The 141,315-nt window shown below is 51.3% G+C and overlaps 4 protein-coding genes and 1 non-coding gene across 16 annotated transcripts in view; 2 read left to right on the top strand and 3 right to left on the bottom strand.

Moving 5' to 3' along the window:
* Positions 1-714: 714 nt before the first annotated feature.
* LOC129651430 (oligosaccharyltransferase complex subunit OSTC-like) lies at positions 715-1,079 on the top strand. Its single transcript, XM_055580155.1, has one exon. It carries the CDS (start codon positions 849-851, stop codon positions 1,077-1,079), a length of 231 nt encoding a protein of 76 aa, XP_055436130.1. The 5' UTR covers positions 715-848.
* Positions 1,080-11,087: 10,008 nt separating this feature from the next.
* On the bottom strand, positions 11,088-16,199 carry MRPS23 (mitochondrial ribosomal protein S23). Its single transcript, XM_055577546.1, has 5 exons — positions 16,032-16,199; positions 15,058-15,228; positions 12,159-12,236; positions 11,832-11,958; positions 11,088-11,480 (listed from the first exon to the last, which is right to left on the bottom strand). The coding sequence occupies exons 1-5, from the start codon at positions 16,073-16,075 to the stop codon at positions 11,376-11,378; spliced, it is 525 nt and encodes a 174-aa protein (XP_055433521.1). The 5' UTR covers positions 16,076-16,199; the 3' UTR covers positions 11,088-11,375.
* Positions 16,200-26,077: 9,878 nt separating this feature from the next.
* Positions 26,078-114,551, bottom strand: CUEDC1 (CUE domain containing 1). 3 transcript variants are annotated; one of them, XM_055577543.1, is made up of 12 exons: positions 114,437-114,502; positions 77,513-77,565; positions 47,018-47,544; positions 42,931-43,058; positions 37,594-37,720; positions 36,713-36,905; positions 35,551-35,634; positions 33,673-33,744; positions 32,827-32,920; positions 31,686-31,744; positions 29,861-29,931; positions 26,078-27,530 (listed from the first exon to the last, which is right to left on the bottom strand). In XM_055577543.1, the coding sequence occupies exons 3-11, from the start codon at positions 47,336-47,338 to the stop codon at positions 29,864-29,866; spliced, it is 1,146 nt and encodes a 381-aa protein (XP_055433518.1). In that variant the 5' UTR covers positions 47,339-47,544; positions 77,513-77,565; positions 114,437-114,502; the 3' UTR covers positions 26,078-27,530; positions 29,861-29,863. The 3 variants fall into 3 exon arrangements, with proteins under 3 accessions (XP_055433518.1, XP_055433520.1, XP_055433519.1); XM_055577545.1 differs by having other exon boundaries at positions 77,504-77,565; positions 114,437-114,468; XM_055577544.1 differs by lacking the exon at positions 77,513-77,565 and having other exon boundaries at positions 114,437-114,551.
* On the top strand, positions 63,949-64,021 carry TRNAE-UUC (transfer RNA glutamic acid (anticodon UUC)). Its single transcript has one exon. It is a non-coding gene; the product is annotated as a tRNA-Glu (tRNA).
* Positions 114,552-131,240: 16,689 nt separating the features above from the next.
* The window catches only part of VEZF1 (vascular endothelial zinc finger 1), a 15,223-nt gene continuing 5,148 nt past the window's right edge, over positions 131,241-141,315 (bottom strand). For 6 of the 10 annotated variants that reach the window (XM_055577530.1, XM_055577537.1, XM_055577539.1 and 3 more), the window contains 5 exons: positions 140,161-140,855; positions 139,332-139,395; positions 138,117-138,318; positions 136,809-136,958; positions 131,241-133,569 (listed from right to left, as the gene is read on the bottom strand). In XM_055577530.1, the coding sequence (XP_055433505.1) occupies positions 133,142-133,569; positions 136,809-136,958; positions 138,117-138,318; positions 139,332-139,395; positions 140,161-140,855 (1,539 nt within the window). In that variant the 3' untranslated portion in view covers positions 131,241-133,141. The remainder of the gene's footprint in view (positions 133,570-136,808; positions 136,959-138,116; positions 138,319-139,331; positions 139,396-140,160; positions 140,856-141,315) is intronic. The other 4 variants (XM_055577533.1, XM_055577536.1, XM_055577532.1 and 1 more) reach the window with 3 other exon arrangements.

Genomic DNA, 141,315 nt, shown 5'->3' with positions numbered 1-141,315 from the left:
ATGATCTTAGTTTGCTGAATGTTGAGCTTTAAGCCAACTCTTTCACTCTCCTCTTTCACTTTCATCAAGAGGCTCTTTAGTTCTTCACTTTCTGCCATAAGAGTGGTGTCATCTGCATATCTGAGGTTATTGATATTTCTTATGGCAATCTTGATTCCAGCTTGTGCTTTATCCAGTCCAGCATTTCTCATCATGTACTCTGCATATAAGTTAAACAGGAAGGGTGACAATATACAACCTTGATGTACTCCTTTCCCGATTTGGAACCAGTCTGTTGTTCCATGTCTGGTTCTAACTATTGCTTCTTGACCTGCATGCAGATTTCTCAGGAGGCAGGTCAGGTGGTCTGGTGTTCCCATCTCTTGAAGAATTTTCCACTGTTTGTTGTGATCCACACAGTCAAAGGCTTTGGCATAGTCAATAAAGCAGAAGTAAATGTTTTTCTGGAAGTCTCTTGCTCTGCCCTTGGACGTGGGGAATCTCCTCACAGTCACTCCAGCACCGTGCAGAAGCAGACTGTAGCCTTGGGTAAAAGTGGAAGTTGTTCAGCCCTGTCTGACTCTTTGTGACCCCATAGACTATAACCCGCCAGGCTCCTCTGTCCATGGGATTCTCCAGGCAAGAATACTGGAGTGGGCTGCCATTTCCTTCTCCAAGGGATCTTCCTGACCCAGAGAGTGAATCCAGGTCTCCTGCTTTACAGGCAGACTCTTAACCAGCTGAGCCACGAGGAAAGACTCTAGCCTTGGGTGACAGAGGCCATGTCTGGACTTACTTTAAAAATATGTCAGCTGTTTCTGGGTGGCACGTGAAGTTGGAGGCTGAGAGCTTCCCCCACCACCACCAACATGGAGAGTTTGGACCGAGTCCTGTTCTTAGCGCTCGAATGCCTGAACCTGAAGCTGAAGAAGCTGCCCTGGGTGCACACACCGTCAGCCACGATGGTGTGCGCTCTGGTGGTGGTGTCTTACTTCCTCATTACTGGAGGGATGCTTTGTGATGTTATTGTTGAACCTCCAAGTGTTGGTTCAGTGACTGATGAACACGGGCATCAGAGACCAGTCGCTTTCTTGGCCTAAATGAACAGTATGTTATGGAAGGACTTGCATCCAGCTTCCTGTTTGAGTTTTTTCATGGCTAGAGTCTTCATGAGAATGAAGCTGCTGGGGTATCTAATGGTTTAGAGTGTCTTTTGAGAAGAAATCAGCAGGTACTGAATTTTCTCCTGTTAATGAAATTTTAAAGGCTGTACCAGTCCTCGGATATGAAATACGGAAAAGGATAAAAAGTAGCAGAAAAGAAACATCTAGTGAAAAAATAGGAACCATATTAAAGCTTGGACTAGAATGCCTTTTTGGTGTCAGAAACAAGCTTATCAGTATTTTTTTCCTGCTGGCCTTTACTGACGTACCAATGATGTTAAGTGGCATTTTCTTTGTGGGTTTTTTTTTTTTTCTTAAAGAAAATGTACTTCATTTCTACAGCTATAATACTGAATAAAGTGATTGTTTTTTACAAAGCCCTTGACATTTTTTGGAGATGACTTTTCTGACCTTCAGAAATTAATGTAAAACCCGGAAGTGAGATCCCATAAGCTGAGGACTCTGGACAGGTGATCAGCTTTATCAATCATGCTTTGCCTTTAAACAGAGTGTGTGACAGTACATCGTTTCAGATATGTACGGAAGACTGTTTCTGGAACAATAAGATACATGAAAAGAGCAGAAATAAATAATTTTTCTATTTAAAAAAATTTTCAAAAAAAATACAGACGAGCAGATATGGCAAAATATTAATGAGTAAAGTCTACATGATGAATATGTGGAGGATCATTGCGCTGTTTTCTCTACCTTTGTGAGTGTTTCCATAATCAACATTTAAAAACTGAAAAGATCTTGAGTATGTATTTAGTAAGTCTTGGAGCATGCTTTCTCGCCTCAGCTTTACGGTTCTTCTCAGACCCACAGACCCAAAGACTCTGTCTTTTGAGGTCTTGCAGCTCAACCCTTTATTTTACAAATGGCTGAAAAGGTTAACGACGTCCCAAAGTCACAGCCAATTAGGGGATGAGCTGAGTCTGGGCTAATGCTAAGTCATTTCAGTCGTGTCCGACTCTGTGCGACCCCATAGACGGCAGCCCACCAGGCTCCCCCGTCCCTGGGATTCTCCAGGCAAGAACACTGGAGTGGGTTGCCGTCTCCTTCTCCAATGCATGAAAGTGAAAAGTGAACGCTGGGGTCTCCCAGTTAGGGGATGAGCTGAGTCTGGGCGGGGGTCTCCCAGTTAGGGGATGAGCTGAGTCTGGGCGGGGGTCTCCAGGAGCCGGAGCCTGTGCTGCACCTACCGTCTCCCGTCATCTCCCGCCTCGGTCTGGGGCTTAAAGGAGCTATTTCTAAATGTCGGTAAGCAATGGCGGAACACTCAGTTCTTTTGTGTCGTGATGTGTTGTTAAGGCAGACGTTGCCTGTGGGTCACTGAGTTCTCATACATACGAAATTTTGATTACACCCTGAAAGTTCTATTCTCTTCAACGTGACAGTAAAGTACATTCAAGTCCTTTAGATCTTAAAGTAACCCCCGTGGGCTTTGGCAGCGCGTCTGTCAGTTGAGCAATAAGCATCTGTCATCTGTCTTTCATTAATATTAATTATAAGTGGCCTACAGCTCAGGGGAACAAAGTCCTGTAGATGAGACTTTCCTAAATTCAACCTTCTTGACTTCATAGGTATTCAAAGTGGTGCTTTTCAGAGGTTGGTCTGAATTTGATTTTGATTACTTCAGTAATCAAAAGGGAAGGAATAAACAGGTCCAGTCCTGAGGACATGCTGGATTGGCACTTAAGTTGCCCAGGCCAGGAGACACCGCTGGAAAGCCGTAGGACTGTGGGAAATTCTGGTGCATTTTATCTGCCTGGAACTCAGGTTACCAGATGTTCCTACTCAGCTGGGCTGTCTCCCACAGCCCCTTCCTGCTCTCTCACATCCAAAAGTGGGAAAGTGAGAGAGGGGCCGAGGTTGCCTTCTTAGGATTTAATTTGCTGTTTTTCTGAGGTTAAGCCTCTTATTCTAACTTCAGGGACCCCCACGAGTGGCAGGAGCCGGGTGCGGTGAGATCAGCCAGGCACTGGGCCTGGACCCTCCCTCTGCCCGGTCTGAACTGGAGACCCTGCCTTGCCATGAGAGGTGACAGTCAGCCCAAGGCTGAGGCAGCAGTGACAACACCAGCCCATGGTCCGTTGAATTTTACCCTGGGCGGGGCGGGGGTGGGGGGGGGGGGTTGGCTGGAAGCCTCCAGGGGCTGTGCCAGGGCAGGGGGATGGAGCCTGGCAGGAAGCCGGCCCCAGAAGGGGATGAGCTGCAGGAGAGTGCAGAGGCAGGGAGCTGGAGCAGGGTCGTCTCGCCCGCCAGTACTTGGCAGAAGCCAGGGAAACTGGTGAGAGAGCTCAGGACCCCCTCTCCCCACGTTTAATGTGCAAGTAGGTGATCCTGAGCGTGTCTGCAGGGGATTGTGCAAGAGCGGGCCTCCTCAGCAGGACTCCTCAGCAGGAGAGACCACCGGCCTCCTTGCTGCTCTGGACCCTCCAAAGTCCCCGCTTCTGCTCTCCTGGGGGAAGCCTGGCTCTGTGGCCAGGGCCATTTCCATCTCCCCACACCGCTATTTCCTGTCACTGTAGGAGGCTCGAGCGTTTACACCATTCTGTCACATCTGCATCTTGTATGGGTTCTGCCCCCAAAGCATACATGGTGCTGGTACGAGTCTCCCCACGGTATGGATGGGGAAACGTTTATTTGTCCATTCGTTCACTCAACAAACACACTTTCAAGGACCTAGTAGGCTCTCCGGTTTGATTCCTGGGTCAGGAAGATCCCCTGGAGAAGGGAGAGGCTACCCACTCCAGAATTCTTGGGCTCCCCTTGTGGCTCAGCTGGTAAAGAATCCACCTGTAATGCAGGAGACCTGGGTTCGATCCCTGGGTTGGGAAGATCCCCTGGAGAAGGGAAAGGCTACCCACTCTTCTGGCCTGGAGAATTCCATGGACAGTTCAGTCCATGGGGTCACAAAGAGCTGGACATGACTGAGCGCTTTCACTTCTTCACTTCACTAGAACTGAATATTTAGAAGGATTAAGTGACCTGCCCAAAGCCACAGTCACACAGGGAAGCAAGCGCCAGGACTCAAGCACAATTCTTTTGACTGAGACCTCCGGAGGAAAGAGGCCAGAGCTCTTCCTCCAGGCCTCTAGGTCATGACCCCCTGGCTTCCCCCTACAGTCTGGGGTGCAGAGGAGAGAAAGAAAGGAGAAAAGATTACCACAAGGAAGGCAGGGGAGCAACAATGACAAAGGGAAAAAGGGACAGAAGGAATGCCAGTAAGACACCAGTTTCTACACACACACACACACACACAATCTGCTTAAGAAATAACTAAAGAAAAGCAAGTTTTTCAGTGAAACCTACCAGCATTGGGTAAGTTCCAATAATGGACAAGTTCCCAGGATGGTCTTTGGTTTCCTCCTTTGTGTGTTTTGGTTGATTGATTGGCTACTAGGAGGCTGGAAGAAGATAAAGGAGATGGTAACTACTGGGGGAGAGGGTTGAGAAAAGACAAATGATTAAACAAGCATCTGGTGAAAAGGTATGTGACACCAACGTTTTGTTTCTTCTGCATTTTGGTCTAAAGCACGTTCATTTCCATCCAGTGGGAATCAACAGTTGCTGAAGATTTCCAAGCAGGGAGAGTGAAGACAGATCCGGTTTGTTGACGCTTGTTTGCTGCATATCACAACTCCAAGAGGTAGCTGTGGGTTTTCCTGTCCTGCAGATAAGGAAACCGAGGCACAAGCTATTTACTCGCTCACTCCCCATGTCACAAGACAAAGCAACTGATCAGGGTTTCAATCTCAGGTCTTTCTGGCCACAGGCCTGGGTGTTTTCTGTGGCTCCGCACTGCCCCCTCTGCCTGCACTGTTCTCCCCCTCCATCCTCTGAAGCAAATTCGCAGACTGAGTGGAGAAGGTCAGAGAACCCTGCTGCGGGCAGAGACTCCAGGGGCTCAGCACTGGTTAGGTCCTTCCCCTTCTGCTCCTGTTAGGGTGCAGACTGCGCTGGGTCCACCCACCCCCACTCTGCAGGTCTTAGCATGTGTCCTGTGGCCCTTCCACTCCCATCTCTACTGTACCCCCAGGCACCCCCAGGACCTCAGCTTCCTAAATCTCAGCCAGAACATCATTTTCCAAGGACACTCGCCAACCTTGAAAGGCAAGGTATCCCGAGGCAAGGAAATGAACCGATCGTGGCCCGTCAGCGTGAGAGGGCAGCGCCATCTAGAGGTGCTGGGGCCAACGTCCCAGGCGGTGACATTTTCAAACAATCAATATCTCATTATTAACCATAATCACAACCTGATGTTTGCTTTTGGAGAAATGTTCAGCAGCAAGGGATGCACATGCACTTTTCCGCATGTTTCAAGAGGTCTGAGATCCTAAATGCCACAGTGACTATTAAACAGTGTCCTGCCTGTGAGCAAATAGGAGGGAGTGGAGATTGATTGTGTATCTTTTTCATCTAAGCTGCTCACCCAAAACAAAGCATCCGTTGAAGCCACTGACCTTTCACTAACTGCTGGAAGGAAAATGCTTGATAAATAATAAATGGACCACCACTAGATTTTGCTTAGAACCATCTTTTAATTAAAAGAACTGAGTGACTAGAAGGTCAGGTGACTGACATTTCAGTTCCAGTTCAGGAAAAGCATCAGTCGAGGGTAAAACTATACCCCAAATGTAATTTCATTGTCAGCTAGCATTCAAGGAAAATCCCTTCTCTGTAATCTGCACCGATGGGCTGGGGGTGGACCACGGCAGCGGCATTTGTAGGGGACTCGGCACTTAACTTCCTGCCTCCCTTGCCTTCCCCTAGCAACCTTTTAATTTTCGTGTTGCAGCAATAAACACTTGTCTGGTTCAACCTCTCCACAGAAACTGCTCCAGTGCTGGGCTCATCCAATCAGAGACCCGCTTGCCACACTGAGCGCTACCCTGGGAGTGACAGGAAAGCCATTTCCTGTCTTTGCCACAGGAGGGCAAGTGCCCTTCCTCCATCAGCCAAGGTGACCTCAACCAAGTTGTTCACTGAACCTGCTCAGGCATCTGTCTCGTCGAGCCCCATCAAAAGCTCAGAATGCATGATTAACCCAGCCAGTCAGTCTCCCACCTTTTGGCAGCTCTGGGATGGAGCTCAGGAACAACGCCCAACCTCACAGACACAGAACACACGCACACACACTCGACTCGTATTTCCTCGTTCCCAGCTCCACAGTGCCAGCTTGCTTTCACTCTCAGAGCCACCCTGTCACATAGCGCAGCTCCCAGGTAGTCAGGGAAACGGACGGCCCGGTTCTGAGCCGGGCTTGGTCGGAGCCTAGAAGGACGAACGAGGCTGCACAACGCGAGTGAGCCTCGTCTGGGTGCCCGAGAACAGAGGCGGGCATCAGGGCTGGCCTCAGAGAAAGCCTTATCATCCCACTTGAATCAGATGATAAGATTCTCATCCCACTTTGTTTGAAAAGAAAGAAGCCGGTGAGTGTCTTCTAGTGGCAAGTCGTCATTTATTTTTGTCTATTTGACTGTGTCGGTCTTAGTGGCACGTGGGATCTTCAGTCTTCGCTGCCGTGATCTTCGTTGCAGCATTGGAGGTCTTTACTTGCTGGCATGCAAGATCTTTAGTTGCAGGATGTGAGATCCAGTTCCCTGACCAGGGATCGAACCCAGACCCCCTGCACTGGGAGCATGGAGTCTTAGCCACCGGACCACCAGGGAAGTCCCCAGCCATTATTCATTTGGGGAAAGGGTATCATTCTAAGAAAACCAAGAATTCTTCGGAGGCACAGTTTTTCCTGTAATACCAGTTTCACTATCAGAGAACAGAATGTTGAGTGTTAAACAAATGGTCCCCAATCTTACAATGGTTTGCTTACAATTTTTTAACTTTACAATGGTGTGAAAAATCTGCATGCCGTGGAAACTGTACTTTGATTTTGGAATCTTGATCTTCTCCTAACCTAGTGACAGGTACGTGATACCGTCTCGTGATGCCGTCAGCCGTGCCAGCACAAAGGTACACAACCGATACTCTCACAACCATCCTCTTTTTCACTTTCAGTACAGTATTCAACAAACTGCACGAGATATTCAGCACTTCATTATAAAATAAGCTTTGTCTTAGAGGATTTTGCCCAACTGTAGGTTAATGGAAGTGTTCTGAGCGTGTTTAAGGTAGGCTGGCCTAAATTCTGATGTAGAGGGGTGGTAGGTGTATTAAATGCATTTTAAACTTACAATATTTTCAACTTATGATGTGTTTGTGGGGACTTAACCCCATCATAAGTCAAGGAAGACTACATAAAATTACAAAAAGAGTTGCGCTCGCCTTTTAAGGATACACAGTCAAGATCAGTTCTACCCATAGGACTTCTCTCGTGGTCCAGTTGTTTAGACTTCCCCTTCCAGTGCGGGGGGTGTGGGTTTAATCCCTGGTCAGGGAGCTAAGGTACTAAGATCCCACATGCCTCAAAAATAAATAAAATAAAATAAAATAAAAACAATATTGTTACAAGTTCAATGAAGGCTTTAAAAATGGTCCACCTTAAAAAAATCTTTAAAAGAAAAGTATCAGGTCTACCCAACAAAAGCAAACGAAGAACTGTATAAAACCTGGTGAATGCAGGACCACTGCAACAAGCCTCACTATTTAGACGCAGGAATATGCTGGACCTGTTTCCTTTGCTAACATTCTTACTCCCCAGTCCTAAGCACTCACCTGGTTCAGCTCCCACATCCTGCATCTCCTTCCTCTTCCCTTGAGAGCTCATTCGTTCTCCTGGCTCTAGCCCTTCCCTGTGCTCAGGTTTCCTCCCCATCTCCCAGACCTCCAACCCATATCTCTGTCTGCCACTTGAATGCTGTCCTCTAACTCAGTATGTTGAGAAATGCAGCTCTCTTCCCCACCTTGACCTCTGTTAGTGACGTCACTGTTCTTCCGGTACTCAGGTTGGCAAGCTTAGAGTCTCTGCCTCCAAGTGGGATGACTGCAGAGACGGAAGTCTTTCTGACATGTCTCTTCCTCCCTCCCTCACTGCCCACCCCCCATCCCTTTCTGTATGTCATGTCTGGCCGAATCTTCCTTTGACCTGACGCTGTCTTCACTATGTTACTTCTCTGCTCCAACCTTCTTACACCCACTCAACTCCTCTGTGTAGTTACGGAGGCCACCGTGATCCGATCCCATCCTATCTGTTCAAACCTGTTTTCCACTGCTCCTCAAGAGCGTAATAAAGGTACCCATCACACATATTATAAGTGAGTTTTGTGTTCATTGTCTCAAGTAATTCTCATAGTATTAACACTAACTGGAAGCCAAAGAGGCAAATACCATCCCTATTTCGTAGTCAGAGAGACCATAATGGGCACAAGGTCACACCAGTAAAAACTGCAACAACCGGAACTAGAACCCAGACCTACAGACTCATCTTGTGCAGATTTCACTGTAACCTGGACATACGCCTTCCTTGGCTTCAGCTCAGCAAACCCCCATGGAGGGCCCACTCCTGATTTAATGCTTAAGTGCATACACATAAGGATTTCTGCCCTTGTTCCCGCTCTGAATGGGAAGAGGAGAGCTACCCTGGCATGGAAGACCGGGGTCAACCAAACAGTGGACCTGGGACTGCAGCGAGCACAGCCTGGAAGGGGCTCAACAGGGACTTGAGACCTGATGTGAATTTTAGTAAAGCTTTTGAGCACAGATACCATGTGAAAAGGCCAATGAATGGTTTTTAAAGACCATGGTGGCAGGCAGGTGTTCCTGGCCTAAGAAACAGCAGGCACACTTTCACATCCCTCCCACCCCCTCTTCAAGGCTCCCCAGGCAGTGGTCCTAGACTAGTCCAGGGCTGACCCTCTTCCTGTCTCTCTACACTACACTGTTCATCTTGCTTTGAAAGTCACCTTATCTTCCCAAAAGGATAAGTTTCTTTAAGAAAGAGGTCATAGGCCTTCCCTCCTAGGCCACTGGTTGAGAATCCACCTTGCAATGCAGGGGACATGGTCAGGGAACTAAGATATCACATGCTGCAGACCAACTGAGCCTGCAGGCTGCAGCTAGGGTCAGGGCACCACAATGAAAGATGCTGCGTGACGCAACAAAGATTCCCCACCCCCCCACCCCCAGCCGCGACTTAGACCTGACGCAGCCAAATAAACTCGTCAATTTTTAAAAAGAATGAGATCACACTTCCACTCTCCAAACACTGTAGGGACCTGGTGATGACTTTTGTTCACAATGACCGTGGGAAGAGTTCTGAACGCCCCAAGGAAGCCTCACACCTTTGACCTTGTTTTTTTCATTTATTGGCATGCCACGTGGCTTGTGGGATTCCCCAACCAGAGATTGAATCCAGGCCCTTGGCAGTGACAGCCGAGTCCTAATTACTGAATCACCAGGGAATTTTCTTGCTTTTTCTTTTAAAAGATTTTCCACCCTGGCTTCCTCGGACGCCTAAATTTTGGTCACCCACCCCCTCATCCAGGGACTGCCAGTGGGAAGGGAGCAGATGTTCAAGGATCCTTTTGGGGGTTCCGTTCAGGGCAGTGGAACTCCTAGGTTCTCTCTCCAGCTCCAGGTGGGTGGGTGGGGGTGCTGAGCACACTTCCAACTTAGCCCAGCAGCTCATGGACCTCCCCTCAAATCGTGGGACCCAACCTGGCTCTGCGTGAACTGGGGCTTGGCACCACCACCCAGCTGCTCACAATGGCATCCCCTTTGACTGTCTTGATCACTGAGATCCAACCTAAAGGCTTGCTATGCATCCAAAGGATCTGAGACTTTAGTGGAAAACAAGGTACAGAACACTATGCAGAATGTCCCCTTGTACACCTTCAAAATTATTTCTGGAAACAGTTGATGGTGGTGGCCTTACGGAAGGAAAAAGGGGAGGGCCGGGGGATACACTGGGGAGGATACTGGCTTTTCACCACGGGCATTTTGGACCATGGGCATAGTTTTTAACTATGCAACCAATACATTTTAAAAACATTTTCACCATTAGGACAAAGAAACCGCCTTTTAAATCCTAGAAAGGTTTAGAAAGGTAACAAGTCAGCCCCGACTGTTCCTCTGAGAACACAACAGTCTCTTCCCCCTGTTGAAATCCTTCTCGCAAGGCCTGGTATTTGGCACTGTGTTGAGAGGCCATAATTTACTTCCCCAGCTAAATGCAAAGCATTCCCTAAACAAGAGGAATTGTAGAACGAAGACAAAGGTTGGGGGGTGGGTAGGGGAAGTAATATGGCTGAGAGTGGCTCTTGCCTCGTATATGCCTTGACCTTCCATGACCTGACTACAGCGTGCAAGGCGTCTGGGTGGTGGGATGTGGGCCCTGCCCCTAACCTACCAGGAGACAGAAGACACTGCACAAAGAATGGGGGGAAAAGCTACATGGGTTTGAAAGGAAGAAGTTTCTGAAGAAGCTCATTAATTATAGCTGAGGAGTATTTATTCAGTAAAAGATAAGAAAATGAATAAAGCAGGAGAGCTGGCAAAAACTCGTAAGCACAGCTTGACACCAGGGAGGCAGGTGGATGGGGGTGGGGGGTGTCATCCCTCTTGGCAGCTCAGTTACCTACAGAGACATGGTCTGAATTCATTTTTCAGCTACATGTGATCAGTCATTCATTCAGGAAATCTTCCTGAGCAGCCTACTATGTGCAGGTCTATGCTGTCTCCAGCACTCAATTCATGAGATTGCAGTTTTGACCTTACTTCATCATCAGTGACAGGTCCTTGCTCTTACTGCAAAGCACATGTCAGCCTGGCCTCTCAAGCAAAGAGTACAAAGATTATTCACAGACAGAAACAGCTGGCCAGGGAACCACATGTGATATGCAAGTCAAAGTCGGATGGATCCGAGAAAAGAAACGTACCAGAGAATCAAATGTGAACACAAGACTCCAAGCAAACCAACTCAGAGTGAATCCCATTCAAACAATACTTATAAAGGTTTTCTCATGCTATTTACAATTTTAAAGTAAATTTACTTTATAAGCACCGAGGAATTCTTTATTTAATACCACCATAACATAAAAGTTCACACAACTGCTTCTTCAAACCATAATACAGAGCTTTATGACAACCTACAAGTGGGAACCCAAAGAAGGCAAACACCATGCCTCAGAGATCAGGAAACATTTACAAAGTTCAACTGTTAAAAACAGTTCAACATTCCAGTAGTGAATCCAGCTTGGATGGCAGTGTACACAGCATACACGTTCTTCAGGGAGGTGAGAGGCCTTTGGACTCTTCCCCAGGTGACTCCAGACGCTAGGCCTGCGGAACTTCTTTCAGAGGCGGGTTCTCCTCCAACGCAGTTTGGGATTCGATACCCATGGATTCAGATTTCCGGGACACTTGACTACCTTCCTGTTGCTTAAAACACCAGATACAAGTACATCACTCAAACGTTATCACTTTCATTCAACTGGCTGAAAGTATTAATATATGACTAGGCACATTCTATCACTGAGTCAAAAATTCAGCATTACTATCTCAGGTCAAATTCAATTACACACAATAAACACAAAAACTCTCTACAGAACCACAATTTTAAAAGCCCTCATGACAATTCACTTGTTGCATGCAGCAATCCTTACCACAAAATTCTAGTTTACTCAGTCTACCAGGATTTGATCTGGAACCATGGGTGGAGAAAGAAAACCAAGCCTTCTTTTAACCTCCAACAATCAATCCTAGTAAGAGCTGTGATAATAAAATACTCACAGTCCTTGCTTTTTCTACTCGTCTTAAAATGACACCTTCTGCCAACAAAGCTTTCCCTGCTTCCACAAATAACTTCTCTTCATCTGTTTCTCCAAGATTCTGTAGCTCAGTGTACTTCTCCACGAACCTAGAATTCCAAGCAGTCACATCTTTGCTCTGTATACTGAGAGTTGTCAAATCCTGCTGTTACACAGTACCAAGTATTCCCTTAAGAGATCTTCCCATAGGAACATCTTTTTCCTCAAGTGGAATTCAACAAGACTCCTCAACCTGACAACTAAGCTCTAAAACAAGGAAAGGTAACCCAAGACTTGTGGACTGACTTACCGTTGACAGGTAGACTTGAAGTTTGGGTTGAACAGATCAAAAGCTTTTGGACCAGATCCATAGGCTGCATAAAATTTCCTTGAAAATACAAAACAACACAATATAAATCTCCAGTTATAGATCATGGCCAAGAATGGAGTAAAGAATAATTGCTAGACCCTGAGAAATTGAGTATAACATGACTTACAGACCCTGAGCCAAACAGTTTTTGTCTTCAATAAGCAATGTGTGCATATGAATACATGAAATGTTACAGAAAGGTATCCAGAGAAAAGTAGCACTCCCCCTCACCCCTGTACCCCAATCTCCCAGTTCCCCTCCCTGTAAGCAACACTAACCAGTTCCCTGTGTATCCACCCAGGAATGTTCTATCACTATGAGCATATACGTATCTATCATTCCCTGTGCTCAGCCGCATTGTTTAACCCCCAGGACAGTAAACACATCTTGCCTTTTTACTTAATATTTCTCAGAGATCATTTCAATTCACTGCATGTAGATTGCTTTTAGTCCTTTGCTATTTTAGTGTTGCAATGATTACCTTTATCCACATTTCTTGGTGTACTATGGAATAATTTCATAAAAATGGATTATTGGGGCTTTCCTGGTGGCTCAGTGGTAAAGAACCCGCCTGCCAATGCAAGAGACACGGGTTTGGTCCCCGGTCAGGGAAAATCCCACGTGCCATGGAGCAACTAAGTCCATGCACAACTACTGAGCCTGTGCTCTAGAACTTAGGAGCCGCAACTACTGAGCCCATTCGCCACATCTACTGAAGCCTGCACATCTTAGAGCCCATGCTTCCCAACAAGAGAAGCCACTGCATTGAGAAGCCCGTGCACCACAGAGTGTAGCCCCCATTCTCCGCAACCAGAGAAAAGCCTTTGGAGCAATAAAGACCCAGCACAGCCAAAAATAAATAAATTAAAAAATTATTTTTTAAAAATAGTACTGTTGGGTCAAGATACCTTAATTTGTAATCTGACCTTCCAAACTGCCAAAATGCTTTCCAAAGGGGGGGCTGTATCCATTTATACCCAGACAAGGGTATCAATAGGCAGATAGGAGACTGCCTACTCCCCAAACCCTGACCATATTATATTTCCCAACTTTCTGATCTTTATCAGTCTGACCGGTCACATATTGTACTTCACTGTAGTTTTGCTTTTCTTATTAAACAGACTCAGTATCTTTTCATGTTTAAAAGCAAAAGAATTCCCTTTTCTGTGACCTATCCATGTTCTTTGCCCATTTTTTCCTTTTAGTCTTTTTATAGCAACGTAAACAGGAAACTAGCCCTTTGTCATACATGTTGCCAAAGTTCTTCCCAGTATGTCAGCTGATTTTTTATTTTGTTTATGGTAGTTTTTATGTGCAGAAAACTTTAATGCTTTCATTTATGGCTTCTAGATTTGGTGTGTGTTTTTTTTCAACTTAAATAAGTTTATTTAAATATTTACTTATTTGGCTATGCCAGCAATCAGTTATGGCACAAGGGATCTTTATTTACAGCATGTGAACTCTAAGTTGCGACATGTCCCCTGCATCGAGAGCAAGGAGTCTTAGCCACTGGACCATCAGGAAAGCCCTGGCTTCTGGGTTTTTATGTCATGCTTAGGTAGGCTTTTATTAATATCATTGAGATTATTTTTCAATTATCCCATGTTTTCTTCTATTACTTTCATGATTTCGCTTTTTCCATTAAGATTTTGGCTTCCTAGATGTCTCAGTGGTAAAGAATCCACCTGCCAATGCAGGAGACACAGGAGACTCAGGTTCTATCCCTGGGTCAGGAAAATCCCCTGGAGGAAGACATGGCAACCCACTTCAGTATTCCTGCCTGGAGAATCCCATGGACAGAGGAGCCTGGTGGGCTACTGTCTGTGGGGTCGCAAAGAGTCAGATGCAACTGAGCAAGCACACATTGACTACATTTATTTTGTTGTTGTAAGTCCTTAAAATATCAAAAACACCAAAACAAACAAAAAAGCCAAAAAAAAAGATAAAGGTTCAAAAAACTACTTAAGTTCACAGTGTTATAATTTGGACATTACAAGTAACAAGAGGATGCAGTAAAATATTCCATCCTCCAATGACCACCACCCAGTTCCGCTGCTGTGTACACAGAAGAAGCACAAATGATTTTAACATATAAACAACCCTGAAAGCATCCTGACCAAGTGAACGGAATGGACCTGAGCAGAAAAGTACTGGAAAAATATTTAATGCCCTAAAGATCTCTGAAAATTTCCAGACAGAGCCAGAACACACTTGTTCTCCTACCTCAAAGGTGTGTTGGGCAAGGGGGGCAGCATGGTGTTCCTCAAGTGAAAGGTGGGCACCTGAACCTCAATAAAGAATATGATGACTTTCTAAGTTTTTTTCTTATTCAGGAATAGGGGCAAGAATAAGGGATATGTATTCATTTCAATTAGACACAGTCTCTGATCCTAACATTCCAGATGTTAAAAACTGACATCAGTATTTAAGGGAAAGAGATTTGTCCTGTGAATTCCCAGTCAAGTCGACCTCCTTGAGCCTCATAGTTCTCATGACTAAAACGGAGAGGAGGATACCTATCTTGCAGGGTTAGAGTAAAACCTAAATGAAGTAATGTTTGTTAGGGGCTTAACACAGTGCCAGACACCAAACAGATGCCCAGAAACAGGCAGCTATAACTGCAATGGCTGGTCAGCTGCTGGGCACCAGGTTCTAATCCGAACTTCTGCTTCTCTGTCCTAGGGGAGGGGCACTGATTCCCTAATCTGGCGAGATGGACAAGACCACCTACACAGGGCAAGCCCTTACTCAATTCCTATGTAAGTGGCTAGAATGCTGGCTAAACCTTTCGTTCTGAAGTTGTGCTGCCTCTGGTCCACCGTATGGGCGCCACACTCACGCTCTAATCTGATCCTCGTGGTAAAAGATGTCCTGGGTGGGAGATTTAGCTTTGCCATATCGCAAGCGAGGCCTTCGGAAGACCGGCTCCCGCAGCGGAGGGAAGGCGTTATATATGTCAAACCAAAGGGGTTTCTCCTTCAACACTCCAGCCCGAATCAGGTCTCGCGTCCTGAAGGAAGAGTAAAGAACAAAGGTCAGTAAGTGACAACAGCCTGTCTGAGCCCCTGATGCAGCCTGAGACACTGGCAGGGTCGTGGAGTCCAGAAGACAACCGGAAGGCGGGCAGAGCAGGGGGTCCCCTACCTGCTAGATGGTAAAATCTTTCCAAACTCCAAACCAACCAAACAGTGCTCAGGGTTAATCCACCTTCTCATGTGCGTTCCACTCCCGTCGCCTCATCCACGTCCAATCAAGGAAAATGCAAAGACTGTTCTGACCAGGCCCAACAGCCCCATCCTCCCTTATTTTTCCCAGAGACCTCCACTTGGAGCTCGGCTGGTAAAGAATCCGCCTGCAATGCAGGAGACCCCGGTTCGAATCCTGGGTCGGGAACATCCCCTGGAGAAGGGATAGGCTACTCATTCCAGTATTCTTGGGCTTCCCTGGTGGTTCCGATGGTAAAGAATCCGCCTGCAATGCGGGAGACCCAGGTTTGATCCCTGGGTTAGGAAGATTCCCTGCAGAAGGGAAAGGCTACGCAACGCACTCCAGTATTCTGGCCTGGAGAATTCCATGGACTGTGTAGCCCAAGGGGTCGCAGACTTTCACTGCACTTTCCACTTGGAGAGCGGAAAGGTGCGATCTTGAACGTGCGAGCTAAGAAATTCGAGGGGTGACGCAGCCAAGCACAATTTTTCCGAAGCAGGACAAAGCACGAGAAAGGCCTGGCCAGGATCAGACCCACCCAAGAAAGGGCGTAAAAGGGGGAGACGCGCTCGCGCCCTCGGCACACCCCCGGCTCCGAGCACGCACCGCGTGAAAATGCTCCCCACGGTTTCCAGCCGGCTCCCCGCCATGCTCGGGGCCTTAGATCCCGCGCTGTGCCTGTACCGGAACCGGAAGCGCCCGCGGCAGGCAAAGTGGGCGAAAGTCGCGGGTCGAGCCACCGATCGCAGTGCCCGGGTTGCGGCTCGAACGGGAGGGCGGGGCCAGGCGGAAGCAAAGGATGGCCGAATCGCCGCACCCTCGGCTACTCGCCAGGCTCAGACGGGAGCACTCGATAGCCGAGCCGCCAGGGCGGGAGAGAGCCAAAGCCGGGCAAAAGCAATACATGACCGATCCAGGAGAGGGCTTATTTGTCGCTTTACCCTTTCTTGCCACCTCTGCTCTTGAAGGAGCCAGGGAAGATGATGGGGAGGGAGTAGGGAAACGCAGCCTAGGTCCTGGGGGAGCCAACAAGGCCAGGAATTCATAAGGCAGAGATCAGAGATCACCAGCTCTAGGCTCAGTCTGCGTCTCATTTTGGTTGGAGTCACATGTGGTGATCCAAGGACGGAAGAGCAGATAACTAAGGAGGGTCTTGGAACGCAGGAACGGAAAAACCAGACCCTTATCGTCCTTCCCTCCCCCATGGTGTAACTATTAATGGAACAGTATAACCTGTCTCCCCTCCTACCCCGTAGGGAGGAGGCATTTGCCCTACTCTTTCCCCCACCCAGTATAGGAGCCTCATCCAATCAGCAAATGACCCCCAAGACCCCAGGCGCACTCCTTGTACCCTGGCTATAAAAGTGGACTAAGGACCCCCCCATTCAAGGTCGGTTCTCCCTTGAATTGGCCCGCTGTTCTAACAGCATCTCCCACTCTAATACGCTTTATTCTTTTTTCATTCTGTCTCATGTCTGGAAATTCTTTTCCAACCCGCGCCGGGACCACGATATCACAGTCTACGCAGAGGGAAACCGAGCCCCGAGGAGGGACGTCACCTGACCAGGGTCACTCTGGAGCCCAATCCTCCTTCCTGCGTCTCCTGCCCTTAAGCGCTCCCCACTAAACCCTTTGGCCCTGAAGCGCCACCTGCATCTGCTGGCTGCAGACAGCTGGTGTTTTCTCCCCGGGAGGCGTCGCTAGCTAGCTGCTCCTTGGAGCTTGAAAAGTGAAAGTGTACGGAACAAACAAATTCCGAGTAGGAAGCTCAAAAATCTGGGGGAAATACACTCTCAGGATAACCTTTTAGCCCAATTATCATACTTTGCGTAAAGGATCCTGTAGAAATTAAAGCACAATTTCACAAGGATAGTTGTGCAAGGGCTGTCGCTGCAGCCGGAGAAGGCAATGGCACCCCACTCCAGTACTCTTGCCTGGAAAATCCCATGGACGGAGGAGCCTGGTAGGCTGCAGTCCATGGGGTCGCGAAGAGTCGGACATGACTGAGCGACTTCACTTTCAGTTTTCACTTCCATGCTTTGGAGAAGGAAATGGCAACCCACTCCAGTGTTCTTGCTTGGAGAATCCCAGGGACGGAGGAGCCTGGTGGGCTGCCGTCTACGGGGTCGCACAGAGTCGGACACGACTGAAGCGACTTAGCAGCAGCAGCAGTCGCTGCAGCATTGTTTGTAATGCACCCTCCCATCCATCGAATGGGAAATGACTGGAAAACTATGCTTCATATAATCTATGGAGTCTTATGCAGCTATTAAAACCAATGAGCTAGATCCACATGTATTGCCCTAGATGATGCCCATGACCTACTGTAAAATGAAAAAGGAACTTGCAGAGAAGCATCTTTAACCTGTTAAAAGGAGAACGTTTTCCAGTGTTTGTGTTTGTATGCAGATAGAAACTATGTGGAAAGGCACCCATGGGCTGTGAAAGTTGATGATCTCCAGTGAGATTGCAGGAGGAGAAGGGAGATTTTTTTTCTTTATGTATCCTTCAGAGTTTGACCTGTAAGAGTCTATATTCATGGGTTTTTGTTTTTTTTTTTTTTTTTTTTTAAGACAGAGGTCTTCTGGGGAGGTGGGGGGCGGCTGTGCTGGGTCTTCACTGGTGTGTGGGCTTTTCTCTGGGTGCAGCTGAGTAGGGGCTACTCAGTGGGCTTCTCATTCTGCGGCATCTCTTGTTGTGGAACACAGGCTCTAGGGCGTTCAGGCTTCAGTCGTTGCAGCTCCTGGGCTCCAGAGCACAGGCTCAGCAGTTGTGGCACACAGGCTTAGTTGCTCCCACGCATGTGGCATCTTCCCAGGCCAGGGATCAAACCCGTTGCTCCTGCATTGGCAGTGGATTCTTTACCACTGAGCCACCAGGGAAGCCCCTGTATTCATTTCTGAACTTTTGAATCTAAGGGAAAATCTCTTGGGGAAGACTCTGATGTGGGGAAAGATTGAAGGCAAAAGGAGAAGAGGGCGGCAGAGGATGAGATGGTTGGATAGCATCACCTATTCAGTAAACATGAACTTAGGCGAACTCCGGGAGATAGTGAGGGACAGGGAGGACTGGCGTGCTGCAGTCCATGGGGTTGCAAAGAGTCAGACATGACTTAGTCAACTGAACAACAACAAATCCAAGGAAATGTTTTGAATCACGTACATACAAGCTGTCTCTCAGGAGTCCATTATCTTTGTCAGCAAGAAAGAGAGTCAAGCTGTCCCAGAATCCTCTTCTGGGAGGCTGGTGAGGTGGAGGAGGGGATTGTCTCATAAGCTGTTACTGTGTCTTTGGTTTATCTCACTGAATCCACACACCTATCCACAAGCGGCTGTTGTTATCCTCATTATAGATGAGAATGTGAGGCCACAGGGGGTTAAGTAACTTGTCTGATAAGTAACAGTCAGAGCTAGGCATCCAGCCCCGCCTGGGCACTTTTTGGGACTCCACAGTGCCCCTTACTAGTGCCTCTGGCTGGAGACTGGTGGGCTGAGAAAGACAGGCAAAACAGGCCCCAGGGGCTGGGGACAGGCTGATCTGAGGCCAGGGGCTGACAGCGGGGTTTCCCGGCTGCCTCGGGATCCTCTGGAACAGGGAAGAGAGAGCGTAGGTCTGGCCGCTGGGTCGAGCGTGAAGTCCTAGGCAGGTCTGTAAGACCTTGCTCCAGGAAGCGCAAACACGCTCCCAGCTAAATATAGTCTTTCCAGGCTTCAAAACAAGCTTCTAATTCTGGCCAAGTCAGAGCCAGCTGCCAACCCCAACCACAGACACACTTCCCTTCTCCCACTCAGGCCTGCCCCGCGGGCCACCGCCATTACCCAGTTACTGCTGCTCAAGAATGAGAAGGGCTCATTCCAAGTTCAGGGAGGGGAGCCAAAGACCCAAACCGTCTGTGGGGGAGGGATTGCAAGGGGGCAGTTTTCTCTTGAGATCTTCTTAGGGAAGTGCCTTCCTCTTCTGAGCCTTCAAAGTTTCCCCTCCAGCATCCTATTTCATGTTTCTGTGACTGAGAACAGAATATTAATGGGTAGAGTAAGGGTGGGCTTCCCAGGTGGTGCTACTAGGAAAGCCGCTCGCCAAAGCAGGAGACATAAGAGATTCAGGTTCAAGCTGATCTCTGGGTCAGGAAGATCCCCTGGAGGAGAAAATGGCAACTCACTCCAGTGTTCTTGCCTGGAGAATCCCATGGACAGAGGAGCCTGGCGGGTCACGGTCCATGGCGTCACAAAGTCAGACACGACTGAAGTGACTTAGCACGCACGCACACAGAGTAGGGAACCATGGAGACATGGCAGCAAGATGGATTGGGAAGCCTCTGAGGCTGCAAGGGGAAGTGTGTACTCCAGTGAGCATTCGCTCTTCACGCAGGAAGAAAGAAGCTAGGGGCGAGCAGAATGGATAGTCAGGGTTTTCTGTCTCCTTACCCAGGCCTCTCAAGGCTGCAAAAAGCTGATGGACCCGTGCCAGACACCACTCCAGAGACCTGGACTATCTCCTCCCATTGTTCAACTCCCTGAGGCCATAGGTCATGTCCTGACAGTCGCACAGATAAGAGAATAGAGCTTGTAAACTCTCCAAAAGGCCATGCTTGCAAGTGTGCTCAGTCACTTCAGTTGTGTCCGACTCTTTGCGCCCCCATGGACCGTAACCCGCCCGGCTCCTCTGCCCACGGGATTCTCCAGTCAAGAGTAGTGGAGTGGGTCGCCATGCCCTCCTCCAGCCAAAAGACCATATTCCTTCCATGATACCACTCAGCCCCATTTTGTCCCACTGTATCACACCATAGATGTGCACACTAATCCTGGCATCTTGGGGACTTAGGTAACTTTTCAAGACTCTGTTTCCCCAGCTGACATCTGTCAGCTATCTAAGTGGCCTGTTGCCAGATTAAAAGCGATCATTCATGTGAAGCATGAATCACAGTGCCTGGCACACAGCGGGGGCTGGCGAGTCACAAACAAGTCTAGTGGCTGTTATGGCATCACTCTTGCTGTCGTGTCCTGTAATCCACTGATTGCCACCTGAGACTTCGGCCTTTTGATGCTATTTCATAGATCACCTTAATGTTTTTTTCTCTTCTTAAATAATCCATTTGTCCCAGAAACATTTCAGCACCTACCTGACCCAGTGCTGAGTCGTAGAGAAACTGGCTACCCGGAGAGGAAGACAGAAAGGCAAATCCATAATTGATGTCATACGCTGAATAATTTATTGACACTTTGACTGGCTCGGACAAACGGTTTGAACAACAGAAATCTATTGTCTCACAGTTCTGGAGGCTGGAAGTCAGAGATCAAGGTGTTGGCAGGGTGAGTTTCTGCGGAGGTCTCTCTCCCGGGTTTGGAGACAGCCGTCATCTCCCGTGCTTCACACGCTCTTCCCTTTGTGTGAGTCTGTGTCCTCTGCTATGACCCCATCACACTGGATTCCGGCCCAAACTAATGACTTCATTTTAACTTAAATGCCTCTTTAAAGAGGCTATCTCCAAACACAGTCACATCCTGAGGTACTGGGACCTCCGCATATGAATTTTGGAGGAACCCCATTCAGCCCACACCCCTGAGCGGTAAGTACTTGTACTGATTATTTCCATTTTCCCACCCAGGGCCACACCCTCTCTGTATCCTTCTCACCCTGCTCTGTAGGCCCAGAGGCTGGCTTCTAGGACTGCCTCCTCCAGCCCCTTGCCCTCTGTTCCCAGTTGGGTTCCAGTTGGTATCACCAATGGGTGGCATTCGCGTGGGACAGAGAAGAAGAAGGAGATAGAAGTTGCCCCCCACCCCAGCCGTCGCCCCCTCCCTGTACGGTCCAGGACCATAAAGTCCATAGGGCAGCCTCTTCATGCCCAGCTCTCCCCAGCTTCATCTTTGTCTCCTCCCTTCCCTTTAGACCTCGACACGGCCAACTGTGCCCATCTGTACCAGCTGTAGGGGCCAGGCCACCCTGGTGACTTCCTTACACTCTGCCCACATCTTTGTAATTAGTGCCCAGGAGTTTGTCTGTCTGAAAGTAAGAGCATCTCCAATGGCAGAACAGCTTTGGCAAGTCGATGAAATCCTGAATACTGCTGCTCACCTTTTGTGGGGGTCCAGGGTCAGGGAGCAGTTAGCTGTTGCTTTGAGAGAGGAGGCAAGCAAGAACATACATTCAATCCACAGGACAAGGCCCAGGAAGGTGAAGCACATGGAGGCGGGGGTCCTCAAGGAAGCGACAGGAGGGCCCCCTCTCACCTCCTGGCCCAGACCTTCCCTGATTCGAGGCCCACGCTTCCACTTCCTTTCACAGTCGGCCAGGAAGGTATGTCAGCCCAGCATACACTCCACCGGACTGGACAGATGTGTCCCCGGGGCCTTTGCACTCCCTCAGCTTATCGCTCCCATATGGCCGGCTTGGTGTTGTAACAGTGTCTGCTTCTCTGAGTCTGGGCCTCATTGAAGCAGCAACCAGGACTCTTATCTCTGCCTCCTGACACCCAGCCTGGTGCTGAGCCTAGAGCTGACTCTTCAAAAGAATTTTCTTGTTGAACAGCACCGAGAAATAAAACCAAGATAGGGCAAATGAGGATGCGGTGATCTCAGCACTCCTCGCTGGAGGCCTTCCCTGGGCACACCCATGGGGAGAAAGCTGTAAGCAGTCCTCCACCCCATCACGCCCCGGCTCACTTCCAGTCCTGGCTGTCCTCTGTGCCTCACTGACAGATCCCTTTTACAAACCTCTGGGCCTCAGCTTTGTCATCTGTGAAATGGGCAATATCATAACACCCACCACATAGCCTTGTTGTAAGGAGTCAGAGGGTTAATTCCTGCAAAGTGCTTAAAACCGTGCCTGGTATATAGTAATTGCTCAACAAATAGGAGTAATGATGATAATGACTTCTGACCATTCCATGCCTAAGAGCAATAAATCACAACTTATTCAATCGTGTGTGTGTTAGTTGCTAAGTTGCATCTGACTCTGCAACTGCATGGACTGTAGTCCACCAGGTTCCTCTGTCCATGGGATTCTCCAGGCAAGAATACTAGAGTGGGTTGCCATGCCCTCCTCCAGGGGATCTCCCCAACCCTGGGTCTCCCGCAATGCTGGCAGATTCTTTACCATCTGAGCCACCACGGAGCACACTTAACAATTTCCAAGGCATTTTCACATGGCTGCCCATTCAATGCTTCAGCAAACAGCAGCCTTATCCCCAAGAAGAATCCAGTTAAGGCAAAGGAAAGAGAAGCACTTTATGCCTACCTGCCCTGGGAGGTCTCATGATATCTCCTGTGGTAGCCAAGGAAATAGGAGCCAGTTAGTCCTGACCTCTGGTTATCAAAATTAAAGGGCAGTTGGAATCACGCTATGGGGTTTTCTCAGCAGAAGATGAGACCCTTGAAAGCACACATTTCGGGGCTGGCGTGGGCCCTTCTTATCTTGGGGAAAGCAGAGCCCTCTATCTTTAATGTGCCCCTGAAGCTCCTAGAATTCTTGGAAAATGCAGATTCTGACTCAGTAGGTCTGTAATGACGCCTGAAACTTTGCATTTCTAACAGACTTCCAAGCTGACCCCAAGGCTGGTGGTCTGCAGATAGAATCATAAACTTGTCCAGGTTTGCCCCAGACTTTCCTGGTTTAGCACTGAAAGTTTTATATCGGAGGAAACCACTCAGTCCTGGAAAACTGGAACGGTTGGTCACGGTATCCACAGACCACACTTTGAATGGCAAGGTCAGAGCAAGGCAGGCTCGTGCTGAGCTTGTATTGAGCTCCACCAGTCCTTCCTGCAGAGTCCCTGGAATAATCCTCCTGGACTGATTTTTTTTAAAAATTGTGACTCTATAGAAATGACAGGCAGGGTAGATGCTGGTTTTGTGGGGTCTGAAGCTTATATAACCTTAGTGGCCCTTTTAAGAAAAAAAAAAGTACAAAAATATCTTTGTAAATTTTACCAAACGTAAGACCATGTGAACAGAGTAAACGTCCTCTGTCTGTTTGGCTTGAGGAAAAAACAGGTGCTGAGGTCTCCCTTCTGGGAACGCGGTGGTCTGGCCTTGCAGCGGCCAGCAACCGCCACTTCCAAGAGACAGCCACCAGGTGGCAGTAGAACCCCACAGCCCCCTCAATACCCCAACTCCCCACCACCAGCTCCAGAAACTTCCACACCTTCCTCCAGCTGGCCCAGCGAGCCAGGTCAACAAATATCAGTGTAAGGCTGTGATACTGGGCAAAAGGGGTGCAATGCTTCTCCCTCAGCAGCACATCTGCCGTTTGATGGAAATGCTAAGAGACTGTTGCTGTTACTAAAACCAGACAAAGAATGCTAATAGCTGACTTTCGGGCATGCTGTTGGAAAGGCTTTGAAGCAGGTGGACCTTTCTGCGCTCTCCAAACTGCATTTATGCAAGGGTTCTAAGTCTTACCACCTGTTCCCCCACCCGAGTGTTATCGCTTAGTGTTCAGGCACCAGCTCGGAATTCCGCTGAAAGTGAAAGTGAAATTCACTCAGTTGTGTCTGACTCCTTGCGACCCCATAGAATACAGTCCATGGAATTCTCCAGGCCAGAATACTGGAATGGGTAGCTGTTCCCTTCGCCAGGGGATCTTCCCAAACCACGGATCGAACCCAGGTTGCGGGCAGATTCTTTACCAGCTGGGCCACCAGGGAAGCTGCCTGGGTTCAAATTCAGGTAGTACCACTTACTGAATAAGGACCTGATTATCTCTGTGCTCCCGTTTTCCTGATCTGTGAAATGGAAGTATTAATACTGACTTCATAGCATAGTTGTGTGATAAAATAATGTGAACAAAGCACCCCAGAAAAGTGACCGACATACAGTAAGCACTGATAAGCAGCTCTCAGTATCATCATTTCACATCGTGCCTGTCTTCTTCAAGCCAAGTTCTCCTGTGTTTCCTGCAACCTCAACCCTCCAGCAGGTGCCTCAGTACACTAGAGAGGGGCTTCCCTGGCAGCTCCGTGGTAAAGAATCCGCCTGCCAATGCAGGAGACATGCATTCAATCCCTGGTCTGAGAAGATCCCATGTGCCTTGGAGCAACTAAGTTCGGGTGCCACTCTACTGAGCCTGCGCTCTAGAGCCTGGGAGCCACAACTCCTGAGCCCAGCATGCCACAACTGCTGAGGCCCGTGCACCCTAGAGCTCATGTTCTGCAATGTGAAGCCCATGCACCGCGACTAGAGAGTAGCTCCCGCTCACGGAAACTAGAGAAAACCCTGCATAACAGTGAAGACCCAGCACAGCCAGAAGTAAACACGTGAGCCTAGAGGGAGGCTGACCCCGCTATGGTCATCAACAGCCTAGTTCTTCTGGGCACAGCACTCCCTAGTCCCGTGAGCTCCTCTCAAGCTGGGACTGAGCCCCGAGGACAGCAAAGCATAAAAAGTGGGAGGGACTCTGGTTGGACCAAAGTCCAGATACTCGGGCTCATTTTTGCAGAAGATAAATCTGCAGGTACCACCTTGCGGACACCAAGAGCCCAGAACCCACAGATGAGCAGAATGGAAAGACAGATGGCTAGGGCAGTCACCTGGCCCAGCCTGACTCTTTTCCTGGGCGCTCTATATACTGTTCAGCCAGGAGGAACTCCTCATGGAGCAGGGCCTGGTAAGCTTTCTTTGCCTTTGTCAGCAAAGTGATGTCTCTGCTTTTTAATATCCTGTCTAGATTTGTCACAACTTTCCTTCCACAGAGCAAGTGTCTTTTAGTTTCCTCTTGGTTTGCTGAGGTCCAGGTTCAACTTCCCAAGTGGCACAGAGGTCAAGAACCCCTCTGCCAATGCAGGAGATGCAAGAGACGAGGGTTTGACCCCTGGGTCAAGAAGATCCCCTGGAGTAGGAAATGGCAACCCGCTCCAGTACTCTTGCCTGGAAAATTCCATGGACAGAGGAGCCTGGCCGGCTACAGTCCACAGAATTACAGAGTAGGACACAGCTGAGCACAGAAACTCCAGGTCTGTCTGGGGCATCAGTGGGTATGTCCATCTAGGAGACCACCTTCATCTACCTGGGCTGTGGGTAGGGCAGGGGTCTGAGCAGACTCTTTTCTTAGGGGAGGCAGGAGGGAGCTGCATTGTTTATCCAGAAGAAAGGCCACTGAACTCCAACACAGCATACGGGGAGACTTGGCCTGGGTGACTCGGAGCCCAGAATCGAGATATGTGTGGTTGAAGCCACAAGGAGGCCCACCGCTCAATACCAGGAAGAACTTTTTAACCTTGAGAACCGCTCTGTCTGAAAAGGGCACCAGCTCCCTCCTTGGGCAATTAGCGCCTTGGCCCGGAAGGCAGTAGGGAGAAAGCCAGAGAGATTTGAATTAGAAGATCTCTTCGGGCGCTTTGAAGTCTGAGATTGCACATTCCCGCAGCCCCAGGCGGCCTATACTCTGGCAGCTTTCTGTTTGTTTAGGGAGGTGATCCGCCGGTCGGAGCTTCTGCAACAGACTGTCGGCAAGCGGCTTACCTTCCCAGGCAGACAGGAAAGCAGGCAGCCCAGCAGGCAGGCGAGGCTGTGGTGCGACATGGGTGTCACCGGGCCCCTGGGAGGCCGCGCCCCGGGCCTGCGTGAGCTGCGGGTGCACCAGGCCAGCGGCCCCAGTGCACGGGGTGCCCGAGGGTGCTGGGGGTGCGGGGGAGAAGAGGGTCAGCCCAGGCGCCGTCAAGTCAGAGCACCAAGAGAACACCAAGTCTTTATTACACCAATTCCTACGAAACAGCTCCAGGAAAAAACCCACACGGAAGAGGAGAGACAGAACTAACAAACTCACACACATGGAGTGGGGTTCCCCCTCTATTGTGTGGGGGCTGTGGGGGATTGGTGGGGAGCCGAAGGGCAACCGCACTTCCGCGGGACGGGGAGGCGGCCAGGGTCTCCCCAGGGCACTGCGTGGGGCGCACCAGGCCCTCTTTATCTCAGGGTGACTTGTGGTCACCCAGCCCCAGCGGGCCTGGCGTCTCCTCTCAACACCCCAATGCTGTGCAGCTGGGCGGGCTCCCTGTTCCAGCTGGAGCTTCTTACCCGCCCAGGCTTCCCCCAAGTCAGCACACCCCCATCTCCCGGCGGGGGGAGGGGGGGCCTCAGAGGCGGGGCTGGCTGCGCCCCCAGCCCTCCCGCTGGCAGTGGCTGGTGCTGGATCAGGTCCGTAGGTCCCTTGTTCACCTGGCCATTCACCTTGTCACTCTTGGCAAGGGGCACCCAGCACGCCCTTGTGGCCCGGGGCTGCAGGCCGGCTGGCAGCCTCTTCTTCATGCCCCCCAGTCCCACACCTTCCCAAGATTACCAAGGAACTGATCGCTGCCCACTCGGAGGCAGCAGAACTTCTAGTCTGGATGGGGGCTCAGCGCCGCTGGACAGGGGCTGCAGGATCCCATCCAGAAAAGGCTTTTTGTCTTCTGCCAGACTGAAGACCCCCCCGCCCCACCGCTAGAACCCTCCAGCTCCAGGGTGGCCTGTCTCCGGATCCCTCTGAGGACCCTTGCCAGCCCCCAACGGAGGCAGCAAGGAGCGCATGCAGAGCAGGCGGCACACACGGCTCTGCAGGGCCCGTCACCCCTCAGCCAGGGCTCCAGAGACGGCCCAGGGCTCTGTGCAGCGGAGGGGCACGGGCCAGGGCCCCTGGGGGAAGGCTGAAAGGCAGGAGGCCATGGGGATGAAGGGCCCCAGGTGCCCAGAGGGAGCTGGGATGAGGGCGGGGGGTCAGGCCGTGCCTGTGGTCTCTCCTGCAGGACAGGACGGAGGCAGGGGCTCCACCCTCAGGCCAAGAAGGATCATCCTCCCCTTTTGGGTATTCCCACCTTGCCTGCTTTCTGTTTTGTTGCGTTTTCTTTTTCTTTTTTTAACAGAAGGGGGTTAGCTCCTGCATTTCCATCCATTCCCCTTAGAACAGGCCGGTTACAGAGGCGCTGTGGTTGGCTGCTGCCTCCACCCTCCTCCCTTCCTGCAATCACAGCGGGCAACTCGGAAGTTCTGAGTCCCTTGGAAAGTGGCAGTGGCTGGGCTGGACTGTGGCCAGAGAATCACCGGGCCTCAGAACTCAAGCACCATCTGTCCGACGGCAGCTGGGATGCCTCCGCCGGTCGGATCGTCCCCGGCAAGGAGGAACCGCCGGTATCTGGAGGAGAGAGGGATGGGAGAGGTCTTTTTCAACGGAGCCCCGTGGTCTTCTGTCATCTCTAGTTCCTGGAGAGAGTGTCTGGGGCAGAAGGTTCTAAAGACAGGGGCCCTCTCCTTCCCCCAGGGACTCTGTGTCAGCCTCGGAACTTGGGCTGGGGTCACATGCGCCAATCCAAGGTCCTAGAAACATCCCAACGTGCAAACTAGGGGGGCCTCCGGCCGCTTGAGGTGGAGTGGGGGTCTGGAACGCCTGGTGGATGTGAAGCTTCTGTCTGTAGAGGGCTGAGAACCATGCTAGCTGCCTGACCTCTTCTGTGACCAGACGCAGCAGGAACTCAGCAGAAATACATGGAACTACACCCAGGGCACTTGTAGGGGCAGAAAAGCAAAACGGGGCCGGAACTGGTGGGACCCCACACCAAGCCAAGGAGCCTTTATGCAGAAGACCCATTCAGAGAGCGAGGGAGAGACGGGACTCAAGAGGCATCCTGGTGATGGCTGAGAGGGCAGGGGCAGGGAAAAGCCCACAGCAGTGAGCCAGGTGATAAGAGTCTGCAGGGTGGTGATGAGAGGGATAAAGAAGAGAAGTGGAGGGGGGACGTCAGGAGGAGGGGATCGTCTGGCTTCAGTGAGTGGACAGCCGGGGCCAGGAAGACCGTGGTGGGCACAGCGGGGGCTGTGGGACAGATCAGGAGAACCAACACAGAGAGTCAGGCTTTGGAGCCAACCGCACACGAGTGTTGCCATCAGAGGCTGGTGGCACGGCTGGGAGAGTAGGGCATAGGGAGACTTTGAGGGGGGTCAAGGGCAGAGCTGCCAGGAGCACTGGGGGCCCAAAGGCACACAGAGAAGCAACAGCAGAGAGAAAGGGGGCCCAGGATTGCTGGGGCCACAGGAGGCTGCAGGGAGACAATGGGCACAGCGGGCAGAAGACAGCACCAGCAGCGGATTGGTCAAAGGCCCCCAAGCAGGCAGGTGACTGTGAGTCAATCTGGGGGATAGGGGGCAGCCAACCCAGCGGGGCGAAGGAGGGCGCGGCTTCTCTGCAGGTCGGGTGGCTGGAAGCATATTGAGGACTCCTGGCTTTTAAGATGGGAAGCAGGGGGATGTAGGCTTGAGGACGGAGCTAGAAAGGGAAAAGGTGGACCGTTCAGGAGAGAAATAAGTGATGAGCAAGCTCCTGACAGGGAGTGGCTCTGGGCCAGCGGGAAGGATGTGGCAGTAACATTGTGTGGGAGGGGGTCCTTCCCCCTGGTTGGGTTTGTTTGGTTTTTTTTCCCAGCATTCCAGATGACAGAGACGCGTGGCTGCAGTCACACGGGTGAGGAAAGCCTCAGAGCACAGTCGGGGGTGAAGGTGCCTGATGGAGGGTGTAGTGGCAAGTCAACTGGACGTGAAGGCCAGAGGCCCAGGATGAGGACAGAGGGCCCCGTACTGTCCCTGGCTGCGTCCCCCACACTCTGGGACCAGCACAGCATCCGGGGCAGGGTGGGCAGGCAGCCTCGTGACGGGGGAGGGGTTGGAGGAGGGACCGGGTCCTGAGCTCTGGGGGAGGCGTCGGCAACCTGTCCCTCCCCAGGGATGGTCCTGGGGGCGGCCGGGGCATCCCCTGTTCTCCCCCAGGGGTGGTCCTGGGGGAGGTGTCAGCATCCCCTGTCCCTCCCTGGGGATGGTCCTGGGGGAGGTGTTGGCATCCCCTGGTCCTCCCCTGGGGATCGTCCTGGGGGAGGTGTTGGCATCCCCTGGTCCTCCCCTGGGGATGGTCCTGGGGGAGGTGCTGGCATCCCCTGTCCCTCCCCGGGGACAGTCCTGGGGGCGGCGGCATCCCCTGTCCTCCCCGGGGGTGGTCCTGGGGGTGGTGTCGGCATCCCCTGGTGCTGGGACGCACAGGAAAAGAAGAGGAAAACCAGTCTGCAGGCCCAGGGCTCCCACCAGAGACAGAGCTGCCTTGAGAGGGGCCATCTCCTCATCGCCTCCACCACTGAAGCCCAAGCCGGCATGCGGAGAGGCGGTGTGGCTCCGGCCGGGGTGAAGCCAGAATCTCGGCTTTTCTCATGCTGTTCTTAGAATGCTCTGTGTGTCCTGGACTTTATTCTCAACCGTGCTGTCAACTACTCAAGGTCAAAGCTGGCACAGGCAGGTGTGATTATCTTTTGTCAAATGAATAAATAATGGAGAAAATGCAAACCACGAGCTCCCCTGTCACAACACCCAGGGGAAGAAGCCGGGCCCTGCAGCATCTAGGTGCCTGAGCCTGCCGCCCCCACCCTGCGGAGACAGCCAGGGTGTGTAGCTGGCAGTCCTGGGGAGAGTGGCCCCGGGCCTTACCTCCTACTGCCCTTCCTTGAGCGCCTCCTCCACCTTGGGCACCTCCTGTCGCCTCCCCCGGAAGTCTTCATCTGAAAAGCAGAGGAAAGGACCTCAGCCTCCCCTCTGCACAGCCTTGCTCAGGCACGTCCCCCAGGCTGGAGAGGACGGCTGCTGACCCTGCTCTCTGCACTGCGGTGGCTGAAGCACACGCTGACCCTTGGGGACCTGGGAAGAGGCTACAGACGAGGGGTCAGGACCCCTGCCCGCTGCTCTGTCTCCATCTCTGAGCTCGGAGAACTCAAGTTCTTCCCTCAGTTTCCTCATCTATAAAATGAGATGGGGGACGCAGGACTGTCCTGATGACCTCCAAGGCCCTTCTAGCCCTTGTTTAGGATGTCTCCTGACCACCAAAGGGCCCTCCTTCTCTGGGGCACCAGAACCAGGGCTCAGCTGTGGGCCCAAGGAGGTCTGAGGCAGTGTCTTCTGGCCCACATGCCACTGGGAGGGCCTGAATGGAGGCAGAAAGGCCTCTGGGCCCCAACACCAAGACTGCCCAAAGCATGGTTCTCAAGGCGAGATCCTTCCCCGCAGTTGAGCTTGTCTGTCCCCTCACACCCAAGAGAATATTCCCCAGAAGCATCACCCGGCTCTTTGTGCTCCAGGTAAAGATCTAGGTGGAGATGTGGCTGGGCCCCCTTTCAGAAGTGAAAGGAAAGGAGAGGCAACGTGGACCACGTTCAGTTCAGTCGCTCAGTCGTGTCCGACTCTGCAACCCCATGGACTGCAGCACGCCAGGCCTCCCTGTCCATCACCAACTCCCGGAGTTCCCCCAAACTCATGTCCATCGAGTAGGTGATGCCATCCAACCATCTCATCCTCTGTCATTCTCTTCCTCGCCTGCCTTCAATCTTTCCCAGCATCAGGGTCTTTTCCAATGAGTCTTCTCCAAGACCACAGTTCAAAAGTATCAATTCTTCTGTGCTCAACTTTCTTTATAGTCCAATTCTCACATCCACAGCTTTGACTAGATGGACCTTTGTTGGCAAAGTAATGTCTCTGCTTTTTAATATACTGTCAAGGTTGGTCATAGTTTTTCTTCCAAGGAGCAAGTGTCTTTTAATTTCATGGCTGCAGTCACCATCTGCAGTGATTTTGGAGCCCAAAAAAATAGTCTGTCACTGTTTCCACTGTTTCCCCGTCGATTTGCCATGAAGTAACGGGACCGGATGCCACGATCTTCGTTTTCTGAATGTTGAGTTTTAAGCCAGATTTTTCACTCTTCTCTTTCACTTTCATCAGGAGGCTTTTTAGTTCTTCTTCGCTTTCTGCCATAAGGGTGGCGTCATCTGCATATCTGAGGTTATTGATATTTCTCCCGGCAATCTTGATCCCAGTTTGTGCTTCCTCCAGCCCAGCGTTTCTCATGATGTACTCTGCATAGAAGTTAAATAAGCAGGGTGACAATATACAGCCTTGACGTACTCCTTTCCCAATTTGGAACCAGTCTGTTTTTCCATGTCCAGTTCTAACTGTTGCTTCTTGACCTGCAAAGAGGTTTCTCAGGAGGCAGGTCAGGTGGTCTGGTACTCCCATCTCTTGAAGAATTTTCCAGTTTGTTGTGATCCACACAGTCAAAGGCTTTGGTATAGTCGATAAAGTGGGACCAAGTTGGGGGGACCGATTTCTTTGGGTCAGCTACCCACCAACCCTGATACGTGTCCCGTAGTTAGGAGTCCCTGCCCTAACAGGTTGGGTTCACCTGTGAAACACCCAGGCCCTACTCTTGGAGGACTACCCATCATGGCAACTCAAAGCTCCAGCCTCCCTGCCCTCCCCACCTTACCGCAAGCATGGCCCTCCACGTCATCCAGGAGATTGGCTGTTGACGCCGCAGCCCCCAGCCTGCCGGGCCGTTCAGGAAAACTGTCCCAGGGGTCGGTGGGCACTGCTTCGGGGCTCCCAGGCCTTCCCACTCCCTGGCCCTGGCCTTGGCCTTCTACCTCCCAGCCAGAGCTCAGGAGGCCTCCCTCACACCAGCCGTATCCCCTGACAATGCCCCAGTACCTCCCACAGGCTCCTTTTCTGGGGGTCAACTGAGTAGACAGGCCCTGACTCTCTCACCCGGCTCTCATCTCTGGGACAACTTTCTTTCTGTTCTGCTTTGCTGCTGCGGTGGCTCAGAGGGTAAGGAGTCTGCCTGCAAATGTGGGAGACGCAGGTTCGACCCCTGGGTTGGGAAGATACCCTGGAAAAGGAAATGGCAACCCGCTCCAGTATTCTTGGGCTTCCCTGTTGGCTCAGCTGGTAAAGCATCCGCCTGCAATGCAGGAGACCTGGGTTCGATCCCTGGGTTGGAAAGATCCCCGGAGAAGGGAAAGGCTACCCACCCCAGTATTCTTGCCTGGGAAACCCCATGGACGGAGGAGCCTGGCGGGCTACAGTCCATGGGGTCGCAGAGAGTCACTCACGAATGAGCGACTTCACTTCTTCACTTCACTTGGCTGCTCAGCATCTAATATCCTGGGCCCTGTCTAATGAACATGGGTGGGAATCTGGGTAAAATTGTGGAAGGCTGTATTTTTACTGGAGGAACTAAGAATGAGAAGGCAGGACCAACATCTGTGAAATGAGAAGGTGGGAAGGTCTGTGGAGCAATTCAACTTAAGAAATCAGGGAAAGGTTTGCTGATTTAGATGGAAGAACCAAGTTTTCTCCCAAGATGACCCCAGAGAAGAAGTTAAAAAGTCGTAGGACAACTTCTGAGCCCACAGCGGGTTGACACTGGCCTGCTCCCCATGCCAGGGGTGGGGGTTGGGGTGTCAGGAAATGGCACCCAGAGATAAGGCTCCCCATGGAAACAGCAGGGGCGCGGGAGGGCCCGTCCCAGTCTTGGAGAGGGCGTGGCCCGAGGGAGCACAGTGCGGGGTTCAGTGCCCTTGGCATCCACCGGCGCCACCGCCCAGTGCCAGGCTGGACAAGGATACGACTGATGCTTCAGCAAGTGTTTCCTCTTTGACTTCCTCATCTTGGTCTTCTCTGAGAAGGCCCTGGCCAGCTCAAACAGCTTCCTCCGGGTAGCTGGGGACAAAGAGACCTGTGAGCTGGCAGTCCCCAGGACCAGGGCAGGCTGGTGGGGGAGTTACTGCAGGGGCAGCTCAGGCCACCGAGAGCGTGAGCAGGGCCCGCCACCTGCAGCAGAGATCCGGGTGCTCCTCCTGGCCCCGCTGGGACAGACAGCCATGCATCTGGGCTTTCTCTCTGGCCACCTCCCCGTCCCCCTCCGTCCACCTCCAGAGCTGGCTCTGGGATGTCCATGACGAATACGAGACTTTCTCTGAAATGGGGCCTGAGAGCATGGCAGCCTCATTCACACGTGGCTATGTGTCTGTGGGGATGGAAGGGGATGTGAAGGCGTGCCCAGGCTGGCGGGACTCCACGGGAAGAGGCCACTGACCCGGCGGGCCTCCCACCCACAGAAAGTGGACCGAGCTTGGCTTCCCTACTCGGTTGGCCCCGGCCAAGCAGTAGCCTCAAAGCACAGAGAATGTGAACTCTAAAGTGGGGTGGGGTGGGGTGGGGAGGTGGTCCCAGTACAATATTATTTTTCTGCAGACAGCTGGGTCAAGAGGATTTAAAACTTAATTTGTATCCAGACTCAGCTGCACAGGGAAGTGAGGCAGGGAAGCGGAGGGAGCCAGTCAGTGATTAAAATGTCACTTTGGTTCACCAAGAATCAGCGGGCATTAACAATGCCAGGTGGCTCCCTCCCCTCCCAGGAAGCCACAGGCCTGTTTGGGAACAGCTGGGGAGGGGGCGTGGGCCGGACTCACACTTTCCCATGTGTTTCAACTTGTCCCTGAATAAGGCATCTTCAGACACAGCGGGGTTGGCATCGCTGTTTCCTGGAAGGGGGAAGACATCGCTGAGGGCCAGCTGGAGAGGGACAGTGCCCTGGTTGAGGCCCGAGGCGGTGGGTCAGGACTGTCTCCCCAGCACAGGGCCTCGGCCCCACCCTTCCAGGTGAGGAAGGGAGCACAGGCTTCCTCCCTAACCCGGAGGGAGCTTCAGGCAGGGAGTCACTCTAGGCTTCAATGAGCATTTGCTTCCTTCCTCATCCAAGTCTCACTTTCCCCTTTTCTGTAAAAACTATGGGTGGAGGGCCGGCTCCCAATTGTCTGCTCCTCTGACCACTTCGTGTCCCGTGAAGGCTCTTTGGGAGCTTGAAATCAGCTGTGACTGGAGTGTTCACACCATGGAAGCTACCAGATGCTAGGCACCGGGGCCTCCCCCGCACCCCTACAGGCTGTTGAAAGTTCACCCGCACGTGGCTGGCTGGCCTGCATCCTGACGCAGTGTGAGAATTAACACGGAAGTGGAAGGAGGCTCAGGGCCCACAGCAGGCCCCCGCCGTGGGGATGCCCTTCTCCCCCGGCCAGGGTCCACCTCTCCATGACTCCCCCAGACACGGAGCTTCTGACTCGTTAGACCATCAGCAGGAATGAGAATGGGGCGAGTCCCTAAGTCAGAACCCAGCCGGCCGGCCGGAGTCTCCCGGATCACTCAGCACCCACCTGGGTCCCTCACGTCCCTCCTAAGGTCCCCACGCTAATCCCGAGTCACCTTGTCCACTAAGTCCCTGTGAGTCATTCTGATCCATCTCAGCCGTCCCGGTGTCTATGGTTAATTCGGGATCAAGGACATGTGGCTGCCGTTAAACCCCCCACTGCACATCTGGTGGGGCCTAAGCTCCCAGCCTGTTGCTTATGAATCAGTTCCACAGGATTTTCTCTCTCCAGGCTGGGATCAACTGAGTCCCCCCTCCTTCTGCCCCCCTCCCCGACTCCACCACTCAATGCAAGATCTGTTTGGGGCAAAAGCTGCACATTCTTCCTCTGAGGCGGGAGGCCCGTGTGCGCATGGCGGGTACCAGCTGACCAGGGCCACTGTACGTACACACACAGAATCCAGATATCAAGAGTGGAACCGGGGCTCTCGAGGGGTCCCCAGCTCCAGCTCCACCCCTATACATGCAGCCCAGTAGCCTGCCGTCCACCCTGGGCCCTCCTTCAGCCGCTTGGGCAATTCCTGCTTCTTACCGTCTTATATATGAAACTTACAAAATTCTCTTCCTCCAATACTAAGGCAGGGCCTGGCCTGGGGGGAGATATTCCCCAGCTACCGAATGAATGAATGAACCTTCCCCAGATGGACCCTCCCTGTCCCCCAGCCTGTGCTTGCTATAATTAACAAGCATGTCCTCCGCTTTGCTGGTTTGGGCTCCCTGTTTCTTGGAGGCATCTCCTGCACTCCCCACAAGACCATAAGCTCCCCCGGGGCAGTGCCTGGGTCTCTGAGTCCCTTGCCACCCCCGGCACCCGATGGGACATTATGTGGTGTGCTATGTCCTCTTCTTGCCCAGGCTCCAAGCGCCTCTAAGGAGTAGAGCCAGTCTGCAGGCAGGCCCCAGGTGAGGGCCCCAGCAGCCGCCGGGTTGGCAGGAACCAGGGCCCGTCTCACCCCTCAGGGCGTATGCTGATAGGGCAGAACCATCCTCTGCAGCCTGTTCCCCACCCTCTCTCCAAACTCCAAATATGCAGACACCCCTGGGCTATGAGCCCCCTACACCCTCCAGGCCTGCCTCCCTCTCTCTCTCTCTCTCTCTCTCTTTCTCTCTCTCTCTCTCTCTCGGGAAGGCAAGGGAAGGTTACCTGGGACAGGAGAGGGAAAGTCAAAGTCATTTCCTACGGCCACACTGCTGGATGTAGATTTCTGGGACTCGTATTTCAGTCGATCTGGAAAAGGCCCACAGTCTGGTCAGGGGAGCTAGCTCCCACCCGGGGCCACCTGAGCTGAGAGGTGGTTGGAGGCCAAACCCTGAGAATCACCCCCCCACCCCCACCCCCACACACATGTGCACACGCAACACCTATGGGTTCTCAAAGAACCAGAACTCTCAAAGACACAGAAAGCACTGCCCTGACAACTGCCTGGAATGTCAGAGTGTCAAAATCAAGAGGCCCCTGAGAAACTGGATCATCCAGCCCTTCATCTAAAAGGAAAGGCCTGGAGACTCCCACCAGCATCTTGACTGCAGAGCTGGGACCAGCCTTCGGCTCCTGTCTCAGGCCAGACTTTCCCCTGCACACCATGCTTCTGACCAAAACACACTGCTAGTCACACACACCTGTACGCACAACACCCCTCTCCCACAGGCCCGTCGCTATACACTCCCACAGGCCCGTCGCTGTACACCACCCCCTTCCCACTCTAAAGGGGGAAGGCAGCCAGGCTCGGGGGAGTAGGATCCTTGGCCCAGAGACAACCCCAACACCAGCAAACCCTCCAGAGGCCCTGCTCTAATGTCCTCTGCTCAGAGAGGAATGCACCCTGGCACCCACCTACACAGTCCCTCTACTGCTGGAGCTCCAGTCACACAGGGCAGACACCAGCACCTGGCACAGAGCAGAAATGCGGCGGGGCAAGGAGGGGCAGAGCCCAGAGGGCGCCCCGCTCTCCTGCTAAGTCCTGGTGACTCAGGTCCCTGTGAGCAGAACTCTGCTTCCTATGCGGCACTAATGGTGAAGAACCTGCCTGCCAGTGCAGGAGACATGCGAGACGCGGGTTCCATCCCTGGGTCGGGAAGATCTCCTGGAGGAGGGCATGGCAACTCACTCCAGTATAAATCCCATGGACAGAGGAGCCTGGTGGGCTACAGTCCATGTGGTTGCAAAGAGCATGACCTGACTGAGAGACTAACACTTTCACACTTTCACCTGGACAACTCAGACCTCCAGCTCAGAGCCCCAGGCTAAAGCTGACATGGCCCCGCCTTAGCCCCGAGCTCGTCTGCAGCAACCCCCAGGGCACCACCTCTCTCCAGGGCGAGCAGGAAGTCCCGGTTGCGCTGCAGCTCCTTCATGAACTCCTCGTTCTGCAAGAAGAGCGCAATCCTCTCGTCCTCCAGGTACTGCTTCCAGCGGCTCTCCTGGTCCCGGGGCTCAGGCCCTGCTGCGGGGGGCAGGCTTCCCTCCGTGCTCGCGAGCTTGGAGCCCCTGGAGGTGGCCTGAGGAGGGGAGCAAGCATGTGGACCGCCTACTCACAAGGGCGCGCACTGTGCCAATACCGATGCGCACCGAGGGTACACGTGTCCTTCCCAGGATGCTGCAGCCACGCCCTGTGGCCAGGACCTCCTCTACCCAGATCGAGTTGTTAGCCAAGACTCAACAGACCAGAACCCTCTGTGCTGAGGAAGCATCAGGGGCTTAAGAACTACCCCCCACCTCCCCAGCTTGGCACCTTGGACCTTCCCACCAGCGTTCCCTTTGTCAAAACCTGAATAGTCCTGAAGAGTGATCTTCAAATAGCTCAGGGTCCCCATACTCATACTTTGCTTGTCCTGGCCATCTCAGAGGAGACTGCTTGCAAGGGCCAGTGTCTGGGGAGAAGCACCCTGGCCCTTTCCCCGGGGAAGGAAGGAAGGAAGGTGCTCTGCCTTTCTGCCACTGAATGATCCCCCACCCCTGCCCCTGCCCACCTCCTGCCAGCCTAGGCGGTCGCCAAAGAGCATCCTCAGGGCGGTCCCCTTCCTGAGTGGAAGGGGAAAACTTACAGGCCTCGATGGGGAAGGAGGCTTTTGGTTCAGCCTTCTTTCCCTACCACCCCAGGGCTTAAACGTCAGGGAGGGTCAGTGACTGGCGTGAACACAGAGACGCAGCACAGGCTAGGAGCGGGGGGACCCCCTCCCTCGTTACCTGTATGCTGTCCAGCTGCTGGGGCAGGATGCGGAGAAAGTCTTCGGGGAGGTTTCCCAACAGTGGGGGGTTCCAGTTCCGGTAACGCCTCTGGCTGGAAGGGGGCACGGAGCCCAGCACGTCGATGCTGGAGGGCGACAAGTGAGGATGAGGAGGGAACAGTCAGGCCCACACATAGGTGTCCCGGCCCATCACCCTGGGATCCTGCTCAGAATGGCACCTGTGCGCCCAAGCTTCCAGCTGCCTCCAGCACAGAGGCCCAGACCTCTAGCTCCCCTCTCAGCCAGGCCTTGGCTGACCCCTCGCCTCTGGGCCTGGACGCCTACTGCCCCAGACACTCACTGCTTCCAGCCACCCAGTGTCTGCAAGGTCTCTGGGCCTAGGGGCTTCCCCGGCAGTCCAGGGGCTACGACTTCACCTTCCAATGCAAGGGTGCAGGTTCGATCCCTAGTCAGGGAGGTAAGATGCCACATGTATCTTGGCCAAACAAACAAACAAAAGGTCTTTGGGCCTAGAGAGGTCTGCGTTTGCGGAGCTCATGTTGGGTGTTGTGGATCTGGGCACGGATGCAGGGGTCACAGCCCTTCAGCCTTCTGTCTCTAGCATCCAGGATAACACGAGCTCCTGGGTGCTGAGTGACAGGTGTGTTCCCAGGGAACAGACACCCAGGGCGGCTGACAGCCCAGCCCTCCCCAATGTCAGTTTGCTGGGATCGGGAGACACGGGGACACCACGGTCCCTAGAGGGCAAGTAGACCCAGGCTCCAGACCTGGTGGGTGGTCCCGGGGGAGACCGTATCCCCTGTGGGGCTTTCCCCTCATCTGCAAACCGCTGCCGCCCTGCCCAGGTGCATGGGAGCCCCTCACGAGGCTGCCTTGAACAGCAAGCTGGAAAGGCACGTGGAGGGTGGGACTGGCAGGGGCTGCTCTCCTGGCCGCAGGCAGAGGCCACAGCGGGAGGGGGGATAGGAAGGGGGCCGTGGGCACGTGCCCGCCCTGACCCCCCGGCCTCCCGCCCCGCCGTCCCGCCCGAGGGCGGCCTGGGGCTGGGCCAGGAGCTCCCCACAGCTCCCCGGCGGCCTGCAGCGTGGCAACCGCAGAACACGTGTTCTGCTGAATCAGGGAAATGACACACAGCGACGGCAGGCCAGGGCCGGGGGCGGTGGGGGCCGCTCTCGCGGGGCCGGCTTTGATTTGGTCTCCAGCTCCAGGAATCCCGCCCGCCCACTCACTGGAGGGGAGCTTTTCCGGGCTGCCACTGAGGATGGAAATAACTTCCTTTCCTTTTCTATTTTGGGCGGGTGGCCTGGCGGCCCAGGGGGAAGGGCGGGGGTGGCAGCAGACAGGATAACAAGCTGCTAAGTGCGTGGTGGGAGCGCAGCTCCAGACGGCAGCCAGGGAACCCCGGGCCCCTCTCACAGTTCCAGGGGGCGGGGGGGGGCCTGCATCACAGCCCGGGACTCCGAATCCCGGGCACATTTTCTGCTCCATCACTCCTCTGCCTCCCGACAGAGTTGGCAACTTCATTTTGCTCCAAGGGCCAGACCATCCCCCACCCCCGACTCCAGCACCCTGGAGCAATCGCCTCCAGCCTCACCACCCTTCCTGTGGCTTCAGGGTCCTCACTGGGCCATGGGTGCCCACCCCAACTCAACCACACCCAGAGTTACCCAGGAAAGCCCTGGAGAGCGCCCCAGAGTTGCAGCTGGCCCCCTGTAAACGTTTGTTACTGAGTACCCAAGTGGGGAGGGGGACAAGGAGCTGGAGGCTGAGGGTCCCTGGATGCTGGGCCCACGGTCCTGGAGGAGGGGGTGGGCCGAGTCCCCTGCCCTGGCTCGGGCTGAAATGAGGTCAGCCCACAGCTGTAAGAACCAGGGGGGGCCCTGAGCACAGGCGGCCCAGGCAACTCCATTGTGGTCAGAAAGGAATGTCAGAAATGAGCTGAGAGGCAAATGAACTTTCAAGGCTGTAATTTCAACAGAAGAACAGCAGGTGGCCTGTAAGGAGGGTGCTGGGGCTTCAGAGCTAGTCTCATTCAGGAGAAAGAGGCAAGGACAGGCTGTGGGAAGGAAAGGAGAGGGAAGGCTGGGAAGGCTCTTCTGGCCCAGAGTTTCTGCCTCTGCACCCAGAACTAGAACTCCAAGTGCCAACAGACTCAGACCCCCAGGCTTACCCAAAGAATATGAGAGCCCAGAAGGATTTCAGCGACAAGCCTTCCAAGCAAGATTTCTGGTAAAGGCAAGGAGGCCCAGATGGGGTCAGGCCTGTCACCAGGCACACAGATCATCCTGGCGAAAACTGGGCCTTCCAGCATTCCAGGCAGGCTCCCTGCCTCTCTGCACCCCCAGCAGCTCCCAAACTCTGCTCCACCTTTGGTCTCAAAGGCAGTCCAGTGCCTGGAGGTGGCAGAAAGGATCCAGGCCATTGCTGACCCCCCACCCTCCCCCAACTCAACTCTGATTGCCCCCAGCAGCCAGAAAGAGATGCTTAAAACACTAACACGATCCCGCCACCCTCGTGCTTGAACCCCTGGGTGTAGGATAAGGTCAGAGCTCCTTGGAGGACCCACGAGGGCTTCCTCTGTCTGCCGGCCTCGAAGACTCACCAGGCCTTTTCACACTTCCTGGAGTTCTCTCGGATGGGCCCCCATCTCCTGCCTCCAGGCCTTGCTTTGCGTGTGCTCTTGCCTTTGCCTGGAATGCCCTCCTGTCCTCCGCTTCGGCAGATTACAGCTTGGACCTCAGCTCCTCTAGGCTGCCTTCCCTGCACCCTGCCGTGTCTATACCTGCCCCCAGACTCTGATCTCCTTGGGAGGTCAGGGTAGCAGGGTCCTTGTCTCTGTATCACACATGGTTCAGCACCTGTCTGCTTCAGGTGGCTCCTAAATGCTAGAAATGCACGTCCCGGATGGAGAGACTGCATGAGGCCCTGGGGGTGGGGGGTGGGAATCTGGGCCATCTGGGCCTAGCAGGGCCAGCCCAGAGCAAAGCGGCAGGTGTTCAGAGGTGGGGCCTGCCTCTTCTGAACACCAGCCTCTGGGAGCAGCCTTAACCCTGGTCTCAGTGTTCACCGTTAGAGCTGACTTCAGAGGCCTGCTGTGCAGCTGGGGTGGGACGTCTGCTGACAAGTCTGGTTCATACCTGGGCCTGTGCTAAGTGCCCCCAACACAGCATCTCATTCAACCCTCACCAGAGTGCTGAGATGGGGATGAGTGTTCCCATTTCACAGATGAGGCAAATGGAGCCCAGAGAGGGTAAGCAGTGAGCCAAAGGCACCTCAAGAATCAGAAGTTAGATGGCTGAGGGAGGGGGAGGTGGGGGAACACGGCCTCTGTCTGACTCCACAACTCACAGGCTCTCTTTCCTGGATCCACCCCCAGCCCAGCAAAAGCCTTCCTTTCCAGATCAGGCCCCTGAACCTCAGGCAAGGGCAGTAGCTTGTCCACAGTCACGGGGTGTGAGTGAGGCTTCCGGAGCCTTGGTCTAGTATGGAAGTCTCTTCGTCCCCACCGGGGCTCCTATCATGAGGCTGCATGGCCTCTGCCCTCCTCCATCCACAATACCGGGGGAGGGCGAGAAGGATGCAGCTGGGATATCCATGCCCAGTTTACAGTGGGATACTGTCCCTGATGGGCTAAGTTTTCCCTTCTGAAAAATAGGTAGAACTATTCTGCCTAATAGAAACTGAACTTTTTTTTTTTTTGCAAAACCATCTTGGAATATTAAGAAAATGTCAAAGGAAAATCATTTAGCCCTGGGCATTGTGACCCAACCTGGGCTGCAAGTCCTACGAAGATTTCACCCAGACTATCCACTTATGCCTCCCTCATTACAGCCTCAGCTCTGCTTCTGTCCCTGACTTCAAACAATACTCCCCACCCCAACAACTTCACAGGCCACTATCCGCTCCCTGAGCTACAATCACAGAGGTTTTTCTCATTAGGGGATGACAGGACACAGCCGGGGATGGCGTTTATTGGCTCTGGAGTCAGAAAGACCTGGGTTCAGGTTCGAGCTCTGTGGTCTTAGGGAAGTTACGAAACCTCTCTGGGGCTCAGTTTCCTCATCTATAAAATGGGGACGACACCAGTGCCTACCTCACAGTTGTTAGATGGTTGGAATGCCATCGTATAGGTAAAGAACCTTGCCATTTCCTGGCATTTGAAGGGTGCTTAATAATGGTAGTTGTTATTGTTAGCTATGCCTGGATGATCACAAAGTTTCCCACCACTACTGCCTAGGACTCCCAAGATCCCCAGAAGGCAAGATCAGTCCCCCCACCCCTCCCCACCCCAGGCCTCAGTCATTCTCAGGACGAGCAGCTCCAGGACAAAGAGAAGCCTGGGCTCCAACAGCCACCTCAAACGCTTGTTGTTGCTATTTAGTCGCTAAGTCATATCCAACTCTGCAACCCCATGGGCTGTAGCCCGCCAGGCTCCTCTGTCCATGGGGTTTTCCAGGCAAGAATACTGCAGTGCGTTGCCATTTCCTTCTCCAGGGGATCTTCCCGACCCAGGGATCGAACCCGAGTCTTCTGCATTGGCAGGCGGATTCTTTACCACCTGAGCCACCAGGGAAAGTGTGTTAGTCGGTCAGTTGTGTCTGACTCTTTGTGACCCCGTGGACTGTAGGCTGCCAGGCTCCTCTGTCCATGGGATTTCCCAGGCAAGGATACCGGAAGCCCCACCTCAAATGCAGAGCCCAGAAAAACAAGCACTTCAGAGACCAGCTTCATGTTAAACTTCTAAATTACAGAGTCCTTGACATGGAAAAAGTCTCCAGGCACCTAGCAGTCTACTGTTCTGCTTCTGATGATCAAATTACCCTAGAAAAAGAGACTTACTTGCTCATCCCCACAATCTCCCTAGAACCCCAAATCATTGATTATTGATGACTGTCTGGGAGTGAGCGCTGTGTTGCAGAGGATTCTGAGGTTCCGGCTTACCTGAGCTGGCAAGAGCATGGTGATCAGTTAGTGATGTCTGCCATGGGCACAGGAAGCGTCAGTACACCTCCAGCTGTCTGTCATCCCCACTCTGCACCTCCCTCGACTACAGACTCCCAGAAAGTGAAGGCTGAGCCTTGTTTAACTCCGTGTCCTGCCGGATGTTCAGCACAGCCCCAGCCCAGAGTAGGAATGCAGTGGCTGTCTGTTCTTAGAATCCTTAGAGCTTGAAAATTCTCCTTGGGTTCTAGCTAAAGTGTGTTTTGCTGCAGTAGAAGCCTGTTCTGGGTGGAATACGGAGGGAACCAGCCAAGGTGCCCTCTGGGCTTGTTGTACTCAATCCCAACCCTGATCTTCCTCCCCCTTGCCCTGCACTCTGGGGGGAGATTCTTACCGGGGAGGTGGAGTGGGGGGAGCCAGGGGGTAAGGCCTGTCCAACACATGCATGTGGTAGGCAGGTGGGGAGTACACAGGCGGGGGCTCCTCGTCAGAGCTATCGGGTTCCAAGGTCCTCTCCAAAATCTGCATCAGAGACAACAAAGAAAGAATATTAACAACCCTTCCTTGAACTGAAATAACATGTAGACAAAAAATCAAGCGTGGGCGAGGATGTGTAGTCAGGGAACTTCACTACTGCTGGTGGGAGGGGAAAGTGATACAACCACTGCTCTGCAAAACTGCCTGGCTTCCTGCACCGGCGCTCAGCACACGCGCTACCTCGGAGTCCACGATTCCAACACGCACAGCAGACGCGAATGCACACGTCCCTGGAGGAACGCTCGGAGCCATCCAAGTAAGGCTCAAAACCAGGCAAAACAACCTCACAGGGATCGCAGGTGCAGCAGTGTGACCTCTGGGGATGGGGAAGCTGAGAGGGGGCATAAGGGGGATTCCAGGCTCTGCTGATGCTTCTCGACTCGGGTGCTGATGAACCTTCACTGAGCTGCCCACTTGTGCCTTGTGAAAATGCTTCTGTTCATGTGTTACTCCTAGTAAATAGCTTTAACATCATTCCTATCTTCTCTCAAAGAATTTCCACATCGATTAACTCACCTTAAGCTCAAACAACTTGGCAAAGTAGGTTATGGATCACCCCCATTTTACAGATGAGGAAACTGAGGCACAGGCTGACTGATGAACATGGCAAAAGCTACACACTGTTTCTAGAACTGAATCTCTAACTTGGATGTGGTGTCTATAGCAGGAGTCTCTCCTTCAGACACAATGCCGGCATGCCCAGGTTGGATTCTCAGGGCAGAGAACAGCAAAGTGAGGGCCTAGGCCCTTCCTCATGGACTCCTCTCCTCATCCAGGAGCCAGAGAAAGGGGGCAAGCGAGGCCAAAGGCTGGGCAAAAGCCAGGCTTCCTGCTGCATGGGCTGATCTGAATCCTTCCCCAGCGCAGTCTGGAGCAGCAGGAAGCCACCAACCTAGAAAGCCCAGGTCACACAGTCCCCACCCGAGCCCTTCTCCAGCTCTGTGCCCATCTCACCTCCGAGACCAAAGGACACACGAAGGGCTCGGAGGCTGTCAACTGGCCCGAAATCTGAATCCCAAGTGAGTCTGCAGAAGTCACCACTAAGATGCCTCTGCACGTCCCTGCCCATGCCCAGCCACTCTCGGGCACCCAGTCTCAACAGGGACACCACGGCCGGTGGGAGGGTGGGTGAGCAAGCATGCATGCACACATACACACACTGCCTCATGTTTCAGAAGGCATCTGTGCTCACCACTGTACCACCATCGCACACACACTGTCACACTTTGTACACACCCAGCCAGCCTGACCCAAGGAGGCCTCCTGCTCTGGAATGCACTAACGTTCTTTCCTTTGAGGCGGAAAGTATTTAAACAGATGCTTTTGCAGGAGAAAAAAAAAGACGGTAGCTGCCTTTCGGGCCACTGCTCTCCTTACCCCGAATTTCCGCAAGAAAAGGAGAGCAAGCAAGAGCGAGCACCCTAAGATCCAGTCATGGTCCCTGGCACACCCCGACTCTAAGGGACGGAGCTCCAACCTGGGCCCGCAGGCCAAGCCCACGGCCGCCCCTCGGCGGCCAGCCTGGCCCCACTGAAGCTGCTCTGAGTCAGACAGGTGAGGAGGGGCGCATTCCGAAGGAGCTGTTCCCAGAGGGAGGCTGCTGGGGGTCCCTCTGACTGAGGCCCGCAGCAGTTGCCCCTCAGGCCTCTGCAGCCCGCCGCACAGGAGGGGGCGGTGAGGTCTTTCTCCTCAGCCGCTCCTGCCCCTTAGTGCGGCCTTCAGGGGCTCCAAGAACCAGACGCCCATCAGAGGCTCCTGGAGCAGGATGAAGCGAGAAGGCAGACAGCAGGCCAGGCACACTCCGGAAAGGCTGGGCCCCAGTCTTCGGGGAAAAGTAACCCCAGTCGTGCTTCTGGCCTCCCCCTTCCCCCACAGCCCCACGAGAGCCACAGTGAGGCTGTCCTTCTGGCTCTAAAGGTGCTGAAGTTTCTGGTTCTACGGCCTCCCAGCTTAGCCCCGTGTGGGTGATGGATGCCTGCCAGGTGCTCTGGGGGCCAAGGTCCAGGCCATTTATCTGACGGGAGACATTTCTCTGTGGCGAGGATACCCCCAGGCCAGCCCACCATTCATCAGCCCCCAGAGAGGGGGCTTTTTCCAGTCAGCAGTTATTGTCAGCCCAGCTGCCGCTCATAAATTTTCCGCAGCACTTTCCGCTGGCTCAGGAACTGCCTGCCGACGGGCCCACGCAGAGCTCCAAAGATGAGGGCTGGGGAAACAGCCAAGGGGGCTGCTGAGAAGGGGCTCCATCTGGAAAGCCAGATACTTAGAAAAACAGAAGCACCCACAGTGCAGGCCATCGAGGGCATCAGGGGAGTTTTACAGAGGGTCATGGGGCTGTGGGTGCTGTGAACAAGGGGGGAAACACGATCCTACCTGCCAGACCGTCAGGACAAATGAGACTGTGGAAGGGGTCAGTGTTTGCAGAGAACTTTCCTTCCAGCTCATAACGCAGTATCTGCAGATGCACACACACACACCTCCTCTTGGCTAAGAGCATCCACTGGCTGATCCAAGCAGAGCCAAGGTGTGCTCTCCCAGGAAAAGAGACTACAGAAAGCTGTGCCAAGACAGCAGCGACATCGAGTCATTCAACAAACACTTCTCAAGCGCCTGGTCTGTACGATGACTGTCCTGGGTGCTGTGGGTGACAGAGGGATGAGCCAGATGTCACTGCCCAGAGCTTCTCCTCCGCCCAGGCAGCACCACGATAGGAGGAAGAGCGAGGCGGCGTTGCCCGGCAGGATGACTTTGATTAATGGAGAATGGCCACATGTAGGGCTGTGTTCAGAAGGCCCCTGGGCCACACCAGGGTCTAGGTTTCCCAGTGTAAGCGGGGCAATAACCATGCAACCTCATGAGTATGTGCAGACTTAAAGCAATGATACATCTAAAGCATACAGGATGCTGCCTGGCCCAGGCTGGGACTCAGCGAAGAGCAGAGCTGAATCCAATCAGCTGGGTTGTTCCATCTTGGAACGGACCGTTCTTGGAACCATGGCTATACGTGCCATGTGCCTTTGCAGGCAGTGACCCTCTGCTGAAAGGCTCTGGGTGCCCCTTCTGGGCCCAGGACTGCAGGTCCTACCAAGGGTGGGAGGCCAGATGTGAACTCTTGGAGGGGTCACGGAGGCCTGGCCACACCCAGCAGGTGGGCCAAGGCGGTGGGTGGGTCCCTTCTCCCCCAGCCACCTCCCTGGAGAAAGGAAACAACTGCCTAAGCATCCCTCATGCCTCCGTCAAAGGAACTGAACTCGCAAGTCTGACGGGTCACCTGTCTCCCGTGGTTCCCGCTGCTCTAGAACATTCTCCCTTCTTTCTCAGCCGCAAGGCCTCCTGCTCTCTGCTCACTCAAGGAACCCGACACAAGGCCTGCTGCCAGCTGCTAAGGACTCCTGCTCTATCCCGCCTCTGCACAAGCTGTTCCTTCTGCACACCTTTCCCTCTTCTTTACCCTTCCTCTGGTCAGCCATTTCTTCCTCTCTGCTGCTTCCGTTCTCCCCATCTGAGCTCTCACTCCTGTGGCCTGCCACTGCCGGACACCAGCCTCTAGTTCCCCCGGGACTGTGAACTCTGATGAGGGCAGAAACTCTGCACCGGCCTAAGTGGATGCCCCAAGACTCCAAACATACAGACCAGACAGCGCCAGCCTGGAGAGGGATTTGGTCTTTTGGGGTGGGACCCACGTGTCTACATTTTGAACAAGCTCCTTGACTCTGATGACCCCTGACCCAGGGGCTAGCAAGTGCCTGGCACAGCCCTAAGAAGGTGCTCAGTGTTTGCTGAACGACTACCTGGTTTTTGCTCAGAAACCAAGGCCACTGGGCTGACTTGGGTACCAGTTTCCCCAGGTGGAACCCAGACAGGAGTATAACTCAAGTCCTCTAAGAGGTTCAGACTAGTTGCTGCAGCTCCTGCTGAAGGATCGATGGGGGCCGCGCCCCTACCTCTGGGGGTATGCTGTCCTCCGAGTCGGAGCTGTCCTCGTAGACGCCGCCCCTGCCCGCCTCCAGGTTCATCTGCAGCAGCTGGTCGATGGTGGCATCCACGGCGCCGCTGTTGGCGCGCAGCACGCACTCGATGATGTCGTAGTCCATGTTGGGGAACATGGTCGTGAAGTCGTCCATGGCCTGGTTGAACTCGAGGCGGCGCACCTGGCGGGCCGGCCGGCTGTTGTTGAGCTCCTGCGAGGCCGCCGCGCCAGCCCCGGCCCCGCGAGCGCCGGCAGCGCCCCCGCCGCCACTGCTCCGGCGGAACAGGCTGGTCATCTTGCCGAGTCGCTGGGGGAGAATGTTTCCCGCCGGTGCTGAGCCCCTTCCCCCAGGTCCCTGCGCCGTGGCTGCTCGTAAGCTCAGACCCGCGCCGGGCGGGGTCCCCGGGTCAGAAGACTGGGGCGCGGCATCCGTAGGGGGCTGGCGGCTCGGTCATCCACAACCGGGGAGCATCCTGGGACCGGCTCCACGGACCATCCCACCTGAAACGGAGGGACACAGAGTCAGCTGGAACGCAACCCACTCCAGCTCGGGGTGGTAAACAAGGCGGTTAGGGCCATTCCCCACCCCAGGGCCACGCCCTCGGGAGAACTGCTTCTTTCTGCTTTCTCTCCACCTATGGTAGCTACACAGCTATAGCTCTTTCCTAATTAACAAGGGCTTACATCCTACAGATTTCCCTGCTGGTTAACTCATGACACCACTATGAGGTGGGTGCTTGCTGCTGCTGCTGCTGCTGCTGCTGCTAAGTCACTTCAGTCGTGTCCGATTCTGTGCTACCCCGTAGACGGCAGCCCACAAAGCTCCCTCATCCCTGGGATTCTCCAGGCAGGAACACTGGAGTGGGTTGCCATTTCCTTCTCCAATGCATGAAAGGGAAAAGTGAAAGTGAAGTCGCTCAGTTGTGTCGGACTCTCAGCCAACCCCATGGACTGCAGCCTACCAGGCTCCTCCGTCCATGGGATTTTCCAGGCAAGAGTACTGGAGTGGGGTGCCATTGCCTTCTGTGGAGGTGGGTGCTTGGATCCCCCTTATGCAGATGGGAAAACTGAGGCACAGACCTGAGACAGTGGAGGAGGTGGGGATTTGAAGCCAGGACTGTAGCCCTGAGGGGCTTCCCTGGTGGCTCAGAGGGTAAGAATCTGCCTGCAATGCCAGAGATGGGGGTTCAATCCCCGGATTGGGAAGATCCCCTAGAGAAGGGAATGGCAACCCACTCCAGTATCCTTGCCTGGAGAATCCCATGGACAGAGGACCCTGGTGGATTACAGTCCACGGGGTCGCAAAGAGTCAGACAAGACTGAGCGACTCACACGTTCACTTTTACTTCTTTCTGGGGCCCCTCTGCCGCTGGTCTCAACCATTACACACACTGCCCAGCACTCGCGGGGACGTGACTGGGGCCCGTGGCTTCTGCACACCCGCTGTGGTCTCCAGCCCTGCTTGCCCTCCAGTCTCTGCTTGCCTCACCTCCCACCCTCAGCGCCCCACCATCCTGCCTCCCATTTTGCGCAGACCTCCACGAAACCTGCGGCAGAACACTCTGCAGCCCATTCAGAACCAGGGTATCAATCACTACCGAGGTCACATTTCTGTTAGTGCCGTCAACTGAGTGTTCAACGTGTCTAAAACCATCAAGTTCTGACTTTTCTCAGGCTTATCCCAGGATGTACAGTAATTTTGCTAATTGTAGGAAAGTGCCAGCTTTATTTTAAGGGACTGTTGCATCAAAGGATATTCCTAAGACTTCTCTAATGTTAGGTCACGATCCTAACAGCTGATGGATAAACGCCAGTGTGAGCAAAACAGTGCAAGGTTCTTCCTTGCCATGATCTCCACAGTTAACTTATGATGGAAAGAAAACTAGACCAGAGGGTGTGGAAGGGGCAGTGGAAGTACCCTCCCTCACCCCAAGGTCAGAAGACCCATCCCTGCCACTGGCTCCTTCCGTCCCTTTAGGTCAGTCCTCTCAGAGGTAAAATGGAACTTCATACTGCCCCCCTAGGCCTTCCAGTGCCACTGTGCTGAGATTTTTATGTCCTTCAGAGCTCGACCTCCTCCAAGGGACGTGGAAATTGTCTGGGTCTCCTGTTCTGGGACTTGCTGGGTGGGTGTCTGCCTAGTCCCAGGGAGGCGGGCTGTATTCAAATCTAGAAGCACATGGGCCCCAGGCAGCCTCCGGACACTGTGTTACAGAACTATCATCGCCTACCCACAGAGAAAACCAGTTAACACTCTATATCTGGGCTTCCCCGGTGGCTCAGTGGTAAAGAATGTGGGTTCGATCCCTGGGTTGGGAAGATCCCCTGGAGGAGGGCATGGCAACCCACTCCAGTGTTTTTGCCTGGAAAATTCCATGGACAGAGGAGCCAGGTGGGTTACAGCCCATGGACTGCAAAGAGTTGGACACAACTGAAGCCACTGAGAACAGCACATACCTACATCTAGATACTTTTCTTCTATGCATATACTACCATATGCATGAATTCATTTTACTCAAATGTGATCAAACCATAAATTCTACTATGCAACTTGTTTTTTTCCACTTAATAATTGATTGTAGCCATCTTCTTATGTCAGAACACAGAGATCTACTTCATGATTTTTAATGCCTGAGTAGGAGTCTGATGACTGGGCTAAGTATGATTTATTATCCAGCCTCCTCCACCCCATCTCTTGCCTAGATGAGCGAGTCACAGCTCAGAGAGGCCAAAGCCATGTCACAAGGAAGTGCAGAGGAGTGACCTCAAATGGCCAGTCCAAGAAATCTGTTATGAGAATGAACACAGGAAGGAAGGCCTCCCACGGCCAGCTCCAGACACCCCAGTGCCTGCAGCCACGCCTCCCATCACCCCTGACACACCAGAAGGTCAGGGGACGCTGCCAAAATATCCTCCAAAGTGGGGCTCCACCCTGGTGGCTGTCTTTGTCCTGGGTTCTGGAAACTGCCCTGAGGCCTCCAACTAGGACGTGAGGGCCAGGAAGCCCCAGAAGCCAGTGCCCTGGGGGCCCGGGTGGCAGACCAGGACTGCCAGTCTGCTGTCATCCCACATGGGGTCAGTGCCTGGTGCTAAGGCCTCTGGAGGAAAGCCACCTTCAGCCTCTCCCTCAAGTAATCTGCAAGAGAGATTGAGGGACCAGTTCTCACATTGCCAAATGGCAGTACCTTGGAGAAAGAGGCCAGGACCTGGAGAAAGAGGCTGGCACCTAGCCCTCTTGACAGATCCCTTGGCCTCTGGGCCTCAGTGTCGGGAAGCCCCCACGAGGCATTCTCGCCCTCCTACCATTTACGCAAGTGCCTCGATTCAGCCCCAGGCTGCACGCCTCCTCTCTGCCACTCCAGCCGCAGGACCTCGTCCACGCGCCCTCTCCTCTCTGTGTCCAGGACCTCGCCTATACGAGTGGGGCTTCCATGAGAATGAAGAGGATAATCCTGAGCACGCTGCCTGGGACGTGGCTAGCTGCGTCACTGTCGTTGCTTCTGCCCCAGAAGGCTGGCGCAGAGCCAGGGGCGGTTGGCATCCTAGCCAAGTGATCCCAGAGCTGATGGGGTAGGGGCTTCTAGGGGAGCCTTCTCCTGCATCTGGGTATCAACCCCCAGAATCCTGTCAGCCCTCAGGAAGGCAATCCCGATCCTCACAGCCCTGGGGGAGGCTTGCTTCCCTGGGCAGCTGGAGACCCCACAGCCCCAGTGCCCACTTCCATTTACCCCCGGTGCAAAGCCTTGAAAAAGAGCATTTCTGCGTGTCTGCCCTGACATGTAAACAAGCTAACAACTCTAAGCCAGCCCCATAGGCTGCTCCACATTACAGATGAAGAGATGAGACCTAAGACCAGAGGAGGTGCCCAAGGCACAGTGAGAGGGGTGGCAAAGCCTCAACTTTTCCATCAAAGGGTGTTTCCGTGGATGAGGAGAGGGTGGCTCCAAATCAGTAATGGAAAACACAGGGAAACAGGATGCGATGTGCAGAAATGCCATTTTCACAGGACTCTGCAAGGACCCACGGACTCCCCAGACCAGGATGCCTTTAATTAACAGGCGAGGATGTGAGAGCTCCCGCTTCTCAGGGCACCACCACCGGCCCCTCACCCCTCACTGGGCTCAAATGCAGAAGATGAGGTCAGGACTGAGGCTTGGCCAGCGTGGCTGGCAGCAAGGAGAAGGACTGTCCTCGGGTCAGGGTCATCCATGCCAGGCTGCCGTCTGCAACCAGCACAGCTGAAATGAAAAGCCACTTAAAACACATGGGAAAAATTACGGCAGGAGACAGGGTCACGCGCTCATGCGAGTGCTTTCACATGTAATCTTTCTTTTACAACTTCAGAGACAGATGTTATCATCCCCATCTCATAGCTATGGAAACCAATTCAGAGAAGTCAGGTAACTTGCACAAAGTCACACAGCCAGCATGTAAACAGGCCAAAATTAGGCACCCACTTCCGAAGAGCCCAAAACGCCAAGTCAGGCTTGCAAGTCTAGGAGCCCCAGAGCCTCAGAAAGGCTCAGGAGACTGGGCCCAGCCAGGCTGCCGTTCCACAGAGGAAAGGGGATCCAGACAGCTCTGGAGTGGGTGGTAGGTGGGCAGGGAGGGGGTCTGTTGGCTCCACCCCAGAACCAGCTCTGTGACCTTGAGGAAATCACTCCTCCACCTCTCTGAATCCTGGCTACGGGGCACTGGCAGGGAAACAGAGGGAAATAACCTCTGCTGAAAAAGGAAGTGAGTCAAACCTGCCGAGCCCGTTAGACACCTTGGAGGCCGGCTCAAAAGCTCGCCTGAACTCACAGCTTGTGAGCAACCTGGGGACTAGGAGGCAGAACCCCACACCTGTCCTCCCCCAGGCCCTGGGGAGCCAGGCCGTCCAGCCTCCCCAGAGAGGAACCCAGGCCTGGCAGGGACGGCAGGCAGCCAAGCTTCCCTCCAAGCGTGTGCAGACAGCCAAGGCCTGAGTCACTCCAGGCCTGGCCCAGGGAGGTGGGCCAGCTGCCCGAGAGTCATTCTCCTGACTTCGCCCAAGGTCATCCCAGCGAGTCTCCTGCAGGGCCAGGTAGGGCCCACGTCAGGGAGGGGAGAGTCCAGGAGCCAGAATCCTGGTCCCAGTTCTGCCTGGTCCTGGAAAGGCTGTGTGACTTCGAGAAATCACTTCACTTCTCTAAACCTCAGCTTCCTTGTGTGTCAAAGTTGAGATCACACACATCTACGTGGAAGGGGTGTTGTGATAGAACTTACATGGGTAACTGAACACAGGGAGCACCTGATGAGACAGGATGCTGTGACCTCCAGCCCTGGTCGTGGCCCTTTTCCAGAGCTGCACTTACACCTTGAGTGATCTTATCTAGTCCCACATCATTAAATACTATCTACATGCCAAACTGGAAAAGTCCCTGATGCTGGGAAAGACTGAGGGCAGAAGGAGAAGAGGGCATCAGAGGATGAGAGGGCCGGATGGCATCACCAATGCAATGGACATGAACTTGGGCAAACTCGGAGAGATGATGGGAGACAGGGAGGCCTGGCCTGCTGCAGTGCCCGGGGTCGCAGAGAGTTGGACATGACTGAGCAACTGAATAACAACATGCTGAATATTGCCTCCCAAATTTCTCTTGCCGTGGAGTCTCCCAGGAACACACCCTTCAACTCCACACCTGCATGGCCGACCTGCTGCCTCCACATGGATGTCCAACAGCATCTCCAATATAACTTATCAGGTGGACAGTAAAGACGGGAAGGAAAGAAGTTGGGAGCGCAGCAACTGTGGGTTCTCATCCCATCTTCCTCCCCCAGCTTATCACAATGGTGGGGATGGGGTGCTTTCTTCATTTCCAAAGCCCGTTCTCTTCCACGTGTGCAGTATTGCCCCACCTCACGGACGAAGCGACCGAGGCCAGGGCAGCCCCGAGACGTAGTTCAGGTACCTGCGCCCCTACCACTTGGCCTGAGGGCCTCCTCCCTGGCACACCAGGCAGATGGCAGGCTGGTCTTCTTTCCAAGCCAACGATGGCTCCGGAGGGCAGGAGATCGACTCCCCTCCAAGACCTGAATTGAAATTCTACTGCCTCCTGGGAGGGCCAGGACTCAACCCCAAAAGGCAGTGGTTGGCACAGGAGGTGCGGGGCTGGGACGCCAGAGGCCCCTGTGGCGAGCACTGTTCTGCATCACCCCCCACCCCCCACCCCCCACCGAAGGGTCATTCTGTCATTCTGGAGCGACTACCCGAGGCCGGCCGTGCCCCTGCACGCCCCCAGCTCTCTTCTCTGAAAACCCCCAGGGCCGAGGGACAGGCCAGATCTTGTGATCTGTCTGAGCTGCTGTGATTGCAGCCGTCAGAGGGACGCACTGTCCCTTCTTGCCTAATAAGATCTGGGCCCAGCCCAACGGCCCCGCAGTGCCAGGCCACTAGGTGGTGTCCGAGGGCTCAGGCCACAGCTGCTCCCAGGAAAGGAGACACAGAGCGGCTTCTCCCCAGGGACCAGAGGATCGGCTCCACCCCTACTCCCTCATGATTAAAGGGGGCGGGGGGAGCGCCCCACTGCCCCAGAGGTCTCAGAATACAAGGAGGGTTTCAGGCCAATTTATTATCGAGGTGGGAAACATAAGGCACACATGCCATTCACTTCTACCTGGCATCCGAGGCAGACATCACTAATCCATCGAGGCACTGCCCTCTGCAACCCGCTCGGCCTCAGAAGCATGTTCATCCCGGCGCTCTGGACAAGCCCCCACCGAGTGATGAGAACTGGCACGCAAGGTACACACTGCTTGCCAGCCGTTCCATTTCCCGTATGAGAAGACCAGGCCCAGGCCTAGTTTGTCTCATTAGGAATCCAGGCTGCAAAGGCCAGCAGGGCCGGAATGAGGTCATATGATCCCTGGGATGCTTGTGTAACCATGGCTAAGTCCTGGGGAAACCTCAAGTGGGTGACGGCTGCGTTCATGAGAGACCGCTGGGCCCAGGGCATCTGTGTCCCCGTGCAATTTTCACCTCGGACGTGGCGGGGGCAGGGTGCAGGGAAGTCTGCCCGAGCTTCTTGGCTTCTGAGCTGGAGAGGCCCCAAAGCGGGAGAAAGGAAAGGGGGGACAAGAGACAGAGAGAGGCTGTCAGGGGCTGTGTGTGTGTGTCTGAATGTGTATGTGTGTATGAGTGCCGGGCACGGGGGGTGGGGGGGGGAGGCGGTGCAGGGAGGGGTGGCAGCCCCAACAGAGGCTCCTTGTCCCCCGGCCCCGTACAGGCTTGTTTTCTTCCCAAGCTATTAATGTCATCGCAGCTTCAAAAGCCGGGTGACCTTTAAATGCCGAGCCTCCTGCTCCCGCCCAAGGCGCGGAAACAGCTTAATGGAAACTCAAACGGCCCCAGCTGCTGGGCCCGCAACAAAGCCAGCCTCTTTCCCGAGGCGCGGAGCTGCCGGGGAGCCACACCTGTGCCCACTCCCGGGGGAGGGGGCGTCAGGAAAGGGCAAGGGGGACCCTCGGGCACAGTCATCGGGAAACGGAGGCCCGGCTGGACCTGAGCGGACGAGGTGGGGGAAGGAGGGGAGAGACAGACTCAGTTCTGCCATGCCTGGCTGTGTGACCTCGGGTTAGCCACTTACCTCTCTGGGCCATCCCCCACCATTCAGTCTAATCTAAGCCTGGGGTAGAAAAAAAAAATCTGCCCCCCCAAAAATATCTTTTAAAAATCTATAGGAGGGGCTTCCCTGGTGGTCCAGTGGTTAAGAGTCTGCCTTGAAATGCAGGGGACACTGGTTCCATCTCTGGTCTGGGAAGATCCTACATCGCACCTAAAGCCTGTGCTCCGAAACCAAGGAAGTCATAAGAAGCCCGAGTACCACCGTGAGGAGCGGCCAGACGGCTGCAACTAGAGAAAGCCCGTGCGCAGCAGCGAAGACCCAGAACAGCCAAAAATAACTAACCAAATAAATAAAACTTTAAAGAAATCTCTGCAAGAAAAAAAAATGAGGGTGAGACATTTCAAAGGACTTTAATAAAATCCCTCCCATATGAAAGGATTGGCCCCAGAGCCTCAGTTCTAAGGACACCGTTGTTCATGTTTGTTTCAGAGGCCCAAAGACTGGGCTTGGCCACTGTCAAAGGGCCAAGAAGTCAACTCTGCCTTCCAGTTGAAAAGATTCAAGACGAAGCCCCCTGGGCACGAGTGACATGTCATTTGCTTGGGTCATCTTGGTAGAATGATGGTAGTAATAGCAATGATAACATAGCACTTACCACTTGCTTCTTTATTCACCAACCACTATTCCAAGGGCCTTATGCAAGCTAATGACTTTTCAACCCCTCTACAGCCCTGAAAGGTACATGTTACCAATGCTATTTCTACTTTATAGAGAGAAAAGTGAGGCACAGAGGAGTCGAGGAACTTGCTTAAGGTCACACAGCCGAGTGGCCAAAATGATGTGTGAACCCAGGAGATCTGACTCCAGATCTGACAGTCTCACACCATCAGGCCTGACCGCCCTCTGCATTCCCAAAGCTGTGCACAGGGCCAGGCCACCCCCCCACCCCCCCACCCCCTCTGCCGGCAAAAACTCAGCAAGTGTGAACTGAGTGGAGTCCTCAAGGGGCAGAGTTGCCCCTGGCGCTCCTGTCCAGGGGAGAAGGGAGGAGGAAGGAGTCTGCAGGCAAAGCTTACCAGAGGAGAGAGAACCACGGCAATTTCCTTACATAAACCTTTTTCCCACTCCGCCAAGGTTGTCCGTTGCCTGGGCAACCAAATGCTTTCCATCTCCACCTGAACTGGCCAGGACTATTTCCATAACAGTCCCTCTCTCCATCAACAAACGCCATCAGCTCAGCCAAGACACTAGAGGAGATCCGCCCTCAGTGGACAGAGGGGAGGCTGCTCCCCAGGGCTCCGCCCTGGGGTTGCAGTCTCGGGGAGCCCCTCTGGGCTGGCAGGAATGTGTCTGTGCCTGGGACCAACTGCAGCGGCCCAAGCTGGGAGAAAGGGGCACTGGCAGCCAGCTCAGGTGCAAGGCGGTGAGGCTGGGCTGGCTCCAGGCATGAGCTCACGCTGGCCCGGGGCCAGCTCCTCGGGAAAGAGCTCCCCTTCAGGCAGGAGGAGGCCCCTCCATAGGCTGGGCCTGAGCCCCGAGGCCTGGGCGGGAATGAGAGATGCCTCTGGGCCCCTGGGATCACTGGCCCCTGGGTCAGTGATGCCACACAATTGAGGATCTACACATGCCAAGGAGCCAAGATCGGGGAGGGGCGCTCAGAGCAGCAGAGGGCCCTCTTCCCCACACTAACACACACTTCGCATCCCTCCCCCACTGATCCATGAATTCCATTTCTATGGGATTCGCATAACATATTTAATGGAACACCATAAGGCTTCCCTCATAGCTCAGTCGGTAAAGAATCTGCCTGCAGTGCAGGAGACCCGGGTTTGATTCCTGGGTCAGGAAGATCCCCTGGAGAAGGAAATGGCAACCCACTCCAGAATTCTTGCCTGGAGAATTCCCCTGGACAGAGGAGCCCAGCAGGCTACAGCCCATGGAACTGTGAGAGTCGGATACAGCTTATCGATTAAACCACCACCACCACCATACAATGGTAAACAAAAATGAGGTATCTCTGTGCCCAAGACCTACTGCTTAGGGGAACGAGGCGAGGCACAGATCAGAAAGTGTATTTCTCTGTCCTCTACTGCCTTATGGTGTGTGTGTGTCTGTACATGGGCCTCCCAGGGGCACTAGTGGTAAAGAAAGCGTTACCTGCTTAGTCGTGTCTGACTCTTTGTGACCCCAAGGACTGTAGCCCACCAGGCTCCTTTGTCCATGGGCTTCTCCAGGCAAGCATACTGCAGTGGGGTCCCATTTCCTTCTCCAGGGGATCTTCCTAACTTAGGAATAGAACTCAGGTCTCCTGCATTGCAGGCAGACTCTTTACCATCTGAGCCAGCCCGCCTGCAATGCAGGAGACCCAGGTTTGATCCCGAGTATTCTTGCCTGGAGAATCCCATGGACAGAGGAGCCTAGCGGGCTTCAGTGTCGCAAAGAGTCTGACACGACTGAAGTGACTTAGCACGCACGCATGTCTGTCATATGGAGAGGGTGAGGGAGTGGGCTCCAAAAGAAATCGATAATGTGGGTTTTCACTGGGGAGAATTAGGTCACGAGAGACAGGTCAAGGAAACTTTTCTCTATAAATCCTTTTGCATCTTTCAAATTTTTATTCATGCTCATTGATTTAAAAATAAAATAGGCAGAGGGCTTCCCTGGTGCCTCTGTGTTGAAGAGTCCGCCTGCCGATGCGGGGGCCACAAGTTTGATCCCTGGTCTGTCCAGGAGGATCCCACATCCATGGGACAACTAGGCGCATGCTTCGTAACTACTAAGCCAGTGCTCTCAAGCCCCAGGCTGCAACTACCGAGCCCATGCCCCGCAATCACTAAAGCCTGTTTGCCTAGACCCCGCGCTCCGCAACGAGAGAAACCACTGCAAGGAGAAGCCAACGCGTTGCAACCAGAGAGTCGCCCCCACTCGCCGCAACTAGAGAAAGCCTGCACGCAGAAATGAAGACCCAGCACAGCCATAAATAATAGATAAGTAAAATAAGAAATAACATCAAAGTGATGGCACTGTGGTGATATTGTCTGTTCCTTTTTCATATACGTATTGTCTACAATGGACATGACTTTTTAATAATAGCTATAGTAAATATCTGTGAATACTTACTACTGCCACTTTCTAAGCACGTGGCATGCATGATCTTATCAAAGCCTCACAGTAAAGCAATTATTATACTCATTGTACAGATAAGCTGAGACTGTGTGTGCTGTGCTAAGTCGTTTCAGTCATGTCTGACTCTGCAACCCCATGAACTGCAGCCCACGAGGCTCCTCTGTCCATGGGATTCTCCAGGCAAGAGTAATGGAGGGGGTGGCCATGCCCTCCTCCAGGGGATCTTCCCGACCCAGGGATCAAATTGCCATCTTTTACATCTCCTGTACTGGCAGGCAGGGTCTTTACCACTAATGCTACCTGGGAAGCCCAAATGAAGACCAGGAGAGTTTAAATAACTTATGTGGCGTCAGAGTCAGTGACAGAGCCAAAATGTGAATCCAAACAATCTGTCCCCAGAGTCCATGCTCTTCGGAACCCCCGCCTTACACTGTTCTCTGATTCTAAAAAACTAAACCAAACAAACACTGAATGATGATAGGGAAAACATCTTAAGAAAAAAGCAAACCACAGAGCCTCCAGGGTTTTAAAACTTTTGTAATCCTCCACATCCCAACCCAGTCCTTCCTGCCTGGACTCTCTGGGCAAGCCCCGCCAAGTCCTGCCTTGGTGGGAACCAGGCTGCTCCCACTCGCTCCCCTGAGCCCCGCTTCCAGGTACAGGCACTGCCCACCTCCTGGTGGAGCTGTGGGAAGCAAAGCGTTTCCCTCCCGGGCCAAGGTGATGGCTGATACTGCAGTCACTTCAGAGGTCAGACTGCAGTGTGGGCCCCTTCCCAGGGGCAGCGCAGGGTCGGGTCTAGCCAGGAAGCTCCTCGTGGAGGGAAAACCACACGCTGGGTTTTACTGACGCTGAGTCTGGGTAAGAGCACAGCGGTTCAGGGTAAGCTTCACTCGGGGCCAAGCCCGGCTTCCACCCTGGTCCCCGCTGCCTGGGTGAGCGGCACTGCTCTGAGCCTGTGTCTTCGCGTGTGGACTGGGGACACCTGTACCCCCTGATCCTGTAGGACATCACGCGCCCTCAGTCTCGGGGTACATAAGAGGGTCTGTTTCCAGAGCCTGGCCTAGGAGTCAGACCCGGGGTTGCGATCCTGAATCCAGTCCTGATTGTGGGGACGAGGGGAGCATGCAGCAGAAGGCGGTACTCAGGGTTGGGGTGCTCCGGGAGCCCTGTGTGGAGCCTCTAGCTGCTGCTGGGGGCAGGGTGGGTCTGACGGGGCCTGCCCCCCGCAGAGGGCCTGGGCCGGGCATTGGGGGCCCTTCTCAGAAGTGCGCCTCCGGCAGCCAAGGAATGCAGACCCAGGGCAGGGGAGCAGAGGCCTGGGGAGGGCCCGGCTTCAAAAGAGCAGGCGGCAGCTGCAGGGGGAGGGCCATGGCCCCCTCTGTGGGCGGTGGACACCATCAGAAATTCCAGCGGCTGGGCGGCAGATGGGATTGTTTAGAGCCATTACCAGGCCAGCTCCTCTCCCAGCCGCGGGCGGCCCCCTCCCCTCGCTCCCACCCCCCTCAGCGGGGCGCCCAGAGGCCAGCTGCCGGCTGTCCCTGACCCACGCTGCTCCATGCCACGTACCCGCGGGCCCGCACATGCCCTGCAGAGATGCCAGGATTAGGAAGGCAGGAAGAAAGGCCGTGTTCTCCCTGCCAGACAGGGGGGTGTGTGTGTGTATGTGTGTGTGTGTGTGTGTGTATTGCCCAAGGTCCGAGCTCAGGGGCCACAGAGCTGGGATCTGTGTGTGTGTTGACGGGGGGGCGGTGTATGAGTGTGTTGATGGTGTGTGTGTGTGTGTCTCTGTCTGTCTGTGTGTGTCCATGTTCTCCCTGCCAGACGGGGTGTGTGTGTGTGTGTGTCTGTGTCTGTGTGTGTTGCCCAGGTCCGAGCTCAGCGGCCACAGAGCTGGGATCTGTGTGTGTGTGTCGACAGTGTGTGTGTGTGTGTGTGTGTGTTGCCCAAGGTCTGAGCTCAGTGGCCACAGAGCTGTGATCTGAACCCAGATCGTGGCCTCCTGGGTCAGCACTCTCTCCCTGTGTGTGTGTGTGCACCCAGCACACCAACACACAGCTCACATGCCTGAGTGTGCCGCACACACCAGCTCCAGCAAAGCATTCACTGCTGAGAGGGTGCCACAACCGTGGGGCCACACTCCTTTAGATTTCCCCGAACTCCCCCTGCAGCCCAGGCACGCCATCCACTCCCCTCTTCGCCCAACTCGGAAGCTGTGTTTTTCCAGCCACGCTGTCCTACACACACGCTAACAGGCCCTGAGCACACGCACCCTCAGCCTTCCCACGGCCCCACGCTGCAGACCCCTCCCTTCCCCAGGCGGACAGCGGGGCCGGATGAGGCCCTCATCTCTTCCCCAAGCATGCCCAGCACGGTTTGCACAGCATCAGGTGCACCGATGGTTAGGGGAGAGGTCGGGCTGACCTGCTCTGCAGCCAATCTGGCCAGAATAGGACAGGGAAGTGGCACGCCCTGACGGAGGCAGCGGCTTCCTGGTTCCCTGAAGGACCTGCTCCTGGAAGGGAGTCCAGGCACGGACCTCAGCCTGCTGGGGCTGGGAGTTCTGGTCCTCGCACAGGCAGGGGCAGGGGTCACAGAACCAGCCTTCTTTGCCTCAGAGGGCCTCAGTCTCCAGCTCCAGAAAATGGAGAGAAGCAGTCCCTATTCAGTCTGACCTCACCCATCACTGAAACGTCCCAGAGATGCAAGGACGTGAGTGGGAGTGGGGGGCGGGAGAGGGGTGCCAGAGAAAGGCATCCCTATGCTAGGTACCACTACGATGGCTGCTCTGCAGAAGTGGGTGGCTGCATCCTGGGGACCCTGGGGCTGGAAGGACCTGTCCCCTTTCTGAAGCTGCAGAATTAGAACGCCTGTCCTCAAAGGAAATCCCCAGCAGAAGCCCATTCTATGAAGACATTAGGCAGAGGCCTGCCCTGCCTCCCTCCCCCAGCAATTAGTAATGAGGGAACCTGCCATTTACCGAGTGCTGGGCTGGGTTTCGGTGCCTCATGCTAATCCTCACAGTAATCTAGTCCTGCAGATCATTATCTTCTACCACGATCAGAGCCAGTTTGCAGACAGGGACAAGGAGGAGCGTGTGACCTAAAGGCTGTCCAGGGTCGTACCACATCCAGATGGCATGGCCTTCCAGGAGAGAGACCGTGAGCCTGTCACATCTTCTGACACACCAGTGACCTGCTACCAGCTTTCAAGCCTGGGTTTACCCAGAGCTGTGTGCATCTCCACCTGCTCCCTGCACTGCTGCTGATCTGCTCACACGGCTCTGGGAAGCGCAAAGGTACTTCTCTACCAGTCTAAGAAGCAAATGCTCTTTGCTTTAGAGCAACGTAGCTCAGAGGATGGCGGAGACCACCTTCACCAGAGTCTTCTGAGCGGTTTGCGAAAACACATATTCTCCACCTCACTGTTAAATCAGAATTTCTGGGGAGACAGCCTGGGAATCTGAATATTCACAGGATCCCCAGATCATTCTAATGACCAGGAAAGTGTGAAGACCACTCCCTTACAGTTTGGAGCCCTGGATTCTGATCTCAGCTCCATCACGAACCAGCCAAGTGACCTTGCTTTCAGATTCCCGTCTGAAAAATGGGCATGGATCTCCAAGATCCCTTTCATTCTTGGCATCCTCCGTGTCTGCCCTGAGTCTCCAGATGGCCCACAGCTGTTTGAGCTGAGTTTCATGGACTGTTCAGTCCCTGGAGCCACCAAGGCACACTGCGGGGACACATTAAAAAGAACTCCTGTCTGGCTGATTTAGGGAGATCTGCAAAAATACCTTACTTATCTCTGGCTCCAAGCCCTCAACAAATGGCTTTTGGATTATCCAGTGCCACCTCCCTACTCCCCTGAATATCCATTTTCTTCATTCCAGCCTGAGTCAACCGGGATTCTGTAAACATTAGGTCCGCACACCTGGGCTCGATCAACAGTCGTCAAACAAAGGCTCTGCCAAATCACCCCACAAGCCCAAACTTGCAGCCGCTCTGTCCCTCCTGAGGCGCTGAGAGCCGGGGACGCGTGGACCCTTTCTCCCAGCAGAGGATGGGTGTGAGGGCTGGGTGGGAGAGAGGGCGTAGCCAGAATGGCCCCAGCCTACAGGTGGGTTGCGTGTCAGCCAGACTTTGAAGGGTGCGAGGCGACAGTGGGGCAAGTCCAGCAATCGCTGGGACCTTTCAAAAGCAGCTGGACATCCCCTAGTCCCATGGCTCCTCGATGCGCGCTGTGGAAACACCACGAGGTGTTCAGCCAGTGCTCAGGCACTGCTGGCTGGTGGCAGGCACGACTGCGTCAGCCTTCGAGGTTTATGAATCCTTGACCGAGGAGCCATGGGGCTTATCAGACCTGCAGCCCACCGACACGGGATGATTTCAGACTCAAGCGACCTCTGTGTAGGGGAACCTGTGTGCATGTGCAACCAGAGAGAAAAGATTGACAGGAAAGGCAAGAGTGAAAAGCCGGCTTCCCCAGTGGGAAACATCTGTGAATTGTAGCCCACGACTGCTGATCCCAGCCCTTAAAAATAGATCATTCTCTCACTCTGAATATGCTGACTGCCCCCACACGACGGTGCTTTCCATGTGCGTGGCACTTGGTGGTCTCCAGGGCTGGGGGAGCCCTCTCCATTCGGCCAGGCTCTAGGCTGGGCCTGTGCCCGAGAGCGGGGGCTCACCTGGCACGGTGCTGGGCACTCCACCTCCACCACATCCTCACCACAACCCTACCAGGTAGGAGGCGTTATCCTACAGACAACCTGCCCGAGCCCCACAGCCAGGAAGTGGCGGGGTCAGGATGCTACCCCACAGCCCAGGTTCCCAAGTGCTCACCACACGGTCACCCCACTTGTAATGGGGAGCCTTGCACGGGGCAAAGGGGGAAACGGGCCCCAGAAGGGCTAGGAACGTGGCATCACCCTGGAGCAAGAGAGAAGCGCTATGTGCACTGGCCGGGAGCGGGGAGACAGAAAACAAGCGGGGGCCCCGCAGCTCCGAGCTGAGCGGGCATGGCCTGCCTGCCACAGGTGCCCCCGCCCGCAGGCATCGAGGGCCGGCGGGGACCCTGCTCTGCTCCGGCTCCCACACCCAGCAGGGCCCCCCTGTCTGGCTCTGGGCTCTTCAAGTTGGGTTTCCATCCCAACCACCCTGGGCAGCGTGAGTGAGTCAGGCCCCGGAGGAGGAAGTGGCCACGCTCAAAACCATTAACATGCAGGGCTGAGCTCTGGGCCTTTGTTCTTGAGCAAGGACTGTAGCATTTCACTTTCAGGAAGGAGCGGGGAGGGTGGGGCAGGCTCAGAATTGCACAACCAGAAGCACAGGCTCAGACACACAGAGGTCCCACGTGGAAAGTCTGCTGAGACGGCCCCGGACCCTGTGGAAAAATACAAGCTGACCCACGGCCCTCAGACACGGCAGGTCCACACAGAGAGCACAGGCTCACTCATTCCTCGGCTTTTTCAATCAGAGAGGCCTTCCAGCAGGGGTGAAAGTGTTAGTCGCTCAGTCGTGTCTGACTCTCTGTGGCCCCATGGACTGCAGCCCGCCAGGCTCCTCCATCCATGGGATCCTCCAGGCAAGAATACTGGAGTGGGTTGCTATGCCCTCCTCCAGGGGATCTTCCTGACCCAGGGATTGAATCCTGGTCTCCTGCATTGCAGGCAGGTTCTTTACCATCTGAGCCACCAGAGAAGCCCTCCATCCAGCAGGGGTACATCGGGGCTTCTAAGGCCGGGAGGACGCAGACAGGCATCAGAGGGGGAGGTGGGGATCTCGGGCCTCTGATCCCAGCACAGCAGGAACCCCAGGTCGGAGGGGGACAATGCCTCCCACATCCAGCTTGGAGGGGCAGCCCCAGCTCGGGGAGACCACCTCCCTATACGCCCCTCTTCCAAAACACACCATCCCTCCTCCAACCACGCGAGTATCTCCCAGAATCCAGGAAAGCACAGCAAACAGCCCTGCAGGGCGCCCCCCACCGTGAATATCCAGGTAAATGTTTCGAGGCGGCAGTTCTTCCCTGCAAGGCACATCTCCGCCACCAGCAGAGTGGGAAAGGCGGCAAAGCGAATCAGTTAACTCTGGGACAGGGAGGACGAAGGCTGGGGAGGAGAGAGGAAGAGAGGAAAGTTAATCAACAGGGAGAAATCTGACTTTAAAAAGGTTAACACGACACAAGGAACTCCCCAGTGGTCCAGTGGTTAGGATGCTGTGCTTTCACTGCTGAGGGCGTGGGTTCAATCCCTAGCTGGGGAACCAAGGTCCCTCAAGCTGAGTGGCCCCCCCAAAAAAATGTAATACAAATAAGAATAAAATGGCTTTCACTGAGCCTCTGCGTCCCTGGAAAAGTACCATTCATCCCTAGATCCTGAGGAACAGACCCCTGCTCCCCTCCCCACCTTGCAGGGGTCAGTCAGAGGCTAAGGGTTTACCCTGCACCCCTCCCGCACCTCATTAGAACTTAACCTCCAGGCCCTCAAGGAAATTGGTAGAAATGAGACCCTTGTCCTTTGTCAATTAGAAAGAAAACAGCCCTCTGGGGAGATGGCCCTCCTCTGGGGGGGCCCTCTCATGCTCTTAGACAACCCCTGTTCCCTTGGGGGTGGCAGTGAGAAGTGGAAAGGAGCCAGCTTGTTTAGGGAAGCCGCCTGCTCCCTGACGTCTGGCAGGGGCAGGCCACCCACCAGGTCCGGCTCACCCCCCTTAAAGCCCAGTCTGTTTGGAAAGGGCTTTCGGGGACAGGAAGCAATAAACAGAGTCAAGCGGCCAAGATGCAGGGGCTGATTATGCAGTTTATGGATTTTCCAGGCCTCTTTGTACTCTCCCACCAGCTGCCTGGGGCTCTGCAGAAAAAGGTGCCGGCAAAAGGCAGGCTGGCCTCGGCTGGGTCTTGCCAAGTGTGTGAGGGGACTGCATGCCTTGAGGCCCTGCAGGCTGCCCCTCGGAGCCCCAAAGAGAAACCCTGCCCACCCCATGTTACCAGAGCCTGGACACACATACGCAACTCACTTCCACGCAGCTCACTTCTCTGCCCAGTTCTAAGGTACTTCCTCACTTCAGAGGAGGCTGACTCCTGGAATTCCCAGAGGGGAGGATGTGCCTGGCCAGGCTGCAGCTTGAGCAGGGCAGGTGGGTGGCCCTCCTTCACCAAGCAGCTTGCAGCTCAGCTATTTTAGCTTCCTCGAGTGTAGAGCAACTGAGTAAAAGCCAAGACTGATGGGGAAGGTGATTTGGGGTTGCACGGCCTTCCCAGTGCCAAGGTCAGCTTGCATCTCCCATCTGGTGAGATGGTTGCCTGTGTGTGCAAAGCTGTGAGTGCAGAGGGCTTGTGGGAATTGTCTCTTGATACCCAGGAACTGAACACGACACAAGGTGCCTCGGAAGAATGGAGAGGCAGGCAGCACAGACCTCCAGGGCCAGATGACATGAAAAAACCAAGCAGCAGCGCCAGGTGTCCCCTGCAGTATTTTTGTCGAAGTGTCAGAGTGCATGCTTGTATATTTGAAATGCACAGGGAGGCCACCAAGTGAATACACACCCAGCACTAAGAAGCAGTTGTCTAAGAAGTAGGGTTGCATGAGGGGTTTGCTGACTACTTCATGCATCTCTGCATCCTTTGAAGTTGCTTTTTTTTTTTTTTAACAAACATGCATTGTTTTTATAGTTAAAAATTAAGAATTTTTTTTGTTTCATTTTTTAAAAAAAACACTCATTTATTTCCTTTCAGCGGTGCTGGGTCTTCACTGCTGCACTCTGGCCTTCTCCAGCTGCAGCAAGCAGGGGTTACTCTCGAGATGCAGTGCCTGGGTTTCTCACAGCGGTGGCGTCTCGTACCGCAGAGAATGGGCTCTAGGGCCATGGCCTTAGTAGCTGTGGCTCATGGGCATGTGGGATCTTCCTGGGCCAGGGGTCGAACCCATGTCCCCTGCACTGGCAGGTAGACTCTCAAGCACTGGACCGCCAGGGAAGTCCCCCAAATTAAGAATTTTTTTTTAAAAGATATGTTGCAACATGGAATGTGCAGCTGCTGCAGAAAACGGTTTGGTAGCTCCTCGAAAAGTTAAACCCAGAATTATCATGTGATCCAGCTGTTCTGCTCCCAGGTGTTCTCCCCGAAGAACCAAAAGCAGAGATTCAGGAATCTGAACGCCAGTGTTAATAGCAACAGCATTTACAACAGCCCAAAGGCAGAAGCAGCCCCGGTGTCCGTCACCAGATGAATGGATGAACGAAACAGAGACTGTACATACGGAACCATGGAACTCAGCCACAAAAAAGGCATGAAATTCTGATACATGCTATAACATGGATGGACCCTGAAAACGTGATAACATAAGCCAGACACAAAAGGACAAACGCTATATGATTCCACTTTATGAGGTACCTAGAACAGGCAGATTCCTGGAGACAGAAACCAGAAGAGTTCCCCAGGAGCTGAGGAAACAGGAGAATGGAGAGATACTGTTTAATGGGCACAGAGTTTCTGTTTGGGATGATGATCAAGTTCTAGAAATGGACAATGGTGAGGACTACACAATACTGTCCGAATACTGAATGCCACTGAACTGCCACTTAAAGATAGTTAAAATGGTAAATTTTATGTTATGTGCATTTTACTGCAATGACAATAAATAAAGATGCAAATCAGGCAGGACAAGGCACCGGGCTGCAGAAGAGACTGCGAGTCACCAGGCAGAAGGGGGCACTCCTCGGGCTGTGCAGAGAGAGGGCTACCAGCCCAGGAAATCCTGCCTACACAGAGGGGCTCTGTCCCCATCTGCACGGCGTGGGCCAGGGGACAATGACAGCCCTGTTGATGGAAACTGTTCACATGGTCTCCAGAGTCACACATGCCACAGGGCTGGGGGTGGTGGAGAGGTGGCCATGCAGGGATGTTCCGTGGCACATTTGGAATAGTCAAGTTATGATACACTGCTGCTGCTGCTGCTAAGTCGCTTCAGTTGTGTCCGACTCTGTGCGACCCCATAGACAGCAGCCCACCAGGCTCCCCCGTTCCTGGGATTCTTCAGGCAAGAACACTGGAGTGGGTTGCCATTTCCTTCTCCAATGCATGAAAGTGAAAAGTGAAAGTGAAGTCGCTCAGTCGTATCCGACTCTTAGTGCACGCTAGGCGGTGGGAAACTGGGGACAAAGTGGGGATAAGGGGACCAGATCAGCTGGTTAAGACCTTGATGCAGCTTCACTCCTCACTCAAAAAATATACCCATATATAAAACTCCAGAGAGATGGTGAAAGACAGCGAAGCCTGGCACGCTGCAGTCCATGGGGTCGCAGAGTTGGACACAACTTAGCAACCAAACAGCAACTAAACAAGAAATTAAAAGCTGTTCCTCATCCCCACCTTCTGAAGAAAGACAAAGATCCCTCTTACTTGAGCTGTTCAGAACAGGAAATAAGATCAAAACTGCCCGCGTGGGCTGCCACCTCCACCCTGCCCCCTGCCACCGGTGGCTCACAGGAGCGCTTCTCTACCAGCTGCCGGGCGTCCACTCACACCGAGTTCTTTCTTCCCAAAAGGGAGGGGCAGCGGGGAGCACGGGCAGCCGCGGTGGGAGACCAGGGTCTGTGGCCTCTGACCACTGAATCCAGACTCAGGTGCCTGGTTCCTGAGGTCTCACCCCCGCTTACTTCCAGGTGTACAAGGACATGCAGAAGTCACATGTGGGGCACATTTATGGTCAATGGCAGCTCTGCCTCACTTGAGATAAGACTATTTAACCAGCAGACTTTGCCAGAAAAAGATACCACCTCCAGGCCCTTTCTGAAATGTGTCCTGTGTGCATACGTGTACAGACACGAAACGGGAGCCAGAGGTTCTGAAACACCTTGGCCTGGCCGCTTAGAGCCTTCTCAGACACCCTCTCCTTCCAGAACTGTACTGCCCAAGAAGGTAGCCACTAGTCACCGTGTGGCAAGATAAATGTACATTATTTAAAATTAAGTAAGGGACTTCCCTGGTGGTCCAGTGGCTAAGACTCCACGTTCCCAATGCAGGGGGCCCAGCTTTGATCCCTGATCAGGGAACTGCAGCCCACAATGCTGCAGCTAAGATTCGTGCGATGCAAGTAAGTCAGGATTTGCATGGCACAAGTGAAAAGATCCCACATGCCACAACTAAGACCCAATGCGGCCACATAAATAAGTAAATTAATTAATTAGAAATTCAGTTCCTCAATCACACTACCACATTTCAAGTGCTGAACGGCCATCACAAGGCACAGCACACACATTAGAACATTTCTAACATCACAGAAGTTCTATCAGACAGTGCTGTTCCAGAACCTAAGAGAAGCAGGAAGCCCTGGTGTCCTGTAACTGGGGGGGCATTGTTACAATTATCTGGGGAGACCAAGGACGGTGAACAATTGATTCCCCGATGGAAAAGCCCTTCCACATCCTCCTGGGAAGGGCAGGTAAGTGCAAAGACCCCTTCTCCTGGGCAGGCAGGGCTAGGGCTAGGCACAAGTCCCTCTCCCTGCTGGTGGCTGCGGCCTCATCCAAGATCAAAACTTTGGCCCGGTTCCCATGGTGAGATCTGACACCCAGGCAGGGAGAAGCAGGAGTCCGGCAAGGAGCCCAAGTCTGGAATCAGCACCTGCAGGACCCTGGGCTCTCCAGGGCGAAGGGGGCACTTGGCATTAGCCGGGCTCATCCACTGGCCCTTCTCCTGGGTGTGCCATATTGGTGGACCTGGCTCTGCCTCTTTGGGTTTCTTCAGAGCAATGAGAAGGAATCAGAGGTAGAGGGTAGCTGAGGCAGGGGGTATGGATGTGAGAGATGGACTGTAAAGAAAGCTGAGCACAGAAAAATTGATGTTTTTGAACTGTGATGTTGGAGAAAACTCTTGAGAGTCCCTTGGACTGCAAGGAGATCCAACCAGTCCATCCTAAAGGAGATCAGTCCTGGGTGTTCTTTGGAAGGACTGAAGTTGAAGCTAAAACTCCAATACTTTGGCCACCTAATGCGAAGAGCTGACTCATTGGAAAAGACCCTGATGCTGGGAAAGATTGAAGGCAGGAGGAGAAGGGGATGATAGAGGATGAGATGGTTGGATGACATCACCGACTCAATGGACATGGGATTGAGCAAGCTCCGGGAGTTGGTGATGGACGGGGAGGCCTGGTGTGCTGCAGTCCATGGGGTCGCATAGAGTCAGACACGACTGAGCGAATGAACTGAATTGAGGCAGGGGGTATGTGTGTGGTAAGGGGAGAGGGAGGGATGGTGCTCATTAAAAGGAAAAAACATCCTTTCCAGGAACCCAAAGGGCGAGGCCAAGGAAATGAACAGAAAGGGATTCTGAAAACACAGAACCTGGGCACTAGAGCCTGTCTCTCTGCACTAACCAGAGAGAGAGAGAAAGAGGTCCAGGCACCTCCCATCCTTGCACATGGCGATGGAAAATGGCTGAGATATCTTCACTTCTGACTAACCAATCTCCTCGAAAATGTCCCCATTTGAGTCAAAGGGGCATCACCGTTCTTTCCCAAGGCTATTTCAGCTTTGGCCCCGAAAGTCAAACAAAATGAGCTGTTGATCTGCAGGTTTTCCTGCAAACTGCAGACTGGGGGCTGGGGCTGGGAGCGGGGTAAGAAGGCAACCCCCGCAGGGTGGGAACAGGTGGACATGAGGCCCAAGGGAGGACCTGTGAACAGGGCTTCTGGAACGAGCTCTGCTGCACGGATTCCTGAACAAGTTCCTTTTTCCTTCCAACCTTTAAAAAAATATAAAACAGAGGACTTTCCTGGTGGTCTGGTGGTTAGGAGTCTGTCCGCCCATGCGGGGGACACTGGCTCAACCCCTGGTCAGGCGGGATCCTACACGCTGCAGGGCAGCTTAAGCCCTGCACCACGGCTACTGAAGCCTGCGTGGCCTCGAGCCCCTGCTCCGCGATGAGCCAAGCCACCATGACGAGAAGTCGCACACCGTGGCCAAGAGCAGCCCCTGCTCACCGCAGCTAGAGAAAGCCCGTGCCGCGCTGGAGACCCAGCACAGCCGAAAATAAACAATCAAGCAGATACAGAGAACTGCACAGAATGCATGTAAGTCTGACGAAGTATCACAAGGCAAACACCTTGCAACCATTCATGTCAAGAAACGAAACTCTGCCAGCCGCTCCAACGCCCGCTCTGCGGACTACAAGCCGCTAGTGCGGTAATCACCTTCTTGCATTTCTTGACCCTCAAAAGTACATGCCTGGACACTATACTTAAGTCCTGCAAGTTGTCTTTAATGTCTATTTTAATCTACAGGTTTCCCCTTCATCCCTTCTTTCCCTGTAATTTATGAGTTGACAAACCCAGGCTGCGTAACTGCAGACTTCCCCACTATCGGAAGTTCATGGAGCAAGCTTCCTTTTCTCCCTGAGCTGGAGTCACTGCTTCCTTACCAGCACCGCCCTGCTCATCTTCTGGCCCTCCTCTCACAATAAAGAGAGACAGCCTCAGAGAATGTCAGGAAATGCTGATGATATTTTGTTAAACAAAGGATGCAGGAGGCAAACTGATACATAGGGTATGCTTTCAGCTACGTAAAGGCAAGATGCGTAGTAAAAAGGAGCAGAAGGAAATATGCCCATGAATCAATAGTCGTCCTGGGTGGTAGTGGAATTCTGTGCCTGCCGTTTCTTTCTTCACTTCAGTTTAGTTCAGTTGCTCAGTCGTGTCCAACTCTTTGTGACCCCATGGACCGCAGCACAGCTGGCCTCCCCGTCCATCACCAACTCTCGGAGTTTACCCAAACTCATGACCATTGAGTCGGTGATGCCATCCAGCTATCTCATCCTCTGTCATCCCCTTCTCCTCCCACCTTCAATCTTTCCCAGCATCAGGGTCTTTTCCAATGAGTCACCTCTTCGCATCAGGTGGCCAAAGTATTGGAGTTTCAGCTTCAACATCAGTCCTTCCAATGAACACTCAGGACTGATTTCCTTTAGGATGGACTGGTTGGATCTCCTTGCAGTCCAAGGGACTCTCAAGAGTCTTTTCCAGCATCACAATTCAAAAGCATCAATTCTTCAGCGCTCACCCTTCTTTATGGTCCAACTCTCACATCCATACATGACTACTGGAGAAACCATAGCTTTGACTAGATGGACCTTTGTTGGCAAAGTAATGTCTCTGTTTCTTTCTTACATTTCCATAATTAGCATATAACAACAAGATAGGAGACAGATCACTTTGAAACATTTTAAAGAGTGCTCTGAAAGTGTGGCATGAGATCAAATGTGTCACTCTCCCTTCACAGGACCACCTGACTCTGCTCTCTGCTCCCACAGCCACCATCAATCCAGCTGGGACCCTGAGCATCCCAAGCCTGCCTCCCTTGATGCCTCCTGGCTTCTCTGCCCATGTCCTTCCTGTCTTCTCTCTGTGTGTCATCTAAAACACGCCAGGTCGCTTCCCAGCTCCTCGGTCCCTCTTTTTTTCCTGCATCAGCTGTGACCACAGTCGGTGAGCATCGGGGTCACCTGCAGGGCTTCTCAGCGCACACTGGGTTCCACCCCCCATGCGGCTGCCTCAGGGACCACAGGGCAGCCGTCTGCACCTCTCCTCTGTCCTCACAAACAAGGCCTGTCCAGCTTTCAAGACCCGGCTCAGGGTCCTCTTTGCCAGGAGGTGGTCTCTGAAAACTTCAGCCAATATTGATCCCTCTCTGCTCTTCCAGGTCAGCCCTAGCGCTCAGAGCCATCTGGAAGAGGAGAGAGCGCACTGAGTGGCTGTAATGACGGGCAAGGTGGCACTTCATCACTTGCTGTCTCCCTCCATCAGACCAGCTCCTCCGGGCAGACCCAGGGAGGGACATCCCAGGGTCCTGTGCCGCCCAGGGGGCGTTCTGCATGCGCCAGGGGAACTGGGTCTGTTTCATTCACAGGCACCCCAGTGACCTTCACGCACAGGCTGCTAATTATTCCCTCATTCATTCACTGTCAGGCAAAACACACCGAGTGAGGACCTACTGTACACCAGGATACACAAGATTTTTAAAAAAAAATCGCTTTTCTTCACAAAGGCCAAGAATTACAACAGTGTGAGTTAGAACAGAAAGGGCTCTGTGAGGAGCCCTTCCAACTGCAGCCCAGAGACTGCTGCGCAGACCACCTCGGCCGGAGAGGCAGGTGTCGGTGCTGCCAGGAAACACACAGTTGCGGATGCGCCCTTGCACAGCCATGGGGAAGGCTTGGCCGCCCATCACAGGCTCTGTTGTCCCCCAGCTAAGCCGCCCTGGAGTTAGGGTGAGGATTTATGGCAGATATTGTTAGGAGAACAGATGTCCAGGCAGGCGGGCAGAGCAACTGGGAACAATGGTCGTGACTGTGCCAGCCTGAGCCCCTCTGGAGGGAGGCAAGAAGACCCTGCAGCGTCTGAGGCATTAAGTGCCTGAGGAGCAGGCCCCCAGCCGGTTTCTGCAAACACCTGGGGCACTGGGCCCTTAGGCCCTCTGCCCAGGGGGACACGCACAGGCTAAAGACACTGTGGACTGCAGGGCAGGTTCCAGCTTCTCCATAACCTTGGACGACATTTCCTTCTTTGTGCCCCAGTTTCACTATCTAATAATACCTTTTTTAACAGTGGTAAAGCTAAGACTCCAGGCTCCCAATGCAGAGGGACTGGGTTTGATCCCTGGTCAGGGAACTAGGTCTTACATGCTGCAACTAAAGACCCCACATGCCACAACTAAGACCGAGCACAGCCAAGTAACTAAGTAAATATTTTAATTAAGTAAATTAATTAAATAACCTTAAGAAAAAAAAATTTTTTTGAGTCTTCCCTGTAGCTCCAGTACTCTTGCCTGGGAAATCCCATGGACGGAGGAGCCTGGTGGGCTGCAGTCCATGGGGTCTCAAAGAGTTGGACACGACTGAGTGACTTCACTTGAACTTTTCACTTTCATGCATTGGAGAGGGCAATGGCAACCCACTCCAGTGTTCTTGCCTGGAGAATCCCAGGGACGGGGGAGCCTGGCGGGCTGCCGTCTATGGGGTTGCACAGAGTTGGACACAACTGAAGTGACTTAGCAGCAGAGGCTGTAGCTCAAATGGGAAAGAATCTGCCTGCTACACAGGAGACCCAGGTTTGATCCCTAGGTTGGGAAGAACCTCTGGAGAAGGGAATGGCAACCCGCTCCAGTCTTCTTGCCTGGAGAATCCCCATGGACAGAGGAGCCTGACAGGCTACAGTCCGTGGGATCACAAAGAGTCGGACACGACTGAGCGACTAACACTACTGCTACTAAGACGATTTTTTTAAAGTAGCAAAGCCAAAAAACAAGATGGTAGAGATCCCTGTTGGAAAAATAAAAGGAGAGATGAAACAATGCCACTCTGTAAAAGCAGGAGGACGTGCAAGGAGGTCGGGCAGGGACGACCCGTCATGGGTGCCTCGGGGCAGGGAGCCCCGGATGCACTCAGGGTCCGCGGCGCTGGATTCTCAGTTTGGGGGGGTGGTGTACAGCAGAATCTCGGGGAGCTTCTGAAAGGCAGAGGTCCCGGGCCCTCCACTGACTAGCTGCACACAATCCTCGTCCACCAAACCCCCAGCAAGTCAGAGAAGCTTGAGGTATTCTGAACCACTCACAGTTAGGAGACATGAGCCCAGAGGTGGGGATAAATCATTCTCTAGAAGAAGAGGAGGGGAGGGGCCTCGGCCCCAGAGCAAACCCCAAGGGAGCCCGGAGCCCAGCGGGCACCAAGAAGGACCGTCACAAGTGAAGCACCCTTCCTAGAGGTCTGCTTCTGGAGAGCAGACAACCCCCCTCCTTCTGCAGGCTGCCCGGACCTTCGGCACCTGCTGTTTCAGCCACACGGGGCCGAGTGCTGGGCCGCCCCTTCGTCCGGCCACCACACCGTCCCAGCACACTTCCCTAGTCCTGCGCACTTAACGCATCGGCCCTAACAGACGCAGCCTGCTCAACTGCAATTTTAGGATTCAAAACACAGGCCTCCTTCTCCAGGAAGCCTTCCCAGATGCGCTCCTTGGCTCGCTCCCACATGGCCTGCACCCGGTAGGTGCTCACTGCACCACTGCGATGGCAGCATACTTACATGGTATCACAGTTACCTATGTGCCCACTAGAGCCTTGGTGGCTCAGATGGTAAAGAATCTGCCTGCAGTGCAGGAGACCCAGGTTTGATCCCTGGATCGGGAAGATGCCCTGGAGAAAGGAATGGCAAGCCACTCCAGTATTCTTGCCTGGAGAATTCCATGGACAGAGGAGCCTGGTGGGGTACAGTACATGGGGCCGCAAAGAGTCAGACACGACTGAGTGACTAACCTTTCACTTTCACTTTCAACGTGCCCATTGGTGGCCATAACAGAGCAGGCTTCTCTTGGTCTTATTCAGCTCTCTGCCCCCAATACCTACTTCAGTGCCCAGCATAAAACAGGCAGCAATATGCACAGGCAAACCTCATTTCCAATGGCACCCCACTCCAGTACTCTTGCCTGGCAAATCCCATGGACGGAGGAGCCTGGTGGGCTGCAGTCCATGGGGTCGCCAGGAGTCGGACACGACTGAGCGACTTCCCTTTCACTTTTCACTCTCATGCACTGGAGAAGGAAATGGCAACCCACTCCAGTGTTCTTGTCTGGAGAATCCCAGGGACAGGGGAGCCTGGTGGGCTGCCGTCTCTGGGGTCGCACAGAGTCGGACAAGACGAAGCGACTTAGCAGCAGCAACAGCACTTTATTTCACTTCACAGATACTGAGGTGTTTCTTCTTTTTACAAATTAAAGGTTGTGGCAACCCTACAACGAGCAAGTCTATTGGCACCATTTCTCCACCAGCATTTGCTCATTTTGTGTCTCTGTGTCACATTTTGGTAATTCTCACCATATTTCAAGCTTTTCTGTTATTATTATATTCGTAATGGTGATCAGTGATCTTTGATGTTAATACTTTGGCTGAATGCTCAGATGACGGTTACCATTTTTTTCTGCACTAAAATACTTTTTAATTAAGGCATGTGCATTGTTTTTTTAAAAGACATAATGCTATTATGCACTTAATAGACCACAGTATAATGTAAACATAATTTTTATATGTACTGGGAAACCAAAACACGCGTGTGACTCCCTTTGCCGCAATATTCATTTTACCGTGGCGGTCTGGAAGTGAACCTACAACATCTCTGAGGTCTGCCTGTATATGCAGATCGGGAGAAAGGGAGGGGAGGAAATTTAAAGTCAAACAATGGAAAATTTTTCAAAGCACTCGGGAAATTAGAGCAAATATTTTCTTAAGCACTGCCTATGTGCCATGGAGAAACCTAAGACACAGGGAGGAAGGGTGCCCACAGTGGCAGAGTTGGGTCAGAACCCAGGCAGTATGGCTCCTCCTCTCAACCCTCTGCCACGATACCGATGGTTCAAAGGAAAGATAGGGTAAAATCTGGGGAAAAAAAAAAAAAAAGAGCTCCCTCTGCAGTCCTTGCTCCTGGGCTAGGGGTTCACAACAACTCCACACGTCACCCTTTGGACAAAGCACAGTTCGAGGCTACCGTCCACAGAAGCAGGGGCAGTTTATGCTGAAGGTCTCCCAGTGAAGTGCCAGGGACCCTTCTGCAGCCTCTGGGAGAGTCTGGGAGTCAGCGGTTCCAGCTGGGAGCTCTAGGAGGCCTAGAACCAGGAACAGGGCCAGTGCCACCCAGGGCCTCTGTGTACCTGTCCCACCTGACCCCTCGGGGCCCAGAGACAGGCTAGTCGAGAAGATGGCTCAGCAGCCCAGGGGGCTTCACTCAGGAGAAGCTGTAGAGAAAAGCAAGAACTCCGGGTGGCTTTAAAGTGGGCAGGAAAGGACTTCTCTGGAGGTCCAGTAGTTAAGACTCTGCTTCAACTGCCAGGGGCTCAGGTTCAATCCCTGGTCAAGAAACTAAGATCCACCCACATGCTTTGGGCACAGCCCCACTTGCCTCAAAAAAAAAGGTAGGCAGGAAAGAAAATATATTAGAATCAACCCGAGTGACTGAAAACGAACCATACGCCAGGCACTTGCAGGGGTGTGTCCCCAAAGGATTTAATTTTCACACCCACCCAGGGAGGCGGCTGTCATTCTCCTTGTCTTACCAACAGGACACTCGGGCCCTGTTCTGCTGGAACACGTGAGAGTGAGGAGGCAACCCTGCCAGATCGGGGCGTTTGACGGAGGCTGAGTGAGAACGTAAGGGTCTCTGGGTAAAGCTGCAAGGATACTTGGTCTTTGTTCTCTTTCTTCAAGACAGAACAAAGAAAATGGGACTTAGACTCCAGAAGAAACTTTCTTGACTGTAAAGAGGGGTCAGACAGAACACTTCCTGGGAGGGACCCCTGAATGGTGCTTCGCTCCAGCAAGCGCCTTTCTGCAGGCAGGAGACTGGACCACCTGGCCTCGGTACCACGAGGCCACTGACATGCTCGGAGGTCTCCTCAGACAACTTGGCTCTAGCTCCAGTCTCATGGGAGGCTCTTGGACAACGTAAATCTGAGGTTAAACTCATCCTTTGCAGGACTTCCCTGGTGGCCCAGTGGTGGAGACTCTGAGCTCCCAATGCAAGGGGCCCAGGGTTCAATCCCTGGTCAGAGAACTAGACCCCACGTGCCATAATGAAGAGCTCGAATGCCACAACTAAGACTCGGCACAGCCAAATAAATAAATACTTATTTCAAAAAACGCTTTGCCAAATTTGACAAACAGATGGGGTAGAAAGTTCTGATACTGAAATGAAGTGTGGAGTTGGCGGTTTTAGTCAGTGAGTATAAAGTTGGCACGAGTGTGGTACTGATGGATAGAAGCCTCCTGTTTCGCCTGTTGAATAACATAGTTCGTCAAGCCAGCAGTGACCGAGATGACCATGGGAGTGTGGTAGGCAACCCGCTCAGGAAGCCCCATCCTGTGTGGGCACGCCCACTGGGAGGTCTCCGAGGACACAGAGCCCATCTGTTGTTGTTCCCTGGTTGCTCAGGCCTACGCTTTTGCCTTGGCCTGGAACAGAAGTCTCCCCTAGTAGGTCACGATCAGTCCTGGAACGCAGGACACCCTGGGGGCGGGGGGCCGGGGGGCCTGGATCACACACGGGATGTTCAGTCTAGTCTAGAGAGGGGTTCCTGATTCTGAAGTTTCATGTCAAACTACACAACTTACTGGTTCGAATCAAACACAGAATTTACTATTCACCATCGAACAATCATATGACAGTGATTTTGCAGTTTACCTAGATGTGGGGCTTCCTTAAGGGGTCCCAGGACCAAAGGGGTTCAAAACCTCTCCACTCTCGCGAGAAACCAAGCCCTGGAAAGATTAAAGCCTTCACCCAAAGTACCTGCCAGCAGGAGCAGCCTTCCCGCCAGCCTCCTGTTCCCAGTGGCCAGTAGCCACCTCTGAGTCGAGGGGGCCCGGGGTGGGGTGCTGGGTGTCCATAAACCACAGCGTACATGCTCCACCCAGGACCTCATGACACTCACGGCAACCCCACACAGGTCAGGCCAGACAGGGGTCCCCGACTGGAGGACTGACCCCATGGTCCCTGGGGGAGGAGTCCCCCACTCCAGGAGCTCCAAGCCACTGCAGGTCCTCCTGCCTGGCCCCCACCTTTCCCTTTGATCCCAAAGAAGGTGGAGAGCAAAGAAAAATCCCCAGTTGGCATCGATTTGCCCAAAGCAAAAGGAACACAAAGGCTGCGCCTGTTTCCATGGAGACGAGATCAGTGAAGCAAAGGAACAAAACAGAGCAAGAAACACAAACCGTCACCACCTTCCGGGCTTGCGTGATCGATGTCGGTGGGCCAGAGCCCTGACAGGAAGACACTGGAAGAAAGAAGGGTAATCAGAAGATCAGCAGCCAAACCAAGAGTGCTTTCAGCTGCTGCGAGGGACGAGGTGGCCTGCCCCCACCCCACCCCGCCTGCCCCCAAGCCTACAAATTAGCCTGGCCCCCACTCTTGAGAAAGACCCTGAACAACAACAACAAAAAATCCCAACCGAAGTCCAAAGTGAGTCATTATTCACTTTACAAAAGGATTCTTTGCTTGACAAAGAGATTCCTTGAAAGGGCCAGATCCCAAGGTGCACAGGAGCATTGCTTTGTTTCTTTATTTACTCCTCTGGGGCGGAGGAGAAGAGACTAAGCTCCAGCTGAAAGTAGGTTTAGACAAGATGACAAAATTCCTGCGGGGAAGGCACAGGGGGTGGAGTCGACTCTGCTTCTAAAACATTTGCCGGGAGAGGCCCTGGGGAAATCCAAGCAAGGCAGCTTTCAGACAGAAGGCTTGAGAGCCTGTGGCCCGTCCCCCAGAAAGCGCCCAGCCAGCTGGGGAGACCAGGCAGCAAGGCTTCCAACAGGTCCCCACAGGGTGGACCCCAGAGCCCTCAGGCTGCAGGGAAAGCGGGGAGCAATCAGGGGCGGCCTTTCCCTCTGGGGGAGCAAGAAGGCAGGAGGCCAGCAGGGAGCTCAGCAGGTGGCAGGGCCCCCGCTCTGCCCTTTATCAGGTGACACCCGCGAAGCGCCTCCATGCGTGTGGTGCCATCCCAGGGAGGGGCGCCCTGCCCTTGGAGAGTCTCAACCTGGCCTTCACGCCACCCCATCTTTTGCTTAATTCCTTCGAGGAACAAGTGTAACCACGGCAAGACTATTTCCTGAGCGTGCCCACTGGCCATCGTCTCCTGTACCCCCTCAACCAGCCCATGAGAGAGACACTGTCGTTGCCCATTTACCCATGTGCAGACAGGCTCAGAGAGGCATGTAACTTGGTCACACGGCTAGTAAGTGACAAAGCCAGGATTCAAAAACAAAGGTCTGCCCAACTTCAAGGTCTCTGAAGGCTAAATGCCTGCCGCATCAGCCCGTTTCACAGACAAAGATGCCAAGGAGAAGAGAATGTAGGTGAGTTGCCCTGAGGCAGGGGACGAGCTCAGAGGACCAGTTCTCCTGACATACCCAAGGCGGGTTTGCTTTGTGATCGCTCCCCTGGGATGGCACCCAGCTTTTCTGGTGGGGTATGTGGACTGCTCTGGGGCCATGAAACCGCTCAGCAGGCCCAGGCTTCAGAGTACCTCTCTGCCACTCGAGACTGTAGCGTCCATGCCCTTGCTAGCTAACTGCGAGGACCTGGGAAGAAACAGGGGCCAAGGGCCAGGGTTGTCACTGGGGAGACCCTGGGAGGTTCGGGCTCAGTCCCTGCTCCACCAAAGATTCCCAAAGAGCCACAGGCTTTGAAGTGAGCAATGTAATGTTCACAGAGCCACAACCCAGGGCAGCCTCTCCAGGAGGCATCTGGTCAATGGTCTGCCCACCAAGGTACATCTGGGAAATTTAACTCCCTGACACGGCAGGCCTTCAGGGAATCAATTTCCAGAACCTCCACGCCCCCATGGTATCCTTCCGTATCGATGTGCTGGGAACCATCTGAGCCCACCAGTTCTCTTTTGAAGTAGCCCTCCTCAAGACTACCCAAAAGGCCGGCCCATCCCCACAGCCATGCCAGCTTTACCCTGGCACTTTGACCTGACAGAAGCCATGAAACAAAGGGACAACTCAAGAATGCAGCGCTCCTGGAAGGAGTCTCCTGAGGATGGACACTGAGAAGGGAGCTGGCCTTATCTTACCAAGACCAACTACCATGCATAACCATCTGGTTATTCCAAGATTAGAATTAGGAAGCAAGGAAGCCGACACAGGGATGCCTGCTTAACTCATTTATTTGAATCAAACATGGAGTCAGACTTTTTCTAACACAAAGCATGATTTGGCTCATCGTCTAACAGCAAGATCTGGCCTTGCGAATTAAGAGCTACAGCAGACATTTTCCACAACCGTTGTGAACTGAATTTGCCATTCTAGGTTTTCATGAACATATATTTGAAGAATATGACATACAATAAGCCTGGAAATACTCTCTACTTAAAGTTATGAGAAAAAAATGCTTATGTGAATTTTTAAGTGTATAGGGCTTCCCAGGGGGTACAGTGGTAAAAGAATCCACATGCCAGTGCAGGAAACGTAAGAGACTCTGGTTCGATCCCTGGGTTGGGAAGATCCCCTAAAGTAGGAAATGACAACCCACTCCAGGACTCTTACCTGGAGAATTCCATGGACAGAGGGGCGTGGCGGGCTACAGTCCAAGGAGTCACAAAGAGTAGGACATGACTGAACAACTGAACACACACACACATAAGGGATATAGTTTTTTTTTGTTTTATAAATTTTAAATTATAAATTTAAATTATAAATTTTATTTTATATATTTATTTTATATTTTTTTATTTTATAGTATTTTTTTTGTATTCTTTTGACAGCTGTGAGAGCAAAAACAGTTTTAAGCCTGTGTCTTTCCTTCCCTGGAGCCATACTCAGAGGCTATACATTCCACACCACCCACTGGACCATGAGTGTAATCGATTCTCAAGAGAAGGCGGCTGCAAGGGACATGACAAGCATTAGATCTAAAACCTGGGTGTAAGTTTATTTCTGCTACTCCTTAGCTGTGTGGATCTGGTAAAGTTACACACACTCCCTGACATAAAGTTACTCATAAGCTCATGGGAATAATACCATAAGAGACATATTAAAAATCCTGATATGGTGATAATGATAATATTAAATGAATAACAGAGAAATGCACTACACAAATAGCCCCAAATAGTAGCCAACCAGCAAGTGTTTTCTGTTTGGCTTGGACAATGCTATGGTCTTTGTCTCCAGATGATGCTAATAACTGATATTTACTGTGCATCCACTGTGTGCCAGGCACTGGACTAGGTGTTTCACAGGTCCTAGTTCATTTCGTTTTCACATCAGTCTTATGGGTAGCACGTCCTTCTCATCCCCCCAGTTTATAAGCACAGAAAGCTTACATACTTGCCAAGCTCAGCGGGCATTTAGGGTCCAATGTGTGTGCGTGCTACGTCGCTTCAGTTGTGTCTGACTCCTTGTGAAGCTATGGACTGTAGCCTGCCAGGCTCCTCTGTCCATGGGATTCTTCAGGCAAGAATACTGGAGGGGGTTGCCACGTCTCTTTCCTGTGACTCCTGCATTGCAAGTGGATTCTTTACCGCTGAGCCACCAGGAAAGCCCTTAAGGGCCAATGAAAGTGAAAGAAGTGCAAGTGTTAGTCACACAGTTGTGTCTGACCCTTTGCGACTCCATGGACTACAGCCTGCCAGGCTTCTCTGTCCAGAGAATTCTTTAGGCAATACTGGAGTGGGTAGACATTCCCTTCTCCAGGGGATATTCCCAACCCAGGGATCAAACCTGAGTCTCCTGCATTGCAGGCAGACTCTATCATCTGAGCCACCAGGGAAGCCCACAAGGATCAGTGGGTCTGTTCAATTCTAGAGCATGTACTGTCAACTCACCCTATCAAAGGGTGGTCTCCAACTGCCAGTGTCTGCACCAAGACCCTCTAAGAAATGCAGGATCCCAGCCCCTACTCCATAACCTACTGAATCAGAATCTGCGTTCTAGCAAAATCGATGCATGATTCCTACCCCATGCACATCCAAGCTAGAGACACACTGCTCTAAACCATCAGCCCAGCTGATCTACATCCTGGTTTTATCTTGCTGAAGGTAACGTTAGAATATTTGCTTTCTCCACATGCACACACACACAGCTGGCAATTAAAGCAAGCAAGATAGTTAGAGATTACAATAATCTATCAGTAACACGTGCTGAAGAATTGATGCCTTTGAACTGAGCTGTTGGCGAAGACTCTTGAGAGTCCCTTGGACAGCAAGGAGATTCAATCAGTCCATCATAAAGGAAATCAGTCCTGAATATTCATAGGAAGGAGTGATGCTGCGGCTGAAACTCCAATACTGTGGCCACCTGATGCGAAGAGCTGACTCACTGGAAAAGACCGATGCTGGGAAAGATTGAAGGCGGGAGGAGAAGGGGATGAAAGAGGATAAGATGGTTGGATGGCATCACAGACTCAATGGACATGAGTTTGAACAAACTCTGGGAGTTGGTGATGGACAGGGAGGCCTGGCATGCTGCAGTCCATGGGGTCGCAAAGAGTCAGACACAACTGAGCGACTGAACTGAACTGAACATATGCAAAATCCATGTTTTAAAAAGGGCTAGGAGGACTCATATCAAAGTGTCATCAGCAGTTACCTCTGAAGAGTGGTGTGAGATGGGGAGAAGAGGTGGTCAAAGGGGGACCATTTGAATTGTTTGAAATTTTTAATGAAAGCAATGGAGTTGTATATCGGTTACATAATTTTTTTAAAAGCATGTTTTAAAACACACTCTGGGGGACTTCCCTGGCAGCCCAGGGGTTAAGCCTTCACCTTCCAATAGGTTCTAACTCTGGTTGGGGAACTGGGATCCCACATGCCTCGTAGCCAAAAAAATAAAGAACTATAACAAAAAACACACACCAGATCACTGGAAATTGATGGTATTTCATGAGCTATGTCTACAGGAGGCAACTGATGGTCCCCTGGAAGGCCAGGAAGGGGGACCCTAGGGAAGTACAATGGAGGAAAAGGAGTGCTAGGCTTGGAATCAAAAGATCCAGATTCAAGGCCAGGCTGTGCCTTGAATTTGCCTCAGGACCTCAGGGCCCCCACTTGGCATCTCTGGGCCCGTGATTTCCCTGCATAAATGGGGGTCCCCCCCACACCCTTCTAGGCTCACAGAGTGACTGCAGGGACCAATCATGCATCAACATGCACCAGAGGCCCATGTGAAGGGCAGGGTGCTGTGTTTCTTGAAAGGAAAAGCCAGGAAAGAAAGCACTGAAACCTTCCCCCTCACTCATTCCATTGCCCAAACACAGACAGTCCATGACTTTATAAGGAAGACACACACAGTAACCTGGATTTAGCGTCCGTGGGAGCCCCAGTCTGATTTTCAAAACCTTATTCGAACTTAAAAGTTAGGTTTGGATGAGGTTCAAAACACAAAAAGAAAGGGCTGTTTCTCATTCTCTCTGCTCCTCGCCAGGTCTCTCTGCAGGCTCAGGGCCGGGGAGGCCGTGTCAGGGTTCCTGCTGGGTCGTGGATGCTCCGCTCTGCCGGGCTCTCCATGCCTTCCCAGCACAGCTCCAGCACTGGCCCCCAGCTGCTCAAGGGCCCAGAGTTTGGCTCTCTCTGGCCGATGCCTTAGTTTCCCCACTTTTATCTTAGAGCTCAGCTTTGCAGAACTGGAAAGAGCAGTGAGTCCCCCCTGGGGGAGGAGGGGTGGAGTTTGGGTCCACAGGGATAAAGGGACTTGTTCCGACCTGCACAGCTAGCTTAAAATAAATAAGGGGGGTCAGGTTCTCTATGACCTTTGGCAATATGCCCTTTTCCTTAAGATTTTCCCATCGTTCTTTTGCAACATGTCTGTCACTGACCTCACCTCCAACCCCTTTCTCTAGGAGACTCACAAATCTGAAGACTAAAAGCTGGTGTGCTTTCCTCAAACTGAACAATCCTGAAACCACACAGTCTGAAGGTCTCACTGAGACTGAGAAGAGAATCCCTGGCCAGATTTTCCAAGAACCAGGCCCTTCAAAACCATTATGAGCTTCAGTTACAGTGAAGTCACTGCAAAAGAAGCCTCCAGGCAGACAGTTCCAGCCACAATACTTACATGACCTAAGGCTCCTAACTTTACCTCTCTGACCCTCAGTTTTCTCAAAGCCTCAGGTTTGGGAAGAAGATTCCAGATAAGAATAAAGCCTTTCATGTGGAGTAGGAGCTCAGTATATAGCAACTCTTAGTGTTACTATCATGATCGTCTCATTCAGGACCATCCATCCCAAAGACAAGGATCTGTCTACATCAGTTCTCCACTCCAACTGCACATCAGAATCACCTAGGAAGTTTTGGGGTTTGTTTTTTTTTTGTTTTTTTTTTCCTTTTTTAAAAATGCCAATGCCTAGATCTTATCCTCAGTGATTCTGACTCAGTGGTCTGGACTGGGACCTAGGGAAATCAGTTCCTTTTTCACAGCTCTCCAGGTGATTCCAGTGTACACCTGTGGTTGAAAACTGTGCTCTAATCTGTGTTTCTCAACCTTTAACATGCACACGAATCTCCTAAGGGTCTTGCTAAAATGCAAGTTCTAACTCATTAGAGCTTCGATCTGAGGCCTGAAGAGTCTGCGTTGCCATCTAGCCCCCTGGCGACGCCATTGCTACTGGTTCATGGCCTCAGGAGGAACGGCACTCAAAACTCAAGGTCTTGCGCAGATGGCTGGAAAGTTTATAAGATTCTTCTCTGGAAGTCTCAAAGGCAAGCTCTGTCTAGCCAGGCTAGAGCTCACGGCCTCCTGAAAGCAGACAGCCAACTAAATGGCCTCAGACTGGGGCACAAGGACTCAGAACCAGAGCCTGTCCCCAAACGACTCTCTCTTTGGCTTCATGCTGTTGTTTTTTTTGGCGGTGGGAGGTGGGGCAGGGACGGGGGCTGCAGACAAGTGTGGCCGCAAAGACACTCAGTTGTGACACCACACCCCGCGTTCACTTGGAGTTGCCTTCTCAACACCGTCTGAGGGGAAAGGCACAAGAACAGGGTCCTAGCTGCCTCCACTCAGATTAGCGGGGTGAAGGGGAGCAGGGCCTGGCTTGGCAGGACGTCCTATCCAGAAGCAGCTGTAAACAATCACAGCTCTGCTGGGCCAGCCTCCTCTGATCAGCCAAGCAGGAAAGCTTCCTGCCTGGAGCTGGCGAGGTAAGTGCACGGTTGAAGGGACTCCAGGGAAACTTGAGCAGGGTAGGGACTGGGCAGACAAGTCCCTCTGGCTTTGAGATTGGCATATTTTGTGACCCTGAACAACATTGTCAAAATGACACTGACTGGTTGCCAACGACATGCCAGAGAATAATACAGAAATACTATTTGATCCTCCCATCAACTCGGCAAGTCAGGCATCATTACCGTCATTGCACAGATGAGGAAACCGAGGCTCGGTGGATATGTGACAATGGAATTTACAGAGGACAGAGCCAGGACTGGAAGCCAAGATCAAAACTCTTAATGAATCTCTCGATGCCTCAACTTAACCCCTTCATGAGAAAGGGAAAGGGTATAAATCAACAGAACTGAAAGCATGATGCTTATTAGCAGTATAATTATCATCTGTCACTATCCTCATCAGAAGTGCAGTTAAGAGATACTGGGAGAAAAGGCTGGTGTCTGTCCTGCCATTCAGGTGGCTGAGCCCAGGCCCCTGCAGTCTCCAGGCCCTCTGGGGCAAGGTGCATGGCCCCTGATGACACCAGGGTGAGCACAGACCTTCAGAAGAAGGCCCTGGCTATGGGATAGAGCAAGCGTCCAAAAATCCAACAGCTCAAGGAAGGAGACTGAGCTGGGTCACAGCTACCTGCTCCTGGCACCTGGGCCACCAGGCCAGGCCCAAGGCTGGAAATGAAACCCAACTGATGGGCCTTGAGAGCCAGCCTGAACCTGTACCCCAGCCTCACCTCTGTATAAACCACAGAAGGTTCCTGAGCCAGACAGCTTGTTCGAACGAGTGCCCCACTTCAAGGGCTCTGGCACCGAGGGCCGAAGGGGCCATGCTGGGAGCCTCCATCCCACGGGGCCCCAGGCCCCTCCTCCCAGAACCCAGGCAACTCTGGATTCATATTACCCCCATACAACTCCAACACTGGCTGCTGACCGTCACGCTCCACAAGGTCCTGAGGCTTCAGAGGAGCTGGGAGTGGGGGTGGTCAACAGTAGGGAGTACACAAGGAAGCAATGGTATAGTCACTGAAAATATTTTAAAACCACACCATGTCGTTAAAAATGCTCATTCTACAGTGTTACATTAAAAAGCTACATACAAAGCTTTTTAAGTATGTGATCAGTAAGATTACAATTAATTTTAAGAAGCTATACAAATTTAAAAAATAAAAAGAACAGAGGGAAATATAATCAAATGTTATCGGTGTGTGCGTGCCAAGTTGCTTCAGTCGTGTCTGACTCTTTGCGACCCCAGGGACTGTGGCCCGCCAGGCTCCTCTGTCCATGGGGATTCTCTAGGCAAAAATCCTGGAGTAGGTTGCCCTGACCTCCTCCAGGGGCTCTTCCCCACCCAAGGATTGAACACGCATCTCTTATGTCTCCTGCATTGGCAGGCACGTTCTCTGCCACTGGCACCACTGGGAAGCCCAAATCGGTGGCAATATTTACAATATTTAAATTACCAGACCGATCTCCGTTGGAAATTAAGCATTCCCCCCTCCTCTTCTTTTTTTTAAATGAGAATACAAACTACACAGGATAAGCAGAGCACTTTTTTTTTTTTTAAGTTGAAGTACAGTTGATTTACGAGAGGAGCACATTCTGACTGAAGTCCATGTGTCTGAGGGGTCAAGATGAAGCCTTTCTGGGATGGCGCAGCCCCAGCGCGGGCAGCCCACAGCAATGAGACCACACGGGTGTGGCTGCAGTCCAAGGTCCTGGGGCATCGGTGCTCACGCGTAGGCCAGCAGGCCAGTGGGGGACCCTTCCCAGGGGGCTTACTTCTCCAGTGTGCATATATGTGTGTTAGTCACTCAGTTGTGCCTGACTGCTCACGACCCCATGGACTATAGCCCACCAGGCTCCTCTGTCCATAGGATTTTCCAGGCGTGAATCCTGGAGTGGGTTGCCATTTCCTTCTCCAGGGGATCTTCCCCACCCAGGGATTGAACCTGGGTCTCCTGCATGGCGGGCAGATTCTTTATCATCTGAGCCATTGGGGAAGCTGGGGAACATAACAAAAAGCCCATTAGCCCTCAAAGTGCTCTAAAGGATTCTGGTGAAAGATGCCTACTGAAACAATCCAGACAGGTGCCCTGCCCCAGGCGAGGGGGCAGAAGGCAGTTGCCACCGAGGGCTCCAGGGTCCCTGGGAGACCCCTGGCCAACGAGGATTCCTGCCTGTGCCACAAAGCCCGCCAGCATGAGGGTGTAAGAGGGACATGCTTTACCATATGGGGCTCAGGAGCCTCCTAGGAAGGCTGGCGGGAGGCAGAATGGCAGGTCCCCGAGCCCCGCAAAAATGTGAAAGAGGAAAGGCCTTTAAAGTGAAGGGAGGCACCAGCTGTCGTCAAAACAACACCAATTACAGGGGCTGTGAGCAAGGCCTCCCCAGGCGGCCAGGCGGTCACCCAGCCTCCCGGGCTCCAGGCCCGGCCTGAGGCTGCGGCTGCAGGCCGGTCACCAGCTGGGCAGGGCAGCCCCAGTCCAGAAAGCAGCCCATACAGGTCCTGCTGACCGAGAAGTCTCCAGGGTCACAGGGTCGGGTACTTGTGCTGGGGCCAGGACTAGGGAAGCACCTTCTCTGGAGATTTTAAAGGACGAAGCACCTGGGATAATTGCAACAGTAAAATAGGAGAAAAGTGATGTCCTTGTCCCTTGAAGCTGGGGAGGAGACAGAGTAAGAAGAGAGATCAGAAATGCTGCTTCTCTGGGGCCCCTTACTCACAGCTCACGGCAAGGAGCTCGAGTTCACCATCACTGACGGGGCCCCCTGGATGTCCTCTGCTGCTGGCATCTGAGCCCAGAGACCCTGGGGTGGAGTGAAAAAGGCCCACCCTCAGGAAGCCAAGGAGGCAGGAAGGGCCTGAGTGTCAGACCAGGGTTTTGTCCCTGTTCTGTGACTTCCTAGCCGTGGGGCTGGTGACAAGCCCCTTCCTTTCCCTAAATTAGGTGTAAGAGGTACCCAGCCTTGTTGCTGCATCAAAATGTGTGTGGATTCATGAAAAACATTTCTGTGATGATACTCCTAAAACTATCATATTCTAAACCAATGGAAGATATCTAATGACTAGTGGAGCATCATTATAAAGTGGGGGCATTATGGGGACTTTCCTGGTGGTCCAGTGGCCAAGACTCTGTGCTCCCAATGCAGGGGGCGTGAATTCGACCCCTGATCAGGGAACTGGATCCCATATACCACAACTATAAGATCCTGTGTGCTGCAACTAAGACCCAGCACAGCTTAATAAATAAATAAAATATTATAAAAAATAAATAATAAAGTGGGGGCATTTTGCTCCCCTCTCATGACAACATGCAAATAAGAAGCAAAAACGGACACATCAATCTTTTTTTTCAAACCCTTCACCCACATAGTCTAAAATCAGGACTGGATAGGAACACAGGATGGGGCTCAAACCAGAGGGGAGAGAAAGGGATACACAAAACCAGAGAGACCAGGGAAGAAGCAAGAAGGTTAGAAAGCACATGCCGGTCTCCCGGGAATGAGCCCCGCACCCCTGGGAAAGAGGCCGAGATGAAAGGGAGGAGCAGCTGAGGGAAAACAGGCCATGAGAACAGGACTCGATTGTTCTCGGGGACAGGCAGGGCGGCCACCCTGCTTTGTGCGTTAATGCAATTAAGGCCCTGTGGGCGGGGGCCCGTGGTTTGGAATCCCTTAGCTCCAGCCCATCTCGGGGCAGCTGAGCCTGAGTATGGAGCTGGAGCTGGAGGCTGCTTGGCTCAAAGGGCGCAGCGGCCCAGACAGCCAGGGGTGAAGCCCTCATTCCAGGAGACGGGCACTTCTCTCCTCCCCCGGCACCGTCCAGGGAGTTCCCTGAAGCCCAGCCTCGGCCCTGACCCCAGTTAACACTCCCACTAATTGCTGGGGCTGCAGACAGCCTGAAAGCCCAGGGAGCAAAAGAGTCAGAGTTAATTAAGGAGGGAGAAAAAGTCTGCATCTTCATTCTTCCTTCCCTCCTCCCTGCTCCTCTGGGTCTAGTTTCAAGGAAGCTCCTGAGGCAGGGCTCTTGAGCCCGGAGCCAAAACCAACAACGGCACATGGAAATTATTGAACAGGAGCAGCTGGGCCAACAGGGCTTCTAGGAGCCTCCCTCCAAAGCTGTCCAGCTCTCCAAATTTCCCAGAGGTGTGTCGAGAAGCCACTCCCCACCCATCCCAAGGAAAACCTCATGGTCTCTCTGTTTGCTCTCAAACGAGGATGGCACAAGTTCTTGCCACCAAGGGGGGATTCCTCCAGGGGGCAGTGGGCCATTCTGTAGGCCAAACACTAATTACGCAACACAGACATCTGCCAAGTACTACCTCATCTAGTTTCACAACTACCCAGTGAGGTAAGTACTGTTCTTGTCCTGACTTCACAGATGGGGAAACTGAGGTTTAGAGGAGATAATGAACTCACCCAAGCTCAACAAGGCAGCAAGCAGCAGAGGAATGATTCAGACTCCTGCACTCTGACTCCAAAACCTGCCACTTGGATATTCTAGTTCATGAGAAATGAGCCTTGTGGAGCTGCTTAGCCAAGGATCCTTGAGGTTTCCATGAGGTCCATGAACCTCCCCCCCAACCACAGAACATAAAATGCACAACTTAATGTGTTTGGGTGTGAATGCACTTTTCAGGGTAAAGGTGGGTGTCAAAGTTCTCTTTAGATTATAAAAGGGGTCTGGAACCCAAAAAGAGGTTAACAAATGTGGGCCAATGAGGTGATACCTCAAGCAGTGATTTGCTAAGTTGACTCCAGGACACAGATCTTTTAACTTGAGTCCTCTACTTTTTCACTTCACTTCCTTACATGCTAATGAAACAGCCAAGAGAGAAGCTAAATTTCTCCAGAAATAGACGATGTGCTGGCAGTTTAGCTTTAGGCAACTCAGCACTGAAAATCCCCTTGGCCTGCTTGGAAGAGAGTATCCAAGAGACACATTGTGGGGGAGGAGAATGACAGGTGAACAGACCGGCCCTGCGGATGAAAGGGATTTCCTACCTAGCATTTTTTTACTTCTTTCAGTCGCTGAAAAACAAGTTCCAGCATTGTCCCAAGTCTTGCTTGAGTTCACATAGCGGAAAACACATTACCAGCAGTCTATCAGAAATTCACAGGGGGAAGAAAGTTTCTGTTCCAAACGAATTTGCTACACATGTAAAGACCACTGTCTATCTATTCATAAAAACAATGGTATCCAAGGACTTTCCTGGTAGTCCAGTGGCTAAGACTCCACACTTCTGATGCAGGGGGCCCAGGTTCCATCCTTGGGCTGGGAACTAGATCCCACATGCTGCAGCTAAAAAGATCCTGCATACCACAAATAATGGCCCAGCACAGCCAAATAAAATAAATAAATATTTTTAAAACCAATGGTACCCCTTAACTGGGGCCACTGTCCTCATTTATTGGTCCAAGATAGCAACCAATAACAATGGTGCTGTTGCCCACATTTGACAGCCAATATTATCAAGCATGAGCTCCCCTGGTAGCTCAGCTCGTAAAGAAACCGCCTGCAATGCAGAGACCCTGGTTCAATTCCTGGGTAGGAAAGATCCCCTGGAGAAAGGATAGGTTACCCACTCCAGTATTCTTGGGCTTCCCTGGTGGCTCAGATGGTAAAGAATCTGCCTGCAATGCGGGAGACCTGGGTTCAATCTCTGGTTTGGGAACATTCCCTTGAGGAAGAGATGGCAACCCACTCCAGTATTCTTTGGCTTCACTAGTGGCTCAGACGGTAAAGATTCCACCTGCAGGGCGGAAGACCTGGGTTTGATCCCTGGGTTGAGAAGATTTCCTGGAGGAGGGCATGGCAACTGCAACTCACTCCAGTATTCTTGCCTGGAGAATCCCCAGGAACAGAGGAGCCTGGGGGGCTACAGTCCATGGGGTCACAAAGGTCAGACACGACTGAGCGACTAAGCACAGGACAGCACGTTATCAAGTATGCATTCCATGCTTCACCCACGCTTTCTCATTTAATCCTAACTCCAACCCTATGAGGCATGGGGATTATTATCTCTGACTTACAGACGACAAAATTAAGACTCAGAGAGGTTAAACAGCTGCCCCAAAACACACAGCGAGGAAGTAACAGAACCAGGATTCAAGTCTGTCTGACCCTGAAGATGGGACCTGAGACCAAGATCACTTAAAGCAGATCTGCAACCCAAACTGTTAGTTGTAGGTCTTTGGGGAGATAAGTACAGGAAGAGAGACTAAAGAAGGCTTTAGAGAAGTTCCAGAAGTTTGATAGTTACACACTCAAGCATGTGACGGCAGACTTGTCTCTCTGAATAGAGAAAGCGTACAGACCAGCCCCGACATGTCAGACTTGTGATGGTCGTGCTCATTGGGGCACATATCCGTCCCCAGATGAACGAAATAAGCCACCGGTCCTTCACCTCAGTTTGAGAAATACTGTCCTAAAGCCCTCTACAAACACAGCACCTATGCTGCCCAAAAGAGGACACTCTCCCAGGTGCCTCCTCGCAGAACAGTCTTCTAGCAGGCACTCCTCAGGCTCTTACATGCCCACACATCACCTGGGCATCTTGTTAAAATGCAGGCTGATGTGGGCAGTTCAAGTGGGGCCCAAGACTCTCCATTTCTAACCAGGAGGCATGGGTATTGCTGGTCTGGGGACCTGACATCAAGGAGCAAGGTTCCAATTGTACATCACTCAGGAACAGATAAGGTGGAACTGGGAGCTCCACCGGACAAAGCCTGCCAGAACCCAGCAATGGGCCCAAGAACAGGCACACCCTCTGGGGCAGGCTGTGAGAGGGCGGGACGCCCTGCATGGGGCCAGGCTCCTATCATAGGCAACCTCGGAAACACACCTTCCCCACCCTAGCCTGAGCCTGGGACATCAGGGGCCCTTTTCTCCTGAGTTGCAGAAACAAGGCCTCAAAGGCAGAGAAAAGCAGCTCTGAAGCATTTGCTACCTATAACCAGACCAGAGAAGAGGAGGTATTCTGATTAAACTGTGCTTCCTGGGGCTTCCCTGGTGGCTCGGTGGTAAAGAATCCTCATGCTGATGTAGGAGACACGCATTCAATCCCTGGACCAGGAAGATCCCACATTCCGAGGAGCAACTAAGCCCACGGGCCACAACTACTGAGCCTGTGCTCTGGGGCCTGGAAATGGTAACTCCTGAGCCTGAGTGCGGCTATTACTGAAGCCCGCATGCCGCAGAGCCAGGGCTCCACCACAAGCGAAGCCACCACGGTGAGAAGCCTTTGTACGGCAACCAGAGCAAAGCCCACACAGCAACTAAGACCTAGCTCAGCCCATAAATAAACACATAAACTCACAGATGCTGAAAAAGAACATTTCAGGCTTTTTCAGAGAAGTCTATTTCTCTTTGAGGTGCTCTTCCTGTCTTTAAAAAGAAAAGAAATTATGGATTCCCAATTCAATGGAAGACGACTAGTCAGCAATAAAAGAGAACACACACACACACTTTATACATACAGCAACATGGATGAATTTCAAGAAGATCACGTTAAGCAAAAGAAGCTCACACACACACACGCATACACAGAGACAACTGTGCTTCCTGCCTTGGCTCTGCTCGTCCCACCCTGTGGGTGGATCTTGGACAGTGGGGCCCTGGGAGGATCACCACACATGCACTTTTGGGTCACCTCAGAGGGCAGAAATGGCTCCTCAGTGGCCACTCCAGAGGGAAATGGGAAGTTCCCACTTGCTTCAGGTTCCCTGTCCAATTCCCTGGACTGTCCTCCTTATTACCACTCTGCATCTCCTATCTCAACTTATGGCCCAAGGCATACTTATTAACCGGGCAAATCACAATAAAAGGTTCAGATCTCCCACTCATTAGGGATACACTCTTTCATTCAAAAATGTATTTGGACCAACTGCCACGAGCCTGGCCCACGATGGGCTCACCCTTTTCTAAGAGGTAGGGAATAAATGACCAATGGGGCCATGACGCCATTAACTCAGGCAAAGAGCCTGTTCCTGGAGCCAGAGGAAGGCGAGCTTCTGCGCAGCAGCTTTCCCTCACGCATGGACTCAGGGAAAGGCAGTCCCCAGGGTGGGGCTGGGCCCTTGAGGCTGATGGTACCTGACACCAGCTCCTTCACCTCCCTCACAACAGGGCCTGAGGGTTACTGACACGCACAGCAAACACAGCCAGAGGGGCTTGATGTCTGAAGCAAAAGTGCCTGGACAAGACACAACCCACACTGGGGAGAATCAGGCTGAAAAACCAACTCCGGATCTCAGCGGACTCTCTGAAACCACGAACCGCTTTCTTCTTTGCAAACCCAAACCACATTCTCCTACCTCCAAACCCTGCTGTGTGCTACTTCCCTACAAGATGCTCTCACTCCCGTCAGTGCTTGTGACAGCCAAAAACATCTCCAGACACTGCCAATGTCTTCCAGGGGGACAAAACCATCCCCGTTTGTGAACACTGCACTGGGGGATGGCCTGAAACCCTGGCTGTGTGTAAGAAACACCTGGGGAGCTTCTGACTCACCTGTGCCTGGGCCCACCTCACACACATTCTAATTCTGGTCTAAGATTCTACAAGTAAACAAGAATGTCTATCACTTTATAGGCCCTTTATGTTCCTTTAACGTGCTGGTTGGTTCATCCACTAGACGGAATTTCTCCAGAAGCATGAACTACATTTTTTTTTTCCCCTCTCTTCGGAAATTTCTAGACAATGCTCCATGCAGCACCTATTTCATGCTAATCAGAAGAGTTTGGAAAGTTCTTGAGCCTTCTCCATCCCCACTAGATGAAGTAGCACCATCTCTCCCAGATTCAACTGTATATGACAAGAATAATCTACTAACACAATCTTCCAAGCTTCACGAGTGGGAGGGGACAGAGGCGGGGGTCAATGAGAGTCCGGTCTGACTGACTTTGGTCTCAGTCCCCAACCTCTGAAGGAGCCCCCCCTCCATGCTTTTGCTTGGGTGTGAGGACCCTTTGCTAAATGGCCAGGATGCCCGCCTATGTGTACTCAAGTTTATTGACCCTCTCCACCTTTCTTGGCCAGAATGGAAGGCAGGAGGCCAAGGCACAGCCGCAACAGTAGAAAATCCAGTCTACCTGACAGTGCTGCTTCCCTCGGGCTGATCATGACTTGGAATTAAACTCAGGCCTAGCCTTTTTCTGAGACCCAAAGGCAAGAATCTTTCCCCACACCTTGCTTCAAGGGTTCCCCAGGAGGATCTGGAGAACTGATTGACAGTGGTGTGGCCAGTGTTGACGGGATGCAGTCAAGTTCATGTCCTGCCTTCCAAACTCCCCACACCTGAGGCTACCCCTGCAGGACACCTCTTCAGAGAAAGCCAAAGAGCGATAAGGTGTCAAGGAAGAAGATCTGGCTCTTAACCCCTAGCAGCCCGAAGTGGAAATGCATTCGTCACTCACAAGCTGCTTAGAGAGCAGACATGCCATCCTTCCCAATTTTTATACTTGGGCTTCCCTGGTAGGTCAGTCAGTAGTATCTGCCGGCAATGCAGGAGACAAGGATTCGATCCCTGGGTGGGGAAGATCCCCTGGAGAAGGGAATGGCAAGCCATCCAGTATTCTTGCCTGAGTAATTCCATGGACAGAAGACCCTGGCGGACTACAGTCCAGGGGGGTCACAAAGAGTCCCATACAGCTAAAGGACTAACACTTTCACTTTCAACACTAAAGACTAAACAAAGGGTGGGAAATCCCAGGGGCCACGCTTCCCCTCAAAACAGCAAAGGCTATTCGAGCTCTCAACATCAGATTTCTCACTAAAATTCACTTGCTAATACATAAGGATGTAAATTGCCATGTGGTTAGATCAGATCAGTCGCTCAGTCGTGTCCGACTCTTTGCGACCCCATGAATCACAGCACGCCAGGCCTCCCTGTCCATCACCAACTCCCGGAGTTCACTCAGACTCACATCCATCAAGTCAGTGATGCCATCCAGCCATCTCATCCTCTGTCGTCCCTTTCTCCTCCTGCCCCCAATCCCTCCCAGCATCAGAGTCTTTTCCAATGAGTCAACTCTTCACATGAGGTGGCCAAAGTACTGGAGTTTCAGCTTTAGCATCATTCCTTCCAAAGAAATCCCAGGGCTGGTCTCCTTCAGAATGGACTGGTTGGATCTCCTTGCAGTCCAAGGGACTCTCAAGAGTCTTCTCCAACACCACAGTTCAAAAGCATCAATTCTTCGGCACTCAGGCTTCTTCACAGTCCAACTCTCACATCCATACATGACCACAGGAAAAACCACAGCCTTGACTAGCCAGACCTTTGTTGGCAAAGTAATGTCTCTGCTTTTGAATATGCTATCTAGGTTGGTCATAACTTTCCTTGCAAGGAGTAAGCGTCTTTTAATTTCATGGCTGCGGTCACCATCTGTAGTGATTTTGGAGCCCAGAAAAATAAAGTCTGACACTGTTTCCACTGTTTCCCCATCTATTTCCCATGAAGTGATGGGACCAGATGCCATGATCTTCATTTTCTGAATGTTGAGCTTTAAGCCTACTTTTTCACTCTCCACTTTCACTTTCATCAAGAGGCTTTTGAGTTCCTCTTCACTTTCTGCCATAAGGGTGGTGTCATCTGCATATGTGAGGTTATTGATATTTCTCCCAGCAATCTTGATTCCAGCTTGTGTTTCTTCCAGTCCAGCGTTTCTCATGATGTACTCTGCATATAAGTTAAATAAACAGGGTGACAATATACAGCCTTGACGAACTCCTTTTCCTATTTGGAACCAGTCTGTTGTTCCATGTCCAGTTCTAACTGTTGCTTCCTGACCTGCATACAAATTTCTCAAGAGGCAGATCAGGTGGTCTGGTATTCCCATCTCTTTCAGAATTTCCCACAGTTTATTGTGATCCACACAGTCAAAGGCTTTGGCATAGTCAATAAAGCAGAAATAGATGTTTTTCTGGAACTCTCTTGCTTTTTCCATGATCCAGCGGATGTTGGCAATTTGATCTCTGGTTCCTCTGCCTTTTCTAAAACCAGCTTGAACATCAGGTTCACGGTTCACAAATTGCTGAAGCCTGGCTTGGAGAATTTTGAGAATTACTTTACTAGCGTGTGAGATGAGTGCAATTGTGTGGTAGTTTGAGCATTCTTTGGCATTGCCTTTCTTTGGGATTGGAATGAAAACTGACCTTTTCCAGTCCTGTGGCCACTGCTGAGTTTTCCAAATTTGCTGGCATATTGAGTGCAGCACTTTCACAGCATCGTCTTTCAGGATTTGAAAGAGCTCAACTGGAATTCCATCACCTCCACTAGCTTTGTTCGTAGTGATGCTTTCTAAGGCCCACTTGACTTCACATTCCAGGATGTCTGGCTCTAGGTCAGTGATCACACCATCATGATTATCTGGGTCGTGAAGATCTTTTTTGTACAGTTCTTCTGTGTATTCTTGCCATCTTTTCTTAATATCTTCTGCTTCTGTTAGGTCCATACCATTTTTTTTTTTTTTTTAGGTCCATACCATTTCTGTCCTTTATCGAGCTCATCTTTGCATGAAATATTCCTTTGGTATCTCTGATTTTCTTGGAGAGATCCCTAGTCTTTCCCATTCTGTTGTTTTCCTCTATTTGCATTGATCGCTGAAGAAGGCTTTCTTATCTCTTCTTGCTATTCTTTGGAACGCTGCATTCAGATGCTTATATCTTTCATTTTCTCCTTTGCTTTTCACTTCTCTTCTTTTCACAGCTATTTGTAAGGCCTCCCCAGACAGCCATTTTGCTTTTTTGCATTTCTTTTCCATGGGGATGGTCTTGATCCCTGTCTCCTGTACAATGTCACAAACCTCATTCCATAGTTCATCAGGCACTCTATGTATCAGATCTAGGCCCTTAAATCTATTTCTCACTTCCACTGTATAATCATAAGGGATTTGATTTAGGTCATACCTGAATGGTCTAGTGGTTTTCCCTACTTTCTTCAACTTAAGTCTGAATTTGGCAATAAGGAGTTCATGATCTGAGCCACAGTCAGCTCCTGGTCTTGTTTTTGCTGACTGTATAGAGCTTCTCCATCTTTGGCTGCAAAGAATATAACCAATCTGATTTCGGTGTTGACCATCTGGTGATGTCCATGTATAGAGTCTTCTCTTGTGTTGTTGGAAGAGGGTGTTTGCTATGACCAGTGCATTTTCTTGGCAAAACTCTAGTAGTCTTTGCCCTGCTTCATTCCGTATTCCAAGGCCAAATTTGCCTGTTACTCCAGGTGTTTCTTGACTTCCTACTTTTGCATTCCAGTCCCCTATAATGAAAAGGACATCTTTTTTGGGTGTTAGTTCTAAAAGGTCTTGTAGGTCTTCATAGAACCGTTCAATTTCAGCTTCTTCAGCGTTACTGGTTGGGGCATAGACTTGGATTACTGTGATATTGAATGGTTTGCCTTGGAAACGAACAGAGATCATTCTGTTGTTTTTGAGATTGCATCCAAGTACTGCATTTCGGACTCTTTTGTTGACCATGATGGCCACTCCATTTCTTCTGAGGGATTCCTGCCCGCAGTAGTAGATATAATGGTCATCTGAGTTAAATTCACCCATTCCAGTCCATTTCAGTTCGTTGAGTGCTAGAATGTCGACATTCACTCTTGCCATCTCCTGTTTGACCACTTTCAATTTGCCTTGATTCATGGACCTGACATTCCAGGTTCCTATGCAATATTGCTCTAAACATCGGACCTTGCTTCTATCACCAGTCACATCCACAGCTGGGTATTGTTTTTACTTTGGCTCCATCCCTTCATTCTTTCTGGAGTTATTTCTCCACTGATCTCCAGTAGCATCTACTGGAGTGACTTGGAGAAGGCAATGGCCCCCACTCCAGTACTCTTGCCTGGAAAATCCCATGGACGGAGGACCGTGGTTGGCCGCAGCCCATGGGGTCGCTAGGAGTCGGACATGACTGAGCGACTTCACTTTCACTTTTCACTTTTATGCATTGGAGAAGGAAATGGCAACCCACTCCAGTGTTCTTGCCTGGAGAATCCCAGGGACAGAGGAGCCTGGTGGGCTGCCGTCTATGGGGTCGCACAGAGTCGGACACGACTGAAGCGACTTAGCAGCAGCAGCAGCAGCAATGCGTGACTTAGTATTTTCTCTGATATTCTCTCCTTTGATATTCATTGCCAAAAGGATGAGTGAGTCTTAAAGAGCTGCTTCAGGTGGCACTGGCTAGCTAAAATCTGTCTAGGGCACCAGACTCTTCATTCTAGGAGGCCAGCAAGATAGTGATCCCCGCCCCAAGCTTTCTTACCTCCTCTCAGTTACACACAGAAACACACACACACTGTCGCCTGAACACATCCTCCTGCTGAGGTTTCTCTTCATTCACCAGAAGGAGCTGTGGAAACCCGGGCCTTCAGGAAACGAGCCGGGGAGGGAGGGGGCCGCGGGGCGGCACTTCCTCCGCCGCAGGCCGCCCCTCCGCGCGGCCCCTCCCTGCCCGGGCCTGGAGGGCCCCCAGCCGGGAACAAGGCCGCCTTTGAAAGCCCGCGCGGCCGCGGCTGGCCGGGTTGCCATGGCCACGGCGCTCCGGCGGGGAGGCGGCGCGGCGCCCGGACACCCGGCCCGACCCTCCTCGCTGGGCCCCGCCCGTCCCCTGCGCCCCTCAGCCGCCGGGAGCGCGACGCTCCTCCGGTCAGAAGACGCCGTCCTGAGGGGGCGAAAGTGGCGACGGCCCGCCCTGCCTCCCTCCGGCCCTGCCTCCTCGCCCTGGCTCGGGCCGCGGGCCCCGCTGCGTGGCCCTCACAGTCGCCGCGCCGGGACCCGCGGCCTGGGGCTGCCGTGCGGGCGGCGCAGGGACGCAGCCTGAGGGCGCGCGCCGGCCCTCGTTCCCCCGGCCCCCGCGTCCCGAGGAGCCAGCCGGGCGTCTGAATAATTCAGCCCTCAAACTGTCCTGTGGTCTGGGGGTTTCTTCATTTATTTTTTTGAAGAGGTGAAACTCCCGTTTCACCACGGGAAGCAGTTTAATCTTAAACCTGGCTCTGGTTTGAGACCCAGGATCCCCCAAGACTGCAGGGAAGGGGCCGCTGAACTTCCTGAACCCAGCCGACCGCCAGCCCAGAAGCGGCTCCGAGGGCCGCGGGCGGGGCGGCGCAGTCTCCAGGGAGGAGCTGAATTGTTGGAAAGCCGCGAGCGTCAGCCCGTAGACTGCCTCTAGTGGTGGGTCCCCAGGCCCCTCCAGCGTCCCACCCGCCCCTTAGGCCTCGTGTTCACTCTGCCTCAAGAGTACCGAGCACACAGTTTTGCCTCGGGTCCCTGGCATCCGGCAGCTTTGGCTTCCCTTAACCATACTAGCTGATATTTTACCGAGCTTTCATCTCATGTAACTGGCACAATAACCTCATAAGGTAGGTACTATAATTATCCACCTGTTACAAGTGAGGACACAAACTGGAGGAGGTTAGGAAATGGCCCCAGGTCACACAGCTAGCAAGGGAATGGTAAGGATGCAGACCCAACCGTCTCATTCCAGACTTCGTGCCTTAATCCCCACCTTACATGGACATCTTCAAAGAGTGGAACTAACTCAGCCCAGGGAAAGTGACATGACTTGCTCATAGTCAGCCCACTGGGACCGTGTCAGGCAAGGACTGCTGCTGCTGCTGCTGCTGCTAAGTTGCTTCAGTCGTGTCCGACTCTGTGCGACCCCATGGACTGCAGCCTACCAGGCTTCTCCGTCCATGGGATTCTCCAGGCAAGAACACTAGAGTGGGAGAGCCATAATGGGGACTAACATCATTACCACAATCGCAGTTTCAACTACAGAGGTGAAAATACACGCAGAGTACTCCTTCTTTTACAATGTTATGGTCTAACGGCTTACAAACACAGCTTGACCCAGGCAATGGACCATGCTAGTCCTGTCCACTTCCTTCAGTCTCTGCTCCATGACTTTCCAACAAACAGCTCCTCTGCCTCCAACAAAACTGAAATTCCCTCTCACAGCAATATAATCTCTCCCACCGCTCTTCAGGGCAGTGCACTCTCCAAGACTCCTAACACACCACCCTGCCAGCTCATATTTATGCAGCACTTTATATTAATAGTTCTCAAAGCTCTCTTACAGACATCCAGTCAGCTCAACAACCCTTGAACCAGGTAAGCATCAGCACCTTTTTTGAGGGCTGCCCCCATCCACCATCACAGGGGAAAGGGCCCAAGCCAGGTGGTACTATGTGACCATGTGCTCCTGGCCATCACTGATTGGACCATCAGGAGACAACTGACAGTAAGGGACCAATCAGATTCTTCTCTCAGGAATCTGAATCAAAGGTCTGAAATACAATCCAGTCTGATGTTTCTAGAAGGAAAATGGGTATATCTGGGGGCTGAGGACCCATGACATCTAGCATACATCCACAGAAGCAGTGGCATCCTGCAGTTCCAGGCTAGGGAGGCCAGCGGTATTTCCTGCCCTTGATTCTTACATTCTCCTTGGCTTCAAATAGCTCAAGTTGGTTTCTGTTACTTGCAATCAGTCGAGTCTGAACTAACAGATGGGTTGGATAATTATCCTCCTTTTGCAGATGAAGAAAGAGTCTCACAAAGGTGGAGTGACTAAATGATTATCACAAGATTAAATGTAATAAAGGAGAGGTTAAAATTCCTGCCATGTGACTCCCCTTCGGCCATCTGTTGCCTTCTTCCCTGGATTAAAGAAAGTGGCAGGTATTCCCTGCTTGTTAGTGTTTTTAAAAAAAATATGACTACTGACGATAATTGATGAGGCTGTAGGCACTCTAATAGATTAAAACCAGAGATAAGAAATACAGGCAGCACGCGACTTCTGTGATGGCCCACACTCTGTCTGTGGAGTGTGCTTCTCTCTGAATCTGAATAAATTCCCTTCTTACCTATCAAAAAACAACAACAACAAAAAAACAAAATCCTCTCCTTTGAAACCATGAAGACAACCCTTTACCCTTCTACACTTCCCAGCCTCCTTTACAGTTAGGTTGGAGCCATGTGAGTTCTGACCAATTAAATGTGCATAGAGGTAATAGGTGTCAGTTCCTTGGTAAGGCAGTTAAAAGCCAGGGGCTGGGGAACTGTGATGACCCCATATGTCCAGATGATGACTACAGATGGGAGGAGGAGTGTCTAACCCACGTCAGGCTTCCTATGAGCACAAATGAAACGTAGTTGTGTCAAGCCGCCGCAATGTCAGAGTTTGCTTATTACTGCAGCATAGTGCAGCTACTCTCCCAACTGAAACACATAAAACATTCAACCGGGGCTCTTCAGCACATAACTCTGGTCTGCAGCACGCTTGAATTGTCTAACATTCATTTGTTTAACAAATATTCCTAGAGCCCCAAGACTAGACACTGTAACGGGTACACCCAAGAGCACAGTTCAGTTCAGTTCAGTCGCTCAGTCGTGTCCGACTCTGCGACCCCATGAATCGCAGCACGCCAGGCCTCCCTGTCCATCACCAACTCCCAGAGTTCACCCAGACTTCATGTCCATCGAGTCAGTGATGCCATCCAGCCATTTCATCCTCTGTCATCCCCTTCTCCTGCCCCCAATCCCTCCCAGCATCAGTCTTTTCCAATGAGTCAACTCTTCACAAGAGCACAGTAGTTAAAAAAAAAAAAAAAAGACCCAATTTCTCTCTTCAAGATGGCCCCTATCTGGTGACCAGGCTTTGGCCCATAGACCAGACTTTGGGACTAAAAGGAGCAGTTCTGCAGGCATGACGGCAGGACCTCCCCCTGGGCCACTGGCTAAACTGCGCCCCAAGAAAAGGTAAGCTGCCAGAAGGCAAAAACAGCTTATCCCAGCAACTCCAGGAGGGTGGCAGCCAAGACTGAGTCCACACCAGGTTTTCACACCCTGGGCTCTACCAACTGCCCCCCTGCCAGCCACGTGGACACATACAGGTGCCTCCCTTGCCCTGGGCACAGAACAGAAGGGAGAAGGCATTGGGGAGGAGCCATCAACAGAGCAGGTGGCTGGTAGAAAAACCGGAGCAATAAAAGACACAGCTCATTTGCCCTCACCTTCCTCTGCAGCCTGAGTATCTCCTCTGGAATTACTCCCCTGCTTAATTTATTCTAGCCCCAGAAGTCCCCAACACCTGAGCTTTCTTCCCCCATCCCTTGTAATTGAGGGCCAACCAGAGAAATCACTCTGACTCTCTGTGTCAAAAGCTAGATGAGAAGAGAAGTGAGGCAGGCAGAGCCATCGCATACAGTTATGTGGGCTGTTCACTACACAGAGGGCCCACCCGCAGGGGCAGTTGGGGTGAATCCAGCCTATGCTCAGCTTACTAGGTTGTGAGCCCTGGAGAAAGGGTCCTTTCTTCTAATTCACACAAAGGTATCTGCTGTACGCTGCAGCCCCAGAAGCACCAGAGTGGGGGCTTCTCCACAAGGAGTGAAGAAGTTTGGTAATGGGTCCATGGGAATGTATTGTACTGGCTTCTCTAAGTTTGAGTATATTTGAAACTTTTTATCATAAACTATAAAACAAAGAAAAAAAACACATCCCATACAATAAGTGGCTATTACTTGGACAAGTTACTTAGCCCTCAGCCTCAGTTCCCCCATCTAAAAAGACAATAATCCCTGGCGTATAGGTTTGGTACAGGACTAAATTAAATAACTGAAGTGAAATGCTTGACACGAGTAAATCCTCTTACACATAGGAGCAGCATTAGAACAGTAGGTACTGGGACTTCTGCCTTGCAATGCAGGGGTCGTGGGTTTGATCCCTGGTCCGGGAAGATTCCACATGTCTCGGAGGAACTGAGCCCATGCCCCATAACTAGAGAATCAGTGCACTGCAAGGAAAGACCCCGCAGGCCACAACCAAGACCCAACACAGCCAAATGCCTATTTTCTTTTTTAAAAAGTATCTGCTGCTGATGGCTGGGGAAGGAAGGAAAATGAGGCAAAAGAGGGGCAGTGGGGCCTTGTGGAGAAACACAACCACTCTGCGTAAACTGTGCTATGAGGTCAAAGGAAGTCTGAAAACACAACCATCCTGTCACTATCCCTAAACTGGGTGGCTGGTCTGAGGGAGTCTTCCTGCAATCCCTCCCTCCCAAGTGGACTTCGCCTTCCTCTGGGGACCCCAGACTCAGCTCATGAGCCAAAGGAGAGTCCGCAGAAAGGTCACAGAGAGTAGGTCAGAGAAGGATGTGCCCCCCAGCTTCCTCACAAACTCAGAGACAAAGAGGGTGACTCCAGGACCTGGAAGCTTCCTTTCCTAGTTCTAGAAGAAAACAAGAGGTCCCCCAAAATGTACCAGGGGAACCAGGTACTAACACAGGGAGGACCTCGCCCCACCCCCTTCAAGGGGTGGAGTCAGAGTAGCCATTCACATCCCTAAAGATCAAAAATTCTTTTTGCGTTGTCCAGTTGTATGGGATGAATTTTTATGTTAGTATCCTCAAAATTATCACTGCTATGTATGAGTTTCACAAGTGGTTTGCCATCTAAAAATGTGTGAGTGTACACTCAGTCACGTCTAACTCTTTGCGACCTCATGGACCATAGCCCCCCAGGCTCCTCTGTCCATGGAATTCCCCAGGCAAGAATACTGGAGTGGGTAGCCATCTCCTCCTCCGGGGATCTTCCCGACCCAGGGATCAAACCCAGGTCTCCCACACTGGCAGGTGGATTCTTTATTATTCAGCCACCTGGGAAGCCCCATTGAAAACTGATGCACACCCAACCCCCAATCCATTTCTCTCATAAGGCCTATTCCTTCCCCAGAGCCTCTCAGGGCTGGAGAGGGCTGGAAGTGGCAGTGCCACAAAGCCAGCAGCCCTTCCCAAAACCCCCGGGGGCCCCCACCCTTGGCTCGAGCCACCAAGACCTTTGTGTCGGCCCAGCTCTGCCCTGGGAGACCCACACAGAAGGCCACTGGTTTCCGTCAAATACCATCACACCCACTCGCACCCGCTCTCTTTTCCAAGATGAAAGCTAATAGGATGATCCATTCTCTTATTAAGACAACTCATGAGAAGAAAGTCACCAAGTTCTCAATTCTGTCTCCTTTGAGCACAAGCCACTCCATGGGTCACCACCATAGAGGTTCACAGAAATACAAAAACAAAGAACTTCCACTAACAAGCCCCTCCTTCACCTTGCCTTTCATGTCTCAAGAATTTGCTATCCGTATCTATGGCAGTTTTCTCAGTGTCTGAAGCTGTCACGGCTGAGGGCTGGAATGGAAAGACAGGCTTCCAAATAAAATGTGATAGGAGAGCAAAGAGACATGGGGCCCTTAAATCCACAGTGCAGCCCCTCACACCAGAGAGCAAAAAGCCACCGAGAAAATGTCCTTCTGTCTCTGCCGGTGCTCTTCGGCTCTGTCCCAAACTTAGAAACAGCTGTTTCCCTATAACTCCAAAAAAAGCTCTCATATGCTCCATCTCCTCATTCTTTCCAACACTGTGATCTGTACACTTAATCTACCTCCAGGCTCAGCTTATCCCTCCTTCGGCTCATCAAACCACAAGAGGAACAGTGGAAAAGTAAGAAGTACTACACGACAACAAAGCCATCTTAGAAACACCGTCTACAGAATCAGCAGCCTGGCTTTCAGGGTTTAGACCCCAGTTCCTCAATTACCTGACTGTGTGCCCTTGGGCACGTTGACTAACCCTCTGAGTCTCCATCCCCTCATCTGGAAAGTGGTAAATACTGCTGTACACATATGGGCTGAGTAAATAAATGTATCCTCTTAAAATGCAGAGAGAGGTGACTGGCATGCGATAAGTAGGTAACCAAAGTGTAATTATTGTTAGACTATCACAGCCAACTAATCGGAGAAGGCAATGGCACCCCACTCCAGTACTCTTGCCTGGAAAATCCCATGGATGGAGGAGCCTGGGAGGCTGCAGTCCATGGGGTCGCTGAGGGTCGGACACGACTGAGCGACTTCACTTTCACTTTTCACTTTCATGCATTGGAGAAGGAAATGGCAACCCACTCCAGTGTTCTTGCCTGGAGAATCCCAGGGACAGCAGAGCCTGGTGGGCTGCCGTCTATGGGGTTGCACAGAGTTGGACACGACTGAAGCGACTTAGCAGCAGCAGCCAACCAATGCAATGCATGTGTGCATGCTAAGTTGCTTCAGTCGTTCCAACTCTATGCGACCCTATGGACTGTAGCCCACCAGGCTCCTCTGTTCATGGGGATTCGCCAGGCAAGAATACTGGAGTGGGTTGCCATGCCCTTCTCCAGGGGATCTTCCCAACCCAGGGATGGAACCTGTGTCTCTTACATCTCCTGTATTGGCAAGCGGGTTCTTTACCACAAGCGCCACCTGGGAAGCCCCATCTAGTGCAATCTAGTGCAATAGGGACTATTATTACCAGCTCTGGTTAACAGATGTGTTCAAAACCCATTTGTTGTTGTGGGTACAATAACAGATTAAACTCAAGAAAAGTACAAACTAAGAAATTAAGTGATCTGCTCAGAATGACAGTCCATACACAGCAGAGCTCAGACTGGATCTCTCATCTTGGACTCTGAATCACATACTCACAAATTTCACACTCTAACAAGCTCTCTCCCTCAGGCACGGAAATTTAAGAAGTCCCGTGGATCAGCATCAAAAACAGATTTCAATTCTGTAAGCCCCAGAGAGTGGCAATATCTCAAGGGAATGTTGCAGGATTTGCCAAACAAAATTAATTTCCATTTGTTTTCATATTCCAAGAAAATATACCAAAGCAGCCTTATGCCACCGCATCAAAAGTGTCAAAAGACCCCTCAAGGCCAAGGATGACACCTTCCTCAACAATATTTCAGCCTCCCTTGGGAGGCTCCCAGGCTGTCATCAATTTGCAAAAAAGGTCAGTGCAAATCATTTGGGAAGGCATTTGTGCTGGCCTGGCCTAAGACATGTGGACTTCTGCCAAGCCCACAGTTTTTACAAACATGCACTGTCTTCACCCTTGATAAACAGCAGCCAGGCTACAGAAATATTTCCATTACACCCAAAAGCCTGCTTGCCATCACAACTCATTGAAATGGATGTTTCCAATTTGAGGAGAGTTCAACAAAAACATTGAAGAACACCCCAACCTTCCAGCAGAGGTAACCATTCTGGGATTTAGGAAACCTCTAAACACTATAAAGGGTGTTTGTGGACACAGATTATTTGTTAAACACATGCCCTCATGCCCACAGTCTAACTATATCTAATACATGGATTGAGCCCATTTCTTCCAGCTCTTTTATGAATGTTTATGCATTAGATTTCTACACAAGTACTTTCACCAATGCTCTTTGTGTGTTTCAAGACTGTGATGAAATCATTGCATGGCTATGCTGGAGAAAACTAGTATTATAAAGAGTTTAGCACTCTAGCCCTGGCTCTAACAGCAACTAGCCACTGATGATGATATGATTTCATGAAATAAGGATAATAACAAATGTTAGTAGTAGCTAACATTTATTGAGAACTTAACGATTTGCCAAGCACTGTGCTAAGGCTTAACGAGTATTTGATCCTCACTAGCAACAATTAGCCGGAGAAGGCAATGGCACCCCACTCCAGTACTCTTGCCTGTAAAGTCCCATGGATGGAGGAGCCTGGTGGGCTGCAGTCATGGGGTCGCTAAGAGTCAGACACGACTGAGAGACTTCACTTTCACTTTCCACTTTCATGCACTGGAGAAGGAAATGGCAACCCACTCCAGTGTTCTTGCCTGGAGAATCCCAGGGACGGGGGAGCCTGGTGGCTGCTGTCTATGGGGTCGCACAGAGTCCGACACAACTGAAGTGACTTAGCAGCAGCAGCAACAATTAGCAGAGAAGGCAATGGCACCTCACTCCAGTACTCTTGCCTGGAAAATCCCATGGATGGAGGAGCCTGGTAGGCTGCAGTCCATGGGGTCGCTAAGAGTCGGACAGGACTGAATGACTTCACTTTCATGCACTGGAGAAGGAAATGGCAACCCACTCCAGTGTTCTTGCCTAGAGAATCCCAGGGATGGGGGAGCCTGGTGGGCTGCCGTCTATGGGGTCGAACGGGGTCGCACAGAGTCGGACACGACTGAAGTGACTTAGCAGCAGCAGCAACAATTAGGGGATATTATCACTCCCATCGTATGGTTCAGGAAACTAAGACTCAGAAATTGAGTTAACTTGCCCCAAGAACACAGCAGCAACTAGCAAAGGTGGATTCAAACACAGGCAGTCTGACTCAGAGTTTTTAACTACATACTATAGTTCTTTTTCAAGGTGCTTAATGGCCCAGGACCACAAATTCCTCTAGGAGCATTCTGGATGATCTTCAAAATCCTTCCTGGCTTTAAAATTCAATGCTTCTCTCTTTTAGCAATAAAATGAATTTATGACTTGGAGGAATAAAATGCAATGGTGCTGTAACACTGCTCGGGTGGGATGAAACATCTGTGTCTGCCGCACCCAGAGCCAGTCAGGGGAGGGAAGGCACTGATTTTCTGAGATAATGATGCCCTGTGAAACCGCCAGACTGGCCGCAAACAGTCTCAACGAGAAACGACAGCTTGAAGGCAGCATCTTAAAGGATGCACCAACTCGCAAAAGTCTGCAGGTTCTCAACTATCAGCTCTCAAACCTTCATTTGTCTTTATTTTTTTAAAAAGGGAAACTCAAATGCAAGAGGACACAAGTTGTAAGGATACGGGTATAAGATGGGGGGCAGGGGTGGTTTGTGGGACACTGACGCCTGGCTTTCCTCCGAGCTCGGCACCTGCTCATGCAAAACCCACTCCATCCAGGTAGTCTGTGTTTTACAGCTTCCCTACGACCTCGCAGCCCTGGCTCAGAAGTCCTGTAACTGTGCAGGCTTTTGCCCTACACACACCTGCTGATACAGTCATAGGCTGCTGCCCGGTCCATAGACACAGAGATGCTCAATGGCTGCCTCCCCTGACTGTATCTCTGATTCATCTTCCTCCTCTCCCTGCTCAGCGCAGGAGTTCCCTGCCCGCCCACCTTGCCACTCGTGGCAGCCAATGGCGAGGCTCTCCCAGCAGCCTCCTCCTCCTCTCGCTCGCTCTAGCTCAGGCTCTCTCTCTCTCAGCTCCTGGTACAGCCTGAAACCGAAACTAATCTCAGACCTGAACAAAGTGAAATCATTTCCTAAGCCTGATCACCCTACATGACCGCAGAGGATCTTCTCATCAGAGCTCCAGATTCACAGCGCTGGTTGCGGGGGTGGGACGGGGGGGGGGGGGGGGGGGTGGTGAGGGGGTAGGGGATGGTGGGGGGGAGGGATAAAGAGTTGTGCAGGTGCCTTCTAGAACTCAATGCTTCCTTAATGAATAGGTAAGAAGAAGCAAGAGACCCGCCATAGGGTTTTCTGCTGCTGCTTTTCTTTAATTTGCACAAGTCCATTGAAATTCACCCCAGGAAGTAAACTTCACCACTCAGTATTCTAAATTCATTGTCCAGCACTGGGTCCTGTTTGGCTCCTCCTTAATCAGATTCTCTTCTGAGAGCAAGCCTTGTTCATTTGGTGATCTCTGTAGCCATCTTGCTGAATGCAGCCTAGATAACTAGACCACATGCTTTTCCTAAATTTGAAAAATGCAGCCTTTTTACTTTCAGGCTGGGAACAACAAACTACAACAAACAAAAAAAGGCAAGTCATCATCAATGAACATAATGTCCGCCCTTGATACGGTTTCAAAAGAATTATACACATTGAGAAAAATCCCGAACTGTTTTGTTCATCATGCTTGCCCCCAGCACACCTTCGGGTGCCTCTCTCTGTCGCTGGGGGCATGGTGTAATGACTCAGTTGCTGGCTTAAGCAACACAGAATTGAAAAGGTAAACGCACTAGCCAAGAAGTGTTTGGTAAAAGAGGAATAACTTTCGGATTGTCTGCTATTTACTCTTCATTCAACCAAGTTTACTGAAGGCCCTAGAGGTATGCCCAAGCCTCTTCTAGGTGCTGGGCCAGGAGGGTGAACAGTCACTTAGTCATGTCCGACTCTGCGAGTCCACAGTCTGTAGCTCACCAGGCTCCTCTGTCCATGGAATTCTCCAGGCAGGAATGCTGGAGTGAATAAGATGACCACCAGCTCCCACTGGGCCATTTTCAGAACATTTTTTGAGTAGGAGCTGAAGCTTTTCTCTAGAGCCAACAGCCAGTCAACTGCTTGCGGGTTCCTGCAGCCCTCTTCACAAGGCATGGACTCCATCCGGTAGGGCTGCAGGGTGCCCCCAGAGTGCACCCCCTCTGACAGGGATCAACGCAGGGCAGCACCCAGCTATGGGCAGATGTGGTTTGTGTCTTGGCACATTAATGAATGACCCACTTAAGGAGACAGACATTCTTCAGTCACTTTAATAGGAAAATGAGGGGTTAGGCCAGATCTGAGCGACATTCTAGCTCAAAAATTCCAGCTCGTTTTCCCCTCCCTGTGCTGAGCTGACACAGATCTCAAGGGGCCTCTACTTCATCTTCCTGTCTCCAGATGAAACCTCTTAAACCACAAAGACAAATGGAACTTGCTCCCATTTCTAAAGACCTTCGGGGATGGCCATTCCCCTCTGCTCCTGTGAGTCACTTGTCCTCACATCCTATCTGGAATGTTGTCCTCAGATCTTACTTAAGTCCTTCCTCTGCAGTTTACATTCATTCGCCGCTGGTCCTGCTTCTAAGTATGGAGAGACAAGAGTGAATCACTGTGTTCTGAGCGATAACGCTGACAAGATTTTTATTTTTTCTTCAGCATGTTCACTCAGGCAATAGAGGAGGTGACTATTAAAAACCACAAAGGTACCAAGGGAGCCAACTAAGGCAAGGGTGCTGCAGGATCCATCCAGAAAATTCGATTCTACTGAAGAGTTCACAGAGTGGGAGAGCGATATATACTCTGACCAGATCAAAAGGCTGGGGGCAACAGCCCCTTTAACCTTCACTCAGCTCAAGTGCCCCCTCCCGCAGGAAGCCCTCCCTGTCCAGCTCCTCCTCTGGCTGCCAAAGCATCTGTCTCTTCAGCACTCATTTCAGTGCAGCGTTTGCCATGGCAACTGAAGTTCTAGGCTGACATATTTGTTCCCCCCACCTAGACTACAGGCATCTCTAAGGCAGGGTCATGTCTTAGGGACCTTTGTACCCAGGCTCAGGTTCCAGGAGGGTGTCTGGCACTCAGCCAGTGGTTCTCAGTAAACGGTGCTAGGCTGAACCCTCAGCACATCCCAACGATGCTTGAATGTTGCACTGTCAGCCCTTCACTCGGAGCACGTCACCCCTCCAATCCCACCACCCCACCATCCCCACCTCTCAGCCCTCAGCTCAGTAGGGGTCTCTCTCAGACTTTCTGTAAAGATGTAAGCTCTGTAACCAAGCCTCTTGGGTTCAAATCCTGGCTCTGCCACTCTCCAACCATGCAATCTTGGACGTGGTATTTAACCTCCTTATGTCTCCGTTTCTTCACTGAAATATAGATTTAACCTTTCATAGGATCTTGTGAGGATTAAATGAACTGATACATGAGAAGCACTTGGGAAAGGGTCTGACCCATAGTGAGTGTTCAGTGAGGCTGGAATTATTGTGTCCCAAGCCTACAGCTTCATAGAAACCCCGACCTGCTTCTACTCTGGACTGTCACTGAGCCTACCCACCCCCACACTAGACCCCCTTCCTCCAGAATCAATGTTAACAGTAATCTAAAAAGTCAGCCAACCCTCTCTGCTGATTATGATCCTCCCCGCCGCACCACCCCACCTTCACCAGTTTAGAAGGGAAATTTTCCGAAGAAAAGGGAGGAGAGTTAGTTCCACAGCAGGGTTACAAATGCTGAGTCATTCTGCCCCCAATGATACTTCTCTGTCATCACCCTTGACACTTCAGGCTCATCTCCCCATTGTGTGTTCCCCTCTGCTCAGAACTTAAGCCTCACCCCACTCCATCCCACATCTCCAAAAGCCAGCCTCAGCCTCTACAGTTTTTACCAAAGATCTTCCTTAATAATAAGATGCCTTGGAACGTTAGCACCCAAGTGCAGAAATAAGAAGAATGATAATAATAGTTTCCACTCTAAAAGAAGACTTGCTCTTTGTCTGGCATATTATCTCCTTTCATTTTTTTCTAAAGCTGAGAAACTGAAGCACCTACAATCATAGAGTAAGATGGAGAGCTCGGAGTGCAACGGGGAAAATGTATGTAACTTTAGATCCTACACGGTAAACCACAAAGCCATTCTAGAAATGGACACGAAGTGGCCAGATTGTCTCCTGGGGGTGGAAGTTAGAGAGATTTGGAGCCTTTTTATCCCACCAGTCATTCCTCAGTGCATTTCACAATTTAAGAAAAGGGAGTTTTTGTGGACAGGCATTGTTACTGTATCTGTCATTTATGACCTGTTTTAAAGATAAGAGCAATAGGGGGATTATTCAGAATCTATTACACTGTTCAGACACATCAGAGGCCCACTGGGAGGCTGAAAGCAGAGGCCATCAGAGAACTGAGTGAGCCAGCACAATCAGCATCCTCGCCAACCTATGGCGGCCGCGGTGGCGGTAGGCAGACAAGTCCTGGAGCCTCTCGTCACCACCACAGGACCCTTACAGCCCACCCCTACAGAATAACTGTCAAGCCCCAAGTTAGGGACGGCCCGCTGGACCAGAGCACCCCCAGGTCCTTTACAGTTCTCACTTCCTGAAAGTGTAAAAGCCAAAAAAAAAAAAAAAAAAAAAACAGAGGCTTCACCTCCTTCCAGGGCACCTTGCATAGTCAAAGCAGATTCTTGCTCCCAAGGCTCTAGAACACTCCGGCCTATCCTGCTCATTGCCAGGATCAGGGGAAATCTATCAAGGCAAAGTACAGATAGGAAACCCTGAAGGAAGAAACAAGTCTAAGTGCTACTATCTGCTCAACACTGTGTCTGTTAGTCAAAGAAAAGTCTCCATGAACTACCATTGTCTGGGTCCACTGGGACCTAAGAGGGCTTCTCAATACCAAGCAAAGAAGCCACAGATGGCAGACCCTGCTAAAGGCTCTTCCAGACCCCCAACAAGGGTGATGCCACCAAGCCTTGGGCAGCAGCCCAGGGCCCAGTGAGCTTTGGTTAAGAAAGAAAAGGCAGGCCTGGTCTCCTCGTGGACACACTGGGGATGGTGACAGCCATTCCTTTTGGCTTGCCCCCTCTTCCCTCGTCCATAAGGATCTAAGGAACCCGACATGAGTTTGAGCAAACTCTGGGAGATAGCGAAGGACAGGGAAGCCTGGCGTACTGCAGTCCATGGGGTCTCAGAGTTGGACCTGACTTAGCGACTGAACAACAAGGAACCTATAATACCTTGATCCTGGCTTTGAACAACTCTGCACAAAGGCCTCCTCAAAAGGAGGAGTGTCCTGGGACTTCCCTGGCGGTCTTGTGGTTAAGACACCATGGAGCGTGGGGTGGATCCCTAGGGATATAGGATCCCACGTGCTGAGTGGCTCAACCAAAAAGTGAAAGAAAAAAAAAAGAGAAGCATCTTTCACACTTACACTCTCCACTGAAGCATGTTCCACCACCTCAACCCCGCTGCCCCAAGAATGAGCTGGGACTCTTACAGCGCCTGACTCCTATTTTGTTGTGACAGCATCCCTCACCCTAACCCCTTTGTGCTGTGCTTAGTCGCTCAGTCGTGTCTGACTCTTTGTGATCCCATGGACTGTAGCCTACCAGGCTTCTCCATCCAAGGGATTCTCCAGGCAAGTGGGTTGCCATTTCCTGGAGTGGGTTGCCATTTCCTTCTCCAGGGGAGCTTCCCAACCCAGGGATCAAACCCAGATCTCCTGCATTGCAGGCAGACTCTTTACCATCTGAGCCACCAGGGAGGTCAAAGTGAAAATCGCTCAGTTGTGTCCGACCCTTTGCAACCCCATGGACTGTATAGTCCATGGAATTCTCCAGGCCAGAATCCCGGAGGGGGTTACTGATCCCTTCTCCAGGGGATCTTCCCAACCCAGGGATCGAACACAGGTCTCCCATATTGCAGGCAGATTCTTTACCAGTTGAGCCACCAGGGAAGCCCCTAATCCCTATATTTACCTCTAATTCAACAGCTCTGTGGCGTTGGCCTAGTTAGTGCCCAGGAGTGCCCTTCTCACAACAAAGGCAACAAAATCAGCCCCTGGAGAACGGCCACCCCATTGGCCCCCATTCTCTGGCTCGCTGTCAGGAGCTGGGATCCAGTTCAGAGTTTCCAGGTCTCCATGGCCACAAGCCCAAAGTTGCATCGGAAGGTCATGAGAAAAGCCCTCTTGAGAGATCTGCTCTTCACACCCTGGAACTATTCACTGACTCAACACAAAAGAGGAAACTGTTCCAAACCACCTAGGCTGAACCACAGATTCGAGATCTTAACAGGGGTCCCAATTCCAAGGGGCACAGTGACCCTCTGATACTGCATACAAAATGTGTCCCTGCCCACCTGCCTGTGCCAGAGGGAGGAAGAGGGGAGTTAGAGCTTTCACCAGATCCTCAAAGGGGCCCATGATCCCTACCTCTGGCCCCAATCCACGCCCCCCCCACCCCATATTATCATCCCTGGGTCATGCTAGTTGCTCAAGGTCTTTCTCCTATCTAAGGATGTGTCCAGGCCTGAGGCCCCACTCCTGGTCCCTTGCCTCCTGCCCCTTCTAGCTGCAGTAGGTGGACTGGGGAAGGAGTGGGGGTGAGTTCAAAGTCAACTCTCCACACACACCATCCAGCTTCCCGGTGACCTGAGCCAGGTTTCTCTCTCCATCCCAGAGATGCCATCCTCCATGCAAACAGAGGTCCCAAAGACCTCATCGGCCAACAGCAGAGAGGGCCCCATTTCACACTTGATTCCTTGCCGCCAAATCTCATGGTGAGATGACTCCCTCTCTGAGAACTCCTGGCGTCCCTCACCTCCTTCAGGCACACCTGGCCAGCCCCACCCAGGCTGGCAAGACGAGCATGCGTGGCAAGGAAAAGGAACGAGAAGCTCAGGCACCTCCCTGAGTCCTTTCTCCTGGACCGGGTAGCTCAGGGTTCTCAGGACGCCCAGCCAACAGGAGGGCTTACTCCCGGTGCTCAGCAAGCTCCTGCCTGAGCGGTAGGAGGGGAGGGAGGTGGTCCTGTCTCCTAGGTCACCCCTAGGACAGCTGAAAAATTCCCAGTCGTTCCCCCTCACCCTCCACTCTCACCGAAAGGAAGAAAATCTAAAAGCTTCCTCCGCTGACATCAGATTCCTCTCCAGGAATTTCCTTTCAGTGTAAATTTCTTGGAACGAAAACTTCTTTCAAAGGGAAAAGAAACGGACAAGCCCGTGCTAGGTGTAAAACGAACAATGCAAGCCGCAAACGGAGAGGAAAGGATGAATTAGCGCCAACACCACCCCCCTGGAGCTTAGAGCCCGGGGCACCGGGAGCCGGAGGGGCGGGGGCCGAGGGGCGGGGACGGCGCCCGGTGAACTTTCCCTGGCCGAGCCGCGGGAGATGCAGCTCCCGGGGGACCGGGTGGGACCAGAGAAAGCGAAGCCGACCTCGGCAGGGGCAGGAAGCGCACGTCCCCTTTTCCTAAAAAGAGCTCAGGCCCCGGCAGGCGCCCCCCGCCACCCCCCCCCCCAGCCCTCTGCCAGCCGTCGCCAAGCAGCCGGCTCCCCCCGGCCCGGGCCAAGCGGGGAGGGGCGCCCACACAAAAGGGGCAGCGACCGGGGAAGGGGCTCCGGGCGGCGCCGGCTCGCCGAGGCCTGGCCCACCTTGCCCGCGCCGCCTGCCCGCCCGCCGGCGACCACCCGCCTCCTCGCGCGCTCCCCTCCCGGCCCCCCGGGTCCCCGCGCGCCCCGCGCGCCCGCGGCCCGGGAGACGGCAGCGGCGGCCCAGGAAGGACGCGCAGCCGGACCCGCCGCGCGAGGCTGGGGCGGCGCGGGCTCCCGGCGGCCGCCCCGGGAATCAAACTCGCGCCCGCCCGACCCTCGCGGCGGCGCCTCGGCGAGCGGGCCTGGAAGGTGGGGCCGAGGCGCGCGCGGGCCGGGCGGCGCCGGCGGGAGTGAAGGAGGTCTTACCGAGCAGCCGCGCGCGTCCGCTCCCCGCGGGCCGGAGGGGCCGGAGGGGCCGGGGGCTGGGGGCGGGGCGCGGCCCCGCGGCGGCGGCGGCGGGCCCGGCGCGGCGGCGCGGCCGGGGCGCGGGAGGCGGGGAAAGCGAGGCGCGGCCGGCTTCCTAGCGGCGGGCGGCGCGAAATGCAGCTGTCCCTGCGCGGCCGCCGCGAGGCCACAAGTGGGGCCGCGCGGGGAGGAGCGGGCCTGCGGGCGGGGCGCGGGCCGGGCCGCGGTCCCCAGACCCTCTCCGCGGCCGGCCCCTCGGAGAGGCGAGGGAAGCGGGGTCGGGGGCCGCCAGCGACGCCAATCGCAGAGGCTGAGGGTGGGGGGTTGGAGGGTGGGGGCCGGGCAAAGACGAGGCGGATCCCCGGGGGACCGACCCCCGCGGCAGCCACGGGGACTCCCGGCTGGAGGGCCGGAGGACGCGATCGGGGAGCGTCGGTACCCCAGGCCGCGCGGGGCGTCTTGCGCCTCCCTGCTCCAGGAGCGGCACCAGGAGGGCGCACCCGGGAGAAGGTGGGGCGGGAGACCCGAGACCTCAGCTGGGGGTGGGGGGACCTAAAAGCAGGGCTGCCCAGAGGGTGTGGCCGCGCCTCTGGGGCCTGGGACAGCTGAAGTGGAGAGGAGGGGGCCCCCGGAGTATTAGGGTTCAGGAGAGGAAACAAAAGGTTGAGATCAGAGGAGATCAAGAAATCAAAGTTATTACCCATTCACACCATTGGATACCACTAGCCATCTCCCCACCTCCTCCCCAGCATACCAGGTCACCTCAGGGGTGTCTGAACTTTGAAAAGATCTCCCAGGGAAGAACTTGTTTCATAAACGGGAAATCAGCTTTGGCTCTTATTTTTCCACGTGTTTTAGTTTCACATCCTAATTGGGGGATGGGAGTAGGGCTGGTCAGGTGCCAAGCATCCTGCTGCAAAGAGGCGCTACCTAAGGAAGGGACCTGAAACCCATGAAGGGCAGTTCCAGTTCTGCCCCCGGGGCAGCTTGCCAAGGACCCACAACCTCCTCCTGGACAACCTGCCTTAGAGACCCACTTGCAGATCTTAGAGAACAGCACCCCCACTCCCACCAACCAGGGCTTGCACTCCCCCAGCCTGCTGAGACAGGGCTAGAAGACTCTGTGCTAGCCACAGAGACATCCGAAGGTAAAAACCACAAACCAGAGTGCACCAGACACCCATGTGTCTCCATCATTTGCTTGTCGAGGGTGTTTCTTCAGCAGGTTGGGAACCTGGGAGGGGGAGCAACCTCAGAACCGCACCTTCTGGGGAGGTCTGGTGTTGACTAGCCTGTCGAGTTGAGCTCCAGGGCCAGGTTCCCAGACTCCTCCGAGGACCTCCTCTCTCCCACCCACCTCTCCCCAGGCCCCTTCACGCCGTGGTATACTCGGTTTGGGGGGCCCTTCAAACTCCTAGAGGTGGCCCCTAGACCCCAGGTTAAAGATCCTTAATCTAGATGGCCTGACCCATGCCTCCGTGATGACTCCTGTCTCCTTTCCCAAATGCTCTCCACTAGATTATGTTACACTTGCCCGGAGTGCAGCTCATCTGCCACTTTTCTGCTTACTTGTGAGATCCTGCTGCAGTTCCTCTCCCTGTCGCCTTGGCATTTTGGAGCTGGGAAAATGCATCTGCAAATTTGAAGTTTTGGCTGTTAGGCAAGTGCTGACGGAATCGTTTCATATATTCTTCATATAGTCATCAGATGAAACTGATCACTGTGATGGTCGCTCCTCCTTGAAGAATGCTTCTTAGGCATTGGTAACATACGCTTCCTATCAGGGCTCTCTTTCAGGAGGCTTTTTCTCAGACTGCTTCCCTGCCTCTCACCCGCACTGGGTAACCTCCCTTGCTCCCACCACTGCCTGTGAGCTGAATGTTTCCCAGGATCCCAGGCCAAACCACCCTCCTGGGCTCTAGCCCCACACACCCAACTGCCTATGGAGGCTCCTCACCTGTGGGACCCTCGGACACCCCAAATGCAAGGAGGCAAAAGGCCCAGAGCATTTCCTTCCCATCCCCATTCCATCTGGCATCACAGCGGGAAACCTCAGTGCCTGGTGTCCCTTGCCCTGTGATCTACTGGTTATCAAGTCCTGTTCCTTTCTCCTCACTCTCCTGTGCTGTGCTGTGTGCTCAGTCGCTTCAGTTGTGCCCGACTGTTTGCGATGCTATGGACTGTAGTCCACCAGACTCTGTCCATGGCATTCTCCAGGCAAGAATACCAGGGAGGGTTGCCATGCCCTCCTCCAGGGCATCTTCCCGACCCAGGGATTGAACCTGGGTCTCCTGTGTGGCAGGCGGAGTCTTTAACTCTGAGCCCCCAGGGAAGCCGCCTCCCTCTCCTACACCCTTAGTTTCCCTGCTCAGCCCTGGTTCAGGCCCCTGCATCTCTGCGCATCACAGCACAGGAGAGATCCCTTGGCTTTCAAGCCCTTGCCCTGCTGCCTGCCTCAGGAAACCTACTGGTCCTTTCTCTCTCTCTCTTTCTTTGCTTCATACCTACAAATGCTGCAGAATGTGCCCTGATAAGAAACCCTCACCCCAACCTGCCCTCAGGCCATTGCCCTATTTCTCTCTTGCCCGTTTATCAGTAAACTTCCTCTGAGAGAAACCAACCTTGCATCCCCTCTCTGCTTCCTCAGTCCCTTTACAACCCTCAGAATCCAGCTTCGTTCCCCATCATTCCAGAGTCACCTTTTTCCAGGAGGCACCAGCCAGCTTACACTCATTTCAACCCATGGGCCTCCTCCCCACCCATCTCTTGCTACTGAGGTGCTCTGACCACCTTCTTGAGGTGACTCTTACCCCAAGGCCTCCTTGGTTTTTCTACCAATTCATTCCGTCATTTCTTCAGCTCTGCCTGCCCCAGGGACATTTCTAGGGCACGGTCCTCTCCACTTTTCCATAAATCCCGCCATGTCCAGGGTGCTCTCACGGACACCAAGCCCTGATCACCCCACCTGTTGCTGCGTGACTCTGGGTTGCTTATCTCCCTCTGTGCCTCAGTCTCCTGATGGGTATTTGGAGCTCACAACAGTGCCTACCTCAAAAGACTGAGGGGAGGATCATACAAATTCACACACGTGACGTGCCCAGAACAGTGCCTGGCACCTTAAATGTTCAACGAGTGCTGGTGTCGGTACCCATAAGGAGTGTGTTGGACTTCACGGGCAGTCCAGTGGTTAAGACTCTGAGCTTCCACTGCAAGGGGGGCAGATTCCATCCCTGATCAGGGAACTAAGATCCCACCTGCCCTGTGGCATGGCCCAAAAAATAAATCTAAAATTTTTTTAATTAAAATATAATGTTAGGAAAAAAAGAGTGTGTTGAATGTCCGTTCCTGGGTCTGCCGCCTCTCATGAATTCCTGGTTGGACAGGCTGCCCCACGGCCGCCTCCTCTTCAGCATGGCGGCTCTGGGATCCTTCATCCCTGCCTCTCCTGTGGCAGAGTCTCTGCCCGGAAGAGCGCACCTCCCATTCATCCCAGTTACCACTTCACCTACCGCCTTCCTGCTCCCCCACCTTCACACCCCAGGTGCCTCTGGCACTTCCCTTGAACCCTCTTGCCCTGCATAACAGGTTGCCCCCACGGACTCCTTCTGTCCAGCCTGCCGGCCTCTATAGAGCGCATGGTATTGTGGCTGAGCTCAATGAATGAGCTCCTGGGAGGTCAGTCGTGTCTTCTGTCTCAGGGCCCACATCTTCCAGCCCAAGGCCTGGCTGGTCCCATGAGTGTGTAAATATTTGCCAAAGGACTGACTTGGGACAGGTCGTGAGACCTGCCTGGTGTGCCCTTAATAAAACCAGGTCTTCCCTTCGCTGGTAACTGTTTGTAAGGTCCCAGGGGCCCTGCCTTCCTGTACGGAGACTGTCAGCTTCTCCTCTATAAGGTGATGGGGTGGAGATTGTTCTTGTTTAGTCCCTCAGTGATGTCCAACTCTTTTGTGACCCCATAGACTTCAGCCCGCCAGGCTCCTCTGTCCATGGGATTCTCCAGGCAAGGATACTGGAGTGGGTTGCCATGTCCTTCTCCAGGGGATCTTCCTGACCCAGGGATCAAACCCCCATGTCCTGCATTAGCGGGCAGGTTGTTTACTCAGCCACCAGGGAAGCCCCAGGGGTGGAGATTGGGTGTAGATAAATGGAATTCTGTGCAACCATTAAAATGATTTTTAGTCATTACACTATTAGATGTGGGGTTTGGAGGTGGGAGGGAGGTTCAAGAGGCAGGGACACATGCACACCTAGGCTGCTTCATGTTGATGTATGGCAGAAGCCAACACAATATTGTAAAGCGATTAACTTCTGATTAAAATTTTTTTTAAAGGAGAAAAAAAGAAGATTACATGTCTATGAAACTACTCAAAATATTATATGGGAAAGGTAGGCTACAAAACAGTATATTCAGAATCTGTGGCAGTTCAGTGGTTAAGACAACATGCTTCCACTGCAGGGGGTGCAGGTTCAATCCCTGGTCGGGGAAGTTCCACATGCCTTGTGGTACAGCCAAAAAAGAAAAGAAAAGAAAAAAACAGTATATGCAATATGAGGCTATTTTTTTTTTGCTTTTTGTTTTTCTTTTAGTTAGTTATAGGTCTAACTATATGACAACATGTTAATAATTATTGGATGAGGGTTTATAGATAACTTTTACTGCATTATGAATATTTTCCCAGATTTTCTAAACTTCCTACATTGAACATACATTCCTTTATAATCATATATATATGTAGCCTTCCAGATCATTATGTGTGGGGATTTCCCTGGTGATCCAGTGGTTAAGACTCTGTGCTTCCATTCCTGGGGACATGGGTTTGATCCCTGGTGGACTCTAGCCAGGGAACTTAAATCCCACATGCCAAGAGGTGCAGACCCTCCCCTGCAAATCATTAGGTATGATTGAAAAGAGGAAAGTGAATATAAGTAGCTTTCCTTCATACTTTTGTCTAACTTAGGCTATTTCAATCCAGTTCCATGAGCATTTTTGTTAACTTCCCATATGCCCATACTGAGATCCTAAAGATGAACAATATGTAGCCCCTCTTCACTCCCTCAAATCAAAGGGCAAGGTGGATTTGAAGCAGCTAGCAAAATAATACAAGGCAGAGTGTGACACTAAAATTAAGGTGTAAGTTGAGGACTCTGAGGCTACCCAGGAAGCAAATGGTTAATTCTCATGGAGGACCCGTCAGAGAAGGCCGCTTTGAAGAGCTGGCTTTCGTGCTGTGCCTTGGAGATGAAAAAGGTTTTAACTGAGGATAAGAGTATTCCCCATCCGAGTGGCAGAGCATAAGAAGAGGCACAGAGGTGAGGACATTGAAGCATATTTGAATGTGGGTGAATGTCCATGATGGCCAGAGTGTGGGGTAGGTGATGGATAATGTAGCCAGATGAAGCTGGAAAGGTGAGGAGAGTGTGCAGTGGAAGGCCTGGCACACCACACCAAGGAATCTACAGAGAAGGCACAAGCTTGAATCTAAAAATAGAATATTAACATTCATTTTTATTTTCTTGACAATTCCAAGAGTTGGGATGGTGAGGTCCACCCGTCCTGCACCAGACCAGCTGCTGGGAAAAGCCAGCTTGGAGTTAAGCATTTGCTACAAAACATTCACAGAGGTTAGAGGTTCAATCCCAGCTTGAAGTAGCAGATTCCTTCTTCCTCCTGATCTCCCTCTAAACCCTTAAGTACAGTGTAGCAGCTAAGTGCCCAGACCTTCGTGCCAGTCAGACCAGGGTACTAATAAATTCCTGCTGTATCTGTTTACAAGCTGGGTGACCTTGGGCGAATTACTTAACCTCTCTGAGTCCCTCATCTAAAATATCACCTTCCTCCTCACTAGATAAAAAATAATAATAATAAATTTTCTTGAACATTTACAATGTCTGGTCCTGTTTTAAGTACTTTTGCACACTTTAGTTCATTTAGTCTTCAGAAAAACCCCAAGGGGCGGGTGTTATTACCATATCTATTTTACAGATGTGGAAACTGAGACACAGGGAGCTCAGAAGTGTTCCCAGGATCCAACAATAAGTAGACCAACAATCAGCCAAGACATGGCCCCAGCCTGTGTCTCTGGAGCCCATGTACTTCACTGTACTCCTGGAGATAATTACAAAAACTAGGGACTTTCCTGGTGGTCCAGTGGTTAGGAATCTGCCTTCCAGCACTTGAGACCCTGTTTATACTCTAGGAAACTGAGACGCAAAGAGATTAAGTAACTTGCCCAAGTTTCTTCACAGAGCCAGGAGAGGAGCTCAGGTGGTCTGGCTGCAAAGTCTGTTCCTTGTCACTCAGATACACTTCATGAATGATGACAATTTAACTTATTGTCATGCATTTCATTCCAAGGGGGCTTCCCTGGTAGCTCAGCTGGTAAAGAATCTGCCTGCACTGCAGAAGACCTGGGTTCGATTCCTGGGTGGGACGATCCCCTGGAGAAGGTAAAGGCTACCCACTCCAGTTTTCTGGCCTGGAGGATTAGTGAGCTGTGTAGTCCATGGGGTCGCAAAGAGTTGGACACAACTGGGCGACTTTCACTTTCATTCCAAGGAGGCCTGCCTGTGATCAATTTCATCCTGATGTTCAGATCTGATTCTCTCCAGGGATGGAGATCCATGGAGGATGTTGGGGATGGGGCAGGATGCATATGCCTGGGGGCCTTGGGCAGCAGGGCAACAGGCGGAAGAGCCTTTGGGCCTTGCTGTCCTGGGGAGGGCTCCTTTGTGCTTTGGGGAAGGGACCCTTTGGAGCACCAGTAAATGGCCAGGAAAAGGAAGGAGAGGAAGCAGACACTACCTCTAGCCCCTGCGCCAGGCTCTGGGCACTAGGGGAAATGGCAAAAATGTCTTATTCTTCACTGGAAGAGACTCCCTGGATACAGCTGTACATACCACAGCTAGTTCCAGGGTGGTGGGTGGAGGACCCTAAGGGGCTGAGTGATTTGAGATTTCACTCATCAGGTGTCTCTTTAAAAAGGAAGACAGAAACCCCTCCCTGAAGCAGGGCTGAGCCCCTTGGGGCACGAGGACCTATGGCAAGATGGGGTCCTAGGGTCCAGACCTTCAGCTCAGGTCCCAAACTTGAAGCTGTAAGGCCGGCTCCCCTTGGGGCTCAGTTCAGCTCCATTCCCCAGGGAACTGTCACATGGCGGTGGCTGGTCCGAGGACCAGCACAGCTGGCGAGAGGGGCAGAGTGCCACTGCAGGACCGCTTCACCAGAAAGCGGAACTGAGAGTTCAAGGAGCAGCAGGATGCACCATTTTGTTTACTTATGCAGTCATGGATCCTTCCTTTTTTCAAGAGCCTACAGATATGTATATATATATGGGCTTCCTGTGGGGCGCTGGTGGTGAAGAATCCACCTGCCAACGCAGGAGACATAAGAGATGCGGGTTCAGTCCCTGGTTTGGGAAAATCCCCTGGAGGAGGGCATGGCAACCCACTCCAGTATTCTTGCCTAGAGAAGCCCCATGGACAGAGGAGCCTGGTGGGCTACAGTCCACAGGGTCATAAAGAATCGGATACAACTGAAGTGACTTAGCACGCAGGCACAGGTACAAAAAATATACATATATTTACACATTATATGTATATGTATTTTGGGCCCCACTGCATGGCTTGTGGGATCTTAGTTTCTTGACCAGGGATTGAACCCCAGCCACAGCAGTAAACGTGCTGAGTCCTAACCACTGGACTGCCAGGGAATTCCCAACAGCTTATAATTTATTATTATTGTTACTAATATTTATTTTGATGCATAGATTGCTCTGAATTTGGCCATTTGCTGACTCCTGTGTTCTTTTTAAAAAAATATTTGAAAATGGAAGTCGCTCAGTCACGTCTGACTCTTTGTTACCCCATGGACTATAGTCCATGAAATTCTCCAGGCCAGAATCAGTTCAGTTCAGTTCAGTCGCTCAGTTGTGTCCAACTCTTCGTGACCCCATGAATCAAAGCACTCCAGGCCTCCCTGTCCATCACCAACTCCCAGAGTTCACCCAAACTCATGTCCATCGAGTTGGTGATGCCATCCAGCCATCTCATCCTCTGTCGTCCCCTTCTCCTCCTGCCCCCAATCCCTCCCAGCATCAGGGTCTTTTCCAATGAGTCAACTCTCCGCATGAGGTGGCCAAAGTATTGGAGTTTCAGCTTTAGCATCAGTCCTTCCAATGAACACCCAGGACTGATCTACTTTAGAATGGACTGGTTGGATCTCCTTGCTGTCCAGAATAGTGGGTAGCCTATCCCTTCTCCAGGGGATCTTCCCAACCCAGAATGCAGGGTCTGCATTGCAGGGAGATTCTTTACCAACTGAGCTTTGAGGGTACCCCCCAAAAAAAAATATCTATTAACTTATATATTTGAATATACTAGGTTTTAGTTATGGCAGGTGGGATCTTCAATCTTAGTTTTGACATGTGGGATCTAGTTCCCTAACCAGGGGTCTAACCTGGGCCCCCTGCGTTGGGAACATGGAGTCTTAGCCACTGGACCACCAGGCAAGTCCTTCCTGTGTTCTTCTGATACATCCCATCTTCTTTGATACATTCCCATCCTGACTTTCTTGCACAGAGATGTTTTCACCATCACTGTAAAGACTGCATCAGACCATCCATCAGTGCTAAATCTAGGGGGACGTGTTGATGATGATGAGGATATTCGAATGGTCTTAAAGTGTTTCTCCACAGACTTCTTATTAGTTGTGAGGGGGAAAACAATAATTATACAATGGAGAAACTAGGCAATGCCTTGACTGAGTGGTCGTCATCTTGGAAGGACAGAGGCTGTCATGTGCCTGCAGATATGATATCCCAAGGAGATGTTGCCTCGGCAGGATTCCAGCTGAGAATGCATAATATCAATGTAATCATGGGGAACATCAGACAAACACAAAATGAAGAATGTTCTATTTTTTTTTTTAAAGCAGGGATCTGTAATTAAAAAAAAAAAAAGCCATCTATAAAAATGGCCTAGGTTTAAGGAGATTAAAAAGACAGAGCAACTAAATGTAACACCTGACCCTAAACTAGACCTTGTCCTAGGAGTGAGGATGCTGTCAAGGACATAATCAGATCATAACTGAAATATGGATTATAGATTAAATAAATGTATTATATAAGTGTAAATGTATAAAATTTCACAGAAGTACTTGGGGGTAAGGTTCATGATGTATAAAACCATGGAATGGTTCAGAAAAAAAAATTTAGAGAGATAGAGCACACACGTGAATAAGCAAGGGATAAAGTGTTAGCAATAGGTGAATCTGGTTAAAGAGTATACAGGTGTCTCTTGTACTATTTTCACCTTTGCAACTTTTGTAAGTTTGGAATTATTTCCAAATAAAAGTTTTTCAAAACTGTTTCAGGTTTACTTTGTGGCTTTTGCTGCCCAAGCCCTGCAATCAACTTTTTCTCCAGTAGAGCCTGGGGATCAAGAATATTTAAGCACATTTTTAAAAAAAGTAACCCATATATTGGGAGAAAATATTTGCAAATAATATGACTGATAAGGGATTAAGCCTCAAAATTTACAGTTTATGACACTTAACAGCATCAAAACAAACAGCCCACTCAAAAAATGGGCAGAAGACCTGAATAGACATTTCTCCAAATGGCCGCACATGAAAAGATGTTCAACATCGCTAATTATTAGAGAAATGCAAATGAAAACTACAGTGAGATATCATCTCACACTGGTCAGAATGGCCATCATCAAAAAGTTCACAAACATCAAGTTCTGGCGAGGATGTGGAGAGAAGGGAACCTTCTTGCACTGTTGGTGGGAATGTAAATTGGTCCAGCTACTATGGAGGTTCCTTAGAAAACTAAACATAGAGTTGTCATATGACTCTGCAGTCCCACTCCTGGGCATATATCTGGAGGAAAAACAGAAAGGATGCAAGCACTCCAGTGTTCATTGCAGTACTGTTTGCAACAGCCAAAACATGAAAGCTACCTAATGTCCATCAACAGAGGGATGAATAAAGAAGATGTGGTACATACATACAATGGAATATTACTCAGCCATTAAAAGAATGAAATAATACCATTTGCAGCAACACGGTTGGACTTAGAGACTGTCATACTGAGTGAAGTAAGTCAGAGGAGAAATATTGTATGACATCCTTTATATGTGGAATCTAAAAAGAAATTATGCAAATGAACTTACAAAACAGAGAACAGGACACAGACTTAGAAAAGCAATTTATGGTTGGGGGAGGGGAGGAATAGTTAGGGAGTTTGGGAAGGTCATGTACACTTTTGTATTCAAAATGGATAACCAATAAGGACCTATTGTATAGCACATGGAACTCTACTCAATGTTTTTTGTCAGTCTGGGTGGGAGGGATGTTTGGGGAATATGTATGGCTGAGTCCCTTCGCTTTTCACCGGAAACCATCAAGCCATTGTGACAGGGCTATGTGTGCCTGCGAGCTGCATCGTTTCAGTCGTGCCCTACTGCGTCTTGAAGTCGTGCTGCGACTCTTAAGGACTGTAGTCCACCAGTCTCCTCAGACCATGGGATTCTTCAGGCAAGAATACTGGAGTGGGTTGCCATGCCCTCCTCCAAGGGATCTTCCCGACCTAGGGATCCAACCCGCATCTCCTGGGTCATCCTGCCTTGCAGGCTGTTTCTTCACCGCTGAACCACCGGGAAAGCCCGTTAATAGGCTATACTCAAATACAAAATAAGAAGTTGAAAAAAACCAACAACAGCAACAAAAAGAAATAAGAAGGAAAAGCACCCCTACCATGTGAACAGCACGACAGAAGGCAGGGAATTGTGAAGTGTAAGTGTAGATGATAGAAAGGGGAAATGCGTCTTCTGAAAAGCTAACCCAACAAACGGCCCCCAGGTAAGCCATAGCCTCCCCCTGGGTGAGACAAACCGCAGCCCCCAGCATCTTCCCGCAAGCCTCTCCCCACTCACCCTCATGTGTGTGATTTAGAAATAGGATACAGCAAGCTGACAGATTCGGCCATCCTTCAAGGGGCCAGCGTTATATTGGGAGGCACATTATAGAACTTGATTTTATCTGTTTACATACAAGGGGGTACAACTTTTGTGCAGAGTGCAGAAAGCGAAGCAGCGTTGGTAACTTCCAGCCCGAGTGGAGCAGCGAGGGGCTCCCTGTGAATGAGCACCCTCCCCCGACCAACCAGAATACAGGGGACATCAGCCAATCCCGACTCGGCAGTGCCCTGGTCGGGGCGGGGCTGACACGCCCAGAGTTGTTTGTTTGCCTCGGCTCCCCACCCGTCCGGCTCTAACCCTAGTCTACCCCAGGGAGGAAATCGCGGAGACGAGGCCGGCAAAGTAGATTTGGCCAAACTGTGGAGGGCATCGGACTTTGTGCACTTTGGGCACTGCAGTAGGTGGACAGACCCAGCCCTGCAAAAGCCACATTTTCCGCGCGCTCTGCAGGACGCCTCTCAGAGCGCTGAGTCCAGGATGCCTTCAGAAGAGCAGGTGGAGTCGATGAGGGCAGGTTCGGGGGCGAGCGAGCAGGTCTGCGAAGGATGTCAGGTTTCTCCCCCACATCCTGCCTGGGTAGGTGGTGGCCCTCCCTTTCCTCTTGGGAAGGAAGGAGGTCAGGCCCGTGCCAGGCTCGCAGCAAGCTATAAGAAGAACAAACTCTTTGTTACGATGGTTCGGTTGCCTAGGGAAACTGTACAGCCAGTTTCTTTGGATATGGTGAGTGCTGGTAAATGCAGTGAGAAGGAACGACTTCTCTGAAGCACGATGCATCATCCCAGAGAGGCACACATCCTGACATTTTTCCAGGTCTCCCAGCCTGGTTATTTCCTCGGTGTAACTGGAGCCCTCCCTGCCACATATTCGGCAGGCTTCAGTTAGCAGCAGTTTAGATGTGTCTCCCATCTAACTTTCTCATTCCCTGAGATGAGACTCCAGTTCCCATGCTGGATGCCAACCCTCAAAATCTCAGCGTCTGAGATGGGGAAGTCATGCAGGAAGGCATTCCTGCAGTCGGCTCCTTTGCTCTTTGGGTGAACGCAGTTGGTGCCTCTGAGTGAACTGATGGTGCTGTTACTACATAGGATATAGGACGCCCAGGTGCAGGTGGGGGATATTGAATTTGAGGCTCTTTCCTCTCTATCAGGAGAAGGCGATGGCAACCCACTCCAGTACTCTTGCCTGGAAAATCCCATGGATGGAGGAGCCTGGTAGGCTGCAGTCCATGGGGTCACCAAGAGTCGGACACGACTGAGTGACTTCCCTTTCACTTTTCACTTTCATGCATTGGAGAAGGAAATGGCAACCCACTCCAGTGTTCTTGCCTGGAGAATCCCAGGGATGGGGGAGCCTGGTGGGCTGCCGTCTATGCGGTTGCACAGAGTCGGACACGACTGAAGCGACTTAGCAGCAGCAGCAGCAGCCTCTCTATCAGGCTTTGTACAAAGCACTTTACACGAATTAGATCTTCAAAATCTTTACCATATTGCAACTGTTATCCTCTTTCCTTCACAGCTGAGGAAACTGGGGCCACAGAGGTTACATCTCTTGCCCAAGGTCACATTTCCAACTGGCATAGCCCAGATTTACACCCCAGGCCTGCCAGATTCCAAGCCCCTGCTCTCAACTGCAACCCTGAATTACAGCACCTCCCAAGCTGTCACTTATGACAGGCCTCGCCCTGCTCTGAATCTTCAGGGGGCACTCTTACCTGTGGCTGCTGTTTCCAGGCTTGGTGTTCGGCGCCTTGTGTTTCAGGCTTCCTGAACACTGGGACCCATTGATACACAAGGGCAAGTCGGCAGCAGGGTGCCATGGTCCCACAGATTTGGAACCAGAGGTTTAGGGGGTATGGCAAAATTTCTGGAATATATAGTCCGACTTTAGAACTAGCCTCCCTTCTGTGGAGCTCTGGACTACCTCCACTTTATTTGGATATCTCCCAACTCCTCCTGTTATACCAAGGAGGAATGAACCAAGTGTCTAAATAAAAGTTACAGGGAAGGTTTCGCGGGGAGAAACATTAGATTTGCAGAATATCCAGGGGTTCACGACAGAGCACATGCGTTGGCGGGCTGCTTGTGGGAGGACATTCTAGGCCTAAGGGACAGAATATACAAAGATTCTCCTCCTTCCTCTTTCCACAGCGCCACCCTCTCCCCGGTTTTCTTCCTCAGACCTCCTTGACAGCCACAAAGTTTCTGGTGTTGACACAGTGGCAGGACTTCCCTTGCATGGGGCAGGCCACCCTGGAGTCAAGGCCTGCGCTTCTGAGATGAAGCTCTGGGATTCCAGGAAGGGGGCTCCCTACCTCCTCAGCTGGAAGTGGCTCCCGAGTGCCCACCAAAGGAGGAATTCCCTACAAATCATCTGAATCTTGCCTCTCTCTTCAGCTACGGATTTTGTCCTTTTTTTGACCAAGAAGAGCATGTCTTCTTTTCTGCCCCTTGACTGGAGCTGAGATCGGCACAGCTGGCTTAGCCTCACAGCCTGTCTCAGGCCCTCTAAGGAATCACGTCTGGCCCAAGGCAGATGCATGGAGAGGGAAGGGGCGGGGTGGGGGTGGGAGGGTACACCACAGGAAGCACAGGACATTTTCTCCAAAATCTCTCTCTCTCCCTTCCCTGGGCCTCATTCTAACCTCCAAGTTCCCAGTTTCCCTTCTCTCCCTCACCTCATAAGCAAAGCTGATTTCCCTCTGGCTCTGTTCCCACCACTAACAAAGCTAGGAATTCTTGGCTCGTGAGCAAAGGCCTTGAGGATCCAGGCTCGTTGGAGCGTGATCTCTAGTGGATCTAGGCTGACTCTGTAAGAACTGTGGTGGCTTTGGTGGCCCACAAGGTTGACCAACACTTAGCTTCCCATTCGTCTCCGAGGCTGGCTCCCCTCTGCACAAGCAGTCTCTGGAACTGGCACGTCTGCTCCCAGCCTGGGACCCGGGCAATGACTGCCAGAGCCGCTGCACAGTCACCAGGAGGGCATGTTCTTTCCCTTCCCCTTGGTCTTCTCATCCTCTCCAGTGGCTGTGCCAAGTCGCTCCCTGGCAGAAGAGAATGGTGTCCTCAAATGTCTAAGTAGCCTACTAATTCTTACCCAGGCTCTTTACAGATGTACTGAGGGGAAAAATGACATTCAGGTGGAAGGGCTGACACAGCCAAATGCAGGTGGACCTCACTTTGAGAAAATTCCATAAACAATGTAAACTTAGAGACACTCCACACAATTCTTCCTGCACGGTGGGCAGAAAGGATTCACTCCAGTAAGTGACTTCAAGTTCTTCTTTGTACTCTTCAAAGAGGTGTTTAAGGGTTGGGAAGGAGGTGGGATATCAAGTTAAAGGTCATCGGGGATGAAGAAAATTCCTGAAGTTATGATGCAAGTCAGAGGTGATACAGAATCTGAAGTGTGAAAATCCATTCCCTTAGCGTGACAGGCAAGGTTTTATAAAGGAAGAGTACTTGACCCTCAGGGTCCAGGGCCAAGATATGGGTCAACTGCCTGTCTTGGGAAGGTGAAAACTGACTAGCCACCCCTTGGGTGGGGTGGTCCCAGCAGACTGCCAACCACACACAGACCCGAAGCAGAGCCCTAACCCTCCCTCCATTTCTTTCTTGGGAACTACGTGGACCTTCGACTGCCTGAAAGTGAGCAGCCAAGAGAAGCTGTAGTCCAGATCAGTGCACAAACTCAGTCAGTATTCAGCCCTGAACCATAACACACTGAGGTCTGGCTCCCCTTTTTTACAGGACGGGAGGGTAGGGGGGGAAGGAGATTATCCAGTAATCTGCCAGGGTCAGATCAGCTGTGGGGGAGATTTATAGGCCCAGATGGGGACAAATAGCCTTCTTTCAGGCTACAGGACTCTTTAAGGAGGAAATGGAAAGAGTGCAGGGCTGAAGGCCAGATTTTATTAGGGTTGGGAGGGGAAAGTTCAATGGTAATTCATGAACACATTGGACTGTCCTTTAGTCCAATGTTACTTGAGGATACTATAGGGAAAACCTCCTGAATCCAAGTCTCTTCAGAGAGGACCAAACTGCAGGACTCCCTGAGAAGAGCAGAAACACCTGGACAGTAAGCACTGTTAACTAGCAACTCAGTGAAATGACACTTCCCATTCCAAACAAAAGCCAACGTAAGCTCCAGCTGTTTTCACTGGGTCAATAAAGAGACTAAAATCGATGATCAGAAGAAGGTTGGAAAGCCTCAATCATATACAAAACAGATGTAGGTATCCAAAGCTTTTTATGAAATGGTGTCAGATGCATCTTGATCTGCTGTCTGGAGATACTGCCACTTGGGAACGTGGCGTTCTCTCTCTTAACAGCCTTCTTGGAGGCAGCCACCAGTTTTTCATCTTTGTATTATGCCCTTTACTGCCCAACAGTGCCTGGCACATTGTTTGTACTCAGTAGACATCTGATGAACCTCGTGGAACACAAGTGATTAGGCAACCCAACCTAAAACCCCTTTCAGATAAAGCAGCTGGGTTTAGAGCATAAGAAAAAAAAAGGTTTTAAAACCATCTTCTCTGGGTTTACTTTACTTCAGCTGACTGGTGGGGAGTAGTTTTCCCGCAGCCAGCCTGGTGCAGCCCCACCCTCTCGGCCCAGGAGTCACTAGTCCTTCCCTCTCTCTGCTGCCCAGTATCAAGATGTGTACACCTGGAGAAGAAGTGCTTCAAAAATTTCTCTATCATCATGGTGAACTGGTGAAGCTTCTGAGGTATTAAGCAATCCATCATAACATTTGTGACTGGTTAACTTTAATTTGTCAAAATAAATCTGCAGTTTTTGCATGTTAGTAATACAGTGCTGGTATTGACAGGAAAAATCATCCAACTGCTTACATAGAAACCTTTGTTTAGGAGCACACCTTAGGAGGGAAATGGATACAATAAAAGGCAAAATGCAGGCCAAGAAGCGAGCCCTAGAGCGTAACAGGCTGGATGTCAGATTTGAGGATTATCTAATACAACTCTTTAGCTGCCAATCTGATAAAGGGGAGGCTCTTAACCAGGTTACAACCAGAAGAGAAAAACAAACTCTCCTTTTTTGTGAGCGATGGCCGTCGTGCCTTCACCACTTGGTTGAATCAGTTCATCAGCATCAAAACTCAACTCAGTTCCAAGACAGGAGAATTTCACAACCGACTTTGGCGCCCCCCACCCCCGCCCCCGCCATCTCAGCCGCCCACTGCCACCTCCATCCTGCCAACTCTCCCTCCCAAAAGAAGACACGACGTGGCTTTACTATTGCAGACAAGCTTGAGTGAATAAAGGATGCATACAAAATAGCATTTTAACTGAAGTCATACAATGAAGTCTCACTCCTGTTTATTATACAATGAATTGATAAAGCAATCATTTCTAGTATATATCTTTTTTTTTTTTTTAAAGAACTAATACTTTCAGGGTTCTGACAACCACACTCTAGCCTGGGGGTAGGGTCCACACCTGCCCCCACTGAGGACTGCTCCTTGGGCCATTGTGGAGGAAGCCGGGCTGTGTCCATCCTGGAGGACTGGATTGCCTGCTCAGTCAGAGAGAGACGACACGGCCCATTAAGCAGAGCCAGAACCCCATCCTGGGGCTGCGTGCCAGGAAACATGGGCTTCCTCCAAATGTGGCCACTATCTGCCCAATCCAGGCCTCAGCAGGGCCGTGCGTGGGCCTTCCCTACACGAGTCCTTCCAGTAGTCCACACATAATGCTCTACATATTAAAAACAAACCATCTTGGTACTGTGGATAGGAACAGTTGTAACAAAGTCATAGCTACATATTTTTCTCTACATTTTGTTTATTGAGACAAACTAATTAAAAGGCACAAACAGAGGGCATGTTTACATGGACATTATAACAAACATATACATTAAAAGTGTAGGAATGTGTTGCCTTCCTGCTAAACAGAAAGTTCCTAAGCTTTTATATATACAAAAGTTGTACAATTTAATGTCCTAAAGTACAAAAGATCATTTATAAAATTATTTTACACTAAGTACTATTTATTTTATTTTTTCACTACGTAGTTCAACCCCCTCGAACTGCTTTGTATAACGACACAGATACCTGTCCCTGATGTAGGAAGTCTGCCTCAGACGCAAGGTATTTTGATGCTTGAACTGACACAGTGGGGCATAAATGGAAGTCATCCAGTTTGATAGTCAGTCCTGCAAACAGTTTGCAAGATTAACACAACTAATGTCCATTTCTCTTAACTGCAAGATTAAAAAAGGGAAAAAACCAAAAACATATTGCAACTTAAAAAAAAAAAAAAAAACCTTTTTTTAAAAAACACAATGCTTTAAAAACATTAATGTCTGGCATGATGGTGGAGAGTATCTGTTTCCCTAGCTTTTGGTTTCTACTTTATGTACAGAGATAAAAACATCCTGCTAAGAAATAAAAAGCACATGTCTTAACGTGCACAATCATTGCTGGGTTTCTGCAGGGAGTGCAGACAGCTGTCTCCCTGAAAACCCCACAAAGCTGATACAAGTGTTTTCTCAAAGGAAAAAAAAAAGTGATGTCCGTATTTACAAAGTTGAACAAATCTGCACAATACTTGATTAAGAAACGGAAGGTGAAATTAAAAAAAAAAAAAAGATAGACTCTGCTTGTTCTGAAGGGGCATACTACCTAGTTAGTGGTTAGAATAAAAACTGTATACAATTTAATATAAGACATAAACTCTAGTGAGCAACTAACACATCTTTCCCTGTTGAAACATCAACAGGCTCTGATTGGGAGAGAGAGGGGCATATCACATCCCAGTGCCTCCAGCGTCTTCCAATTTAAAGCAAATACACTTTAACTGTTTCGAAGTACTCCGTGACCCCTGAACAGGAGTCCCGCTGGCATCCGTTTGTTAGGAGTCTGCCTGTCCGCACACCTGACTTCTCCTCTGCCAGTTGCGGCCTTTTCTTACCAAAACACAATGTGTATATTTTGTTTTTGTTTTTTTAATTTTTTAAAAAAGTCAACTACAATGCTGTATTTCATCAGGATTAGTATGCTGAGCAATATTTACATCTCCAAATATCAGGTCACAATCCCTATTATATGTTGAAGTTAGAATGATAAATTATCATATGCTTTGCATATCAGAGCTGGTATCACCTTTCCCATAGGGAATGCTGCCTGAAATTAACATATTCCCAAAGGTAAAATGCATATTCTCTGAAATGCATTTTATTATGACAATGCATGTATTTACTCATAAAAACAAACACAGACAATTCTACACTAGCTCTCAATCCATGGATTTAGAACTTCAGGTTAAAATCAGCCATCCACCTTGTTTATATCGGGAGAAGAGCTCTGCTAGTGTTTAGAATAAAATGATTTCTTGGGATTAGAAACAGTAATGCTGTTTTATTTTGAAATGGATTTTGCTTTTTTATGATTGGTTTTAATTCTGACGTTTCATCTTGCCAACTACTATCCTGTTTAAGCAATGCTGTCAGCTAAAAGGAATTTCTGATTAAACTAAAGTGGTCCAATGATAAGTGACATACATACCCTACTTTGAACAATCCCAGCCAAATTGGAGAAAAATGCTACTACACTATTATTAACTAATAAAATCTCCCAATTTCATGGTTTACTTTTTGCTTTAATAAACTAAAAGTAAGTTGCTGGTAAATATTTACTTTATCCCATATTCTGATTTTATAACACTGTTTACCAAGGTGGTGATGTAGGCAAAGCTTGGGGTAAGAAAGGCATGCTCTCTACAGGTCTCATTGCTATATTGAGAGGGGCAGCTAACGTCATAGGCGTGGGCAGGTTCATTGGAGACGTGATGGTGACAGGGTGTGCTATGTTCACCGGGGCGGTGACGGGGGTGGGCAGGTTGACGGGGGTAGTGAGTGTTAAAGGAGAGGTCATGGATAATGGACTGGTTATAGTCACGGGATGCCCGATGTTCATTGGGCTGGTTATGTTAACAGCGCTCGAAACATTGACCGGGCTTCTCATGCTCATCGCAGCTGCCACCGTGACTGGGTTTGACATAGTCCCAGACGACACAGAGGACGTTATACTGAATGGAGCAGTGAGCGTCACCGGTGTGGTAGCAGCCGTGGAGGTTTGGCACAGGCTAGCAGCTTCTGAAATAAGAAGACAAAAGGGCCTTTAGACTCTCAACACAGTGAACACAATTCCGTTTCTAAATCAACTTCTTTTCATTAACAAGGACAAACATTTAATAAGTTAAATTACAGTTTTCTACCCCATGGTCAACTGGAAGGGAGGCTCCTTCTGAGCACAAAATTGGGGGCCAGGAATCCCAGCGTGAGGGCAGTTCTCTTTTCCGACACTGGGCCTTCCACAAGGACTGAGGAAACTGGCTTAGCCTTGGTGCTTTTGGTTCCAAGTTTAGATTTACTTACCTACCTCACAATGATGCTGGAAGATCAGGTAATTTCTGCAAGGCACTCTGCGAGGCAGAGGTATCGAGTAGGGCTAGGTATTATCACTATGCTTCATGCGGCTCCTCTGAGTTCTACAGACTTTCCAGGGAAGAGCCCAGCACCCGCAGGCCAGGCTAGAAGAGCCTGCCTACACAGAGCTGGGCTGCTGGTTACACAACGGATAATCGGGAACACCTTCTTATAAGGCACACTGTAACTAGCAGAGAGAGGTATGTTCTCGATGCTATGTACTCTAAAGCTTTCTCAGAGGTGAAGCCACATTCTGTTAAGGTTTTAAAAATCCATTAGATAGGGATGGAAAAACAAGCTATTTTAATAATCATCTGTTTATTTCAGTCTTAGACAAATCATTTTAAATAACCCTGTTGTTTCTGCTTGCATTTATCAATGATTTTAAGAAAGAACAAGCATCCCTCAGTAGGCTTATGTTCTCCTCCCCTCTCATTTTTCTCTTTCTGAAACTGACACAATCACCTACTTCACACCCTTGTGTCATTTAACTGTACATAAGACAAACCACCGACCATACCGAATGGGACTAGCGAGGCTAGCAGACCCTGCAGTGAGCTGCGGGATCGTGGTCCTTGTCCTCAGCAAAGCCTGAGCACTTCTTAAGGAAAACTTTCCTCTGGGGTGACACCCGCCTACTCCACCCCTCAACCAAAATTCAGCATCATCTGCTGGCATGTCAGCAAAGAGCAGTAAGATGATGGATGGGGGTGCTGTGACTTGGTTGTCAAAATGCATTTGAGACTAAAGATGGAGGTCTGCCCTCATGCCACATGTGCTCAAATCGTCTCAGGTGGACCCTTGAGTCAATGAGCAGCACTTCCTTGATGAGCATGATGTAACCTTGGCACTGCTCCACACTCCTTATCAAGGATTCTCAAACTTGGCTAATGATCAAAATCATTTACCTAGGGAGCACTTAAAAAAAAAAAAAATGCTCCCCAGGAAGTTCAATCTTGAGATTTAGACAGAACCTGGGAAATCTATACATCTAAGAAGCTCCTGAAATGATGATCTGATTGTCATCCACGTTTGGAAATTTATTTAAACCCAATATTTAAAAGTGACGTGCTGATTCAAGTTCAGGTTTTCAGGTCAGGAGTCTCTTCTCCCCAAAATGTGACATTTACTAACATGAACACAGAAGATTCTAACACCTGTGGCCATTTCCAAAGAGATTCATGTTACAAATGGGACTATAATAGCATTTTGCTTCATGGAGATCAGAAGATGAGCTAAACAACTGAGTCTTATCATGCAAGCACATTGAAATACAATACCAAACAGAAGAAGAAGAGTGCGGGAAGAAAGAAAGAATGAGGCAGAAGCAGCTCGTCCCTGAGGTGGTGGCAGCACCGCTGAAAGCGCTCTCCTCCCGCTGGAGCCTGGGCTTCCACCCCTCCACCAGCTCCCTGCCTCCCCACCATGCTTCTTTTCAATCTAGCCCTGTCCTTCTCTGTAGCTTAACCACTTTTACTTCTTCTCTGAGTAAAATATCCTTCATAATATGTTTTCAACCCACTATGCAATTACCATGGCATATACACATATATACATTTTTCTCCCCATCCGCCATTCTCCGCTCCTTCTATCACAACACATTTTATCAAAATGACAATATTCATTTGGAAGACAGGAGTAAGCAGCACCAAGTGGAAAGCCTATCTGAACTGCTCCCTTCTTTTCCTCCAATGCCAATGCGTGCTAAGTCACTTCAGTCGTGTCCGACTCTTTACGACCCTATGGACTGTAGCCCGCTAGGCTACTCTCTGTCCACGGGACTCTCCAGGCAAAAAATGTCCTCCTCCAGGGGATGTTCCTGACCCAGGGATTGAACCCGTGTCTCCTGTGTCTCCTACATTACAGGCAGATGCTTCACCTCTGAGCCACCAGGGAAGCCCGCCAATGCCAGCTGATGCATGAAAAAGAATGCTATTCCTTTTATCTTTATCCAAGCACAGGCTGCTCAGAAGGGATCCGAGAGGAAGGGAACAGCTGCAGTACATGAAAGCAGAGGACGGAAGACGCTACACAGCAGAGGGGCTCCACGGAGCCCACGTGCAGGGGCTCCTCAGGAATTTAAAATAAGACACGACAAGGGAGTGGGAGGAGAAAGGAACTGAGGACTCTGTCCTGTGGCCGATGATACTCTGACCAAATGATTTAACTGAAATGGTTGCACAACCAAAGCTACAGCTACTAAGTTAAAAAGCTGTGTTGAAAACTGATACTCCAACTGCTTCTTTATAAGATATATATGAGAGAAAAGCAAACCATTCTCAAAATTTCAGTAACAATTACAGTCAAGTCACTACCAACTGAAGTACATACATGTTAAGCTAACGCCAGCCCCAGTGACAGACTGAAAGAAATTAAGGGTGAGACTGGGAGAAAAGACACTGGCGTTAGAGTCTGAAACACGTACAAAATAATACAATTCAGAAACAACTCTGAAAAGCAGAAAATAGCACAGTTGTAAGAAAACAAACTTATGTACACAGAAGGATAGTTCATCTACCTCTAAGAGGGAGAATATTTTAGAAAGAAAAAAAAAGGAGCCTTTAATGCATGGAGGCTGACATAAAAAGAACATAAAAAGGAACTCTGAGCATACACAGCAAAGTACCAAATGTGGCTCCAAATTTGTAAGGAAAAGTAAATCAAAAGAAAGAACATAAGAAGTACTGAGAATTTTTATTTCCTAGGAAAAAGAAAACTTTATCCAGAAGCTTAGAAGCTTTGCTGCTAGTAACTCAACCAGATACTTCCCAGCATAGAGTATCTCCATAAAGTGTTTCCATAAAGCAGGACTCTCTGAGCTGTGGCTATTTTCCTTTGCTACTTGGCATACACTAGATGCAAACACTTTTCTAGCCACGCTGTGGGCACTGGACATCTCATCTTACCTTTCTTTCTCGCTTTGACAGCTTCTTCCCACAGTCTCAATGTCTCTACCTGCTTCCCTGGCCAGCTTGTCACATGTTGTTGCTGCTGCTGCTGCTGCTGCTGTTGCTGCTGCTGCTTCTGGTTGCTGGTCTCTTCACTCATGCAAGCTACTCCAAAGACAAACCAGAAACACCATATTTTACCCTGAAAAAGTGTGGGCTACTTTTCCAAAATCCAAAACTTAGATACCTTGAGTCCTCACGCCTCTATGATCTTTATCATCTGACCCAATCACTTTTTAACTCTAGTACACCTTTTGTGCGGCTATGTCTCTATTGGTCAAAATAGATAAATTAATAAAAAAAAAAAATCCAGAAAGCTAGGGAAAATCAATATAAAAGAATTCTTTGCTACATTAAAAAGCAAGTATCTTTCAAAACTGAACTTGGGTAATATTAGCATGGAATAATTAACGCTCATCAAAATATCTAATATACTTAAGCTATTTACCACAATAATGTACATTAACAAAGTTTGACATGCTAGATAATAAACCCAACATACTTACAAAGACGCAAAAACAAATGACATTAAAACACATTAATGTTCTTTCCTATTCACTTTTGGCCAGCTATTTTGAGACTCTGATGTTTCTGCCACATAAAGCACATATATAACAGAATACAGATTTAGGAAAACACTTTCTTCTGGTGGTTAGGGAGATCTTAAAAGAAAAAGCCTCGGTAAATGCAAGTACTGAATTTCATCCACAGGTCCGTGGAATATTCTATCTTTGGCTCTGAATTTAAGGTAAGCAGAGCATTTAAACATTCCAAGGGATATGATATCCCTTTTCTGTATAGATTTGGGTTTGGAAAGTAAAATTATTAAACACCGCTTTTATCTTTAGGTTGTTGAGGACATGCTATTAATGCAATCAGGAGTTGGGAGGCACTTCTGCAACAATTCTCACACACTACAGCTTTCTATTCAAACTCCGAAAGAGGGGACACACTGAAAAACAGCCGCAGGGAACCTGTGCTCCTCGCACACGGCATTATAGTAGACGCTGCGGGAGTAAAGGCGAAGTCAGTGGAGAGTTTATCAGTGTTGTCTGTACACATGCATGTTAAGCGTATTTCCAACACTAACGTACACTCTCCGCTGATGCGTACTTGTGTACTTTAGTAACAGGAGGAAACAAGATGAATATTAATACAGTCCTGAGAACCCAAGTGAAAATATCTTCAATATATTATGGAAAAAAAAACCCTATACTCCCATTGATCTGCAACAGAACAAGAAATGCGGGCCGAGGCGCTGCCTACTTTTACTGATGCCCTGTTTGCACGTGTTACAGTTGATGCTTTGGCTCTGCCCGTGCGTCTTCAGGTGGCTGGTGATGTACGCTGCGCTCAGGAGCTTCCCACAGATGTTACAGGACACCTTGCCTTCGTGGCGCACCATGTGCGTCCTCAGCCTGTCTTTGGTGGCAAAGGCAGCAGTGCATGTCTGCATGAGGGAGGAAAACTTTTTTTAAATATAGACTATCCTGTTCTTCTCATTTTAAAGTACGTTATATTCTAAGGTATTACCCTACCCAGGTAAGCAAGCGGACTGAATCAGTTGGATTTTAATTGCATGTCTGACGTAAAACTGTACTCATAACAAAACACCTGGTCAATTTTGGACTCGTACATTTTGAGGGAAAGAAAAAAATATCAAACGAGTAGTGAAAAGATGTGAGCTGTAAAGCAAGTCAATCTTGGATTTAAATCCAGCTTCCTATCTCACTAAACAGTGTAATACTCAGCAAGCTAGCTAACCTATAATTTACTTCATCTGTAAAACGAAGGTAATACCTACCTCACAAAATTACTGGTGGATTAAGAGCCTGGCCCATGGCCTCATAGCAGGTATTCACTCAATGACACTAGTCTCCTTCCTCCAAATGGATTTTTCTTAGAATTCATATCATTTACTTAATAAAATCAGTTATTAACAAATTTAACTAAAAGGAGCACAAAAGGACTTTCTGCGTAAAAACAGAATTACTGACGCCTAACATAGTCATTTCATTAAGATTTTTAAACTTTTCATTACCACAATTTATGTCATTAAAAATGCTCCAATGTGGCAATAGCAGACAAAAATCCAGTAAGTGGTTACATTTGGGAAAACATTCCCATTTTCTTCTATTATAGTTAAAACCACCTCAACCATCAGCCCAGAAATTAATTCATTTCAAATACACAGTGACCTTTGCAAGACAATACATTTTTTTCTTACAACTAAACATTGCTGCCCAAGAAAAAGGAAATGTAGCTTAACAAAAACAACATTTATTTACATTTTTAAATGATCTTGCCTCCCAGAAATAGAAGCTGTCATTTATGTTTTATAAAACGAGAATTCAAAAGGACCACATTTACTCAAGTTAGTGATTTTAAGACTATTCAAGAATGGTGAGATTTGATTGGCTCAGACCTTCTGGATAATGTGCATTAAGTGCTACACTAAGGATAAGTCATTTTAACTCTTACTTGGCATTTGAAGGGTCTTTCTGTTGAATGGACATGTTTTACGTGACAGCTTAAGTGGTCAGGCCTGTGAAAGAGAGAGTTTCAACAGAAGATGTAATGGAACACACATAGAGAAATGCTACTTACTGTGATGTTTACATGCTTGGCAGATACGGGTGGGGGGCATTTTAAAGAAAGCTAGCAGAATCACCAACTCCCCCATCCCCCAGTGCAAGCCTCCTTACCTCTCTCACCATAAACAAAAGTCTTAGTCCTTTACTTGTTAATTTTCTCTTCTAGTCAACATCAAATCATTCTAGGTCTTGACTCTTTACAGTTACAGAATACCCAAAATTTACTAACACTTGCCAGGGACAACGGCTATGAATATTAACTTTAAAAAGCCTTTACAAATGAAAATTAGTGAAATGTTAGTAACCACAGAGAAATGGAAAAACACGCTCTCTTAAAAGTTTTAAGAGTATCCAAGGTCATCCCAACTTCCAGGATATGTTTCCTTGATGTGCAGTGAGCCTCATGACCAGTCACCCAACTGAACTGAAAAGCACTGGTTTCGCAGTGATAAGAAGTATTGATGTGCCGAATAAAGGCCTGAGTCCACCAAGGCACTTCTTAAATGAAATAATTAGTTAATCCCTATGTCACACTTGTCAACCACACCTAACTGGAATTAGCCCTGGAGGTATAATACTTTATCTATCACCAATCTCCTCTAATAAGGCAGGCCTGCACATATCTAACCTCACATAAACATTCTAGATCTAGAGATTGTACTGATACCATAATAGGAAAAAAAAAACAACCAAAGAAACAAAGCAAAGCGCACTACCTGGAGAAGCCTTTCCCACACACACTGCAGGTATAGGGCTTGGTGATGCCGCCTTCGTGAGACCTCACGTGGTATGTCATGCGGTCCTTTCTCTTGAAGCGCTGATTGCAAATAGGACACTCGAAGGGCTTTTCGTCCGAATGGGAGAGCTTGTGCCGGTTGAGGTGGTACACGTCTCGGAAGGCCTTCCCACACATCTCACACGCGTGGTTCTTTTTGACAGGCTTACTGGGTTTCTTGACAGACTGGGTCGCGGGCATAGCTGTGCTGCTGGCGCTGCTGCTGGGGTTGGTGCCCGAGGAAGATGTAGTGACTGTGGACAAGATGCCCGCGATGGTTGAGACCAGCGAAGTTCGGCTGCTGTCCCCAGCGATGGTGGAGATGAGGGGAACCACCGTGGTGGGGGTTTTCTTTGGCCGGGACACCAGCTTGATGCCTGTGTGGCAGGACTCGTGGCGCCTCAGGTGATAGCTGTCCCTGAAAGCTTTACTGCAGTAAGTGCACACAAAGGAAGTTTTGGGCTTTTCTTTCTTAATCCCAATGGCATCCTTTAATGTTTCTGGAGCAGCCTGAGGTTTCTGAGTTATCGGTATTGGAAGCAATGGTTTCTGATCAGGGGGCTCCACAGCAGAGCTCAGAAGGGGCAGCAAACTGTTCTGTGCTGCCTGCTGCTGGTGATGGGAGGCTTCATGGGCCTAAAATCAAACATTCACACTTCAGAAACTCGGCCTCTCGCATCGACCCTCAAAATACAACATGCTTCAGACAACAGAGACCAGAAGAAACAATGACCCTGTAAGCTACTCTCTGCGGCAGAGATCCAGCAACTACCTAGCTACTCTCAGAGCTCCCATTACAAAGCATTTAAAATCACTGCACAGACACAAAACTTTTGCAAATAAGTTGCTGACAGTGATCTTGCTTTCAAACAGCTGACTAGACTACACACCACCCTGGTTCATAAGGGACATACCAGCTGACGAAATCAGTTTGCGTCAGTCTGTCAGTACTGAAACCAAGTTTAAATAACTTGTCAAAAAAATTACACTTCAGACTTAGGTCTTTAACAGCACCTTACTGCAGTGATGCACAAGCCACACACTCACACACATACACATACAGACATACTATCATCTACTTGTTTTTTACCTAGGA

The sequence above is a fragment of the Bubalus kerabau genome, chromosome 4 (assembly GCF_029407905.1).
Source record: "Bubalus kerabau isolate K-KA32 ecotype Philippines breed swamp buffalo chromosome 4, PCC_UOA_SB_1v2, whole genome shotgun sequence".
NCBI classification, from domain to species: Eukaryota; Metazoa; Chordata; class Mammalia; order Artiodactyla; family Bovidae; genus Bubalus; species Bubalus kerabau.
The sequence above is the reverse complement of the archived record's forward strand: the minus strand, read 5'-3'. Positions and strand labels throughout refer to the sequence as shown.

What these genes read in the sequence shown, in the direction of transcription:
- CUEDC1 (XM_055577544.1), bottom strand. Translation starts at nt 47,338, where the DNA reads ATGACCAGCCTGTTCCGCCGGAGCAGTGGCGGCGGGGGCGCTGCCGGC. An exon ending in GTTGAAACACATGGGAAAGT is followed by an intron (nt 32,921 to 33,672) that starts GTGAGTCCGGCC and finishes CTTTGTCCCCAG; the next exon opens with CTACCCGGAGGAAGCTGTTT. An exon ending in CACTTGCTGAAGCATCAGTC is followed by an intron (nt 31,745 to 32,826) that starts GTATCCTTGTCC and finishes ACGGCCCGGCAG; the next exon opens with GCTGGGGGCTGCGGCGTCAA.
- MRPS23 (XM_055577546.1), bottom strand. Translation starts at nt 16,075, where the DNA reads ATGGCGGGGAGCCGGCTGGAAACCGTGGGGAGCATTTTCACGCG. An exon ending in GTGGGGAGCATTTTCACGCG is followed by an intron (nt 15,229 to 16,031) that starts GTGCGTGCTCGG and finishes CTCTTCCTTCAG; the next exon opens with GACGCGAGACCTGATTCGGG. An exon ending in TTCAAGTCTACCTGTCAACG is followed by an intron (nt 11,959 to 12,158) that starts GTAAGTCAGTCC and finishes TTGGAATTCTAG; the next exon opens with GTTCGTGGAGAAGTACACTG.
- LOC129651430 (XM_055580155.1), top strand. Translation starts at nt 849, where the DNA reads ATGGAGAGTTTGGACCGAGTCCTGTTCTTAGCGCTCGAATGCCTGAAC.